At 56.0% G+C, this 140,456-nt stretch overlaps 2 protein-coding genes and 2 long non-coding RNA genes across 12 annotated transcripts; 2 read left to right on the forward strand and 2 right to left on the reverse strand.

Annotated features, from left to right (window-relative positions):
* Positions 1-5,731: 5,731 nt before the first annotated feature.
* ZBP1 (Z-DNA binding protein 1) lies at positions 5,732-17,079 on the reverse strand. 7 transcript variants are annotated; one of them, XR_011531235.1, is made up of 9 exons: positions 16,776-17,079; positions 13,435-13,656; positions 12,747-12,818; positions 12,150-12,323; positions 10,772-10,939; positions 9,398-9,601; positions 8,595-8,774; positions 8,088-8,321; positions 5,732-6,040 (listed from the first exon to the last, which is right to left on the reverse strand). XR_011531235.1 is itself a non-coding variant. In XM_070589626.1 (8 exons), exons 1-8 carry the CDS (start codon positions 16,807-16,809, stop codon positions 5,880-5,882), a joined length of 1,266 nt encoding a protein of 421 aa, XP_070445727.1. In that variant the 5' UTR covers positions 16,810-17,079; the 3' UTR covers positions 5,732-5,879. The 7 variants fall into 7 exon arrangements, 4 of the variants coding, with proteins under 4 accessions (XP_070445727.1, XP_008512256.1, XP_008512257.1 ...); XM_070589626.1 differs by lacking the exon at positions 8,595-8,774 and having other exon boundaries at positions 10,772-10,936; XM_008514034.2 differs by lacking the exon at positions 8,595-8,774.
* A 20,767-nt stretch (positions 17,080-37,846) lies between these two features.
* On the reverse strand, positions 37,847-96,363 carry PMEPA1 (prostate transmembrane protein, androgen induced 1). Of its 3 annotated transcripts, none has more exons than XM_070589629.1 (4): positions 96,111-96,363; positions 48,294-48,448; positions 42,442-42,495; positions 37,847-41,976 (listed from the first exon to the last, which is right to left on the reverse strand). In XM_070589629.1, the coding sequence occupies exons 1-4, from the start codon at positions 96,217-96,219 to the stop codon at positions 41,428-41,430; spliced, it is 867 nt and encodes a 288-aa protein (XP_070445730.1). In that variant the 5' UTR covers positions 96,220-96,363; the 3' UTR covers positions 37,847-41,427. The 3 variants fall into 3 exon arrangements, with proteins under 3 accessions (XP_070445730.1, XP_070445731.1, XP_070445729.1); XM_070589630.1 differs by lacking the exon at positions 96,111-96,363 and adding an exon at positions 66,154-66,178; XM_070589628.1 differs by lacking the exon at positions 96,111-96,363 and adding an exon at positions 48,732-54,172.
* Positions 96,364-96,806: 443 nt separating this feature from the next.
* Positions 96,807-98,889, forward strand: LOC139078305 (uncharacterized). The gene is made up of 3 exons (XR_011531237.1): positions 96,807-96,945; positions 97,885-97,939; positions 98,382-98,889. It is a non-coding gene; the product is annotated as an uncharacterized lncRNA (long non-coding RNA).
* Positions 98,890-101,279: 2,390 nt separating this feature from the next.
* Positions 101,280-107,406, forward strand: LOC139078304 (uncharacterized). The gene is made up of 5 exons (XR_011531236.1): positions 101,280-101,402; positions 104,741-105,280; positions 106,336-106,424; positions 106,549-106,700; positions 106,933-107,406. It is a non-coding gene; the product is annotated as an uncharacterized lncRNA (long non-coding RNA).
* The last annotated feature ends 33,050 nt before the right edge of the window (positions 107,407-140,456 follow it).

Genomic DNA, 140,456 nt, shown 5'->3' on the forward strand with positions numbered 1-140,456 from the left:
CAGCAGGTCTCCGTGAGTCCAGCTCCCCCGGCTTCAGGGTTGGCTACAGCTCATGACTCTTATCCCCAAGGCCAACTGGAGATGGTGAATCCTGGGATGGTTTAGAAGTTACTTTTGTCCCCCGTGGGGATGTGAAGTCTGGAACCACAGCACCCTCTTTGTCAACACGAGGGCAGAACTCCTTGTGGCTGGAGATTTCCACGTGGAGCCTGAGGAACCTGAGTCTGTGGGAGGCCAAACGGAGATGGATGGACGGGAGCTCCTTGGCCATGTTGTTTGAGCTGCTGGCCGGGGCCTTACCTGAAGTCTCTTTACAAGAGCTCAGAAACATCCTTATGTATATATTTTAAAAGTGTTGCTTTTTTTAAATTCAGAAGTTCCAGTAGATCTGCATAGGTCCATCTGCAGTTCTTAACAAATCCGTAGACATTTAAAACAATCTTCTCAGTTTCCTTTTTCTCACTTGAAATTTCATTCCTGCGCTGATGCAGCTGCTCGCCCCAGGCCAGCCCAGCTATCAGGTGTGTTGGATTCGTTCTCTGCACCCTCCCCAGGCTGGCTTCCTTTTCCCGGCGGGTCTTTCTCTCTGCGCCCCTTGTGTTAGGAGGGAGCGTCCTGAGAAAGGGGGCGGGAAAGGAGGCTCTGAGCCTTTCCGTGGGTGGGGGTCCCTTTCACCCTCTCTCTCACCGAGGACCCTGCAGGGGTGGCATGGCTGGGGAAGGACTTTCCCCGAGAATTCTGGTGGCTCTGCCTCCACCTCCAGGCTGCTACAGAGCCGCCCTGTGTCACTTGAACTGCAACATACTGTTTTGTATATGACTCATTTTTGCTTAATCTCCCAAGTCTTTTAGAATCTGCTCTTTATGCCTAGTTTCCCCAAATTTCATCATAACAGGTCCCTGGGTTGAGGCCTTTGTGGTCACTGGGCTGAGTGTTAGGACGGCTTCTCCGTCTAGAAATTCATGGTCCTCCATTTTGGAACTTTTTGTTTTTGTAAAGATTGGCACCTGAGCTAACGTCTGTTGCCAATCTTCTTTCTTCTCCTTCTCCTCCTCCTCCCCAAAGCCCCCAGTACATAGTTGTAGATTCTAGTTGTGAGTGTCTCTGGTTGTGCTGTGTGGGATGCCGCCTCAGCATGGCCTGATGAGCGGTGCCATGTCTGCGCCCAGGATCGGAACCAGTGAGACCCTGGGCCACCAAAGTGGAACGAGTGAACGTAACCACTTGGCCACGGGGCCGGGCCCTGGAACTTTTTTCTTGTATTTTTTTTTTTTTTTTTTTTTTGGGAATTCATACCCCCTACTTTATCCATACTGTCCCCGTATGAGATACAGGGCTGACTCAAGGACTCCTGTAAATGTCTCACCTCTGTTCTGGTCCATTTTATAAACGAATCTTTATCTACTATCTGGGAAATTTTTTCTCGATATTTTCTTCCAACTCTTCTATAATTATTTTTTTTTAAATCAGCTTTCATACTTAAAATGTTGAGGAGCTTGTCCTCATTCTCCTAAACTTCCCCCTTTTGAGCAAACCATTCTTGCTTTCTGGTGGCGCTGTCCTCTCCTCCCTCGGCGGGTGCTAATAACAAACCTCTGAAGTTCTCCTCTCTTCTCTGCGTTTTCCCCACTTCCTCCTCATTCCTTTTTATGTTTGTTTCTTTTTGTCGACCCTCATATTGGAAGCTTTTCTCAAATGTCTTATGAATGTATCTTTTTAATAAAACGCCAGTTCCAGTAGGGCTTCCTATAACTTACTTGTAACTGAGCCGTCTGGGGATCCTGGGAGGAGACACTCACATGCTCCTGAGGAGGACACCCGACCTTGGCCAGGGCACCATCCTACCCTGTCCTTCCTGGGAAACAGGTCCACGTGGATGAGCTCACCTCCCCCACCACGGGGAGCACATTTGACCCCACATCAGCCAATCAAAGTACTCCTTTCTCCCTGATTGGTTCAAGGATCAGCATGTGACCCCTGCTCGACCAATCAGAATCCTCCCTGGGACATTCTACCAGCAGGATTTGGCTTGAAGAATTCTCTTTCTACTGGGGTTGCTAAACTGGCAGCCCATAAGCCTTTGGTGGCTGGTGACCACAGGGAAGGAGTCTCTCAGGAAGATGGAGAGAAAGAGGCCTGAAAATAATGCCTGAGTGCCTGGATCCAGCCATTCCTGAAGCTAGGTATCTCTTGATTCCCAGTGCCATGAGCAAGTAGATCCCCTTTTTTAAACCTAGGTGAGCTAGGTTTCTGTCATTTGCAGCCCAAATGCTCCTGAACTACTCCCTAGACTCTTTTCTTGCTCTCAGCCTCTAATGTTGGTTGTCTGCTAAAGCCCCACGGGTGAGGAGTCCCATCTGGGCTCACCTTGAGACGAGTAGAGAAGCTGGGGTGAGAAAATAGAATTGCATTTGTAATGGAATTGCATTTATGAGCAGATCATGGTGGTTTTGGAAAATCACTTCCAACTCATGGAGCAAATTTCTCCCCTCAGCAAACTCCAGGGGCTGCAAGTTCTGTGAGCGCATATCATGGCAGGAGGGAGGAACGGGGTGGGGGAGCTCGTGAGAGCAAAGGGCTGGAGGATGGACAGACTCAATCATTCTCTGCTTTTGATGGTAGCTACTTAATTTCCTTCCTGAAGAGACCAGCGCTGACCGCCAGCCTCCAGTAACTGCCGGCAATGCTTCGTCAGCGTGTTTATGACAATTTAATCATACAGAGTGGGGAAATCTCGCAGGAAGATGAGTCCCCTGGCTTGGGCTGGTGGTGGGAGCTGAGGCTGAGTTCCAGCTGCATTCTGATCCTCCACCGACGTGCCCTGGTTAACCGCAGACCTCGGGCAAACTCTGGGGCAGGCAGCGGCTTTTCAGCTCACCACAGAGGGAAAGCAACGCCAGAAACCACAAGCCCAGTCGGATTCCAAGCCTCTGCTACCTGGTGGCGTGTTTGCAGACCGGATATCCCAAGAGGGAATGATTTGGGGGCCCCAGGTCACCATGGTGGCCGAGATAACTTTGCCTGCAGTAGGCCGGGCCAATTCCAGCCCCTAGGACAAGACCCCCCACCCTTGCCTCCCATAGTGCATCCAGCTTCCTTGTTGCACAGCCCTGCCCAGTTCTCCCTGGAAGGCGTGTGAGGCGGGGCTGGGCTCATACAGAACCGGGTGTCAAGTCCACTCTCTGAGGCGCGTGGGGTCTGGCTCCTGCTTCCAGCCAACCTCCCACTTCTTCTTCTTCTTTTTTTTTGGTGAAGAAGATTGGCCCTGAGTGAACATCTGTGGCCAATCTTCCTCTTTTTCTTCTTCCCTCCCCAAAGCCCCAATACATAGTTGTATCTCCTAGTCGTAGGTCCTTCTAGTTCTTCTATGTGGGATGCCATCACAGCATGGCCGGATGAGCGGTACGTAGGTCCCCACCCAGGATCCGAACTGGCGAACCCTGGGCCATTGAAGTGGAGCACGAATCTAACTGCTGCGCCACCGGGCCGACCCCTAACCTCCCACCTCTGTCTTCTTTGTGCTCTGCTCCCTGCCCCACTGCCGTGGTGCTCTGGATCAACCGTCTTCTTCTCCTCACCCTCGCGCCTTTGCCCGGGCTCTGCCCCTGTCGACAGCACCATGCCTGTCCCCCCGGCCTCCCCCTGGGCTGGGTGTGGAAGAAGAAGCTCTCGGGTTCCCTCTTCCCCAGGAGGCCTCGGAGCCGCCAGGCCGTGTCTGGACTCCCTTCACTCCCCGTGACTACTCCTGCTCGGGACGCAGCACCCGGGCCCGCCTATCTGCTGACCGTGAACTGCCCACTGAGGGCAGGGCTTCGCTCCGTCTCGCTGCAGCCCAGGGCCTGGCGCACAGGAGGGGTCAGCGACGGGGCCTGTGCCACATACGCTGGCGGCTCAGGAGTGAAAAGCCGGGGCCCCTGAGCCCGGGGAACACGCTCGCCTGGGCTGGGGCTACAGCAGCCTTCTGCTGCTCCTGCCTGTCTGGCCGCATCCCTTTTCTGGTAACTTTAGAGAACCACTCATCCGCCCTGAAGCCACGTGACGGGCACTGGCCGACCCTCCTCCTGCTTCCTGGGATAGATCACGGGACACAGGTGGCTAATCACAGCATTCCATTGCTCAGGCCAATGACCAGGTCAGGGATGGGCACATGACCAAAGCCACCCAATGTGGCTTTTGCTATGGGAGGCAGTGCTCTCCTTCCACGAGGCAGCTAAGCTGTGGCATGGGGGCCTGGAGCTTCCAGGGGCCATCTTTGGGAACACAGAGGAAAGCACAGCAGAGAGGTGGAGAGAGGGAGGCTGAGTCTTAAGACATTGTCTCAGCTGGATCCAGATATTCCTGAAGCAGGCTTTATGCTTGCACTTGTCTGTATTAGAAGAAGTAGTGCATACTTTTTTGTGCTAAAGTGGGTCCCAGCTTTCTGTCATCTACAACCAAATGAGTCTTGATGAATACAGAGAGACAGACGAGGAACAAGGCCATGACAGGGCAGTGAGGCATGGGTTTGACAGGGCAGCACAGGAGACTTCAGGAACAGAGAAGAGACTCAGGCTGGACCAGGAGCTCAGGAAGCCTTCCTGGATGAGGTCGTGTCTCAGCTGAGACCTGCAGGCTGAGTAGCAAGGAGCTCAGGAAAGGGGAGGGCAGGGATGGGCAGGGGTGAGCAGAGGCAAGAGGGACACGCTGCACTGGGAAACCAAAATCTGACTGGAGCTGACTTCCACACTAAGGGGACACATTGGCTCATGTAATGGACAAATGCAAAGTCAGATCCTGCTTCAGGAATGACTGGATCCAGGAGCTCCAACAATGCCTTAAGATTCCCCTTTAAGGGACATACCACAAGTGCTGTGTGTTGGTCCAGGCACTGATCAACATGTCAGGGCACCTTCCAGTGCAGTTGGAAAAGGAAGTCAAAATTCGTTTGATGACATTCTTTGCTGAGGCTCTGTGGTGAGCCAGCCCCTCCTCCCCCAAGGGGACATGGCTCCTGGGCTTTGGACCCCCACAGTCCAGTCGAGGAGACACAGCAGAGAGGGAGAAAGGCCGACCTGAGGTGCGAGTGTGGCATTCGGAGAGCCAGCGGATGCGTGGCTGGGTGTGCACATGGGGGGCCTAAGTCCTCTCTCACAAGGGGCCTGCCAGCTGACGGCCACCTTCCTCTGTGCTTCTCCGACTTCCTCCCCAAGTGACCCCCGGTCCCCACCCCACTCCTTGGTTCTGGAAATGCTGCGGTGCCTACACCCCCTCCAAGGGAACTCAGCCCCGTGAGCGCCACATCTGGCCTCTGACAAACATCCCCCAACGATTGGCCAGCAGAGGTCACCTGACCACGGGCTGGCCAGTGACTTCCACTGGGGTGTGGAGGGCAGGGATTTGTCCCCTGGAAGTTCAGCCAAGAAAACCTGAGAGATCAAGGCTGAGGCAGGAAAGTTCCAGAAAGGTCAGGTGACAAAGCAGTCAGGCGGCCGTGATGGGCCTTGAGGAAGCTAGGTCCTGAGTGAGGAGTTGAGAGCAGGCGCCACGGTGGGAGGCAGACCCGGGAGGAAGTGGGGACAGTGGCCTGGGCCACCCAGGAGGTCAGCCCACCTCCTCTCCACACCCTGAGGGTCCCCAAGGTGACCCCTGTCGGCTGGCCCTGGCCACCAGCAGGCCCTGCCCTCGCCCAGCCCCACGCCAGGCCCGGCCCAAACGCTGGCTCACGCTGGCCATGTGTCAGGAGGCGAGCAGGTCAAACAGGAGGTTTATGGAGCACAAGACAGCACGGGCCCCAGGGCTGCGCGCTTCCCCCCCCTCAACCCCCTCAAAACCCTCCCACCCCCAACCCCGCCCCTATCTGTTCCGGGCCCACCTCCCCGGACCCGCCCAGGGCTCCCCACTCAGCAGTCGTCTTCTTCAGTTTTGGTTTTGGTTTTGGTTTCGGTTTCGGGACCCCTGCTTTCAAGAGCCGCAGCTTCTAGCTGGCAGATGAGCGTCGAAAAGCTGACAGGGGCGGCACGACCTGCGTCACCAGGGCGCTCACCTCCGGAGGGCGCAGGATCTGGGGGAACAGAAGATGTCGCCAAAGGAACACGTGAGCCGCCTCACCTTGAATAACCAAGGCGATTTGGTTCACTGGGGACTGAGGCCACTCTCCTGGCCACAGGCTTGCCAGGTCGACTGGCCTTGTGTCCCCAGCCCCAAGGCGCCTGTCCCTTCTTGCCCAGACCATTGCAGTAGCTCCCTGCTTCCACTAGGGCCCCGTTTGCTGTCTGCGTCTGGCTCGGTGAGACTTTTAAATCGTGCCGCACATCATGATGCCCCAGCTCAGAGCCTCAGGGCTCCCAGCTCCCTTCAGGTAAGATCCGGACTTTTCCTCTGGCATTCCATGCTCTGAGAGACGGGCCCTTGCTCATCCGACCTGCCCCCTCCTGCTCCCTAGGCCCCTGCGCCCGACTCTGAGCATGAGCACCGCGAGGCCCCTGCACTTGCTGTTCCCTCCACCTGCCAGGTGGCTCCTTCCTCCCCTCAGCTCAGCTCAGACGTCACCTCCTCCAGGAGCCCTCTCTGACTGTCTGGCTAAAGCAGCTCCTCCCTCACCGTGGCCACTACCCATCCCTCCTCCGAGTTTATTGGTTTTTTTACAACGCTGGTCTTTCTGAAATGCTGGATTGCTTCCTGAGCTCCCTCTATTCCTTACTGGACTCTGGCCTCCCCTGCGGGCACTGTGTCTGTTTTGCTCACGGCTGTATCTCCAGGTGAGGGGGCATTGGAGGCGAGAGCGGAGCCTGAGTGCCCTGCTGTGCTGGGCCATCTGGGACACGGCCATCTGGATGAGAGGACCCTCTCGATGTCCAGGACAAGTGTCCAAGGGGGCTTCAGGCACTGGCTGGTGGATGCTGGCGAGTCCCCAGCCTCCAGCCAGTCCCGGCTTCCTAGGCATTGGTGGCACCATCGCAATTCCTCGGTCTAAATCCCAGAAAGTCTAGGAGCTGAACTCCTTCTCATCCTGTCTTCACACTGAAGCAGACTCCTCATCACAGCCCACTCCAGCTCAAAGTCCCTCTTTGGCTCCCCAGGGCCTTCGCATGGACTCTGAGGTCCTCACTGCGGCCCGGAGCTGTGCTGGCCTCTGCTCTCCCCGCTGGAGCACACACCCCTGCCCAGCCCAGCATGCCGTTCCCACCTGCCGCCCACACTTGTCCGCCCGCTGGGTGAACCACCCCCACCGCCCGCCTTGCTCTGAAGCTGTGCCTGCCGGCTGCGTCAGGAGCCTCATCTGTGCAAAGTGGAATCGCCTGGCTCTGCAAGCGGGCCGTCAAGCCTCTGGGGACAGGAGCTGTGGCCGGGCTGCTAACTGGACCAGTGTCCCATCTCCTCTTCTTCCTGTCGGCAGTGGCCTCCTCCCCTGAGTCTCAGCTGGGCTCACGTGACATTTCCCAGCCCCCCTTGCAGCCAAGCCAGGCCCTTGGGTGGAGCCTGGGAGCGGCGGGTGTGCTTGGTCGAAGAGGAAGGCTGGCCCTCCGGAGCCACTCTCCCCACAGATGGGGACAGAGCCCATGGGACGGCCGAGCGCTGAGGTCAAAGCACCTGGGGTCTGCACCCCCCGCCAGCCTGTGGGCCCCCCTTGAGTGAGACCTGAGCCTCGAGCAGGTGGGAGCCACTGTTCGGGGTCTTTGCTGCACGGTGCAGCCTGTCCTGAGTGGGAGCCCTGTTTGCTGCAGCAGCCCGGCGCCCTTCTCGAGGCCTAGAGGGATGAGGAGGATGGCCCTTCATGGCGTCTGAGGCTGGTCTGCAGAGCTCGCCGGGTCCTGCCCACAACCGACGGAGCAACAGGCTCTTATCCTCCTCCTACTGACGGGGAAACAGGCCCAGAGAGCTAGGGGACGGGGCAGGTGGCTCGGCTGGAAAGACCTGACCTCACGCATTCGAACTCCAGAGCTCTGCTCTTTGCCCCCAGACCCTGGGCGACGGGGACTCGTGAATGAAGGAAAGACGGCAGGAAGGCAGGAGGGAAGGTAGATGGAAGAAAGAGAGAGACAGACAGGAGGAAAGAAGGAAAGAGAGAGAGAGAGAACGCGCAGGAGCCCCACCCGGCCCAGGCTCACCTGTGTCCTCTCCAGGCTCCCCAGGGCCCCACCTGCTGTCCCCAGGTCCTGTGACTCCTCCTGGACCCGCCGCACCTGGGCTGGCAGTCATCCTGTTGTTGTTGCCGATGGTGGTGTCCTCAAGGAAGCACGAACTGATGTGGACTCTCTGGACCACGTCCCCTCTGGGATGGGGGCCTGGTTCGGGCATTTGCGTTTCGAACACAGTTTCTGGGCCGGCAGAGGTGGCAGAGACTGTGGGACAGCCAAAGAGAGAGATGCCAGCAGGGGCGTGTGAGCAGCTGGATGGTGGCCCCGGAGCCGTGACCCCCAGCCTGGCTTTCAAGTCCTCCATGGCCCACTGTCTTCCCCCAGCATCCCCCCAGTGGCCCACGCCCTGCTCTTTAGTGAGACTTTCCTGCCTCTGCACACACCTCTGCCTGGGATGCCGGCTCTCTCTGCCCCACCACCACCACCCTGGTCTGCCAGCTCGGGTCCCGCCTCCTCCTGCAGCCCAGCACAGCCGACCTGGTCCTCAGTGTCCTCCCCTGGGACTCAGTCTCTCCCTCCTCCTGCTGCCTCCTGCTCGTCTCTGCTGTCTGCTTCCCAGCAGCCCTGGAACGCAGGCTCCATCTCTGGTTAAAGTCTTCACGTGGTCCCCAGCTGGGTCCCCAGCCCCGGCATCTCGCTCCTGCCTCTCCCACCCCACTTGGGAAAAGAGTTGTCCACATTCAGTCTCGCCTCCTCCACACCCCACGCTCTTTCTGTCCCCTCAGGTTGCCACCGACCCCTTGCCGCTGGACCTCGTGGAACTCCCCCCACCTCACTGGTGTCCTGTCTTCTGGAAACTCAGCTCCTGGCATCCCCAGCTGCCCCCTCCCTCTCAGGCCTCTCTGCTGTCTTCCTCCCTGGCCTGTCTCGGGATGGCCAGTGCCCGGGGAGGGTGCGACCCAGGCCCTGTGCTCACTGGTCACAGCACTCAGGAGGGCATCAGGCGCTCCACTTAGGTGGCTCCTGTCCTCCTGCCTCCTTAGATGCCATTCCAGCCTGGCCATGTCCTCTGTCCCCACTTCAGCTGACCCAGCCTCTGCTTCCCCATGTCCACTGTGCAGACGAGGACACTGAGGCTCCCTGGGGGGGCGGGTAGTAGGGGATGGGAACCCCAGGTGCTAACTCTAAAAGCCCCACCTGCTCCACTCTGTGGTACAGCCTCTGGTAGAAGGAAAGGAATTTCCCATCATGCCTCTCCCTGCAAAGCCTGGCTCAAGTTCCACCCAGCGACTAGCTGAATGGGTGGGGTAAGGGCGGGTCTGGCCTTGTGAGCCCATTACCTGGGTGGCTGCCGAAGGGGCTGCGGGCAGGTCCCTCAGCCGGGGCGCTGGGAGAGTTCATCTCGTTGCCGTGTCCCATTTGCACCCGTCTGAGCACAGACTCCTCCAGGTGGATGTCCTGGGGGCCCCAGGCTCCAGCCGGGAGACCCTGAGCTGAGGGATCAGCTGGTGCTGTTGGTGGGAGGTGGAGGGGAGCCGTGGAACCTGGCAGGGGACACAGCAACATGACCTCTGTCCTCCACACTCTGACTCCCTGCCCCCTGCCTACACGCACCTAAGCTCTGGCTGGACAGAGGGGACAGGCCTCTGAATTCTCCCTGGACACCCGTGGACTGGGAATGCTTATTTCCAGCTCAGGACTAAAGAACAGGTGGACCCAGTAGAACAGGTGCACGGGGTTCCCCAGGTTTTTACGACTCCAGGTGGGCTGGGGTGTCCCTGGGGCACTCGAAAACCCAAACATGAGCGTCCTCTGCTTCCCAGATGTTCTCAGTCCTCTGGGCTCATCTGGAGAAAGTCCCCTTTGGGGTTACCGTATCTTTAAGGTCCCTCAACACCCCAGCACCCAGGGCCTCCGACAGGGTTTTATTTTCTCAGCATTTATTTTTGTGGTGACCTTCCTGGTTTTCAAGTCAAAGTAATGCTATAAAAGTTTAAAATAAATTTGAGTAGAATAAAAAGGTAAACCATTTAACAACAGTAAGTAAATAATCAGACACAGGCATGGCCACAATTGGGAAGGGGGGCTCCGAGGACTGGAGTCAGGGAAGGGCGCAGCTAGACTCTAGAGCAAAGCTCCTCATTTCGTAGTTGGAGAAACGGAGCCCCAGAGTGGGGAAGGGCTCTCCTGAGGTCACAGAGTGTCCTAACTTCTAGGCTGAGACCCTAACTCCTGGGTCCCCCGGCTGGACACAGGTGGCCCTGACCCTCTTGCCACAGTGCCTGGCGTGGGGCAAGGGCTCACGTGCAGGAGGTATTTCATCAGAACTAGGTTGCCACTGGTAAGATGCATCCCGGTTTCGGAGATGTTAAAATGTGTGACAAACTAGTGTCTCAGGACAAATAAAATACTACAAGGACCTCCTGTGACAGTCCACCGAGGGAGAGTGAAATGAGTTGTTTCTTATGAAAAAATATCTGGTCCCATTGAAAGTAAGGAAAAGGTATTTGAATGAAAGGAAAGCAGGGAAGGTTTGATCCAGATGCAAAGAAAGACTTCCTCATCCTAAGGTGGGCCACAAAGGAGGACTTCGGAGATCTGAGAACAGTTCTTTCTCTTTGGAGGGTTGAACGCCCCCCACTCCCTGCCCGCCCCGCCGATGGTACCAGTGACCCCTAGGGGTCCCTGAGCTGGGTGTCTCTCAGGGGACTCACCGTTCTCCCCAGAGGCCATTTGTTTCACCATGGTATTCCCATGTCCAATCTGGATGCCTTCAGAATTCTGGATGGAAATTTGGCTGTTTGGTCCATTCTGACAGATCATGGTGACGGGATTTTGCTGGTAAATAACTGTGGTGGGCTGATTTCTTCTTCCAGAATCTTCTGCAAAATAATATTCCACTTGATCCCTTCGCACCTCTCTAGGGATCAGGGGCTCCGAATACCAGCTGGCAGCATCTTGTTAAAACACAGATCCCCAGACGCCCGCCCTGGGGTGCTAAGTCAGTGGGTCCAAGGGCAGCCAAACGCCACAGGCATCTCCGAGGGCCCGGCTTGGACATCGCCACCGGGGTCACTCTACTTGTGCATCCCCTGCCACCCGGAGCATCGAGGGAGCCTTGCGGCTCACCCACCGTCTGCCCCTCCCTGCGAGGCCCCTGGGCCCTGACCCCCAAGAGCTGGGCCTCTTCCTCCAGTGGGCCCTGCAGGGCGCCGTCCGCGGGCTGCTTCTGGACACCAGATAAGCTTTGTTTGGCTCACACGGCATTTTTAAGAATCTCAATCTCTCATCAGCATTTAAAATCCAGCCGCTGTCACGTGCTCATCCCTAGGATGCTGAGACACTTTGGGCCCCGTGAGCAGGGGCGTCGGCCCCATGTAGGGTAGGGAGGCACCTGCCGGGGCTTGGCCAACTCCCTACGGGGAGCCATGTTCCCCCCTTCGTGGGCCCTCAGCTCTTGTGACTTTGTGGGCCCCTTCCTCCATAAAAAAATATTTAAAATGACATTTTATGACTGTGTTGATAAAGAGAAATAGAATCTAGCCTAGAGTCATTTTAGCTATTCATTCTTATTATAATATTCATTGTGTCTTCGAGTTTTAAGAGAAATTAGATCATTTCCGTGGACCCCCGAAAGAACTGTGGGCTCCAGGCCCTGCAGCTGCCTCACCTAATGGGCACGTTGGCCCTGAGTGGGCCTCCGCCCTGCGGGCTTCTGAGCCCAGCCTGACCTTCCCTCCCAGCAACTTTCACACTCCAAGTGGGGTAAAGAGCTTACAGAAATTGTCAGCAAACCTGCACCCCGGGGCCACCTCCCCTCCCAGCCCCCTGCCTTCTGCAACTGCAGCCTCAAGCGACACCTCCAGGAAGCCCTCCCTGGTTACTCCTGCCAGCACGTCCCTCCCTTCTGGAACCCCCTTCCAATGACAGGTCAGCAAGTCCACTGCAAGCTTCCGGGAGGGCCTGGCCAGCAGAAGCAGGCCAAGTGTTTATCAGGGCACCCAGCAAGGACCAAGTGTCAGGCATTGTGGTTTCTCGTCACAGCTCTGCCCCTCTGCCCTGTCCAGGTGTGGGCAGCAAGCAAGGGCCTACCTGGTCGATAAACTGCCCACACATCTAAATTCGTGTCATGGTGCAGGAGGTGTTTGCGCTCCATGTCATACAAGTTGTGGTTGACTTCTTTTTTTGTCTCTAATCCCAGGGCTTTCGTGATGGTCAAGGCCTTATGGGGCCCATCGGCTTTCAGAAAGTTGTAGATCATTTCCTCTGCAAGGCAGGGTGGTGGGTGGTTAAGGAGGACCCCCAGAGCTTGAATTTTCTCCTCTGCTCACTAGCTGTGCGGCCTGGGACAGACCCAGCCCGTCAGCGCGCAGGGCCCTCATGTGTAAAATGGCGTAATAACCGTGCCCACAGGGGTTGTTCTGCGCATCAGGGATGTACCGAAAGTGCTCCCAGCAGTGCCGGGCACGAGGCCAGCGCACAATGAACGTCGACTGCTGAGCAGAGAGTTCTCAGCCATTTAACTTCTTCCACTGTGAACACTGATCTTGCCTCTAACACTTTGTGGGAACTTCTCAGTGGGGGCAGGTGACCCCTGAACACTCGTAACATCTCAAGTGGCCACAGAGTTCGGGGGCGGAGGAAGTGGGCCCCGTATCCCAGGAGCTGGAAGGAAACCAGGGCGCTTACGCAGACGCCGTTCACCGAGCTGAGAGGCACGGTTCTCTGGAGTTGCAGCCGCTTCCTGCAGGGGTCTCTCTGCTGGAGAAAGAAAGATGGGTCAGGAGGCAGAGGAACGGGAGAGGGGACAGGGACTCTACCAGACAAGGGTGGCCACTTGATGGTGGTCCCCAGCACACAGGGTTCCAAACTCAGGTTCTAGAGTAAATAAACCTGGCTTCAAATGCTGCCCTGCTCCTCCCCAGCCGGGAGGCTGCCCTCTGATGGGCCTCCCTGGGAAGAGGGAGGGACGCTGTGCGCCCTCCTCCGGGGTTGTGGGTGGGCCGGGTGAGCCCCCGACTCCACAGTGGCCCCTGGAAGCTCTTGGGTCTGTGAGCTGCTGAACCGGAAGGGAAGATCTAGCATGATGCTGTCCGTTCTATCATTATTATCTCTATCATTGTTGTCATCGTTATCATTTTCTGTTATTATTATTAATGTTTTGCTCTGCACCTACTACGTGCTGGCACCAGGCTGAGCCCTTTGCATCTAATCCTCTTGCAACCCTAGGATGCAGCCCTACTGTCATTTCCGTCAGCCAGAAAGAAGAGTCAAGGCACCATGAGGGGACCTCATGTGCCCCCGAGGGGCAGAGCCCGTACTCGAACCCAGGCCCAAATCCATGCCGGGTCTGCCCCGCCCCCGGCTGGCAGGTTACCCCGGCTGGGCTGGGCCTGCTCTGCGGGGATCGCTCCTCCAGTCTCGCCCTTGCCCAGGCGCCACGTCGCCAGGCCTTCGAGGTTGACTTTGAGCTCCGTCTTCATCCGGTAGAGGACTCGGTTGAGTGTCTTCTTGGACACTCCACACTCCTTGGCCAGCTTGATCGCTTTCACAGGGGAGCCGGCGTCCCTCAGCACCTGCAGGATCTTCTGCTCAAGGTCTGGGAGAGGGAGAGAGGGGCCGAGAGAGAACTGAGTGCACCTACGATGGAGCCCTGGCTGGAGGCTCCAGGGCCGCGGAGACCCCCTGAGAGAGGGGTCCCAGGCAGAGGGAGGGGCGGAGACCCGAGCAGACATCCACCAACAACGCCTCTGTTCAGTGAGGGGCATGTGGGCTGGTCAGAAGTGACCTTGGCTGGACAGGCCGGTGGCCAGAGGAGGTGCCCAGGCCATCCGAGGGTCCTCTGCCTGGTGCAAGTGCTCAAGGGCAGTGGGAATGTTTGCTCCGAGGCTCAGGTCTCAGGCCTCCTCCAAGCAGAGGGGAGTGAGGGCGGCAGGAGAGCAGGAGGGAGTGGAGGGGTGCGTGGGGGCTCGGAGGCAGGCCTGTTGGCCTCTGAGCGCCCATCCTCTCCTCGCTCCCCGGAGAATCCTCCTCGTCTCGGGGGCTCGCCATCCACGTCAGTGGCGTCGACATTCACCCAGCTGGAAACCTAGCAGACATTCAGAAACGGATCTTTCTCCCTGATGCCCCAGCACGGAGTCCTGGAGATCCTGTTTCTGGCTGTCTTGAGTCCCTTCATCTCCACCTCCACCTCCCCATTCCTCGTCCCCGTCTTGGGTGACAGTGATTCCACCAACTCCAGTTGGGTTCCCTGCGGTCCATCTGCCACTTGGCAGCCAGCACCAGTTCTGCCGACCGGCCTGCCTTGCCTTCGTCTCCCTCCACTCCCCTCCAAGTGCCAACCCACCTGTACCCCTTCCAGCCCCACTCGCCCCAGGGCCTCTGCACATGCTGTTCCCTCTGTCAGGAACACTCTTCCCCCCTCTCCACCTGTCCAATGTCTATTCAACCTCCAGATCTTGCTCAGACGCCAACTCCTTTGGGAAGCTGTCCTGATGCCCGAGGTGGGCGGGGTGTTGTGTGTGGGTCCCCTGCAGAGTGTCCCCAGGGACTCCCTGCCGTGGTGGCCTGGTTCACTGCAGTCGCTTCGGGGCCTAGCACGGTGCGGGGCACACAGTAGGTTGTCAGGAAATGGCACTTGAATGAATGAGTGACTTGAATGAATGAGTGAGCGAGGGGTTTGTCCACTGCTGAGACAGACGTCTACCCAGGTGACCCGGAGCAGGGATGGGAGGCGCCTCCTGGGCCTCTGTTGCCCCACCTGAGTTTAACACCCTAAGCAGGATCTTGTGAGGGTGAAGGAGGAACTCTCTGAACCGCCCCTGCTCCTCCCGGACGGACAGGTTCCCACAAGCCCAGGCCAGCTGCTCTCCGGGGGCCGAGAGGACATGGCAGATACGTGGCGTCAGCGTGCTTGGGGTGCTGTTGAGAGCCCTGCGGGGAGCGGCCCCGCCTGTGGCCAGGAAATGTCTGCCCGCAAGGACGCCAAAGGAAATGCACAGCAGGGCCCTTCTTGGCAAGACCTGGGTCCCCTTCCGGGGCAGCAGGCCAGTCCCCTGCCTTGAGGGCTTCCCGGGGTCCTTGGTGGCAGTGCTGGTGGGGAGGGCTCACTCATCTGGCTCGACAGCCAGGCGCTGCGGCCGCCCTTGTGGTCAGAAGGTTTTCATCCTTGCTGGTGCAGGTGAGGTGCGATTGGAACACCCAGAGGCACTTACCCCATCATCCCCCAGATTCTAACCCAGGGACCAGGGTATGCCCGTCCCACCGACGGCACACCTGGCTTTGCCTTTCTTGAAGAGTTTTGGTTCTTGAAAAGCCTGCCCCTGGGGGAGCCTCCTCCACTCCCTCCTCCTCCAGTCCCCTGAACCCAAAGGAGAGGTGGGGGTGGAGAGGTGAGCCACACCGGAAGGGAAGGGTGGGGCTGGCCTCCTGTGCTGAGGAGTTGTGCAATGCACCAAGTGTAAGCACCAAGTCAGTCAGGAAAGGGAAAACCCCCCAGGAGTTAAATTCGGTCACTGAGTGCCCTTGACTGGTACCTGCATGTCTCTCTTGGAGGAAGTCCACCAGGAGTCTGGGAACCAGCCCAGGGTCCCCGAGGTGGGCCCTGCTGGCATCCCCCCCAGGACCCTTCCCCTGCAAGCCTGCCCAGCACCCCTGCCCAGCACCCTCCCCAGCACCCCTCCCTAGCGCTCCTCCCCAGGAGCCCTCCCCTGCACCCCTCTCTTACACCCCTCCCCGGCACTCCTTCCCAGGACCCCTCCCTAAGTTCCCACCTGGGCACCCCTCCCCAGGACCCCTCCCCAGGACCCCTCCACTGCACCCCTGCCCAGCAACCCTCCCCAGGACCCCTCCACCGCACCCCTCCCCAGGACCCCTCCACTGCACCCCTGCCCAGCAACCCTCCCCAGGACACCTCCACCGCACCCCTGCCCAGCAACCCTCCCCAGGACACCTCCACTGCACCCCTGCCCAGCACCCCTCCTCTGCACCCCTCCCCAGAACCCCTCCCCAGAAGCCCTCCCCTGCACCCCTGCCTGGCACCCCTCTTTGTCTCCTTTTTGTTCTCTGATGACTGGTTTACTGGGTTTGACCCCAGCTGTGCCACCTATTAGCCGTGTGAACTCTCTGTGCCTCAGTTGCTCCGTCTGTGACATGGGGATAAAAGGAGCTACTTCAAAGATTGTGGTGAGGACTAAATTAGCTAATGATAACAAAACAAAGAGAATTTAAAACCGCCCCAGCCCACAGCCCACACTTTGGTTCCCCCAGAACACAGCGCTCCCTGGGCGCACGGCTGGCTTTCACGGGAAACTGCCAGGAGGAAGGTGTCACCTGAGGAAAGAACCCACAAGGGGAAACACATGTACACGCGCGTCTTATCAAAGCGGCATCTGCTGTTTTTCAAAATGAGTATGAAGATGGGCGCTCAGACCCCAGCATCCGCTGTGAGGCCTGAGTCATTTCACCTCCAGGCCCCGGTGACCCCTTGCAGAAAATGGAAACATTGCTCCGGCTGCTGCACCTTAAATGCATGAAAGTGGGTTGCAGGGTGCCAGGGCAGAGCAAGCCTTGGGACCAACGCTGTGCCCTCCTTCCCCTTCTTGCTTCTGCTGACTCTGGCATTGCTGCCATTGCTGTCATCTGGGTCAAGGAAAGGAGCAGAAAGAGAAGTGTGGGTCCCACAGGGAGCCTCCCTATTCCTTGGAAGGAAGAAAGTACCTGTTTCGGTTGGCTCAGCGGCGCCCTCAGCCATGCTGACAGCGGTGGTCAGGAGCCCAGGGACGGGGGGGCAGCAGCAGGCTCCTCCACAGTGGCCTGGAGTGGGTGGGCCGGGCAATGCCCAGGGGGTCCTTTCTGGGCTGAGCCTGGGGCTCTGGCAGCTGTGAAGGAGAGCCAGCTTCACCCGGGCGGGTGTAAGCCTTTCACACCCCGGAAATAGAGGTCTGGTGATCTTGACCTGATCAGCTTTCTAGAGGAAAAGAAAATGAAACTTCCCTGTGTGGCTTTCGAAAGAAACAGAATTGAAAGCACAACTGATGAGCAAGATGGGACCGGCCTGCAAATACACGTCAGTAGGGAGGAGCTGAGCTTGACAAGACCGGAGCATCCTCTGGAGCTAGGGGGTTTCCCCAACCTTTGGGCGCCCACTCCTGCCCACCTCACCCCCACACACAGGTGAGATGCCTAGGGGGTGCCCTGTGATCGTGTATGTGTCGAAGAGACATCTCTCTTTAATGAGTATCTATTATGTGCTCTCCAATCTCGTGTGTCCCCCGACCCATCTACAGGGTGGGGGCTGGTACTAGCCTCTTTTCTCGGAGGGGAAATTGAGGCTGGGGGTGGGGTGAGGTCACCTCCAAGGCCACAGAGATTCTTGGGTTCTGATCCAACCCCCCCACTTACCAGCTGTGTGACCTTGGGCAAGTTGTTTAACCTCTCTGTGCCTCATCTGTAAAAGGGGGCTAACAAAAGTAGCTACCTCAGGAGGTCGTGGTGAGGACTAAGGGGTTAATCCAGCTGAGCAGTGTGACCAGAGCTGCCAGGGCCATCCGAGGGTGTGAGCACAGGTGGGCACTCATATCCCTGTTTCCGGGAAAGCGACTCTCACTTTCATAAATTCTCAAAGGGGTCAGTGACGCCAGAGCAGTACAGAGCCTGTGTTCTCTTCCAGGTAATAGAAGGGGAAACTGAGGCCACAGAGGTAAGGGCTTTGGGTGAGGCAGCCAAGAGGATCAAGAACTCAGCCCCAGAAGTCCCCAGGCTCAGGGTCCCAGCGGCAGAGGCCTGGGAGGGCCTGCCGATGTCCTCGCTCTGGGGGACTCTTGCCGGGCATTTCTGCAAAGGGAGGGGCTCAGGAACACGTCCAGCCGTGGGAATGGGTCCCAGAGGAGGCTCCTCTGGAAGCTGTCACTGCAGAGCAAGCAGGACACATGCCGACGCCCTGTCCAGCCCAGACCAACTAAATCCAAATCTCTGGGGCGGGCGGGGCCGGGCGTCCCGGGGATTTCGTCCCCATCCTGGACAGTTCCCAGTTGGACCCCTCCGTACCAACAGGAAACCACAACGATGCTTTTGTTGTCCTTGTATGTAAAAGCACAGAATCGTGTATCTGTTAGTGACCTGAACATGCTAACTTTAAATGCGGGTAATCGGGGGTGTTGAGGGAGACGGTGGGGGCGCGTTCGGAGGGGGCTCCGCCGAACCCCGGCAGCTGGCTCGGAGAAGCCTGTGCCCGGAGTGGCCACCAGGTGGCGCCCGCTCACCAGCCTGGCCTGGTCCTGAAGCCACGGGGTCCCCGCGCTGGCCCTCGGGCGTGCCAGGACCCTGCAGCGGGAACCGCTCGGAGGGCCACGCGCCGGACAAGGGTTCTGCTTTGCCTTTTTCAGGGCAACTCTGATCCGAGCTTCAGCCCTTCTCCTCCCTAGCTGTGTGTTTCTACCTCTCTGAGCCTCAGTTTCTTTAATTATAAAACGGAGATAATAAACAAGAAAAACCACACCATCTCACACTCAGTAGGTGCTCACAAAATTTGTGTAAGTTAGAAAATGTGATGTGATGCATGTCCACAATACAGCCTTAGACACTAGGCCAAAAAAAAGCAAGAAAGAGAAAGACCAGTTTACTGTGGGTGGGTTCCACCTTCCATAGCATTCGGTGACGTGTCTGGAATTCACGGAAGCTATGAACCTGCTGTGAGCGTCTCACCACCCTGAGTTGGAGTCTCACTTGTAAAGATTTAGATTATCTTGTATTTCTCGTCTCAATTTAAGAGATTTTTGAGGTAATTTTGACTATAAGGATTGTCTTTACCCCAAATATCAGTGGCTTAAACAATACAGATACTTCTTTCCCTCTCCCACAACAGTCTGATAGGTGGTCCAGGTCTATGGTGTTGAGACCCAGGCCCCTTCTATCTTGTTGCTCTGCAGTTTGTGGCCTCCGTTCCCAGGTTGGCCTTATGTTCTAGGATGGCTGCTCAAGCCCCAGCCATCCCATCTGCATTCCTTCCAGCAGGAAGGAGGAAAGGGAAGAAGGGCAGGTGCCTCCCCTTTAAGAACACTTGCAAGTTGCACACACATTCCACCGACATCCCACGAGGCTCATGGTCTGGCCTACCTGCAAGGCAGTCTGGGGAAGACGGGCTTTATTCCGGCCCACCATGCACCGGCTGAAACGGAGATTTCTATTACTTCAAAATAGGGGACCACAGATATTGGAGGATACCTAGCCATCCCTGCCATCATGAGACTCTGCTGTCCCCCCAAGGAAGGAGCAAGGATACCCCCTCTGTGCCCTGAGGTGTGTCCGTTCACGGGAGCCTGTCTATCGAGCAGGTGGGAGGCTGAGCCCCTCAGGCTGAGTTCAGAGGCATTTCCACATTCTGAGGGCCTCCCGTGCGGTGTGAAGGCAGAGGGCGAAGGGTTGGGACACAGGCACACGGGCACCTCCTTGCTCTCCTGGGGAGGGCCGCAGAGGCCCCAGGAGTCCCAAGATGGCCAGTCCGCCTGCCAGAGCCCAAGCTCTGTTTGCTTGGGAAGCACACTGCTTTTTCATGGCTTGTGTTTTTCTGGAAACTATTAGAACTCTCCGCCCAAACCAGATGATAATTACATGCTACTGATCTCGAGTCTTTAGATTTCTCTTTCTCTCCCTTTTCAAAGAGAGGTATTTTCACTGCTCATTGTGTTAGCAAAACCCATTGTCCTTCCACCAGGCGCATGGATGTTATCTTCACGCCTCCTGGATGAATTCCCCGCCACCAGGAGGCAGTGGAAAGGTCCCCAAATGGCGATAATGACGTGTCTTCAGTCAGGGGCAAAGGTCAGAGAACCGTAGGTGGCCAGAGAGAAGCAGGGACTGCACAAGGACCCAAGAGCTACCGGCAGAGGTGAGGAGCAGAAGGCCAGGCAGGGTGGGCCCGGCTCCTCTCTCTGCCCTTCAAGGCAGAGCTGTTTACTGGCCTCCACTGGTCACCTGTGTCTACTGGCGTCGGGCAGCCCGGGGGCTCTGGTCTGGGGGCCCCCGCTTTTCAGCTCTGTGCCTCGAGTGAGCCACTATCTTTCTGAGCCTCAATTTCTCCCTTTGAAAAAGGTGATCATAACAGCACGTACCTCTGGGTTGTTGCAAAGGTTAAATAGGATCGTTCCCCCAAGGGTCCTTGCAGAGCGCAGAGTGGGTACTGTGTGCTCAATGCACAGGGGCGAGTCGTGTCGTCGTCCTATGATCCCAACTGTCCCTCTCTGAGGTCGCAAAGCAACCCCATTTATTCATTGGGTCGTTCACCGAATAGTCGCCTGTGTCTTCTCTTTCCCAGGCCACCTGCTGGGGTGGGCAAGGGGTGGGAGAAAGGCCCCCTCACTGGTTCCTGGCTCCACTTCGTGTTCTGGCTGCAGAAGAGGCCACACCGCCGGGTCTGGGGGTTGAGGAGCGGCTGGTGCCGAGTCCTGGCCCCCCACCCCCACAGCAGCGCTGGCCACTGGAGGAGACCTGGGCAGGGGCACGTCCATCAGGTGGGCGGGCAGCAGCCCTGCCCTTGAGCGCTGTGGGAGAAACTTGAGGTTTTCCCCAAGGGCAAAGCAAGGGCCACTGGAAGATTGTCATTCGAGGCGAACTGGGGACTTGGAAGGTGGCCCTGGGTGCTGGAGAATCTGTGGCAGGACGTGGGAAGGGGCAGGAGACATGGCCACTCAGCGGCTGTGTGATGTGGGGGAGGGGGGATGTGGCCGGCCCGGCTGTTTCCACACCCTTCCTCCCCGTCCGAAATCTTTTGAGAAAGCTTTCTCCATGGCCCGACAAACACACTGACATGAATCCCATCCAACTTTCATTTTTATAATTGAAAGATTTTTTGCTAATTTTGCTTGCAAAATTATTTGCCTACAAGAAATTCAGTTAATGACAATGGGCCACAATTTCCCCACCGAGCGTCCAGTATTCTTGGGAAGTCTTGCAAATGAGAAGATTTCACCTATAAATTTGTTTCAGATATAGTGAAATGTAATGAAATTTTTATGACGACTAAGTGGAACAATGAATGAACTTGACATAATGTCGGGTTTCTAGACTTTTCATTAAACATTTATTGATTCTGATTTTGTGATTTTTTTTTTCCCCTCCGTATTTTGGAGCACAAACATTTTCAAAGGCTCTGGAAGCATCGGGGGCCAAGGTGGTAAGACTTGTCTTCCTGGAAGGTAAAATGGGGAAATGCAGACACACGTGGCAAGTGGCCAGCCTCCTGCTCTCGGGGGAGTGTGGCCCCGTCCCGGGGTGAGCAGGGAGGGAGGGGTTCTGAGTGGTGGTAAGGGCAAGAGTAAAAGACTTTTACATGTTGTTTGTGACTTCTTTTAATTTTAGATGAGCATCATACTCTAAAACTCCGTCCCAAGATGTTTCCCAAAAGACTTAGTGACTGAACAGCAACTGATATTTACTAAGAGCCCACGACCCACTCTATTCCCAGTGCTTTTCATTATTTCATTGAATTCTTCCAGCACTTTTATAAGGGGGATAAGTAATATGCAATCTGCATTTTACAGACAAGAAAACTGAGATGCAGAGAGATTGCAAAGTAAACTGGTGGAGATTGTGGAGCTGGTGAGTGGAAAAGACGGGGTTCAGACCCAGGCCGTCAGAGCCCAGCATCCAAGCTCTGAGCAATGACTCCTCCACTTCTCTTGCTGAGGACAGGTGCGGCGTCACAGCGCCGCAGGATGAGAAGGAGCACTCTCTGTGCCAGACAGCGGTCCTCCCGGCAGGACTCGCCAGCCTATCAGGAGAGAAAGTTCATGTTGAATTGTTTTCTAAGGTTTCTTTGTCTGAGCGTGCCTGTCTTAGTTCAGCTGCTATAGCAAAAATCCCACAGATTGGAGCTTAAACAACAGACGTCGACTTCTCGAAGTTCTGGCGGCTGGAAGTGCAAGAGGAGGGTGCCGGCAGATTCAGCGTCTGGTGACGGCCACTTCATAGTCTATGGACAGTGTCTCCTCACCGTGCCCTCACACGGCGGGTGACTCCACAGGACTCCTCTAAGGGCACTGACCTTGCTCCCGAGGGCCCCACCCTCACAACCTCATCTCACCCTACTTACCTCCCAAAGGCCTCACCTCCAAAGGCCATCACGGTGAGGGGTAGGGTTCCAACATATGGATTTGCGGGGACACAGAGCTTCAGTCCGTAACAGCGCCCACGTGAGCAGAGCACTGTGCTTGGCACCCAGCGGCACAGAAACCTGCCAAGTTAGAAGAGACGCGGGGATTTAAGATCTTTTTCTTATTGACAATTTTTATATTGATTCTATGTTAAAATGGTATTTTGGATTAAAAAAAAGACGTGGTGACTGTATGTCTGCACCTGAGCAGGCGTGCACACACACACACAAGTGTGCACACGTAGACCCCGTGTGCCCTCCTGGCAGGGAGCCCTTTTCCTTGGGGTGCTTGGACCCCCCTTTGACCCCTCTTTAGAGCTCGCTGTTGTCTGAGGCTGGGCACCCTGGGGCACAGCCTGAGGTAGAGACCTGAGTGCAAGTCATTTATCGGGGTGGCGATGTCAGGAAATGCTGGGAGGGCAGTGGGACATAGGCAGAGGGAGGTTGGAGACTTCTGGAGGGCACACCACCAAGCAGGTGGCCTTGGTGGACACCTGAGGCTCAGTGCCTGGGGGAGCCCTGGGAGTGTGTAGGGCGTCACCTCAGGGCTGCCAGTGAGGGCGCTGGTATCAGCCCCTGCTCCCCTCTGTTACCCGTGGACGTGGCTCCGAGGGCCTCATCCCCCGGCTCTGTGCCCGCTGCCTGGTGGGCAACAAACCTTCCAGAGGCTGGAGAAAGCCTTGGGCAGCGGGACACAGGTGCTTTCAGTGGGAATTTGGACCCACGTGGAAGGAGGGGAGAGGGCCAAGCAGACCTGGAAGGGGCACACGGCATTTGTTACAAGTGTCTGCGCAGCTACTCTGGGAAACTGATGCCCCGAGGGGTTAATCAGCTGGAAAGAGTTGGGAAGGATGTGAGTCCAGACCCCTCGCTTTGCGACGTCCCCCGCACCTGCCCCACCCGTAAAGAGCAGGCAGGACTCTAACGCCAGGAATTTTAAAAATTCGTTTTTCAACTTGTTCACTCAATCGAGTTAGATGCTTTCAAAGACAAATTTAATTATTTTGAGCTCAATAAAAGCCTTTTAATAAGCTAAACATCATGATTTCAGCCCTCAGCTCTCAGGGTTACCAGTCGAGGCAAGGAGGGGGTACGAAGGGGAGGGAAGGCAGAGGGCAGGGTAGGGGACGTGCAGGAGGGGGAGGGGCAAAGTGTACCACACACACGCACATGCATGCACACGCGCGCACAGTCATACACACACATGCACACACACGCACACACACTCATGCGCACACACACGTGCACACACACACCCACACACACATGTATGCACACACACACATTTAAAAAATTTATTCGCACATTTAAACCCATCGTTTGTTCCCCGTCGTTTGGCTGTGAAGGCTTTATAATATTGTGCTGTATTTTTGGAAGCAGTTCTCCCCTTGGGGACAACTGCAGAGTGTTACAGCAAACGCGGTGCTGATCTGGCACAGACTCCCCGTGTGTGCTGTCTCCCCGCTGGCTCACACGTCCCTCCTCACTGTGCGCGTTCCGTCTGGGCCTGCCACGCAGACAGGGAGCCAGACACACCGCCGACTCATTGCAACAAACCTCAACGCCAGACCGACAGGAGGCAGCCGGCCGCCCGGCCGGGGCAGAGCAGACCGTGGGCTCTACCCGCCGTGGGAATGGGGCCCTGTTTATAAAAAGCTTTCTTTTATCAGTATTAATGCATTTATTATCTATTGCCGTGGCATCTGCTAGTTTTAGAAAAAGCCCCTTTTTCTGGTAAAAATCACACCAATTTTCCTTTGGAGAAGGAAAATTTAATTATTTTGATCTCAGCAAAATCCAACCTTCTCCCTTCTCAATCCACGTGGATGGGCGGGAACTGACCAACCCCAGGGCGGGGCATGTGACTGAACCTGGCCAATCAGAGAAGGCTCTTCTGAGGCTGCAGTGATTGGTCAGGGATGGGCACATGACCTAAGCCAGGCCAATGGGATTCAAGTCCGGGACTTTCACTGGAGGGATTGGGAGCTGATTTCTTCCCACGTGATTTAGAGCTGTCAGGAAATGGACCGGAGAGAAGATGGAGCCAGGAGGGGCCACTGCTTGAAAGGGAAACCTGGAGAGAGAGGGTGGGGGCAGACACCTTCCGAGCAGCAGGTGTGCACGCCTGGACCCGGGGCGGGCGATCTAGCGCGGCTCCAGCCTGTTGCCTCTCAGGAGACTCAAGGATTCCCTTTTCTGCTAAAGCCAGTCTGAGTTGGGTTTGGGTCACTTACCATAAAAACAATTAACTTATACATAAACTTTTATTTTATCAGACAGAAAGCTAAAATATTGGATTAACTAGATCCAAGTTACTGGGTGGACCTCTGGGGACGGAAAGCATTTTCGAGAGCGTGTAGGGAGGGAGGGTCTCCCTCTGCCACACCCTCGGCCTGTGGCCTCTGCCTGTCCCCTCGGTCTGGGCCAACCTCTGTGTGATGTGTAACAACATTAACGTTAGGAGTTTCTTTCTTTTATGCTAAGGAGATAATATCTCCTGTGTACTCAGATGTGTGCCTGAGCTATCCATCACAAGATTGTTTACAAAGATAAAGAAAGTACAAACAACCTAGACAGCCGACCACAGGGAGCCAACTAAATACATTAGGAAGTCTGCGCAATGGAACGCTCTGAAGCTGTGGAAAGAAATGGGATGTAGAACTGTATTTACGGGTCAAGAAAGGTGTGCATAGCATATTAAGGAAAAATGTTCATAAAGCTATAGTATGATCCCATTTAAAACTATACAGTATGTGATTATGTATAACACAGAAAAATGCCTACAGAGTATGGATTCTCTCTTAGCAATATATATAGGTGATTTGTAGTCTATATTTTCTTTTTTTTTTTTCCCTGCGGTAAACATGGATTACCTGTGTGCTTTGTCTCCTCAGGCTGTCGTGACAGAATACCGCAGACCAGGGGGCTTGAACAGCAGACACTTGTTTTCTCGTAGTTCTGGAGGCTGGAAGTCCGAGGTCAGTCCGGGCGTCAGCATGATCGGGTTCTGGCGTGGGCTCGTCTTGGCTTGTAGATGGCTGCCTGCCCGCTGCATCCTCCCACGGCCGAGGGAGACCGCGAGGGAGAGCGAGCGAGCCAGCAAGTTCTCTGGGGTCTCTTCTTCTAAGGGCACTAATCTTGTCGTGGGGGGTCCACCCTCGTGACCTCACCTGAACCTAATTACCTCTCAAACCCCGCCTCGCCAAACACCCTCATGCTGAGGGTTAGGGTTTCAACATCCGGATTTGGCGGGAGACACAATTCCGCCCATAGCACTGTGGAATAAAAGTACTAACAAAAATCCGTGCTTTATATTGAAGGGGTCTGTGCAATGCAGTGAAAAATATCTGCATAATCACAACAACGTAAGCAGCATGGAGTGAACTTCGGTTTTAGAATCAGATTAAGCACAGAAGACAGAATCACGCTACAGGGCGGAATATGAATGTCATTATCTTGATGCTGTGGAAGTGAGAATGGAGAGAGCAGATGTAGAAAGGATGTGAAAGGAGGGTGGGAGAGGAGGCGAGTTGAGGACCAGGCTGGGGGCACAGTGTCCCGTGTAGGAAACACGAAACAGAGGTAAAGACAACAGAGCTTTATGTCACAAAGTCAGTCATAAAAGGAACCCACAGTAAGAAGCTTTCTTTATTGGGAGGCAGGGGGGAGGCGTGTCAGTGTGCTAACCCTCGAACACCAAAGCAGGGAGTCAGTAGGTAAAGTCTCAAATCTGGTAAAGCAGTGTCTGCCCAGGACGAGGCAGAGGGCTATTATTTCAGAGATGAGGCAGTAACTCTCGGAAGGAGGCGGTGTGAGAGCCCGTTCCCGCCTCCAGGGACGGGACCGCGGCTTTGGAAAGATGGGCAGGGGACCTGGCTTTGGACCTATTGCTTTACTTTGATAAAAATATAAAATAGATTCAATTTAAGAACCACTCCGACATAGTCCCTGCATGTCACAGACGATGAGGGACGGCGTCCTGCTGGTTTGTCTGGAGCTCTCAGCAAGGAGCACAGGGCAAGCCTTACCCACCGTGCCTGCTTCCCCGGGAGGACACTGGGACTCAGGCTGCCTCAGAAAGCTCCTGGCCAGCCACGGGCAGAGCCGGGTCATAATCCACATCTCTGTGGCCCCAGGGCTCTGGGGGGTGGCGGGTGAGAGTGCAAAGGTCAGGGTTGGGCAGTCCTGGGTTCCCATCCCGACTCTCTGCATCTGACTAGATTGCGCACGAGTCATACCTCCTCTCTGAGCCTCAGTTTCCCCGTCTATAAATTAGAGATGTTGGCCCTGCCTTCCTCCGAGGGGGTGTGGATTCAGGTGTGGTTAGAGTTCAGTGCTCAGCGTGATGTCAGCCCCGAGGGAGCGGCCGGTGGAGCTGTGCGAGGCAGTGCCTCGGGCGGTCAGGGCCCAGACTCCGGAGTCCGCCATCCTGGCTCAGACTGCAGCCCTGCCGGTTCCCAGCTGAGCGACTCTGTGCCGAGGATTCCTCGTCTGCAAAATGTGGCTGATGCTAGCCCCTCCTCACAGAGCCCGCGTGGGGGCTAAATGAGCTGGGGTGTGTCTGAAGGGCTAGGACAGCACCTGACTCAGGGAAGTCATTAGCTGCCGTGGTCGAAGGACGGGGAGACTGCTTCCACTTCTCCACCCTCCCAGGCCCTCGGTAATACGACCCTGCGGCCCCTCCTATGAAGAAGGGGCGTCTATTCTTCTCCCCTGGAATCGGGCTGGCTGGGACTTGCTGTGGTTGATAGAATGTGCCACGTCTGAGCCTAGACTTCAGGAGGTCTTGCACGCTTCTGCTCTCCCGGAACCCCGCCCAGCTGCGATGTGAATAGCTGGATGGAGGACCAGAGACCATGTGGAACAGAGACAAGCTGGTGCATCAGAGGACGTCCTAGGTTGGTCAATCCCCAGCTGCCCCAGCAAATGACCACAGACACATGAGTGGGCCCCGCTGAGATCGAGGAACCTGAGTGAGATCCACAGACCTGCCCAGTGGCCCCTGGGCTTGTAGATACAATGAATGGTTGCTCTTTGAAGCCACTGAGTTGAGAGTGGTTTGTTGTGCAGCAACAGCTTACTGACACGGCTCTTCTTGGTCATTTTTGAGTGAATATCCCACCATACGGTGTAGGGCGGCTTTGCTGACCCTCTCTCTAGAGGCCAATGACCACCAAAGGCCCAGCTGTATGGATGGTCCCTCTTGCCCCTCCACCAGGCCTGCCTCCCCCACCAGAAAGGAAGAGAGAAACGGACAACTAACAGTGCTAGTTGGAGAATTCGATACCCTACTTCCAATAATTGATGGGATGACTACATAAACGATCACAGAGAAATAGAAAACTTGAAAAACATTAGGAACTGGACCTAAGGGACCTGTCAAGAAAATCCAACCCAACCACAAAGAATACACGTTCTCAAGTGCACATGGAAAATTCTTCAAGATAGACCTACGTGAGGCCATAACAGCAGTGTCGATAAATTTATAAGGATTGAAATCATACAAAGTGTGCTCTCCAACTACAGTGAAATGAATACAAAATATTTAGAGCCAATAAAGAAGGCCAGCAGGGTCGCAGGATACAATACCAATATATGAAAATCAACTGTATTCCTATAAACTAGCAATGAAAAATTCACCAGTTAAATTTAGAAAACAATTCTATTTACGATAGAATCAAAAGGAATAATTACTTGAGAATCAATTGACCAAAGGAAGCGCGAGACTTGTACATGGAAAACAACAGAACGTCACTGGCAGAAAATTAAATAAGATCTACACAGATGGAAAGGCGTCCTGTGCCCACGGATTGAAGGGCTTAATGCCGTCAGGACCGCGAGATCCCCCAAACTGACCTGCAGATTCAATGCAGTAGTTATCGAAATCCCAGCTGGCTCTTTGCAGATGTTGAAAAGCTGAGCCTCAGATTCATATAGATCCCAGAATATACAAAACGATGTTGAAGCACAGTAACAAAACTGGAGGACACACACTTGGTTTCAAAACTTACTAGGAAGTTACAGTAACGAGGACTGTGTAGTATGACTAAGGGTAAACACGATGGAATAGAACTGAGAGTCCAGAAATAAACCAAGACCTTTGTGGCAAACTGATTTTTGACAAGGATGCCGGGACAATTTAATAGGGAAAGAAGAGTCTTTTCAACAAAGGGTGCGAGGAAACCTGGATATCCACACGAGAAAGAATGAGCTTAGACCTTATGCCAAATAGAAAAATTAACGCAAAATAGGTTGAAGATCTAAAGAAAAGAGTTAAACATATAAAACTTGGAAGAAACAGGTGTAAATCTGCATGACCTGGGATTTGGGCAATAGTTTCTTAAATATGACAACCAAAACAACCCAACAAGCAGCCGAAGAAAAAAATAAACTGTAGACTTCATGAAAATTTAAAACTTTTGGGCTTGAAAGAACACTATCAAGAAAGTGAAAAGACAACACAAAGAATAGGAGAAAATTTCTATAAACTGTATATCTGATGTGGATCTAGTAGCCAGAGTATATAAATAAATATTACAACTCCACAGTAAAGACACATCACCCCAAATAACAAGTGGGCACAGGACTGAACAGACATTTCTCCAGAGAAGAGACACAAACGCTCCCCAAGCACGTGAAAACCTGCAGGGCATCCTCAGTCATTCGGGAAATGCGAATCAGAACCACAGTGACATACGACCTCACACCCACGAAGATGGCCTGAATATAATAATTTTTTTTAACTGAGGGAGGTTTGCCCAGAGCTAACATCTGCTGTCAATCTTCCTCTTTTTTTTTTGGCTACAGCATGGTACTGACAGAGGAGTGGTGTCGGTCCACACCCAGGATCGGAACCCGGGCCGCCAAAGTGGAGCACACCAAACTTAACCACTAGGCCACCAAGCCTGGCCCAATATAATAATTTTTAAAAAGGAAAATAACTAATATTGGTGAGGGTGTGAAGAAATCAGAATCCCCATACGATGCGATGCTGGTGGAATGTAAAATGGGGCTGCTGATAAGGCAAACAGTGTGTCAGTTCCTCAAAAAGTTAAACAGAAAATTACCATATGACCCAGCAATTCATTCCTCTCCTAGGTCTGCATCAGAGAGAAGTGAAAATGCACATCCACACAAAAACCTGTGCATGAATGTTCATAGCAGCATTATTCACAACAGCCAGAAAGTGGAAACTACCCGAATTTCCTTCAACTGAAGAATGGATAAACAAATGTCATATATCAATAGAATGGAATACTACTCAAGCAAAAAAAAGGAAAAGAAAGCACTGCTAAATACTACGACATGAAGGAAGCTGGAAAATATTATGCTAAGTAAAAGAAACCAGACACACAATATAAGAAAAAGATCACATAATGCGTGACTCGACTTATAGGAGATGTTCAGAGCAGGCAAGTGCACAGAGACAGAGAGTCCATCAGTGGTGGCCGGGGACTGGGAGGGGTGGGGGAAGGAGGAGTAACTGCTGAGGGGAGCGAAGTTTCATTCGGAGGTGACGAACACGTTCTGGAATTAATGGTGATGGTTGCACAATGTTTGTGAATATACAAAAAGTCACTGAATGGTACATTTTAGAAAGGTGAATTTTATGGCATATGAATGATATCTCAACTTTAAAAAATAAAAAAATGGAGAGAGATAGAAGGGAATTTCTTTTTTTCTTTTTTTTAAAGATTGGCACCCGAGCTAACAACTGTCGCCAATCTTCTTTTTTTTTTTTCCTGCTTTTTCTCCCCAAATCCCCTCAGCACACAGTTGTATCTGTTAGCTGTGGGTCCTTCTAGTTGTGGCGTGTGGGATGCCGCCTAAGCATGGCTTGATGAGTGGTGCCATGTCCGTGCCCAGGATCCGAACTGGTGAAACCCTGGGCCACCGAAGCAGAGCACGCGAACTTAACCACTCGGCCACGGGGCCGGCCCTGGGAATTTCTGTTTTCAGTTCTGCATGTAAACAGCCTGGAAGTCATCACTCGTATCCTTACAAGAAGAAAAAGGGGAACAAACTGAAAATCACCAACTTTTCTCTGACCCACAGAGACTGAGCCCGCAGGACGGACCTCCCCTGGAATCTGCAGAGAACAGTTGCGTCCAGAGCCGCATAGCTGAGCTCTGCTTGCCTAACGCAGAAGACACCGCAGCAAAACGGTGGAAACCCTTAAGTGGCAGTTTTAATGGATTGTTGGGGATGAGTGTAGACTGGCACGAAAGTGAGTCCTGGGGACTCCAGTCTTAGGGGGCCCAGACTTCCATGGGCTTTACCTGTAAGAACCTCACCAGGTTCTCACTGTAAAGAGAGTTAACTAGAGCCTAACCTGCTGGGGTTTCGTTGGAGCCTGACTGACCTGGGGAAGAAAACTACCCACTTCCAGCCCCCTCCAGCCTTCCTGCCCCCCCCACGGGGGAACGTCAGATGGAGAATCACGAGAAGCTCACGGTGCAGGGGCACGGGCTCACTGAAAGCCTGAGACCCCACAGGGCTGCAGGTGCTCCCTCCCCCACCTTGCCACCGCGTCACTAGAGGCCTGGCACCACGGTTCCTTTTGCTCGGTCCATCATGTCCTCTTATCAAGAAAAAATTACAAGGCAAGCCAAAAGGCGCAAAAGACAGCTTGAAGAGACAGAGCAAGCACCAGCAGCAGACATGGTAGGGAAGTTGGAATTATCAGACCAGGAATTTAAAGTGACTATGATTAATATACTAAAGGCCCTAACAGGCAAAGTAGGCAGCATGCAAGATCACACGGCCAATGTAACAGAGAGATGGACATCCTAAGAAAGACCCAAAAAGAGGGGCTAGAGATCAAAAGCACTGTGACAGAACTGAAGGAGGCCTTTGATGGGCTCAACGGCAGACGGGATGCGGCTGAGGAAAGGACCTCAGAGCTGGAGGATGTCTCAAGAGAAAGCTCCCGCATTGCAAAGCAAAGGGAAGAAAGACGGCAAAGACCAGAACCGAACATCCTGGGACTGTGGGACACCACAAAAGGTGTGACAGATGTGTAATGGGAGTACTAGGAGGAGAGAGAGCAAGGAACAGAAGAAATATTTGAAACAATGATGACTGAGAATGTCCCCAAAATTAATATCAGACAGAGATCCAGGAAGCTCAGAGAACTAATAGGATAATACCTAAATAAATAGGATAGGATAAGATCTAAATAAATGGTTAGTCTGTTCGTGGATCGGAAGATTCAATATTGTTAAGATGTCAGTTCTTCACAACTTGATTTATAGATTCAATACAACCCCAATCAAAATGCCAGCAAAATATTTTGTAGATATTGATAAACTGATTCTAACATTTATACGGAAAGGCAAAAGACCTAGAGTAGCCAGCAGAGTGCTGGCGAAGGGAAAGCTGGAGGGTTCACGTGATCCCATCTGAACACTTACTACAAGCTGCAGTCGTCAACACAGCGGGGGACTGGGGAAGGAGCGAACTCATCAGTGGAGCAGCATGGAGGGCCCTGAACAAGCCCCACACAAATCCAGCCAAGGGATCTCCCACAAAGCAGAGAAGATAGTGCTTTCAACAAACGGCGCTGGAACAATTGGCCATCGTATGCAAAAATAACCCAGACACAGACCTTCACCTTTCACAAAAATTAACTTGAAATGGATCATAAACCTAAATGTAAAATGCAAAACTGTCAAACTTCGAGAAGCACACGTGGGAGAAAATTTAGTGACCTTTGTTTTGGTGGTGTGTCATTACAACATCAAAAGCATGATCCTTGAGAGAAAAAATTGATAAGGTGGATATTATTAAAGTTCAAGACATCTGCTCTGTGAAAGACTCTGTTAAGAGTACAAAGACAAGCCGCAGACTGGAAGGAAATATTTGCACAACACGTATCAGTTAAAGGAATTGTGTTCAAGGTACACCAAGGACTTGCAAAACTAAATAGTAAGAAAACAAACCACCCAATTAAAAATGGGCCGAGAGCCGAACAGACACCTCATCGAAGAAGATATACAGATGGTAAGTATGCATGTGAAAAGAGGCTCAAAGTCATTCACTGTTAGGGAATTTAAAATTAAAACGACAGTGAGGTACCCTACAAGTCTATCAGAATGACTGAAATCCAAAAAAACCTGACAATGTCAATCGCAAGTGAAGAGCTGGAGCTGGTGAGAACGCAAAATGGTGCAGCCACTTTGGAAGACAGGTGGGCAGTTTCTTACAAAGCCGAACATCGTCTTACTATACTAGCCAGCAATCATTGTTCTAGGTATTTACCCAACTGATTTGAAAACTTACGCCCACACAAAAGCCTGCATGTGGATGTTTCTAGCAGCTCTGTGAATAATCACCAGAAACTGGAAGCAGCAAGAATGTCCTTCAGTAGGTGAATGGATGCACAAAATATGGTTCATCCACACAAGAAGAGAATAGTATTTGGCAATAAAAGGAAACGAGCTATCAAGTCATGAAAAGACATGGATGTATCTTAAATCTTAAATTGCTAAGTGAAGGAAGCCAAAATGAAAAGGCTGCTTACTGTAGGATTCCAGTTATATGACTTTTGGAAAAGGCAAAATTGTAGTGATGGTAAAAAGATCAGTGTTTGCCAGGCACTCGGGGGGAGGGTCATGAACTCGTGAGCACAGGGGGTTTTTTAGGGCGGTGAGACTCTTCTGTATGATGTTGTAATGGTGGAAACGCGACACTATGCATGTGTCAGAAACTTTAAAACACAAAGAATGAAGCTTGATGTATGTAAATTAACAAACATTTAAGCGGTCGGAGGATCCCAGGATGGAATGCAGAATGTGGCAAAAGCAATCTGACTGTATTGCAAATGGACACCACAATCTCACAGAAAGGACAGGAGAAAACGGCGAGGACCTAAGTATCTTGGGAAATGAGTGACATCTGTAAGACTAAGGTTCTAAGAAACTGCACGTGAGCACGGTGCTCTAGTTGATAAGATTGTTCCCGCGGGGGTACCAGTTAACAGTCTGGCGCTGCTGCACGTGTCCACTGGAACTGAACAATTCAGTGAGTGGATGGCAGATGGCGGAGCCGGGTTCCTAGTGTTGGGGTGGGAGGGTACAGACGGCGGGCGCACGAGGCTGGAACCAGCCGTGTGCTGATGGATGAGAACCGCAGACCTCAGGATGAACTCGAGTTTAGCCGCGTGTAGATGCAGACACGCTCTGTCGGCTCAGAGGGCTTAGGCGCGTTGACACCCCGGTAGCAATGAGCACATCTAGTGCCCAGGACTGTTTTCAACAACATTGAAATAAAAGGAACCAGGGCTCCTTGGAGAAGTGGCTGGTTCTAGGACTGGGACAGGAAATATACAAGAGGAGCCTGGGCCCCTTTCTAGGGCCGGAAAGTAAGGAAGTGCAAAAAGCAAACAAACAACTCACAACGATGGGCTGCAACGAAGGAACATGGGCGCCAACTGGCTAAAACCAGAACAGTTTGAGCATAAAAAATAAATAAAGTAGCATTGGATTATAACCCAAAGATTAAAATGTGTATGCACTGAAGGAGCAGGCTGCAAGTCGTGACTTCCTTCCCAAGACCACAGGATGGAGAAGGGAGCAAAGGGGAACTTTACAGCGGAGAAACCTGACAATCCTGACCTCAGCCCGGTGGTCAAGGTCAACATCAGCAGCTGTTGGTTGATGATGGAGCCTGATATGATGTGATGAGAAGGGCACTTCACCTCTGGGGTCTTCCTCCCCGAAACCCATGGGCCGGGTCTCACCGTGAGAAAACCGTCAGACGAACCCCAGCAGAGGCCGTCCTACAAAACGCCTGAGCAGGCCTCCTCAGACGGCCACGGCCATCGAAAACAAGGGCAGCCTGTCACAGCCCAGAGGAGCCGAAGGAGACACGACGACTAACGTCATGGGGTGTCCTGGGTGGGGTCCCGGAGCAGGAAAAGGGCATTAGGGAAAAGCAAAGGAAATCTGAATAAAGTTTGCACTTTAGTTAGTGATCATAACAATATTGATTCATTGATTGTAACAAATATACCATATTAGTACATGACGTAAATAACAGGTGAAACTGGGTGCATGGAAACTCTACTATCTTCTCACTTTTTCTGTAAATATAAAACTGCTCTAAAAATAAAGTCTTTTCTTTTTTTAAGTTTATTAAACAAAAGAAAGCAAAGAAGAGATGGCCCTCTTTTTTGTCTTTGGATGTGATGCCTGGAGCTGCAGCAGCCACCTTGCAGCCATGTTGGGGTCCAAAGCAGAGATGGGAAAAGCCTTCTGTAAAGGGGGCCGGATAGTAAACGTTGTAGGCTTTGTGGGCCCTGTCGTCTCTGTGGCAACTATTTGGCTCCACCATCATAGCACAAAAGCAGCCGTGGACGGTATGTAACTCAGTTGGTGTGGCTGTGTTCCAATAAAACTTTATTTGCAAAAGCAGGCAGCTGGGGATTTGGTCCATGGGCCATGGTTTGCTGACCCCTGATCTGGAGGACAGATTTCAGCAGGCCAGGTGCCTGCAGGACCCTGGGGCGTGGCCGAGCCGTGGACCCGGGGCCCTGACACTCCTTGGAATGTCTTGATTCGGAAAGAATACACTTCCTTGGTGCTTATCCCTGTTTGCTCATTTTCTGGTCCTTGTGGCCAGAAGCCCCCGAGGATTCACGGGTCCTGCTGCTCCTACACCTGCCGTCTCCTGTGTCCTCCTGGCGCCCCTGGGATGAGTGGGGGGGGGCAGGGAGAGACATGCCACGGGCTCTTTCTGTCCCTCCCACAGCCTGACAGCCGGACCTTACACCTCTGTCTGCCTGTCTGTCCCATGAGGGAGCCCGAGGAAGCCGGGTGAGGGACAGCATTGGGTGGCGGAATAGGACATCCCCACTTTTGCATTTTGGTGACAAGGGAGGCCAGCTGACCTCTCTGTGCCTCAGTTTCCATGTCTGTAGAACGGGGGTGTTGTGAGAATGAAAGTTGCTGGGAAGTGCAGGCCCTGTCACTCCTGGGAGCATGTATTTATTCCCTGTAGATGATGGATATGACTCTGGCTCTGACCTCAAGTAGCTCAGTCTCCTCGGGGGACGGGCCATGAACTCGGCAAGCAATGCAGTGACTCTCAGTAGAGGGACACGGGGAAGCACAGAGGAGAGCAACCGACCCAGGCTCGGGGCATCCTGGAAGGCTCCCTGGAGGAGGTGCTGTCTGTGTTGGGTCTTAGTGCTTGAACGAAGGTCAGGACAGGGAAGGGGTTGGCAGAAGGGGATTCTAGGCCGAGGGAGCAGCGGTGACACTGTCATGAGGGTGAGGAGGGCAGTCAGGAAGCAGGCCCAGTGGGCATGGACACTGGGCTAGGAAGTGCTCTCCACCCCACAAGCAGGGCTGCAGAGAGGAGAGGGAAATGGGGGCCCAGGAGGAGCAACTCAGAGGGCAGGGGCTCCTGCAGGTGGACAGCAGCCGCCACGGAGAAGAGGAAATACCCCGGTTTCTCAGGCCAGATTCCAGAAATTTCTCCGAAGGCACTGGCTGCTGGGCCTGGTGTGAGGGGTGAGGGTGGAGGTGGGAGAGGAAGCCAGCCCAGGAGCCCTGCTGACTTTCAGGTGACCATGGAGGCTGTTGGCCCCACAACGAGGTCCTGAGGCTGCCACCCCATCTCAGACGTGACAGTGTCAGAGCTGCGGGATGCGGGCGAGGGCTCTGCCTGGAGGCTGCGGAGGCCAGGGCGGCGTCTGTCCCGTCACCCTGTGTCCCTGGCCCCGTGGTGGTGCTGCCATGTGGTGGGGGTGCAGTACCTGCCTATCAGATTGGCTCTAAATGGCGCCTAAGGCTCTCCCCCGGGTCACCTGCGGATGACCTCCGTCATGTTCCTAATCGCGCCAGGCTTTTTGGTTGCCCCCCAGCATCAGGCCTTGCCCCCCACCTTCCAGGCTGCTGTGCGGGACGAGGGGCTCACGCAGCCCATGCGGTGCTTTGCTGAGTCTGTGCTCACGCGGGCGCGCGGCCCCCGTCTCTCCCTTTCCTCCCTGACATCTCTCAGCTCGGAATCCAGCCTCCCACACGCCCTCCCGCGTTGTGCTGCGGTGTGATTCTGGCCTCTGCCTCTAAAACCAGCGGGTGGTTCTTGGAGGTCAGGGATTGGGCCTGAGGCGCTGCCATCGCCCGCAGCCACCTCCGCCCCGGCAGGTCACGCTCAAAAAAACACCAGAGGGAAAGATGAGGCCTCCCTCCGGCCGCCAGGCTGCCCCCTCAGTCGGGGACTTAGCGTCGAGGTTGGTAGCTGGCAGGTGCACCCAGGAAGTGCTGGCCGTGCCTGATTTCGGTCTTCTTTCTGGAAGGATGCAGCGATGCCTGCTTGGGCTGTGCTCGAAGGCAGGGGTCTGCTCTTTGATGAGAACCCAAGACTTCCCTCTGGGGCGGGAGAGGCTCTGTTCTGCCCCGACCCGCTGGGTGCTCAGCCCGGGACCTGCAAACTGATCTGAACGCTTCGAGGGGCATTGCACATACAGAACCCACCCTGGGAGCCCGTCATCAGTAAGAGCAGCGATGTGCGCGCGCCAGGCACCCTTTTGAGGACCTGCAGGCATCATCTCGTCAGACACCAGGTGCAGCCGCCCCACAGGCACCGTCACCCCCCATTCCACAGATCAGGGCACTGAGGGTCAGCCAGAGGCCTGAGGGGCGCTCGGCCGGAGCCGGGCGGGCACAGCACCGCGGCGCCCTTCTCCCACACGAAGGTTAATGAGCTCTTTTGGTTTCTCCCAAGGCGTCATCACCTCTGAGGTTTTTCTGCACCAGAGAGAGGCACAGGCCAGGCGGACGCGTGCTGTGTCCCGCCCTGATCATCGGGCTCTGGGGTCGCGGGGCTGAGGCCAAAAGCGGTCCTCCGTGCCGACCAGCGCTGCTGTGGCGAATCTTCAGCACACCTTATCAGACCTTAAAGACGGTCCTATTGAGAGAACTAAGTGAGAGTTTCTGTGGTGGGTGCTGTGGGCACCCCACGCAGACCCCTGGGGCCCCTCTAGGGTTCTCTGCACCCTTCCTCCTGCTGCTGTGCGTGTTGCTGCAAATGGCTGGCACCTGGGAACGTTTCCAGAGGGCCCCTGGGGCTCGTGGACCCTCACTGCTCCACTCTCCTAATGAAGAGCCGGGCATGCCTGGGAGGCACCCAGAGCTCCCTACAGGTCCCCTTAGGATCAGGCTAAGGCTGGACTTCACCTAAAACGGTCCCCCTTGCATGGCTTCTCCTTCTCTGTCCTCTTCCTGACTCCCTTAACTGTCTCCCCTGGGAGCATAACCTTGGTTCATCCCTTCACACCAATCCATGCCTCAGTGTTTACGTCTGGAAGAGCCCCACCCAAGATGGTTTCTTTCTTGCAGACCTTATCAGAGCTTTTGCCATGCTACAGAGAATAATGATTTTCCAAGAGGGAGGAAAAGCAGGCCATGTTTTGCAAACTCTTTTAACCCTAATACCACCCTTTTAGCAGAACTGCCTGCCTGAGCAAGTATTTTCACTGGGTTCCCTGAACTAAAACAGAGAGGTTGAAGGACTTGCTCAAGGCCACACAGCAGCTTCAGGGGATCCCTTCGTCCCCCCTAAAAGCGTCCTGGGGTTGTTGCTGAAGGTGGTGGGGGGCAGGGGAAAGCAACGCTGCCAAGGAAGCAGAAAAGCCTTGTTCCAAAGAATTGTAAAATTTATTGTATAAGTATTGCAGCTTTTCAGAACGTCGTCATTGCCACTAATGATTATTGATACACAACAAGCGATTTCATCAGGCCTGGGGATTGGCATCCAGATACAGAGTCTTACACAGCAGCAACAGGGGCGCTGCACCCGCGTGCCACGCAGTTTACATACATTTAACTTGAACAGAACTCAGGAGACAGGGCTGCGAAGGAGAGCGGATCCAACGCCAGCAACGCGACGGACCAGCGTTGCCGTGAGCGCGACCCCGTGGAACCAGCAGGCACGGGGGAGCGGGGCGTGTCCTTCAGAGCTCTATGGCACGGCACAAGTGGAAGCATGGTTTCCGGAAAAACAAAACACTTTCTTTCCTAATCATCAGGATATTTTACGGATCTGCAAGCTTTGTGTTGTCACACGCAGGAAAAAAAAAAATCTCTGAAAAGTACAATTCACAGGGAAGACAGACGAGGACAGGGAACGGATTCGGTTCTCTCCCTGCCCTGGGGACGTGGGAGAGGAGTCACTTTCAGCTCTTGGCAGAAACCCTGGGCTTTAGGGAAACACGGACAGCTCTTACTGCACACTGCTAAGTCCATCTGCGTAGACCCGGGCTGCGGGGGAAATGACCTTCTTTGGGGAGGAGACGCAGTGGTGGACAAACAGGGAGACAGCGGGAGGTGAGAGCCAAGCCCACCCTGGTCCCCCTCCACCTAGCCACTGCCGAGGGCTCCCTAACTTTCTGCTGGAAAAAGGGGGCCCCCTGAGGGGTGCTTCTCAAAGATACTGGCACGGCAGCCACTATCTAAAGAACAGCCTGCACTCCCAGAGTTCTGGGGTCCAACAGAGAAACCAAGAGCTTACTACTCCGGCAGCAGTTTCCAGAACCACACCCACTGGTTTTCCAGGGACGCGCCCCGACTTTGACAGGCCACCCCACCATGAACTTCTCCACCTGTCACCCTCTGGGCACGAGGCCCAGGAATGTCGCAGCATTCAGACCCGGACGGCAACACAGAGCCATAACTGGAGGGGCGTGCTGTGCCCCGAACTGGCTGAGGTCAGTAACCCATGCCCCCACATTCTCCTCCTCGCTCCCTCAAACACGGCCAATCCAGGCCCCGCCACCAAGCAAGAGATCCAAGCAGTTGGCTCAAGGGGACCCGGGAAGGAAGGCTCGGCTTGGCTGTCCGCAGACCCCGCTCACACCAATGAGGTCCACTTCCAGGTTTTTGACCCAGATGGGAGTTAAACGCAGACTTGACGTAAGAGGCTGGAGGGGCAGGAGGGGCACCTGACCAAGCGAGATGGAGGCACATCCGAGGGGGAGGGAGAGCAGGCGGGACAGACCCGGGGCCCTGGGGTGTTGGAAGGAGCAGCCCTTTGGGGTGGGCGGGAAGGCCAGTCCCGGTGAGCGGGGCACTGTCCAGGCACCCCTGCCCAGTGACAAGCCCACCCAGTGCCCCCGCCCAGCAACAGGAGAGCCAACCGCTTCCTCGGTAAGGCACTAGGAACGCTTCACACAAAGGAAAGATACGTTTTTAGAAATTTTTATCTATAAATGTGTCCCCGTACGCTTCTGGACAAACTATATTGATTTCTCTGCATGACCTTTTAAGAGAATCCTCCTCCTCCTTGAGAGAGAGAAGCAAGTTCCGGCTAAAGACCCCTCGGACAGGCAGCTTTCATCGCCAAGGTGCAAGCCCTTCCCACCAGGCTGGTCAGCCAGCACAGACACTGTGCTCACAGGTCGGTCACCGTGTTCTTCTCACGTATATAAATAGAGTTCAAATGGTCAGAACTTCAAAACTGTTCTCAAGGTCTTTGTTTTTCAAGTAATAAAAAAGTTGCTTAAAAACACTAATTATTGCCTCTCACACCTTTCTCACCCGTTCGTCTGCTAGCTGGCATTCTCCTGAAAATGAAACACCTCCGTGGGATGGGGTGGGGGCCTTGCTCTTCTGGCTGGGGGAGTCACCCAGTAGAGTATGGGCAAGTCCTCAGTGGGAGGAAAGACCTCCGGCTCCAGCCACTGTCTCTGGTAGATCCCAAAGGGCCCCCACTCCTCTCTCCTCCCCCTGCACCCCACCAAGGGGTCCCGACCAACCCAAACCTGCTCAGTAAAATCCTGGCAAACAAGAGTTGTGTCTGATCAAGAGGCCTATGAAAACACAGATAAACACATCAGACATGACTGTTTCCATGGGAAGGAGCCGAAAGTGTGGGAGCGGAGGTAAAGAATTCTGCTTCTAAAGCATAAAGCCAGAGTCTGCGTTGGTTTGGCTGTTTCTCATTCTAACCCCTGCACGTGTCCTGGGAGGAACCTGGGCCTGTCCGCTTCTCATCTCTGGTCTTCCGTGTATGGGCCTGTTAACTGAGAATCGACACGGAAAGAGAAAGACAGGCATGAGGTCAAATTCCTAAAACTTGGGGCCTTTCCTCTACGCCAGTGGACCGCACCAACCTCAGCCGACAAATTCAGGAGCCACCCGCACCGCCGCCCGAGCTCTCGCGGGCACAAGCCAGCGACGTGTCCCCCTGGCAACACGCGCGGGGAGCGGCTGCAGCTTCGAGGGGGGCCTTAGTCCCTTCCTACGGGGACTTTCAGGGTTAAAAAAAAAAGTGGAGGAAAAACTAAGATTCCTTCAGTTAGGGTTTATTTTCATTTCGGGAAAAGCAAAGCCACCACTTGGAACTTGGTGCCTTGAGTAACTTTCCTATTTAGTCTGCGATCCAAATGCTCTTCTGGCCCAGAGGGAAAAAATGTCTCCTTCGGGGGGTGGAATGTATGCGAGGTAATAACCCATCACTCGACAGAAGCCTCCACTTCGCAGAGGAGCACCCGTCCAGAGGCCTCTCTCCAAACCCCACGCGGAGCCCACCCTCTGCCTGACGTGACCGTGAAACTCCGACATTTCTCCCTTAAAAGTCTCGACAGACACGACGTTTCCATCAAACGAGCACTGACATATTTATATTAAAAAATAGTGCAAAAGCTCAACATTTATATAAATAACTCTAAACCCCTGCTTCGTAATTTTTTTTCTTTACAAGGTAATACACGCTTTCTGAGTTGGCACTCAAAAATTGCCATTTTTTTTCTCTTCTACTTCAGAAAACAACTTTTTTTTTAATAGGCCTCTTCTAATACAAAAATACTCCTGCCCTCACACATACAGTTTCTCTTATTTCATATATATTTATATATATAATATTGCAGATCTTTAAACAAAGGTTTTGTGCAAATATGTCTTTAAAGTTAAGTGAAATCATAAACAAACAAAAGAAAATAAGCATTCACACACACAGCTCAACTAGAAACAGAAAAGACTAGTGTAGGATTTTTTTTTTCTCTTTTGCCTTCAAGACACAGCTCAACAACGAAACGTGGTTTTTTGCAAGCTTCCTTAGCTTGTGCATTCAGACCAGACAGAACATGTAAATATTTATACACAGAGAGGTGGGGAGAGGACGGCCTCCCGCCGCCCGCCCGGGCTCCTCTCGTCTCTTTAAGAAGTGCGGGCTCTCGCCCCTCCCTCCTGCTGCCCTGGCCCTGGCGGCCTGGGATTCCTAGAGAGGGTGTCCTTTCTGCTTATCCTTCTCTTTGCTCCAGGCGGCTGTGCTCTCCAGGGGGGCGATGTGTGCGTGGTGGAGCCGGGTGCCCTCCAGCAAGGAGTGCGGCCCACTGCTCTGCTGGTGCTGGAAGGAGGAGGACCCGGGGTAGTGCCCGATGACCTCGCTGTAGGTGGGGGGGGGCCCCTCCATGCGCCCGCCGCCCCCGTAGCATGTGGCGCTGATGCCCGAGTTACTGCTGGGGGGGCAGGGGCCGCCCAACATGGCACTGTCCATCAGGTCGCTGTCGAAGATGGTTCTGTTGGGGGGCGCGCGCACCGACTCCCGGTTCAGCTCCAGCTGCTGCTCGGCGTCCCGCAGCTGGAGAGTGCAGGGGCCCTGGTAGGGCGGGGGCTCCTCCCCGTCCGACAGGGAGATGGTGGGCGGCAGGTCGATCTCATGCTGCAGGTACGGGTACGTGGGCTGGAAGCGGTGGAAGCGCGCCCGCTGGGCGAACGGGGGCACAGCCAGGCGGTCGGCGGGCCGAGGCGGAGCGTAGACCTGCGGCTGGAGGGGCAGAGCAGAGTGAGGGTCCCCCGGAAGCAGGGCCTGAGACCGTGATTTGGCTGCAAGGGACTCTGTTCTTTGGGAAAGGATGGGGGCGAAGGGGCTGAGCCTGGAGTCCAGCCCCGGCCTGATGGCCCGGGAGCCCTGGAGTATGAACATCATCACGGGGTTAAAACAGGGGCAGCCTTTGTCCTTGTGGGTCACAGATATGGTGGGCTGCTCCCTGGGGGTACAGAGCATATGATCCCGGGGCAGGGGGATCCCATCGCCAAGGACGGTTCTTCGAGAGGGTGGAGGTGTGAGCCTGTAGCAGCCACTCTTCCAGCAGTGGGAGCGCCGCCCACCTGGTGACGGGGACCTGCGGGGCGGGGGGCCTTCCGCATCCACTACAGTAGCCTTGGGGGGCACGCCAAGAGGGGGAACAGAGGGCTGGGGTGATGGAGGGGAGGGAGCTCGGGGTCTCACCTCTGGGATTCCGCTGCCTGACACTGTGCTCTCCGAGGGCCAGAGGCATCCTTCCTGTATGGGGATGAAACAGACGGGGTCAGCAGGATGGACACAGGTGGGAGAGCAGAGGGTCGCCCGGCTTTGATTCTGAGACCTTCCAACTGGAATCAGATCTGGCAGGATCCACTTCTCTCTATCCCCACCTGGCTGCCCCGGCTGGGGCCCTGGACGTTTCTCTCGGACACAACCACAGTTGCTTTGCCACTGATCTCCTGGCGCCCACTGCTGTCCCCAAAATGCATCCTCCGCTCCCACTTTCCAAAACATACACCTGATTCATGGTCCCTTCTTCTCAAAACCCTCCAGCAGCTTCCCATGTGTGGACCTTAGAATAATCCAGTTAACCCATGAGCTGGCGGGTAAGGAAGCCTGGCATGATCTAGCCCTCCTGGCCTTGACCACCATTGCCTGCTGTGCAATGACCTTGGGCGAGTTACTTAACCTCCATGCTGTAGCTTCTGCATCTGAAAATGTGGATACTGATAGTACTCGCCTCAAGGAGCTGCTGAAGAACTTAAGGAGCGGAACACGCAAACCACCTGGAGCACACGTGGCCCTCAGGGAGCACAGGAAAGTGCTGGGTGCCACCATCACTCAGCCTCCAGCCACGCTGAGACGCTACCTACAGCATCAAAGTGCTAAGTGTGCACCTCAGGGCCTTTGCACTGACTACCCCAATGCAGGGCTGGCTCCTTCTTGCTTCAATTCCAGTGTCCCCTGCAGACATTCTCTGACACCATTGTCTAAAGGGCCTCTCCCATTAAAAATCCTGTCCTCTGCTATTTCCCTTCATAGCATCTGTCACATCTGGGATCATCCTGTCTATGGTTTATTTAGCTCTTTACAGTCTGTCTCGCCCTCTATATCGTGGGCCCAGTTTAGAGGTGAAGGAGTATAGGAGAGTTAACAAGCAAAGTGCCCCACGCAGCTGCTCCACCACAAAATGATGACTTGCTTAGTCAACAAACACAGAATGTGGCACCACGTCTGGGCCTAGCTCCGCGCCAGGTTTTGGGCATGTGGCTGCCACCTCACGAAGCTTATATCCTCTGCTGAGATTCTGGGGGCGCCATCAGCTCCCCCCAGGGATCCAGGAGGCTGGCGCTGGACTCCACTCTGCCCCGGCGGCCAGGCTCTGGGAGGACAACTTGGCCCTGTCACACCCACCTGTGGGGTTCCAGCCCCCCTTGCCCCACCCCCACCTGTGAGCAGCACCTGCCCACTCAGACCACCTCGACCTCAGCCTGGGCTGCTGTGGGGAGAGCCTGGGAGAGTGAGCCCCCCTCAAAGGGGCCAAGAGGCCGGGAGGCAGCATACTCCGCAGACACCAGGGCCCTCAGCTCCCACCGAGCTGGGACCCAGGCTTCAGCGACAGCTCTCAACTGACGGAAGACCCTGCCCCTGAGATACCCACTTCACAGGGCAGGAAAGCTGGGCCCCAAGTGAGGACCAGTTCATGTGGGGCAACCCAGACACTGGTGGTGCACAGTGACAGCCCTGGGCCCGGGGAGGGGCGCTGTCTTTCCATTTCACAGCTTTACTGAGATGTAACTGACATACGATAAACTGCACATATTCCAAGTCGACAACTCGGGTAAGTTTTAGCATATGTATATACCAGGAACTCATCACCACAATCAAGATAACGAACATATCCATCGCCTAAAAGTTTCCCTGGGGGTACGTTTTCTTGAGGGTCCCAGGAAAGTCGATCCTTGTCAGCAGTCTGGGGAGGAACGGCCCAGAGGCTGCAGTTTCCTGGATGGCCACTAGGGGCGCTCTGTGTCTCTCAAAACTGTCCCATCAGGCATGTGCTCGCCCCATAAAGACTCGGGGTCCAGGATGCTCCAGCGCCAGGATGCAGAAAGCAGACGCACACCCTTACTGTTAATATGGTTGTCAGCGCCCACTTTGTTAGTGACATGAGTAATGCTGGACCAGTTGCTGCCTTGGAGCCAGGCATCACGTGTGCTCTTTAACCCACCCTCTCAACTCCCCCGACAAACCTGCGAGGCTGGCCAAAGTCAGTTAGCGGAGCTGAGCTGGCCCGCCTGGGAGGAGGCAGCGCTGGGATCCAAACCCTTGTCGCCTGCCTCCAGGCCCACTCAGACTCAGGCAGATCCTGGCCGGCTCTGTGGCCCCCAGCACGGCCCACGTGTGAGCCAGGAAGCAGAGGGGGCCGTCTGCCTGTCCCATTAGAGTGGGGAGCCCTTGGGAGGGGTGCCAGCAGCCAAGCCTAGCTCGCCTAAAACCCTCCCATCAAGCCCTCAGCTGCCGGCCCTGCATCACATGGTCACCGACAACCTCTTCCCACCACTGCCCATCCCCACTCCCCTGCCCTAGTCCAGCTGTTCTCCACCGGGCAGCACAGTGGCACCACCCAGGGAGCTTAAGAAAACACCAAGCAAAGCCTGGGGGCCCCAGCACAGTCCCAGAACCACCCACCATCCTCATCACCTGACTACCTCCAATTTGTGCACCTGGAGGTCACCTCCTCCTCCAGGGAGCCTTCCAGGAACCCCCCACTGAGCCAGATGCCCCTCCCCAGGCTCCCACAGCATCTCAGCTCCTGTGTCAGCCAGGCTCTGCTGCAGTCACCCCATGCCCACAGGCTGCGCCACAGTAGGTGCAACCCTCTCGCCCACAGAGGCCGCGTCTTACACGCCTTGGGCAAGATGGTCTGTCACACCGATAACAAGGCTGCTGCAGGGCAAATGCAGCCACAGAAGACACCACGGGAATGCACATGGCTGGGTGCCAATAACTCTGCTTACAACAGGCAGCCGGGTCCTGGTCTGTACCTTGAGGAGTCCTGACCCACCTTCAACTCCAGACTCCAAGCTACGTGCCTGCTTGACAGCGCCACGCGGCCAGATGCCACTCCTGACTCTTCCCCCAGGCTCCTCAGTGAACGGGACTGCCACCCACCAAGCTTTGCAGGCTAAACATCAGGTACTTATAAATGTTTACTGGAAGAATGGAAGAGCGGGACACTGCTTAGGACCCAGCCTGACACAAGGGGCCCCAAGAGAGTTCTGAGTCCCCCAGAGGCCACAGCAATGAGCCCTGGGGGAGCAGGAGACCCACTCGAGGGCTGATTTGGAGGCAGAGAGGATGAAGTGTTGCCCCATGCAAGGCCCTGGCCGAGCCTCCAGCACGATCCGTGCCCGCCCAGGCTGAGCAGGCCTCACACACGAACCCCCGTCTTCCGAGGGAGCCGCGCGTGAAGTGGCTGTCACGGTCCAAGATGCGTTATCTTTTGGGGGAATAATTAAAGGCTGTGAAAGGGATTCAATTAAAAGCATGTGTTGTCTATCCAAACTGGTCCCTGAAAACAAAGCTCGGGGACCCAGGGACAGCCCAGAAAGGGCAGGAGGCTTCCTGGGTGGGGCCCGGCTGCACCTGTCCACTGCTCACAGGTGCCCAGGTGGAAGTGCACCTGCCTTTACAGGTAACACTCCCCTCACCTGCCTGCTCAGGACAAGCCCCTGGAGACCCACAGTCTGTGCCACTGCAGTGGCTGGATTGTCACCGTCGTGACCATCATGAAGTATGTCCTGGCTTCCCAGGGAGGGGCACCAGGCAGGGAAGTGACATCCGAGGGCCACAGGGCTTACCTGCATGTGAGTCCCACCCTCAGAGAGGTGAGAAAACAGACTCCTAGGGGGTCACCCTGAAAACCATGGCAGAACAGCCATGCCGGGGGGAGGGGGGGTGGCGGGGGCCAGCTGCAGGCAGACAGCTGCCGGGTCTGGGTCTCTCTGGGAGGTCACGGGGCCCCCAGACTCCTCAGACATACCCTGTCTGGCAGGGGGTTCCCAAGGGAGCCACCACACTTACTTCAGGCCTAAGAAAGCTCCTGTTTACCCAGCCGGGCATCCCCAGGGCCTGTGCGGGTAGCTGGGTGATGGTGGGGCAGGGGTGGGGGGGGGGGCGGCTTTCTTTTAGCCTCAGGTGTCCAGGAGGCAAGGCCCGAGTCCTGACCTCCCCAGGGCTGCCTCCCCCTCACACCAGAACCCCTGCCATTTCTCCAGCACCCTCCCACGACCACACAGGCAGGAGAAGGGCTAGCTCCACCCACTTTTCAGACGCACACACTGAGGCCAAGGGACGAGATGACCCCTCTGGAACCCGCACTAGTGGGCTGGTGTCTTCTCGTTTGTCCAAAGTGCCCTCGATTGGCCCAGCATCCGAGGGAGGAAGAAACAGGCCCGAACACTTCAAACTGCCATTTAAAAGCAGGCCAACATTCCCACTCTTTGAGCCCGATTCTCCTCCGTGGATGGGGTTCCCGGCCGCTGACGGGGGGACTCTGAGGCAGCCGTGGCAGGCAGAGTGCAGCGCAGGGCAGCAGCGGCCCCGGGGCTGGGTGACACGCAGGGAGCCGGCTGTCGAAGTGGCCAGTCCCGCAGAGCAGCAGTGCCCAGCGCCCTGGGACACACACAGGGCCTCAGGTTTGGGGCAGCCCATGTTCCCCTCAGAGGGACCAGAGCAGATGCTCTTGGTCCTAGCAACCTGGTGACACACGGAGACTGAGGCCTGATGGCAGGGAGAGGCCCAAACCTGCCTGGGCCGGGCCTGCCAGCCTGACCTGGCTCAGCCCCGCAGACTCTGGGCACCGCCACCAACCCCAGGCCCCGCAGAACCAAGCCCACACCCAGCACCGCCTCCTTATTCCGTCACTGTCCTCCTGGTGGCCAGCAAACATGGCTCAGAGGCGCTCCGTCCCACGGCCCCGGGCCACCTGCTATCAGACAGCACTCTTGTCCCAGGTTAAGTCACACATCGCAGGCTTGGAGACAGAGAGCGTACAGAGAGGGACCGTGTACTCCCCTCAGTCCATCTGTGGAACAGCCAACACGGGGCAGAGCTCAGCCCCGAAGGCAGAGGGGGACACAGGGGACCTGGGCAGGCTTCCGCCCCCCAGGAGCTGCTCCAGCTCCGATGTGTGGACTCTGGAGGGGACATTCCGGGATTTCCAGACGCCCAAAGGGGCTCACGATTCTACTAACATATCAAAACGCAGTGTTACCATTAACAGCAGGCACAGCACTGGAAGGTCCCCCCCACCCTCCCGGCATCGCCCCCGTCCCGCAACCTCACGCCAGCCTTCAGAGGGGCCTCAGAGCCTCACCCCGATGGGTCCAGCTGAACAAGCCACCCTGGGAGTTTCGGTGACCGCCCTTCAGCATCCTTCAGAGCCTCAGCATCATCTGATTTAGGTACTCTCGTGTGTCTAGACGCAGCCCAGCAGGCAGCCACCCCATGGGACCTGCTCACAGCCACGCCCTCAGTGCCTGGCGGGCTCTAGGCACGCAGAGGGCGCTCAGGAGCTATCTGTCCAGTGAATGAATGAAAGGGCGGGCGGGCGGGTGGGTGGATAAAAAGTGAATGGAAGCGCCTGCAGTTCCGCAGGATCGTCAGCCCTGTGACGCAATGAATGGGGACGGAAGTCCCGCTTCGTGGATCGGGGACGCGTCCAAGGGCACGGGGCCAGCACCGTGGAGCTGGGATTCAACCCAAGCCCAGGAAGGGCCTTTTTCCGAGTGACCTGTTGCCTCCAAGGCGCTGAGTCCCTGGCGCAGATGCCCGTAGGGTGTTGGCGTGGGAAAAGGCCACCTCCCTTCTGTCTGGGTCGCAGCTGCAGGACTGAGGCCACCTTTCCCATCAGGCCTCTGCCTGGACCCAGAACGGCCTCCCCACCGCCCGTCCAGCGCCCCCCTGCGGCCACCGACTGTCTGCCTGCTCTCAGTCTCGCCCCCCCAGGTCCTGTGAGGAGCCCGCCCGGGACACAGGGTGCGAGCACTCACCGAGGACAGGGCGTCTGCTCTCCTCCTGCCCTGGCTGTGCCGGCCCATGAAGGAGCGCGCCGACAGCTTGTAGTGGCTCAGCAGGCACGTGATCACCACCACCATCACCATCACCACCACCACGATGATGGTGATCTCCACGAACTCCAGCTCCGCTGTAAGACGGGGGCACATGAGATGCGGGGGGCCCAGCCCTCAGAGCGTTCCCCCAGCCCAATGCAACTCCAGCCCGACACCCCCCCGACACAGTCACACCCCCGGACACAGCCACACACCCCAACACACACCCTGACACACACCCCAACGCACCTCCACACCCCCAACACACATGAGCCCGAACACACACACCCCCCCCAACAAACAGAGACAACACACAAACATATGCACACTGCACATACCTGCACACATACACATGTATCACACACACACCACACTCACGAACATGCACCACCCTCGACAGGACAGGACAGGACAGGACAGGAGTGTGTGAGGAACCCCCTGCCCCCGGTAACGAGGCCTCAGAAAAGCCGCAGTCCAGGTGCCTGCAGACGCTGCGATTCTCATTTCCTTTTTTTGGTTTGGTTTTGTTTTTCCCCTCGAAGGCGGAAAAACCCTCAAGTACTGGAAAAGGAAGACGGTTATTTTGATTCTGCTGGAGCCGGGGCGCTTTCTGCTGACTCAGGTGGGTGCGAGGCGGCCGGCAGCTGGCCGCGGTCGGTGCCAGCAGAGCAGAGCCCCCAGCAGCGGGCCAGCCGCCAGTGCCATCCTGCAGGCCCTGTGCGGGGACACGGCACAGGGGCTGAGGGGAGGCGGCTGGCAGCGTGGGGGCGAAGGCCCAGCCTCCCCCACCAAGGCCCCACGGGGCACACCACCACGCCCCCCCGCCCGGCATGGAGGGCGGCAGGAAGGCTCCCCGAGGCATGCAAGCCGCCAAGGGCTCCCCAGGCGGGTTCAAGCTCAGAGCCGCTGACCCAGCTCCTCCCCCTCCAGACAGACATGGAGCTGGAACAGCGGGCAGAGAGACTGCAGAGTGCCAGGCAGTGTTGGGGGCGCCGTGTCACGGGCTCTGGCCCATCGTGCTGGGCCCAGACAGCTCCAAACCAGTGACGGCCAACCCCTCCAGCCACCCGCCTGTTCCCTGAGGCTTCAGCAGGACAGCCATGCGTCCCATGCGCACGTTTCTGTCGGCACAGCTGCAGAAGCCTCTCCACTCGGACGCCCCCTCCACATTCTTCCAGAAGCCCCACCAGGCTCCCCAGACGCCCACCTTCTCACGCCGTGCCACACAGCTGCCAACGGGGCAGCGTCACCTATGGCCTTCGTAAGCCGGGCGAGTCTGCCCCCAGGGAACACGTGGCAATGTCTGGGACATGAGAGGCTGTCGCAACCACGGGTGCTCCTGGCGTCGAGAAGGCGGGGACTTGGGTGCTGCTCAACACCACAGGGCACAGGACACCCCACAGCAGAGGGCGACGCATGCATACCGGGCGCCTTTACCATCCCATCTCACAGGCGAGGAGACTGCGGCCCAGAGGTCAGGTGACAGCCTTCGTGCAGCCCAAGAGCCCAAAGCTGGTGGCTCCTCGCACTTGACCATCCGCTGGAGGTCGGCCTCTGCGCCCGGGAATCAATCTGGAGCCTGGACCTTGGCTCTGGCCCCTGGCTGACAGTACTTCCCCATCTCGTCCTGGAGGGGCCCGGAGGGAGGAGGAAGCAGCCAGGGTCAATGGTGAGACTTTCTCAAGCCCCATGAAGGCCAGGGCCCGGCGGGAAATCAGGCAAACCTTGAATGGCCCACGGGTCACCCTCACTTTCCAGCCGGAAGGGCAGGCTGGGCCTGGGTCGGGCAAGGCCAGGCCTCTGACCCAGTAATGGTGGCTACACCTCCTGCCTCCCCAGACAGGCTGGTCCAGGGCCTGGGCAGCCTGGCCTGATTCCACAGGGCCCAGATCCCATCTTTAGGGCCCGGGAGAAAGCCGCCTTCAGGGGACACACAGGCCCGCTTTGTGCAGCACCCACTCACCCGCCCTCCAGAGGGGCCGCATGTCCCCTCCCCAACTTCATGCACTCTTCACCCCAGTGGGGACCTTGGCGGTGGCCACCCTCGGCCCTTCCCCCTGCTGACCCAAGGGCCCTGCCTACGCCGGGCCTGGAGGAAGGGAGGTGTGTGGCTGCCTTTGTCCCTTTCCCAGACCCTGGTGGCCTGCAGGACCCAGGCCAGGCCGCTGCCCTCCTCCTGTGTGTGGGGCCCAGGAGACAACAGTGAGACCGTGGCTGAGGCAGCAGGGCTAGTGGGGGCCAAAAGGGGCCAAGGGGTGAGGCCCCAGTGGGCCGAGGGGGTGTGAACAGACCCTCCGTGGCTCTCCCAGCCTCCCCAAGAAGGGCGGAAAGGGCAAGAGGATCTGATTCCTGGGGGCCGGTGACCAGAGCGTAAGAATTGCTCCCAGAAATGAGCACAGGCTCCTGAAAGCACAATGTGCCACCCTGGTCCCTGGGCCACAAGCCCCTTATGGCACAGACCCAGGAATCCACACGGGAAGGGGAAAGAAAAACTCTCCGAAAGAGAAACGACAGCTGACTTCTGGGCTACACCCTGGAAGTCAGGGGCCTGGGTTCCAGGCCCAGCGGAGGAGGGAGGGTCCCGAGGGTTCCCCAGACTCCGCTGAGGCACCATCAGGACCCCCACCTGGCTCCGTGCGACCCTGGACTCCATCTCTGAGTCCATCCCCGTTTCCCTTGTAAAGGGGGAGATGAAAGACACCTGCCTGCAGAGCAGTGAGCAGGCGGTGGGTTCAGCACTTGGGGAGCGCCCCCTTAAGGTGACCATGATTAATGGGGGCTCAGCTGCACCCCAGCTACAGCAAAACTACGATGACAGCCCAAACCCATAAGCCCGAAGAAAGCAGGACCATGCTGAATACTCCAGACACACCCAGGCGCAGAGGCACAGCGGGGCGGGCACTGTGGGGAGGCGGGGAGGCCCCGAGCGAGCTCCTGACCCAGAAAGCAGAGGACACCCTGGGCCAAGGAGGTCCTGAGATCTCCACTCAGACCTCAGAGCGACCCCCACGCCGTGGGAAGGGCGGCTGCATAAGCATCGATGCTCTGCTTCCCCCACCAGCAGTATCGGGTACTCAGACGCGCCCAGTGAGGACTGCCCAGGCTGTGGTGTGTCCTGCCCAGGCAGCCCCAGCGCACTCTGACACTCAGGGTGCTCCTTCCAGGAGACACCACCCTCGGGGACAGAACCCTCCTCTCAGGAAGTGCACCATGGAAGCACCTGCTGGGAGAAGCGGCAAAGCGGAGGCCCGAGGACACCTGCATCCAGTCCCCGGGCCCCACTCAAAGGAACAGAGCTGTGGGCAGTCTCCCCCAGTGCACAGGCTTGCACTGTCCACGTGGGCCTGGCCCACTCCTCCGGGCATCATCCGCCCGCCCCTGTGGGCAGCCTGGCTTCAGCATCCGAGCCTCCGCTCCTCACTCCCGCTGCCCCCGCAGGCATTGTTAACCGAGCACGAGCTCCCTCCCCAGCAGGGCCACACAGCACTCAGTCAGACATGACCAGCTGAAGCCCCAGCAGGTCCGAGAGCACAGCACTCAAGGCAGGACAGCACCCCAGACCGGCCAGCCCAGTGCGGCCATACCACCGATCTCTCCAGAACCTAGAGACCATTTGTGAAGTTGCCTGGCCTTTACTGCTGGCAACGTATTCAACAGTTTTAGAAACACCGGGCAGGTCAAAGCCTACACAGCAGTTGGCTTCAGGACTTCCGGCATGGAGACAAGTCTGGGTCACTCAGCTGCTAACGGCAGAAGTGGAGCCACACCACTCCTGCCTCAGTTTCCGCAATTTGACAGACTTCCTGTTTACCTGGACATGAGGCCAAGTACCCAGCGTAGTACATGCAGGGGTGGGTCCTACCACTGTCTCCCACCTCGGGCCTCAAGTCTCCCATGACTGCAGGATTCCCAGCCAAAACCTGGTCACAGACAAAGGAGGGCAGAGAGAGGGGGTGGGTGGGCAGTCCTTAGCCCCAGCTCACTGTACTCACGTAACTGTGGCGAGGACGCTGACAGCTACAACACAGGCACTGGCCCCTGCTTTGAGCCCACTGCCCCCAGTTCCCCAAGTCTGTGAGGTGGTGCCATCACCACTGCCATTTTGCAGATGAGCAAACTGAGGTTCAGAGAGAAGCTGCTCAGATCATGCACCTCGAAAAAGCAGGGCTGGGTCCTGAACCCGGAGCCTCCCGTACGGAGGAGCTAAGGATGTGCAAACCCTCCCAGGTTCCCCAAAGCATCTGTTAGCCCCTGAGCACCCCGAGGATGCCTGGTCCTGCCTGCCTGCGTCTGCCAGCTGCCAGCCGAGTGACGCTGGGCACATTTACCTGTGAGCCCCAGGTACCACCTGGTGGGTGTGGAGATGAAATAACAGATGTAAGGAGCTCAGAATGGGACAGAAACAGCGGGTGTTCCACGGTCACCATTGTCACAATTCCCAACACCCCTTTGGGGACAAAAAGCACCCCCAAATCCATGCCGAAGCCTTGGAGATGCTGAGGTGGGCCGAGCTGTCCCTTGGCCCGGAGTGTGCTACTGGCCTCCACCCCAGGGCTGGGAGTTTGGGAAAAGATCAGTCCAAAAAGGTCACCCAGGGTGGCGGCTGCACCCAAGGCCATCAGGGATTTACTGGGACTGGTCCTTGCTCCGAGGACCCAGCTACGAGAACAGGAGCCTTTGGGAAAGAAACCTTGAATTTCCCTCATTTTGTTCCCGGCATCAAGTGTGCCCGCCATGGGGAGGGCGGGGGAGTGGCTCGCTAGTCTTCCTTGTAATTTCCCCCTTGGGTGGGCACGAGGCGGCGGGCTCTCGGGGTGAGCAAGCCCACCTTCCACAAGCACAGTAGGGTCACTCTAATTTAATTTAGCATCCCCTTTCCTCGTGAATAATTTCACATTAACAGGTCTATGCACCTCGCTGGAGTGACCTGACCCTCCATTGTCTCCTCCTCCGGAAAGACGCGGTCCCTTTGGGATGTGTGCACACGTCTCTGCTCCTTTCCCAGACACAAGAGAGAGGGGCAGCACGCCATGCCCCCTAAACGCCAGGCACGGTCCGAGTCCCCACGAGCCTCATCTCACTGAATCCTCACTGTGAGTCACTCTGGGAAGTGGATTCGAACAGGATCCCCCCACTTCACAGATGAGGAAACTGAGGCTGTGAGGTGATATGACTGGCCAAAGGCCACGCAGCACGAGGGCCCTGACCCCCATGCCCCAGCTTTCAGGGCTGGGTTAGGCCGACTGCCCACACCCAAGGGTCCTGAGGACCACGGCCCCAGAATGTCAGAAACAGGGTGGGTTCCTGTGAGTGGGACTAGTTGCAGGCTGGATCCGGGCTGCCTGGAGCATCACCCACCACGCGGTCCATGCAGCCAGCCCTTGGGGCCAGTGGTACCCTCCTCCCCGCCTCCGTCACAGGACAGTCGGGAGGCAACCTCGTGCTGGGCATTTGTGGAGCTTTGGGCACTGCCTACCACATGGCATAAAGATTCCAACAGCTGCCATCTCCTCTGCCCTGCCCTGAGTGCCAAGGGCCTGGCCAGGACAGGATCTCCTGCTCTTAATTCCCACAACCACCCCCACCTTGCAGCACTGGCCCCACCACACGCGAGGAGCCGAGTCAGAGAGCAGGCCTGCGTCTGCGGCTTCCAGGCTGAGGCGCTTTACTTCCCCCCGGCGGCTGGGGAAGCCAGGATGCTCCCTCAGAATAGGGTTTTTAAAATAAAATAAAGATTAAATAAAACTGTGGCTTAAAGAGGAAGCCAATTATATCAAAATAATTATCAAACTCTCAACCAGATTTGTGATGTGGGAAGAACCGACAGGATTACCTTTGTGATTCTGGGATATCAGTGCATTAAACGTGACCTGGCAGATTTCAATGTGATCTGAAGTCTGTGGTTTCCACTGGTGGCCACATCGCAGGTGCCGCTGATGCCGCTGTGGTTTGGAGCCCGTGTTCCGCTCGCTCGGGTTAGTTAAGGCAAAGATGCAATTCTTTCGCATCCAAGTTTACGGCCCCTGGTTCTTGGTGATGGAGCCATGATCCCAACCTAAGCGTAGAGCCAGAGGCTTGGTTCCAACCCGGGTTCGGCTGCTTCCAGCTGTAAGTGGGGAGGGGGCTGGTGTGGAATGGGTTGTGTGTGTGAAGAACGTGCCCAGCCCCAGGTACTGGAAGCAGCCACGACTGTCCCTGAGGTTTCGGTTAATAACCAGCGCGCCGGCGCGGTGCTGGAACTCCTTTCTCCCTCCTCAGCTGGAGAGCTGGGCCAGAGTCCACCTGGCTCCTGCCAGCCCACAGGAGGTTTCCAGACCAGACGACCCCCTCGCCGCCCAGCCCTCCCCCCGTGTCTGCTCCCGGCGCAGGGGCAGCCGGTGTGCTTCCTGGTTAACAAGCAGCCCGTGCAGGCGGCCTGTCTGGCCTCCTGGCCGCACACTGAGGAATTAGGAATTGGTGCTGTCTGAAATTTATGAAAATCTAATCTTGTTAGGCCTGCCTGGATGAGACGGGCCGGGGTGGGCCTCATTGTCATTCCGCGGAGCCCTGGAGCCCGGCCTGCCTGGGGTTCCTGCCACTTGAGGTCCTGCCCTCCCCCCGCCCCACCCCCAGTGCACGTGCATGGGGACCCAGCTCCTTTCCCCCCGAGAATTTCAAATAAAATTGAACCAGACGTCAAAGGAATAACTTTCTGATCGCTCCTGGTGCCATTTCAAAAGCCCCCGACGGCACATTTATTTCTCAGGGTAAGCCTGTTTCTAGGTAAAAAGATGGATCTGTCTTTCTCGTGAGGTTTGGGAGGTGGGGAGCAAGTCCAGGCCACTTTGCTCATTTTTGAAAACAGACTGCACCACCTTCCCAGTGCTGACACCGTGCCAAGTTGGGCACTGGGACTTGAGCACGACCCTGAGATACTGTCCCGTGTCATCAGTGCCGGGAGGAAGCAAGCCACCCACTGGCTTCTGAGGGGTGAGGACCAGGCCATGCAGCAGGGCCCGAGGCGCCCTGTGCCACTGCTCATGGCGGCATTTAGGGCGCAGGTTAGGAACATGAGGTTTGCCTTTGCCCCTGGGGGTACCTGGGTTTGAATCCCAGCTTTGCCACTTACTGTGACCTTAGGCAAATCACCAGTGTCCTCCTCTGGGGAAAGCAATGGAGGGACGGCCCAGTTCCCACTTCACGTGGTGGGGTAAGAACCCATGGGTTGATCTTGAGCCAGCAGTTCCAGGAGGGAAGCCCTGGAACCAAGAACTCCAGGTCCTGGGCCACACCTGTCCCCTCACCCCACACAGAGCTGGGCCGGGGCCCTGCAAATCCACAGCGGCTGGAGAAGGCCCCCCAGAGTGGCTCCCCTTGGCCAGCGCCATAGCTTGTGGACAGCATCACCTGGCAGCACCTCTGTGGAGTGAAATGGCAATCTCAGAACCTTCAAGGGAGAACCCTAGACCAGGCAGGTCAACCTCCGGGCATTTATCTCCATGTGTATTTCTCCTGGGACTCCCTTTCACTCACTCTGCTCTGACCGCATGTTCTGTAAAAGGACCAAGCACAGCCCCACCTCAGGGCCTTTGCACATGCCCTTCTTTCTGCCTAGAAGGATCTTCCCCCCACATCCACATGCTTGCTTCCCTTCCTTACCTTCTGGTCTCTGTTCCAATATCACTTCCTCTCGCTGTCTGAAACAGTGCTCTGCCCCAAACCCCAGGACCCAGGCTCTGTGCCTGCTTTGTCTTTCTCTGGAGCACCAATCCGGAATGCTCTGTGTCCTGGCTAACTGTTCACTTCCTGCCTCTCCCTACTAGAACGCCAGGGTCACCAGGGGCAACTCTTTGCTTACTATCTGTGTCCCCAGCACCTAGACAGCACCGTCCCTGGGGCAGATGGACAATAAATACGTTGCATAAGCGGTCACCTTTTTTCTCGTGTGCACAGGTTAAGCGTCAAGAAGGCCCAATGCAGGTCTGCACGAGAGGGCAAAATACTGGGGACCACTTCAGCATCCCCCAAAGGGGCTGCCTCAGCCCAGGAAGGCACAGCCAGCAGACCTGTGTGCACTGACAGGAAAAGAGCCCCAAACAGACAGGAGAAACCACTGAATAGGATGAGCCTGTTTTTGTTTAAGAATCAGCAAATGTGTCTATTTTAAACTAACAGTGCACCTTACATACAGACCCCATCTATGGGTGACTATCTGCAGGAAACACACGGACCCACCAGTCATGGCGACCCTGGGGAGGGCCCACGGGGGACGACCCTCCACCTAACACACATTTCTGAGTGCTCAGCATGTCCGAGCACACATCATTTCACTTACAGTAAAAGAGAAAAAAAAGGACATAAGAAGCATCTGTCAGCATCCAAAACAGGTAGCTGGCCCCATCACGAGCCTCCCAGGTGGTGTCCCAGCAGAGGTGTTGTCAGCCCGTGTCTGGCAGCAGCACTTCTCGGGGATTTGGGTCAAGCTCCTCTGGGAGATGAGACACTGAGGTGGGGTTGCCCTCGGAGGGCAGGGAGGGGTCTGACCACCCCTCCAGGTGCCCCTGGCAGAGGAGCCCACGGTGACACTAGGCGGCATCACGCCCTGGGGCTGCCCTCCTCTCGCCTGCAGCTTGCCCGGCGAGGCAGGGGCTCCCTGTCTCTCCTCCACATGGGGCTGGACTGACGGCCACTCCAGAGAGGAGGGCGTCCTTGGCCTGCGTGTTGCTGTGGAGCAAACAGGACGACAGAAGATTCTCCAAGCTCATGCCATGCTCTCTGCCTGGAGGCCACTTCCAGCCTTTTCTCCCCGGCTGACTCTCCCTCCCATACTCCCCACTGGGCGCACACACACACATGCACACACAGCTGCGCACATGTGTACACACGCACCTCTCTGCTGGGCCTGGCCCTCCCCCTCTCGAGCACATGGGCATCACCCACTGAACCCTTACTGTCTCCTCCCCTCTTCTCAAGAGCGTCTCGGGACGGGCATCAGGACTCAGCTCTGTAGTCCCCCACGGAGCCAGACAGAGGAGGCTGTCTTCTGGTCTGTCCCAGCGGAGGCAGAAGCATCCGGAAGTGCAGGGACCATACAGAGTCAAGGTGCACTAATGAAACAATAAATACAGGGCCAGGTTTAAAGGATTTTGCTGACGAATCGTTAACTCACAAATCCTTTCAACTGGTACCTTGTCCTGGCTTGCGGTTACAGGTGAACCGCCTTCTGAGACCCAAGTGGCAGAAGCGCTCGGAGCCGCATCCTCTCTGGGGCTTCACCCCACGCACCCTGAGGTCATCTTTTGGGAGGTGGCCTCGGAGGGCCCGCAGGTGTGCGATAGGTGAGAGCGGGGCCTGAGAGCGCGTGTGGGAGCCGGACGGTGAGACGAGAGCTCCAGGGACACCCAAGGGCCTGTCTGATTGTTCTAGAACCTCGTGATGAAGCACTCCTTCAGTTCGAAAGACAAAGCTCGCCTTTTATCGTTTCTGCTATTATCCAAATGGAAAGAACTAATGGGATTTTTTTCTTTCTATTGTCACCGACATCGAATATCTTTAAACACCCACTGTCAGCAAAATATCAATCAGCGTTTGGGAGTTATTGGCAGAACGGAGTGAATTCGCGGAGAGAGCCGTTTCCATCAGTGGACACGTTGGAGGTGCCACGGAAAGTCATTTAAAATAAATCAGATGCATTTTGTTCACTGAGGAGAGGAGGGAACAAGCGGGGAGCGAGGGAGTCTGTCTGCGGCGCTGGTGTTGACGGCCGTAATCTTCTTGGAGGGCATTTTGGCAGTACCTATCAAAATTAAAAATGCACGCTCCCTTTCAACCCAGCAATTTTAACTTCCAGGATCCTATCCAACAGAAAAATTCACAGAAGGGCCGAAAAGCATGGATGTCTAAGGATACCACAGACCATCTCAATCCCACTAGACAAACCTGGTTCGTCACACTGTGGAGGACAACGGGGCCTCTGAAAAGAGGCCTCAATCTACAGCAGGGTTTCTCACCCTCGGGACTACTGACACTGCTGGGTGCCCCTCTGCGGCGGGGGCGTCCTGGGCATCACAGGCTCTTTAGCAGCATCCCTGGCCTCCACCCACTGGGTGCCAGCAGCACCTTCACCCCCAAGTCGTGACAACCACACTGTCTTCAGACACTGTCCCCTGGGGAGCAGAGGTGTCCCCCGCTGAGAACCACCGGTCTGCAGGTCTGACGACGGATGGATGTTAGTATCTGCTGTTGAGCAGAAATAACGAAACTGGAACAGGATATACCAAATGGACCCATTTTCACAGCAAAAATGAGGATAAAAACCAAATTGTTAATGACGGCTACTTCTGGAAGAGAAAGACTGTACCTTTTACTCTTTATTTCTGTAGTGCTCACATTTTTATAACAAGCATTCATCATTTTAATTTAAAAACTCTTTTTTTTAAAGATGGGCACCTGAGCTAACAGCTGTTGCCAATCTTCTTTTTTTTCCTGCTTTTTTTTTTCTCCCTAAATCCCCCCAGTACATAGTTGTATATTTTTAGTTGTGGGTCCTTCTAGTTGCGGCATGTGGGACGCCACCTCAATGTGGCCTAATGAGTGGTGCCATGTCTGTGCCCAGGATCCGAACCCTGGGCTGCCGAAGCAGAGCGCACGCACTTAACCACTCGGCCACGGGGCCGACCCCTAAAAGCTCTTAATTAACAGACTGGAAAGACCCAGGCACGTGCGCTCGTGTGAGTTTCCGAACGTGCCTGCCCCCGCCACTCATGAGGCACCGAGCGCGTCCCGGAAACCAGCAGACGTTTCTCTCAGTTACCAACCCTCAAGCGCCTGGTGCTCCCGACAGGAGCCCGGACGGCTGCGCCAGGAGAGGGCCGTGAATCGGGGCTCCGTTTCCAAGCCTCTGGGACACACAGCTCCGCTCTGAATCGGGCGCCACAACACAGCTCCTCTTTCGATGAGGCCGCGTGCTGGAGGGCCTCAGAGGGTTGCCTGGCCGGGACGGGCATGGCTGGAGGGATCTCAGTGCCGACCCTGGTGCGGCCCTGCCTTTCAGGACCGAGAGGGGCCCCTCTATTCTTAGCCTCACCCATGGCAGAGGCAGGAGGTGGACTAATGGCCAAGCCCAGACGTCAGGAGAGGCCGGAGAAGGTGTGAGGGCCTGGATGGGCGCCCCCACATTGAATCCGAGTCAGTGAACACTTGGGGGGCGGGGCAGTCAGTGGCGAGCAGGAGACCTGGAGCTGGTCAGCCTGGATCCAAACTCCAGATCGGTGGCCAGACATGACATGAGGAAGTTATTTCATTCTCTGTGCCTCAGTTTCCTCATCTGGAGGAGCAGAGGCAGACACCTCAAGTCACGCAGATGAAGTGGGCGATGAACACCAGCTGTCACCCACCAAGGCCACCTGCCTTGCCCACCCCAGCCTCCTGCCTCCATTGCCAATCGCCTCCTGATGGCCCGCACGTGCCTCTCGGCCCGCCGGCATCCTGGCTGCGCTGTGAGCAGAATCTCTGCTTCCCTTATACTGAGCCTCTGCCCAGGCTGGTCCACCGGCCGGCACGCCCTCTCTCCTCCTGCAGCCAGACCTCGGGGGCCTGCTTCTGCCCCAGCCCCTGCGGCCACTTCCTCCTCCAGCTCTCTCTGGCAGTTTTAAGCTCTCCCACAGAAGTGCTGGTTCATTTTGTAAATACCACGCAGAATATCTGCTACGACTTCCAAGAAAAGGTATGTGTCAGACAGAGCCTTCCCCCGTCTGTCTTCTTGTTTGCACTGCTAATCTGGCCACTTGGTCAGGATGCTGTCTCCTTGTCCTGCAGCTTCCTCACAGCCAGCACAAGCCTGGCTGGCAGGAGCCCTTCTGCCAGTCTCTAACTGGTAGACTCCTCTTCATCCCTCAAAGCCCACCCCTGGCTGCCCCAGAGCAACTTTTACATCCTACCACGGTGCCAGCCCAGGCCATCACCATCAGGGATCCCAGCTCCAAGGAAGAGAGTGTCCCCTTTACTGGCCTCTCACTGGTGTCCAGCCCACCACAGTACTCAGGCGACAAAGAAACTAGCAGTGGTTAATAAATGGTCAGCCAAGCAGCGAGGAGCCCCTTACCTCCAGAGCAGGGTGGGGGCTCGAGGTGCTGACGTGGAGGTGTCATGCACTACTCCAGGCTCCCTTCCCCACCTTCAGACCCCATGGCCAGAAAGGGCCTCCCTCATGGACCAAAGTGAGAATTTTGTGGGAAGATGGTTCCCACAGTGCCGGGCTCACAGGAAACCCTACGAGTGGCGGCTGCCATGGGGGTTGGTGCAAGGGAACAATTTGCAGGGTGGCAGTTCTCATCTGCCCTCCTGAATCCTCCACTTGGATCAGAAGGAAAGGGGACCGCGGATTAGGGACTGAACATCTGCGTCCCCCCAGAACCCACATGTCAAAACCCCATTGGAGCGTGGCTGCATCTGGAGACGAGGCCTCTAAGGAAGCAATCAGGTTACATGAGGTCATAAGGGTAGGTCCCTGATCCTACAGGGTTCGTGATCTTGCAGGAAGAGACCCCACAGAGCTCGATTTTTCCCTCCGCGCACACCTAGGAAGGGCCACGTGAGGACGCAGCGAGAAGGCGGGCATCTCCAAGCCAGGAAGGGAGCCCTTCCAGACAATCTGCTGGCACTTCGACCGTGGACCCCCAGCCTCCAGAACTGTGGGGACAGAGATGCCTGTGGTCTAAGCCCCTGCCCGTTAGGGCAGCCTGAGCGCCCCCACACCGTGGACAGACGGAGTTGGATGCAGGAAACCGGCTGCGAGCTGTGGAGGCAGGACACCTGCCCTGGGGTCGGACCGAGGGAACACACACGCACTCCTTCGGGACAGACGGACAGCCAGCAGCCTGTCCTCAGTCTCCGGGCACGATGCTGGGGCTCTGATTTCATTTCCATGAGACAGTCTCCTCTGTGTCTGCAATGACCCTCAGGGACACTCCAGCCCCAGCCATTTTTTCAAGCAGCACGTATTTACTGCGGTCCTACTGAGTGCCGGGCCCTGTGCCAGGGCCGGGGATTCGCGGCCGGACCCCGGGAGCCGAGGCACTTTAAATCCCACTGTGATTTGTCCTCCCCTCTGGCAGGATTCAAATCTGTGACCCCAGAAACCTGGCTGGATTCATTTCCGGGACAGACGATCGGTGGTCTGAAATCTCCCACCATTCGCACAACCACGAAGGTACGGCAGGCACAGCCCGCGCTCTCCGCGTCTCCTGCGCCAGTCGGAGGTTTCAGGCGTCTGAGCTTTCTCAGCTGCTCTCCAGGAGCGTCCCAGGCCCAGGGGCCCCCACGTCAGGGACGGGGAATCCGAGGCTCGGAGAGGCGAGACTACGTGCCCGTGCTCGCACAGGCCGGGACGCGGAAGCCTGGTGTCCTAATCACCGCTCTCGCCACAGAGCAGTTAAGAAACTCGACACAAAGCCACAACCACAAGCCGACGCCGCCTGGCGGCCCCGACAACTGGAGTGACAGAGTCCCTCCTGCTCTGCCCCTCCTCTCATCCCCAGGAGGAGCAGCAGGTGCTCAGGCCCGAGCCCATCGCAGGCCAGACAGGGCCGGAAGGTCGCCTCCTCGTGACACAAGTGCTACGATGTGGCTCAGACCTTCTGTGGGACTCGGGTCCGAGCAGGAGCCCGGGTCCCGGAGGAGGCATTCCTGCTGCGAGGCGGTTTTCCAGTTTTCTGGGGACGGTTCTAGGAAACAGTGCTGGACACGCTGACAGTCGGCCCCTGAGCGGGCCGCCTGGCCATAGGGGGCGGGGGCTGGGAGCTCAGGTTGGGGGGCGACGTCCCCGCGGGAGAACGAATGTCTGTCTGCCTCTCCGAGGGCCCCAGCATCTGCCGCAGGCGTCTGTGTGTCTGTCTCCCGTCTTTGATCGTCTGTGCCCCGCTCTCTCAGGGTGTCTGTCTGTCTGGGTGTCTCCCGTGTGTCTGTCTGGGGTCTAATCTGCTGACTCGCAGGAGTCTCTTCCTCTTTCTTTTTCTTCCTCTTGCTCCCAGAGGGCAGTTCCGTCCTCCAGGGCTCCAGCCCCGCCCGACGGGCCAGGCCGCCCCAGCCCTTGGTGTCACTTCCTTGTGAAATACTATCTTCCGGGGCAGACAATCCTAGATGCTGGAAAGACCAAGGTTCTGACCAACTGTTCTCCGAGGGCAGCAGCAGCTCATGGAGGCACCTTTGCTCTGAGAGGGGGACACGGCAAAGCCGGGGGAGGCAAGCAGCCCGGCTCTGGATTCTAATCCAGACACTGCTGCTTCCTGGGCGTGTGGCCTTGGGTGGCTCCTTGGCCCCCTTGTGTTAAGTGTCCCCATCATAAAGCATGGATCAATGGCAGTAAAACCTCCCAGGATGGCTGAGGGTTAACTGAACTCGTGGCTGTGTACTCGCTCCCCCAGCACTAGCTGGTACACAGCAAGGGCATAATAAAGGTGGCCATCGTTGGTTAAACAGCAGGCGGCCTCGCCAGACCAGGCACGGCGTGAGGGGCACGAGGACACCAGTGCACCTTTATTAATCATCTGGAGCAGCTGATACGGAGCAGGCAAATTCAATTTATATGATAACTGGTGGGAGAGAGGAGAGAAACGGCAAGAAAAATCGAGGAACCAGAGGAATCCATCAGGAGACAGACCTACAGGGGAGCCTAAGGTGGGTGCACACGGTCAAGGCGGCGCCTGGCCTGGGTCCTCTTTCCTGCCCTAGCAGGGCAGAGCCAGGGAGAGCAGCTCAGAGGCAGGTTCAGCCATGAGGAGACGTCACCCCACGCTGTGTTCCAGATGGAGCTGATCACCGACTGGGGGCCCCTGCGGGGGGCTGGGCGGGGTGGTACCGCTCCAGGCTGAGAGGCTGGGAGAGACGTGGGGGTCATCCCTCAAGAGCCAAAGGTTTGCTACGTGTCCTCCCCCATCTCCCTGCTTCCTCCAAGGCACACTGCCCCCCCGCCCCCGTCTGCTCAGCACCCAGCAGCCAGAGCAACTCTTTAAAAACATCAGTTGAATCAGTGACTCACGCTCAGCCTCATGCCTGCACCTCCCGTCTCCCTCCCTTGCTCACCACACTCCAGCCACACAGGGTGTTTGCCTGTTCGCACCCCAGGACCTTAGCACATGCAGTTTTGTCCTAGGATCTTTGCATGGCCTTTCAGGGGCCTCTAGTTGCCCCATCCCACATGCACTCACCTCTCCCCTCACCCTGTGTCTCCTGACGGCCTGTCATGGCCACGAGGAGCAGTGCAGTGCCCAGTTAGGAGCCTGGTTACCCCGGCTCTGTCCCCTTCTGGCTCTCTGTGCCTCTGTGTCTTTATCTGCACGGTGGGGCAAACAACAGCCCCCTGGTCGGCCTGTGTGAGGATTGTAAAGTGCCCGGCAAGCGCCCCACAGGGAGGAAAGCACCTAAGTGTTGGCGACTATGAGGAACTACCATCTTTATCAGTCAGCTTGCCCGCTCGGGCTGCTTTCACCTCCCCAGCAGGAAAGCCCCGAGCAGGCCCTTGTTTACCTTGTTCCCCTGGTGGCTGACTAAGTGCCCAGCACAATACGCTGCTCTCAATTAACATTTGAAGGAGGAAGGAATTCACGTCCAAGGTCCACTGGCCGGGACTCACACCTCTCCCAGAAGCCAGAGGATGCTCGGGTGTTGGAGAAAAGTGAGGATCTTCCACTAAATTAAACGTGCAACTACCACCCGACCCAGCAACCACAGCCTGGGCTCCGACCCCAGGGGAACGAAGCCTGACATTCACTCAGAAGCGTGAGCGTGACTGCCCACCGCAACGCCCTCCACACCAGCCCGCCTGGAAGCGGCCCCAAGGCCCGGCGGCAGGCGCGTGGGTGAACTGGCTGTGGCACATCCATGTCACGGAACTCCGCTCGCAGCAGGAAGGAACTGTGGGTGCACACGCCAACCTGGACGGGTCCTCAGAGAACGACGCCGAGTGAAAAAAGCCACTCTCAAAAGACTGCATACTCTATGATTCCATTTATATAACATTCTCAAAACGACAAAATTACAGAGACGAACAGATTACTGGTTGCCAGGAGTTAGGGAGGGAGTGGGTGGGAGGTGGGTGTGGCCGTGAAAGGGTAGAACGATGGGACTGTTTTGTGTCTAGACTGGGGCGGGGGTCACACGAAGCTACACGTGATCAAACTGCGTGGAACTAACCCTATGCACACACAGGCACACACGCGCACACGTGCACACACACTCCCTCTGATGAGGGCATGGACTGGGGAACCTGAGCATCGATGGAGTGCACCACTTGTGGGCCTGCTGGCTGTGGCCTCTGTGCCGCAGCCATGTAGGATGTCATTGCCGGGCAGGGAGTACAAGAGCTCTCTCTGTATTCTCTCTCACATCTGCATGCGAATCTACAATGATCGCACAATGAAAAGTTTAAAGAAAAAGTGCAGAGTCCAGGGGCCCCGTGTCTCGGGCCCTGGCATCTCCCTGGCGGAGGGCAACACCAGCAGCCTCAAGCGATCCCCGGGGCCTGGCCCAGGCCTGGCGCTGGGGGTGCTTACCATAGGGGGAGGGTAAGAGCTGAAACAGAAGCCGCTTCGCCTCCCCAGCCTCCTCCCGTCTCCCGCTCACAGCACCTGCCATCTGGCTGTGCAGCCAGCCAAATGAAACCATCTCTCGGCTGTCATCTTTCAACTTGCAGGTCTGGCTCCCAGGTTTGAAGATTAAATTCTAAACATGCCATTTAAAATTTAGAAATGGAGAAAGACTTTAAGTCACCTCTGAGCACTGGCTCCTATCGGCTTCCCCATGGCAAGGAGCAAAGGACCTCCCACTTCTTCCCAGGGGGCGGGGGGCAGCCCGGGTTCCCCTGCTGTGAAGTATTGTATCCCAGTACAATCAGTGTCCCCAATACAACCTATCAAAGTGGCACTGTACTCCCAAGGCAAAGCATCACTGGAAAGCACCGACGTATCACCAATGATAAGGTGAGCGCAAACTCCGCTGCCCGTGGCCACCGCAGGCAGAACAGTCAGGGGCTGCCGGGATCTTTGAAGGACAAGGGCATCTTCGTTGAGTGTCCTCCTCTTGAATACAGCTCAGCCATCTTCTCAGGACACCGAAACCAAGCTGGAGTGACCAGCAACAAGTGCCCGTCCTCCACCTCTGGGGGTCCACACCTGCCCTGTGCTAGCTCAGGAGCTGTCTGCCCCCACAGGGCTCAAGCCAACTGCGGGGGACCAACACTGAGCTAGTAAATACACTAAGCAGCAGCAGGAGCTATCGGTGTGGGAAGATACTATGGGGGTGAGGAGTGGGGTGCTCGGGAGGGAGGTTCCTTGGTTGGGGAGTCAGGGACGGCCTCTCTGAGAAGGTGGCCTTTAAGCCGAGACCTGGAAGATGAGGAAAGCTGGGGGAGGTAGTTCCTGGCCAAAGGAACGGCCAATGCAAATGCCCTGAGGCAGAAAAGTTTGTCACATTCAAGAGCAAGAAAGAAGATTGATGCCTGTGGGACACGGAACGAGGGTGTGACGAGTTATCTGCTTTGGAGCCTGGCACACATACCTGTGTGGTACACACTCCTGGGGGCAGTGGTGTGCGTGTATGTGAGCAGAGACAGCACAGAAAATGTGAGTTTGAAAATAATTCAGGTTATCACTCTCCAACGTGGTTTTCCAAACAAGGCCACATGTGGGAATTGCTGTGGAACCCCCTTCCACACAGCACCCTGAGCCCCACACGTCACGTCCAACAGGCTGATGGGCCTCTCGCAGCTGGGGGTCTGGGATCTGCAGGATTCGGTATTTATCACAAGCGCCCGGCTGCGGATCACTGATCTCCATCAGGCTCTCATTCGTCCAGTGCAGGGACCACTTGTTAAACAAACTCTTACACTGAAGCCCCAGACGTACTGAAAGCAAAGGCTGGAGCCTAATATTTAAAGTGATCTTGGCAGACGGCAGAGGAAGGGGGCGGGCGCTTGGCACCTCGAGTGGCTGAGATCCCTGAAGCGACTGGGGTTGTGAAGGAGCCTGGGAAGAATGCAAGCCTGGTAGATGCTGGGTCTCCGGGGGAGGCAGCGGCTTGGAAGCCCTCAATAGGGGTCAGATGCAAAAAGGATGGACCAGAGAGGGGAAGGGAGTTGCTCAGAGCCAAAGAGCTCCCCAGTGCCAGCCTCCTAGTCCCTTAAGTACTAGCTGCCTGCACTGGCGCACCTGGTCGGGGTCAGTGCAACGCACCACCCCAGAGGGTAAGGGCCATGACCCTGCTCGTCTCTACGAGGTGGGTCTAGCACGTGGCGTGGAGCGGCTCACGCTCACCGCAAGCCCCAGGAACCTTGGTCGGATGGGAATGCAGGAAGGACTTGCGCCGATCAGACACACCAGTGGGGAGAGTTTCAGCTACTAGGGCTCAGCCGAGCTGTGCAAGAGCTTTAAGCGCATTCTGCCACTCAAGGCTCCCCACCAGCCACGTGGTAAGTCCTGGCATCACCTGCATCTGACAGATGAAGAGATCGCCGGCCTGCCACATGCAGCCACCTCAAGGGCAGGCTCTCAGGGTTAACGCAGGTTCTTACGAGGGACGATTCTGCCCACCAGGGGACAGCTGGCAACGTCTGGACACATTTGTGGTTGTCCCAACGGGGAGGTGGTGGTACTGGCATCTCGTGGGGGGTGGCCAGGCATGCTGCGAACTTCCCACGGTGCACAGGACGCCCCCACAGGGAAGCATGACCGTCAAACGCCACTGGTGCCGAGGTTTAGAAACTCCGGACTGGCTAAGACCCCAGGCAGCAGACGATACACAGCACCCAGACCGGACGGGCTGCTCGGTCAACGCCAGCCGGGCGGCCAGACTCCTAATGAGGCCCCGACACAAAGACAGCTGCCAAGACTTAAGTCACAGGGGGCTGGTTTAAAGGATAATAAACTACCACCTAGGCTAAAAGTTTGATTTGAAAGCAGGCAAATTAGGGAAACGAGCTTGCTCTTTTAACACTTGCATTATATATTTCTGAAGGTCGGAGCTGCTGCTGGTACTCTGATCACAGACGCACGGCCTGTGCCAGACACACAGTAGGTGCTTAACAAATGTCTATGAAGTGAGTAAATGAGTAAGTGAAGCGAGGGGGAGCAGCCCCCGCGTGCACGGGAGCATTGTTCACAGGTCCCTCTCTGGGGGAAGGAGCAGGAAGACCAGCCACCGGAGGGTCTGAATCGGGACTGTCAGCCCGCAGGAAGGCTGGGCTTTGGGACAACTCCCAGCTTACCCTTTGTGTAAGGGGCAGTCACTGTCCGTGCGCCCTTGGACCCAAACGCACTTGGCCGCTCTAAGAAGCCAGAGGCTCCATTCGTCTGCACAGAGAGTGGCAGCCATGCAAAGCTGGGCCCTCTGACCGGCTGGGGGATGCTGCATGGCTCTCTCCACTCCCAGTTCTCCAGCTGAACCACGGCTTCCCACAAGCCCTGGGCCTGGGTGCCCCCACCCATGCCCCCGAGGTTCTACCAGAGACAGAAGCTGAGGCTGTGTCCAGGCCCACAGCAAAGCGTGCTGGGATGCGTTAGCGATGTCTGCCCTGGGGGAGATGTGTTTGCTTCCCATCTCTGGTGGTAACAAGAAACCCCAGCCTCACTGGGACCCACTAGGCCCTCCAAACCAGCTGCTGCCTGAGACCTGGAGGGCACCCTGACCCTGGCAGGGGCCTCCTTCCTGCCAGGGCAACAAGGGGCAGCGTGCAAGCTTCCCTGAGCCCCCGGTCTCGGATCCTACCATTTGCAGGTGAAAATGAGAGAAGCTATCTGGAGCTTTCTCTTCCTGAGCGCCAATGATATAAGGACAGCAAAGGATCTGCAGTCCTAGCGATGAGAAGGGAAGGGGCCCGCCCAGACCTTTCACATTTTCCAGCACTTTTTATTCTGAGATAACTGTACATTCCCATACGGTTATAAGAAATAGTATGGAGCCACTTCCATAGGCCCTGCAGCCAGTTTCCCCAAACCGGACCATTCGTGGCTCTCCCAGTGGATCAGAAACTTCCTAGAATGCAGTCAGCCCCTCCTCCAGGTGCCACAGCCAGCAGACCCCACCCCCTGAACTTCTCCCCCTCCCCCAGGTCCTCTGCCCTCGATCTTCCCATCGCTGGCTCCATCTCACCCCTCAAGTCTGGGCACACTGTCAGCCCCTCCGAGAGGTCTGCCTGAACCCCCGCACCGTCCACCACAACCACCTCCAGGCACAGTCACATGACCCTGTTTGAGCCCCTCCCTGGCACACCCAGTATCTGAAGCTACGTCCACTGCCTGCGCGCCCCCAGAGTCTCGGCTCCGTGGGGGCAGGCACAGGTCCACAGGTGTCCTCCATCACCACCCACCTCTAGCTCCCTCAGTGGCCCACGGCAGGAGCTCAACTACTGGCTGGATGAACAGGGGATGGCCAATTCCCCACACGCTGGAGCCCGCCCTCTTCCCGACAGAACCTGCACCTTTAGACAGACCTGGCTACACCGGGCTGGAGGTTACTGGGCAGTGAAGGCTGCAGCTGTGCAGCTGGGCTCGGAGCATCTGAACAGGACCTCAACCCCACCTCAAAGCCAGGTGGCCAGCTCCATGTCTGTCGGCCACAGACCTCAGAGGCAGGCTGTTTCTCTGAGCCTTGGTCTTCTCATCCACAAAATGGGGACATGACCCCCTCCAATTCCCTTGCAAACCTGAGCACAAACTCCCCACTGACTAGGGGCCCAGGTCTCGGGTCTTCCTGGAGTGTCGGGGTGCAATGTGCTTGCCCAGAGCGACCCCCCGCCAAGTCCAGCCTCCAGCTGCCCCTGCTGACAACGAGGAGCTAACAGTGATGGGGAAGCAGGGCCCCTGAGCTCACAGCCCACACGCTCAGAAGATGAGAAGACCCACGGATGGGGTGAGGCACAACTCCTCTGACCAGCTGGGAACCCCACGTCTCCACTGGAAACAAATCTCTTTCTAATTGCTGCAGCAGCGCCCACTGCCCCCAAGAGCCCGTGCTTCCAGTCGCCAGCAGAAAGCAGGTCCTCCTGGAGGAAGGAAAGTTCAATGGACGAGCTATAAATATTTCTGGGAAACGCTGCCAGGGAGTCGGGCTTTCTGCATGAGCAGGCCCCACTGAAAAGGAAGGCGGCTCACCAGATTTGTGTCGAATTATGAAAATAGATGTTGTCTCCCCGCCACATCTGTTTTGCCTGACAAATGAACAGCGATTCGCCTCCTAAATAAGGCAGCCACCGAGGCTGCGCCGAGACACCGCTTCTCCAACTATTCAGAGAAGAAAAAAAAGGCCAGGCCTCCCAGATTTGAGCTTTAAAAAGCAGACTTTTTTCCATCTTCTCTCCCAAGCTGCGGGCTCTCTGGCGTCGGCACCACGCATACCCTCAAGCTCGGCTTTCACAGCTCACCCCTCCCTGCGCGACCCGAAGCTGCTCATGTCAGAGGGGACGGGGATCTCCCGCTGCTCTTTAAAAAGAGAAATCGAAGACCGGGAGAAAGATGAGCAATTATCAAAAATGCAGGGAAAAAAAGCCCCCCAAAACTGAAGCCAACAGCGTGTTTTTGATGTGCTGAGAAAGGCCAATTTTTTGGAGGGAAACATCAATCCTGGTGCCACGCGCTTCTCTGCGCCACGCCGGCTTGGTGACCGGGTTAATACAATCATTTGCCTTTAATTACTCCAAGACAGACCCAATTACAGCGCAGACACGTCTGCCAGCCTGAGGATCCGATATTTAACAGCCCATCCTTCTAAAGGACCATCCCCGCTCAGGAACATCGTGGACGGAGCCGGGCCAGTGGCGTGTCTGCGTGCATCACCAACTTGGAGATGCTGGTTTGGTCTCTCGCTTTTTTGAAAAAAGGACCCTTACCCTCAAAATACTTCATTTTGTTTTTTTCTCCTTAAAAATGGACATTACGGTCATTGGGGAGCAGGGAGAGACCTCACTGACCAGAGAACTCAAAAAACTACAGACTCAGCCTACTTCTCTCTTCCATGGAGAAGAGCATCACAGGGTTTCAGGCTAAAATGATGAAGGGGGAAGCATGGCACTCCTGGGCCGCGGGTCACCGTGTGGCTGCCGCACGAAGCCGGTCATAACCCGTGCCCAGCACAATGGGAGCCGCAGCGCGACAGACCACTCCTGCCTGTAGGTTTCAGCTGTCGGGGGGAGAAATGAAAGGACCAGGCCAAGAAGCTGGAGTGTGGAGACATACTTTCTCTGGCAGTCTCCTGCGGATGAAACGTCCCATCCCCACCCCCGAGAGGGCAGACTGACACCCGGATTTGCTTGGTCTGGCAGGAATGAGATGCAGTGCAGGCATCCCAGGAGACATCTGGTCGGACGCCCACCCCAAGCCCCCCTCCGCACCTTTTGTGCCCCCTACCATGTAAAACCCAGAGGGCAGATTGATGACTGTGGGGCTGAGGGTGGAAATTTATGGCTTTGTAGCTGGGTCAACAGCGACGACAATAGTTTTCAGGGGGAGGGGCCTGGCTGGGTGGGGGGCAGGGAGGCAGGCCAAGCTCTCTCTCCATCCGCAGCCCCCACCCAAAGGGGAGCTCTGGCATCCGCTTCCCTCTCGGCCTTAATCTAGAGCTGGACTGTCCCGCAACTCGATGCCCTAAGTCCCCTGGCTCTGTGGCTGCCTCGAGGGGCAGACAGGTTGGAAGACGACCCCTCACAGTACGGGGTCGGGAGAAAGCAGACTGGCCCACCTTCCTGGTGGCCAGCAGGACAAGGCCCACTTACAGATCAGTTCCTGCCAGGATGGCAATCGGTGGCGGGAGGCCAGAGGACCCCCCACCCCCACAGCTTGCCCCCTTTTCACTCTGGCAACATTCACCTAGTCGCTATGGCAACGAGGTTAATTAACGCATCTATCTCGAACACCTCAAACCTCCGACCCATTCAAGTTGCCCTGATATTTTCATCCTTAAAAAGCCAACCTCTGGCGTTTTATGAGTCCGTGTGTGCCACCAAAAAGAAAAAAAAAAGAATGCAAAAGAGTGATAAAAAGTGGGGAGGGGATGGAGGGGGCCTCTGCCCATCCTTCAGAGGAGAAAACCTGGAATGTCACTTTCTCCCTTTTTTTCGGTGATGGTATAAAATTAGCACAGTCAAGTAAATGTGTTATAAACACAAAGAGGCTGCCAGGAGGCGAAGCGCCTTAATTCAGGGAGGGAGGAACCCATGAGGAGCAGTTTGGGGAAGGGGGGAGGGCAGTCTGCGGGGGAGGGGGTGGCATCTGCAACCTCCCCACTCAGGGTCCTGTAACCAGAGGGAAGAGCCGTTCCCCCGAGATCGTACATCTGCAGGACGTCTAGACAGTCATAAAGAGGACAATTAAAGAAAGAAAAACGCTGTGAGCCGCAGTCACCCCCGCCCCTCACCGTCTCCTCGCCAGGGCACCCGGCTGCAGCCCGCGCGAACCGCACGAACAGGCGAAAAATTACAAGAACAAGAAAAGCCAGTGTGGGCTCGGGGGAGGCTGGGGGAGTCTGGGCCGAAACAGTTTATGAGCAAGTGTTTTGAAATTCTGCTTTAAATAAGCCGGTAAATGAATTCAACCTTGTCAGATCTCTCTCCCTCACGCAGACCAAATATCCCGCTGGCGTGCTGTCTAGACACAGATAACAAAGGACTTTTTACAGCGCCCGGCGACGCGCTGACAAAGTAGCCATTTAAAGATGCGGCATTGCTTTCTCCGTCTAAAACGATTTGTCAGATGGACTTAAATGAAAATGCTAAGTTATCGGTCTGGTCTGGGGTCTGCCGGTGGACGGCGCGGGCGGGGGGCTGTCAGGGGGCCGGCTGCTCCGGAGAGAGAAAACACATCATCTCCGACTGGGCTGCGCTCCAGGTTGCTCTTAAAATAGGGCTGTGCGGGGCCGGCCGGCAGATAATTCTCGCTCTTCTCGTCCTGAGAAGCGGCCTGCTGAAATGCTCCCGACACCCAGGACGGGCCGCTTCGGGGTTGCGCTGTCCACAAAAAGGGGGCGGCGGAAAGGGTTAAATTAAGATGCATGGGGGGCTGATGGCTCATCTCCCCGCCTCGGGGGCCCTGGGAGTAGATGGAAGAGGATTCAGCATTCTGCAGGAGGGGCCCTGGCCAGGAAAGGACAGTGTTGGGGGTGGGCTGGCCTCAGGGGTGCATCCCGGGGCACACTCAGTGACCCCAAAGCCCCCTAAACCAGGGATGTCCTCTACTCAGCCAGGCCAGGTCAGAGGGAGGAAGAACCACAACCAAGAGTGCGAGAGCCCCAGCACAGGGCACCTGCGGACCCTTCGCCAGGTCACGACCTGGGGAGGCCCCACAGGGCTGGGTCCCCCACAGCGGGGGCTCTGGTCTATTCCGTTCGGGATGGCCAACTTCTGGAGCAAGAAAGAAAGGTGCCCAATGAGGGGTCATTCTTTCCACCAGCCTCGCCGCCTTCTCCGCCAGCCACACGTGCTGGCCACAGGACAGTGCCCTGGACGTCCCCTCTGTCGGAGGCCGAGGCAGCTTCGAGCTCGAGCTCCGAGACTCGACTGTCCTTCCTTCCTCGGTGCCTCCATCCCTTCTTCCCTCAAATGTGGAGTCCAGAAGCTGGAGCCAGACAGACACAGATCAAACTCCGGCTCCACCCCTTTCAGGCTGCATGGCCCAAGGCAAGGCACCTCTCGGGGCCTCAGTTTCCCCAGCTGTGAACCGGGGTCCCAGCCACCTGCCCTGAAGGGCTGTTGTGAGGGTTAAGTGCCCCTGTGTGACCCGCCACTGCAGGCCCCACCCCCTCTCCAGGCCCCACTGCCCCCCTGGGAGGAGGGTGCCCGCTCGCCCACACTTGAAGACCGAGCTCTGGGCTGGACACACACCAACATTTCAGAAACAAATGCTGTGGGATTAGGATCCACCGACAAACGCTGTCTACACCAGTCCACTGCGGATGTGGCCAGGCCCATGACATAAGCCCTCAGAGACCTTCCCCAGCTGGTGCTGACAGTGACTCCAAACTGCGCCAGTAAAGTGGGGCTACGGGCTACGCGGCAGAGGACCGAGACTCGAGAAGACTCCTCCCGCAGCCATGTCTGTGGGCAGAACCTCTGGTTTCACCCAGACGGATGGGAGGTTCTGAAGACGTCTCCCGCCACGACAGTGGACTGAGAACAGGGTTTTCTCGTCAAGGGGTTCAACCGGAGCGATGGGAAACGGGAGCCCCTCATGTCTCCTGCGCCTGGGGGCTGGGGCTCTGGGGCCCTGGGGTGAGGGGACGCGGGAACCAGAGCCAGCAGAGTCAGCACTGCCATTTAACAGCCGGATCCCAAGGACTGAGCGGATGTGATTTGCCCAGGTGACCCGGCCAGGACCAGGCAGAACCCAGTTAGTTCCTGTACTTGCCATTTCCTTCTACACATACCTGCTGCTACTAAACTGGTAACCAAGGCAGACATCACTAATCAATGACTACACTCTCTCAGAGCCCAGGCTAGGATCTCCCTCTCCCCAGCGACCCAGGAAGCCTCTGCCCATCAAACAAATGAAATGTTTTTTGCCAACTCTTCCCCAAACGTAGTCCTGGGAAGCCTTTGACCTGAAAGGAAACAATGGGATACCCGGAGGAAATATGAGAAATCCTGCAGGACAGGACTGGGACAGGGGGATGGCAACAGACGAGGGTGGGCTTCCGGGAGCATCACAAACGTCCAGTGTCGAGCCTCTCTTGGCCCCGATTCTGCCAGCCTCTCTCCATCCTGATCTGCTTTCCCAAACTCATCTCAAACCACAGGGCCTCCCCGAGGGCTCCCAGGCAGAAGCTGCTCTCCCTGCATCATGAGTTCTCTGTCCACGGATGGAAATCAAGTGGTGCTCATCAGGCACCAGGACGGTCTCTGTCCCTGACCAGCCCCAGGCTCTGTCTCCTGTCTCAGCTGCGAGCACCATGGGGTCAGGTCGGGCAGTCAAGGTTACTCTGCAACCCCGGTCTTCACCATAATCTTGGACCACCCTTCCCTTCCACCTGGTCCCGCGCTATGACTGGCAGCCTGGACGACAGCAGGCCTGCCCCTCACTGCTCTCCGACTCCAGCCCACTCTCCACGCGGTGGCCAGAGATGGGCATCACCTGCACCCTCTTACCCTCCTCTGCTCTAAACCCTTGCAAGGCTCCCCAGTACCCCAGGTCAGCTCCAAACTCCTCTAGGCCCCGGCAGGACCAGACCCCGTCCTTGCGGCTCTGTTGGTAGCGGCTCCCCCTTTTAACCCACCAGCTCAGCCACTCGGGGGCTTCGAAGGGCCAGTCGCACTTCGCTGCCCACTTTCCCTGGCCTCAGCAGGAAGTCTTCACCCTTGAGATGAAACTCCTGCTTCTCCTTCCCCGAGGCTGGGCTAGCATGTCCCGTGGCCTGTGTGAACGCCACATGCTGCCCCAATTTTGGTGGCTTCTGCCCCGCACAGCAGAGCTGGGAGGGGCCTTATGGTGGGAACGGGCCATTCACTAACGACTGGCTACATTACAGGAACAAGTCCTGGGCCGGGCCGAGCCCTGTCTCTCATTCTGGGCCTCTGCCCATGCTCGCTCCTGGCCGGGAGGGGGCCTGCAGGTTCCTCCCCATCCCAACACTGAACAATGTCACAATCACCGACATTAAAGTGACGGCACTCACTGTGCCAGGCAGGGGCCAAGGATTATCTCCCAACACCACCGCATTGGTTCTCCGTGTGAGCAATTACTGGGGCCCCATTCACGTCCCCACTCTACAGATGAGGTGACTGAGGCTCTAAGAGGTGACAGACCTTGCTGGTCATGAACCGGGCCTGAAGCCAGAGCGTCAAACTGGAGATTCTGCGTTTCTCCTTGGCCAGCGCCAGCTGCCAGGTAGCACACACCCTGAGCTTCCGGTCACTAACCGCTACGGGACGAGGTGGCTCCAGGGTTCAGATCTCAGGGATGTTTCTGTCTGCTCTGCCCTCTGTGAAGCCCCCAGACATCGCGAGCACCCCGAAAGGGGTGGAGGCTGGAGGACACGGCACGGCTGCATCTCTTCCCACAGGGTTTCTGGGGCTCGGGCCTGGCTCTGGCCCTCGGGCTCAACCGGGCAGCCTGGCCCAGACGCCCTGGCACGGGCTGTGGTTTCACTCAGACGGTGTTGGCTACGCAGCTCGGCGCACAGGCCTGAGGGGGTCTCAGAGCGCGTTTCTGTCAGGAGCTGCCCCCTCACCATAAACCAGCACATGTCTTGCTGGTCACTCTCCGGGCAGGTGGAGACACGGCTGCCCCCTTGAGGCTGGGCTCCTGGCACCCCCCCCCCCACGCCTTTCTTCTCTCGGGGAAGGTTTCTTCCTGCCTTGGCCCAAACCCCACTCGCTGGGGCCACTGCGCATCCCTGACCCTCCAGAACGAGCAGGAGCGAGAGTGTCTAGACTGCCAGGCTGACTCTGAGAACGGGGCACTGTGAGACGGGGAGGGAGGCCCGGCCTCCTGGGCGGAAAGGCCAGCGGCAGGGCAGGGGGGCGAGGAGAGGGCTGGCTCTCGACAGGCCACCTCTGGGTCTCGTGCACTGCCCGTCCCTCCTGGGCCAGAGCACGGCACCAGGGATCCAGCCTGGGTCACAGCCAAGGCTGGACACGCCGTCTCCAAATGAAACGCGGGGTCCCTCGGCCCGTCCCTGAAGGAACTCATTCCCGGGACACCCCGAGAACAGCACCTGGGGCCAGGCGGCACCCACAGTGTCAGCTGTCGATCGTGACGATCAGTGTAGAAGCTTTATGTGTACTCCGGGCTGAAGTGACAAGAGTGCAGAGTCCCCAGCAGGGACCGTGGGGTCTTCCTGCATCAGGAAGGCCTTGCTCCAGGTGGCGGAGGGGACACATTCCTGGAGACCTGGCCGTGGCTGCTGGCTGTGTGACCCCAGGCCCTACTTACCCTCTCTGGGTCTCAGGGATCCCCTGTCTGTAAAAAGAGAGGCTCAAATCAGACCTGTGGTTTTCATTCTTGTTTTACCAGCAGAAGCCTTCGATTTTGAGAGAAAGTCTGACTCAGGAGCTGGATTTACCAAAGGACACAGAAGCAGCACTGCCCGGGCTGTGTGGGCCCTGGAGGTGAGGGGATGCATCACCGTAGCTCCCGAGATCAACGGGGGCTTGGTGCCAGGCAATGGCCGAGCCCTCCACACACCCACTGGCCCCACCTTTGCTTGGAGACAGGAACTAGGGCACCGGCCCAGCTGACAGACAAGGAGCTCGAGGCTCGCTGTCCAGGCGGCCAGGACTGCCGGGGAATCAGCGCAAGACCCCAGGCAGCCTCCAACCCCACCTGTCCCAGGGAGGGGACGCTGGCAGCTGAGACCGGGCACAGACAACCCGGTGGGGACGTCTCCCTCACCCTCCCAAAGTCTGCTGGGGGGCTGCACCCACCTCCCCTTTATCAGCTGTCGATGCAAATGCCCTGGGACAGAATACACTGACCTCCTCGTGATGTGATTACAGACATTTTGACTTTTGTCTTTGTCATTTATCAAATTCTTGGGATTTTTGTTAAATAAGGAGCATATATCACTTTCCATGATCAGAAGAACCGCGCTATCTCCCTGTGAAACAAGAGGGAAAAACGTGAATAATGTCTTTAGGGACGGGACCCCCGGCTATGGGCATGCTGAGGGGTCACGTGGAAACACGGCAGAAGCTGGAAGACCAGGCACACGGGACAGCCCCGGATTGCACCACGGGAATCTGTCCTGGGAAACCCTCAGAGAGGGGACAGAGGCTGAAAGGATGCACAGCGTAGCTCTGAAAGTGAAAGCCCGCCAGCCCCGACCCACCCGAACCATCGGTATGGCCAGCGCCCCTGCGATTAGGATCTAGGACCTGGGGTTCTTGAATCTCTATCTCCTACAAGAAAACCACAAATGCAGGTTCCTGGCCCACCCAGGTGTCCCGATCAGCACCCCAGAGGGAAAGTCTCGAAGTGTGTCTCTTTCTAAGTTCCGTCTCCAAGTTAAGAACCACCGCCCCTGATAAATTAGGATGAGTCCACACCATGGGAGCCAGGACACCAGTGTACAAGGTTGATGGGAAAGGGAATCAACACAGAAAAATGGTCCAGGCCCGCCCCGTCTTTTCCTGCAGGACTTCTGAGAAGCTGGGGCCCACAGTCACTGGTGTTCTTAGCTCCTGTCTGCCACACTCGTTTGTGTCTGTCTTTCACGACTGGATGCTTCCAGATCATCAGGCCCAACGCACAGTAGGTGCTCAAAACAGCTGCTGAACAAGTTCATGAATGAAGGAGTGAAATACTAGGAAAATTACCCACCAAGGAGGTTCCTAAATGAGCACAAAATTACAGATGACATGCTCCACCCCAGCCTTGTGGCCCCCTATTCGTGTGGGACAAGGGGCCCCTCCGTCCCCAGCTCTTCCTCTCCATCAGCACACCCACAAGGGGGCCTGCAGCAGGGGCTGGGCGGGGGTCCCTGGGCAGGCTTGGGGGCTGGGGAGGGGGGGCGGGGCGCAGGTTCAGGACCAGCAGGGACCCAGCCACGATCACGATGCAGTGCCCATCACAAAGGGGCTGTGGGCCGCTGTGGCAAGGGTGAAGGAGGTGCCAGGCAGGGCAGGCGGCAGGCCCAAGGGGGAGAGTCTGGGGAGCCCCTCTTTGCTGACAGCGGCTCCTCGTCCCTGGAACTGCTCTCCTGGCTCTTGCGGGGTGTGGGGGGAGCGTTTCCCTGCTGTGGGAACTCACGAGTCAGAGTGGCCATGGGCAGGAGCCATCACGCCCAGCCCTCCCAGAGCAGGAAGAAACGGCCCAAGGCTGCACAGCGGGGTGGGGCCAGGGGCACCAGCTCCTGGTCTAGATTTTGTCTGTGACACACGCACATGGGGCTCCGCCCCAGCTCTGGCGCCCATAGCCTCAGTTCTAACGCCCCCGCCCCCCCCCCACTGTGTGGTCTTGGATGAGTGGGCCTCTTCTTCCCCATCTGGGGAGCAGGGAGAACAGAGCCCTGGACGTGGTGGGAGGGGTGGCACCTGTTCTCTCACCAGGGAAACCTGTCCTTGCGCAGAACTACTCACGCCTCAAGGCCCCGTTCTAACTTCTCCATTCTCCCCTCCCTTCTCACAGGCAGGTCCTGGGGTGTAGGCAGCCATGTCTGCCGCCACGCGGACCACGCGTTCGTAACAGAACAGGGTGCATTTCCGGAGCAGTTACAAGGCGCCCAGCGCTGAGCGGGGCTGTCTTCTTTCATTTCATCCTCACTGGGATCCTACGAGGTGGGTGACTGACGACCCCCACTTTACAGATGAGGAAACAGGCTCAGAGGAAGGCAGCGGCCCCAAGGACACGCTCCTGGGCGGTGGGCGTCGGACCCAGCCGTGTGGCTCCACACCCAGCTGCACTGCCTCCCTTCTCTGGTCTGGGGCCTCAAGTGCCCACTCGCTCTCGACACAGCAGGTCTGGCCTCAGCGAGGACTCCAACGGGCTGCAGGCGTCAGGTGCAGCCTCTGGTCAGTTCAGATCATGTGTGCCCAGGGAACCATGGGGCCAGCGCAGGCAACAGGGCTGTCAGGGCCAGAGGCAGGAAACCACGGATGGCGAGGAGAAGAGGGGGAGCCCCCAACCTCACGGTCCCTGGGCCTAGGGGTCCTCTAGAAGCCCCCTCCTCTGCTCAGGCCGCCGCTCCTTCAGAGGACCCTGGATCTCCACGGCCTGCAGCGGCTGGGGACAGGCATGGCACTCTTGGCCCCGGGAGGAATTCCGGGAGGGCCGAGGCTGCCAGGTGGAGAACAGGCAGAGCAGCCTCTCCCACGCCGGCCGGCGCCGCTGGCTGGGCATCCACGGCAGGGTGGCCTGCGGAAGCCAGAGTCAGCCTGAGTCTGGGGCCCCTCCGTCCACACCTGCCTCCCCTGGGCCCTCTTCAGGGTGGAGGGAAAAGCCAGAGTTCCCAGAGCCCTGAGCCACCCTCTCTCCAGTGACTGGTGGCAGACAGCAAGGTTGCTGAGACCTGCAAGTGGCCACCACTGTCCCTCGGCCGAGCCCACAGCCCACACTCAGACAAGTCAGCGGGCGCGGGAGCCCGACTGCTGGGGCTCGAGTCCTGGCTGCCACTCACCAGCCACGAGACCTAAAGCTCAGTGCACACATCTGCGCAATGGGACCAAAGACAGCAGGTGCCGCCAGGGGTGCCAGGAGGCTCCACTCTACAGGGAGGGGGCCGGGCAACGTTCTTAGGGACACAACGGGCCGCCTAAGTGCTGTGACTCTTAGGGCTATTTTCCCAGCTTTCACACCTCGTCATAATCAGTGCAGACTCAGCCCCTGCTGTGGGTCAGTCGGTCTCCCAGGAAGTGGTCTAACCAGAACCAAGTGGGCAGAAGCAGAGCACAAAGAGAGCAGAAAGCCCAGGCCAGCCCTGAGGCAGTGGCACCATGGCCACACTCGCCCTGTGAGCAGCCTGGGCCTCCGCCTCGGCATTCCCACCCGTGCAGCCAGGATCGCTCACATTCCAGCCAAGTGCAATGCCTCTGTGGGCTGCAATAAAAATTCCTAGACAGGTAGTCAGGTGGCAGGCAGGCCCAGGATGAGAGAGGGCGGGAGGCAGCCCGAGTGCTCTGTCCTGCCCGGCAAGCGAGGCCAGAGGCTCCTCACCCTTTCCTCTGAGGGCTTTAGGACCAGGGCCAGGGCCAGGAAGGTCTCCGGGTTGGGAGCTCCTTGGCAGGGAGCCTGCCTCACACCAGCCAGACCAGCCTCACCGAGTGCGTCCCTTGGGGGGCGCTCTGACACCTCGAAGGAGGTTCAAATCCAGTCTCACCGTGGGGTCTTCAAACAGTCCCCTCACCGCATGTCTCACGCAAACGGTTTTGAAAATAATAGAAATAGATACAGCTCTGCCAAACCCTAAGCCGGACAGGTGGCAGAACTCCCCCCAACACCTCTGCCACCAGGACATTTCCCAGCAGGGACCAGGTGACGGTGGGGCATCCAGCAGACGGCAGGTCTGACGTCAGGAGCTCACGCGCCCCTGTGAGGCCCAGAGCCAGACACACCAGGCCTCTGCTTCCCACTCTGTCTCCCTCTCCCCAGAGCCCAAAGGTTGCACTAGGGGGCCAGGAAACAAGTCAGATCTATTCCGCAAAGTATCAACCATTTCAGGCACCGTTAGGGCAACTGAAGGAAGGAGATTTTTCCCACTACAAAAAAGACTGTAGAGATGTTAGTTAACACACATGCACAGATCCAGATGACACACAGCCACGGCAGGGCGGGCCTCGGACACGCTCTCCTGCAAGCTGCGAGGGGCACTGTGAGACCAAGGGGGCGAGGCGTGGGCTTCCCTACCACCCAGAGGTGGTAAGCCCGTCGCCTGCTGGAAGCCACTCTGAGCTGCGCGCCTGGAGGAGAGATTGGTGATCCCCTCTCCATCCACAATTCCCCGCCCGCCAACTTTTGAGGGTGACGCGACCCCATGACCTCGATCTCATTAGAATCGAGTTGACCCCGACCTTTGAATGAACAGCTGGGTGACCTTCGAAGGCCAAAGAGAGGAGCGCTTCCATTCTGCAGGTGGCCCCCTGAGTCTGTAATTGCTTATTAAGACCCCTGAGGACTCCGCGGGACGTGCCTCAGACGTGGCTCTCAGCCCGCCTTCCTGATTTCCGCCATTTCCAAATACCCATCAAAGGGACAAAAATTCCTTAATATTTTACTTTTAAATGAATAATCAATTGACTCACTCTTACCACTCAGCCTTGTCTTAAACAATCTTCGTGAAATCATGAATGTGCTTGCTCCACTTTTCCTGACTTACGTTTAACATACATTAACCTAAGGACATAACTATTAAATGCGAAACACCCATCCACACGCCAACTAAAATTTCCCACGGGCTACCAGTTTGCTCTGGGTCTGCTGATTTCTCCAAAGTTAAAGGCAGGGTAGTTATGACACAAGCGGCTTCACTGGGTTCCAGATCCAGCTCAGCCAATTACCAGTGGTGTGCCCTTGGGCAAGTGACTTCTGTCCTCTGAGCCTCAGTCTGGCCACGTGAAGGACGGGTCTAGTAAGAGTGGCTCCCGCAGGGGCTCCAGGGAACACGGTGCCCCGCGCAAGGCGGGCAATCAGTAAATAAGGAGTGAACTCTTGTTGTCACATACAGCCCAAACAAGTCAGAACACTTACTCACATCCCCATTTTACAGATGAAGAAGTGAGGACTGGGCTCGCAAAGCTGGTAAGGGATGGAGCCACTGTCCTGAACTGGCAGCCTGACTCTGGGGCCCCTCCGTGGTTGTCATTTTCTTCTTCATAGAATGCAGAGAGGAGGGGACGGGGACCACATCTGCCGGCCCCACGCTCTCCAATGAGGGACACCCAACCCCCCAGCTCCATCCTGAGGTCCAAGCTGGCAGCCGCAAGAACAAGGCTCGGTGCCCACCGCCGCTGAGTAACCGCCTCCCCAGACATGATTCACACCTGTCTGGGGTCACCCACATCCTCATTCCCTCACAGGAATGCAGGCCAGGTGAGGCGGGCTGGCAGGGGCGGCCGGCGGAGGGGGGCCAGGGGGCAGAGGCGTGGCCTGCATGGGAGTCTCCGAGGGCTCTGTCGCCATGCTGAGTCCTCCTGGCTGGTGCTGGACAGGCGCCCGGGCTCGGGGACCCATTTGCGGAGCCCAGATTCAGGTTACAAAACCCTTTTCCTGCGGAGGCGTCTGGAATTCCACCAAAGTCATTCGTCCGGGCCCAGCGTGGCCCTCTCAGTTCTGTGACCCTGTTTAAAACTGCAGCCTGAGGACCATGCACACAATGGAATGCTCCCCAGAAATAAACAGGCATCCTTTCTGATACACATCACACCACATGGATGGCACCCACAGCGGAGAGGCCGACAGAGAGAAGCCGACAACAAGAGGGAGCCTCCAGCAGGATTCCTTGGACCCACAGTCCCCGACTAGGAACATGTCACCTCTGGTGACTGAATCTGCAGTGACAGCCGCAGGGGGCAGGTGCAGACTGGAAGGGGCAGGGGGCCTTATGGGCACCCACCCGGACAGCTGTGGAGGCCCACACACACCTTTGCACAACTCACCACAATGTGCACTTCTGTCTGTGCACTCTCTCTGTCAATTACACCTCAGTAAACACATCACAGCAGGAAAACACGGGTCCAAGAAGTCTAACAGCCCGAGAGGAGAGAAGGGTGGCTGGTGACATCTCTGCAGGATCTGCCGCCTTCTCACAAGAGCCCTGTGGTTCGATTACGCCCATTTCAGAGAAGAAAACCGAGAAGAGAGGAGGGAGGGGAGACGGCAGGGAGAGAGATATGAGCATGGGCTCACCTGGGGCATCAGAGACAAGAAAACCTTGTGTCTGGAACATTCCACCTTCGATGGTGGGCCAGCCAGCGCCCTGTCCCGCCTCTCTGTGATTCTCCCTTCCACCCCCTGTGCCAAGAACCCCCGTCCAAGAAGCGATGTGCCACACCCAGGGAAGCAGAGGCCTCTCGTAGGTCGTCAAGGACCCAGACGGCAAAGACCAGGGGCAGCTGCAACGGAAGCACAGGGTCAGGGCCGCGGCCCGCCAGCCTCAGGGAGCACAGGGCCCGGACGCCAGGCATCCTGATCCTGGTGACATCTTGTGCCCAGGCCGTGTGCCCCCACCGTTACCTGAACTAAAGACAAAAGCAGACAGGTCCCAGGCCACCACACTGCCCACCGATCCCCAGGTAACCCCCCCACTCTGCGCTGGCAGGAGGCCTCAGGGTGGCCCCGCTGTCACAATCACCTGGTCCGGGACACGGCAGAACGGGCTAGCCCCGCGCTGGACCATGTGGACGATGCCAGTGCTCACAGGCCCCGCAGTATCACTGCCCAACTCAAGGAGAGATGCACGCAGTGGGAGCACTGACCTGCACGCACAGAGCCCGTCAGCGCGGGATGTCCTTGCAATGACATTACTAGCAGTTCCCTCAGATTGGTGCAGGAAGGCCTTGGGGCTGCTCCCTCCCCTCACTAAACCTCTGCTCACGGGCCTAGGATGGGTGTATGCCGCTGGCCCAGGGAAGCTGCATGGGCCACACCCTGGAATTACCAGTTGCCCCACCCACCCCAGGAACTGGCCTGGGGTGCAGCCAACTGTCAGTGGTGCAGACCCCCAAGTGGCTTTCCTGTTCAGCCAGGATTGAGAAGAGCTGAGTTTAGAGGGGGCTGGAGAGGGCCTCCAGTCCTAATGTCCTCAGGGCTCGCTTCTCACCCCCTCTCACAAGGCGCCCCTCTGAGGGACCCCAGGCTCTATCCAGCACCCCACAGGTCAGTGACCCCTTCTCCCTTCAGCTGCAGCCTGATGCTGGACAAATTTCTGCTTTGTCCAGCCCTGAGCCCCAGGATCACAGCCCGATGACCCTTCCAAGAAGGGGAGAGTGAAAGGAGGGAACGAGGGGGCGCAGGCCCAGCTGGAAAAGCCCGTGGGCGAACGCAGAGGCCTGACGACGGCCACACCTTACACGGGAGACAGGTGGTTCTGAAGCTCAGGGTGACCTCCTGCACCCAGGCATGTGACACAGCTCTGCCTCCTCGCATGCCCAGGGAGGTGCCATGAGGACCAATGAGGCCAGGCGTGCGCAGCACTTGGTGAGTGTCCGCGACCGTCAGTCGGAATAGCTAGGGTTGGAAAAACCACAATATCGCTGCGGCAAATGCCAAGAAAATCACCAGACAGATAAAGCTGCTGGGTGCTAGGTGTTCATCCCCGAATGCTGCCTGCCTCCCAGCCTCTCCCCTTTCTTGTTCTTCCTGAACCTCACCCCCACCAGCCTGAGTCTATTCTGGGGAAAGGGGCCAGGGCTCATTCTCACTAGAGTGTGAAGGAATGCTGCCATAAGCTTAGGATAGGGCTTAAGTCCTCTGGGGAAAGAGCTGTCAAGGTGACACGGAGGCTTCTGCGCCATTTGAATTTGTGACCCCGATTTTAAAGAAAGGCCAATGAAGCTGGGGGGCTGAGGACTAACAACATGGGTGGGGTCCTACTCCAGATCTCACCAGGAACAAGGCCGGAGGCCTGGGAGGGAGCCAGGCCTGACAGCTGAAGACGGGGCTGGGTCCCTCCAGGTGTGGCACGTCCTTAGAATTCAGAGGGATGGTTCCTGACTTGTGAGGCAGCCCAGAGGGCCCCCACGTGACACGAGGAGCAGATGGAGTCCTGGTGGCAGCGCGGAGGAGCAATTCCTCTCCTCCCAGAAGTCCTGAGCCCTCTCTGCTCTCTCGGCTGGCCATTTCTCTGCAAAGACAACTTCCAGCCTTCCTCACGAGGATCGTCCACAGTGATCTCAGCACTCGAGCCCACTCTGACCCCTGGCCGGGAGTGGAGCACCACCTGGGGAGAATCTGAGCCCAGCAAGAGTGCATGCTGTGATCGATTAGCAATGTCTGTCACGGGCAGGAAGGGAAGTGCTGGGCCCAGTGCCATGCACTCATCCCTGATCCACATCTTGAAAGTCACAAAGCAGCTCGATAAACACTGGCTGGATTCTCCTCTACCTAAAGGGTTCCAGGAGCTGGGGATCACACAGACCCAAGCCAGGCCCTCATTCGGTGGAGAGGGCAGTTTACAGGGGAGCGAGTTATGCAGATGGAGAATCAACCAGAGAAAGAGACTGTAGGGAAAAAACATTCCTCAACCAAACACAAGCAACTTTTGGATTCTGCACTTGCAGGCACTTTCTAGATTTATACGGACAACTGGAAGTTGGACTCATCATCACAGCTCTGGGCCACGTAGCAAGCATCTCTAATTACCCTCTGGATAGGAAGATGGGGACAGTGTTATTTAGGGCCAAAAGTAACTAATAAAATTAGGCAAAATCAACAGCTCCACGTGTGAATTCACACACTTTGCAGAATAACGAAAGGCCTGACAACTGCTAACATCTAACAAGGGTAAGAGAGGCAAGAAGGGTATGGGGAGCAGCCCCTGACCCTGAAGCCTGGATGTTTCAGCTGTGCCAGGCGACATTCTCGGCATTTGTGGCTTTTGACTCGAAACTCTGCTCCAAGTTTGATGGGGTGTCCCTACCCGCCAGGCTGCTTGGAGATCGGGATCCATAAGCACAGGCGAGACGGACCCCAGATAGCAGTGCAGTTAGCTGTGATCCATCGTAACGATCCACAGCAGCAGAGAGGTGTTTAAAGGGCTGCTCAGTGTTATTTCATCGGTGATGTGCACCGATGTAATTGACACCCTCTCCATCATCTCAGTACACCTGCCTCTTTCTCCCATATCATAAATAGATTAAAAAAAACAGTTTCCTCCGATGGCCGTGACCCCATGGGCTGCTAAGCTCAGCCCCGTATGAATCACTCACGGCTCAGCGCGACGGCGTTCTGAAATGACTGAACGATAACGGGGTGGCACAGACACCAACAGATGAATCATGCCTTCCGCAAGACCAAACCTTTGGCTTTTACAGACACCAATTACAAAGTGAAAGAAAAGAACAAAGAAATTACTCAGGGTGTTTGCGCAAAGTTGATTCATAGGTTTACAGAATTATTACCGACTAAATTGTTTTTAGGAAGGCAATTAGAGCTGTGACCGGCTACAGCGTATCAGCCTGAAGACTTGGGAATTTGCAAAATGGGGCGGGAGCAGGCACCAAATTCTGCCGGGCTCCCAGGGACTGCGAGGACCTCCCCCGACTTCACTCTCTACTTTCTTCTGGAGGGTTATTTAAGAACTTGACGAGGTCCTTAAAACGTGTAGCCGCGTGAGCACGTAAAGGAAATAACATATATAGAGTAAGTTTTAGTAAACGTCTTGGTATTAACTTTCATTTTTTATTCCTTAGGGGTAGCAGTCATAAAAGAACATAGAGAGTCTCCTTTCTGTGATGGGGATTTTGAAACACGTCATCTACAACCACCCAGCTCTTACGCCATCTCTCAACTGACATCAACTGGAGGTGTTTCAGATCAAAGCTATTTTACCTGCTATGAAACTTAGGCGGATGAAGAAACAGCATTTGCTGTGGCCACATGCAAATGCTGACCCTCTCTAAGGGCAGTGTGGCCTCTGGGATGAATCACCCTCCGGGCTGGGGCTGGACCTTGCTGGCCAGGCGTAGAAACTGTATCAGACAGCCTCTGCGAAGGCCGAAGGCATCCCCACAGGGATGTCCGACCCTAGTGGGCAAACCGACACGGGAGGGCACAGAGCCAAGCGGACGCTGGCTTACACTCTCAGCCGGCAGCCCCACTGACCGCCAGCTGCCTAGACCGTCACGGGCAAAGCACGGCAAGCGGGGTGCGGAGCTGTCTCTCGGGATCGTCCCTAGAGGAGCAGCTGGGGACCAGGTCTCCAAGAGCATCAGGGCTGAAAAGCCTCTTTTGGGAAAGGGTAGTTCACCTCTCCAAATTGGCTGGGAAACTGCCTCAGCTCCCCACTTCTCTTGCTTCTAGGAACACAGCCGGAAGCCCTGATGCACCTGCCTGGGGGAGCCCAGGGCAGAGCTGGGGGAAGGCTCAGGCTCAGGCCTGGGCACAGCTGTGGGAGGCGGGGTCCCCGCTGCGGCCTCCAATCGAGGGACCTCAGAGAAGCCTCCCAGCCTCGGGGGGTCGAACAAACACATTTAAAATATTCTGCACATTGTCAACGTGAAATGCATACTATGTTTTATATACACAGAGGCACGCGCTTTTATCCATAAAAGCACATATTTCCGTATTCTGAATCACGGACGCCCCAACAAAACCACAGACGGATTTCTCACTTTCACGCCCCCCTCCAAAGCCACGATGGAAACACCAGCTCCTGATGACCTTCAGGACCAGCAGAGAGTCTCCCACTCCTGAAGTCTACACACCTCGCAGGCCAGGAGTCAGTGCCACCCCGTCAGTGACGACAAAGGGTGACGCCTGTCACAGACAGACCCCATCAGGTGCCGGCATTCAGAGAACATCACTGCATGCTCCCAGCAGCCCCGGGGAAACCAAGGAACGCCAGAAATCCATCATTCACCAACAGCTCCACAGTTTATTGAACATCCACTGTGAGCCGAGATCATGCAGAAGTTTATCACTCGGGACAGCTGTCCCCCGCCTTCACCACCAAAGTCCGTCGCAGGGACAAAGATGTGGGACAATCTCTCCCAACTTAAAAGGCAGGGTGGCGTCCTGTGACCGCGTGGTCAGAGCCCCAGGCGGGATGTGTGCAGCCCGGGGAGCCTAGCCCCGCCAGCCCTGAGCACCGGGAGGCGCAGGCATTTCTAGGACAGCGGAACTTTACAAGCTGGCTGGTGGAGGCCAGGAACAAACTTTATCCAGCATTCAGATCCCAGAGCCACGGGGGATTTTAAACTTGTTACCAAATAATTAAAACTCTCTTTTCTGCCAGTAGAGCCATTTCCTAAAGCCACTGATACAATAATGAATGATTGCAGTTGAAATATATCCTAATGAGTTTATGGCGGCACCGATTCTAAGCCAAGCGACCCCCTCCTTCTTCCTCCCACTCCCACCCGGGTGAGAAATAGACACATATTAGAATTTGCTGGAACATCAGGAAATCTGATCACCAGCCGATACCTCCGAGGGGGGGTCACAGCAGCTGCCTAACTCCATTCAACCCGTGGCAGCTCGAAGGCACACGGGAGCAAACGCAGGCTCTCCCCTGGGGCGCAAAAGGGTCCGAGTGAGCAAATGGCTCCAAATCTGGAGCGAGTATGTGCAGAAAACAAGCGCCCCAGAAATCTTCCTTTGGGGTGTGGGGCAGGCCCTGCCACACATTTTTGCCATTGTGATGCTCTGAGCTGCACTAAAGAGATCACGGAGAAACCTCGACCAACCAGGACAATGGTGCTGCAGCGGGGGGCGTGTTGGCCCTGGATTTGTGCACCTGCCCTTAGCGTGGTTCTGATGCTTCCAGAAGAGATGGAGGATGGGGGCTAAGGCACAGCTTCCTGCCCAAAACAGTGGACACTTACTTGGAGCATTCAGAATCATGCCCTGGGCCACCGCTGGGGTACCCGGTCTGACAACCCCCGAGGCAGGTGCCACCCACCCCTCCGCTCTACAGAGGCTGAGGGCAGCTCAGGAGGGGTTCTGCACTGGCCCAAAAAAGGATGCTTTTCAGAGTCTCTATCTTGACTACATCCTGTCCTGTCCAGAATCTTCCAGGAGGCTGCCCGCCCACCCTACCCACCTCCTCTCCTCCTCGAACACACAGGAGGTACCTACAGCCCTGGGGGGTACAATGAACAAACACACACGGTCCTCAGTCCAGAGACAACACCACTAATCATACAGCATTCATGCGCGTGACGGCCGCCGGGAGACCACGGCATGCTCCTGGGGCGGGAACAGAATGGCCTGTCTGGGAGCCGAGGCCGCCCTGCAAGAGGCCTTGAGGGGGCCCCGGTCTGGTTTCCTCTCAGCCCCACTCCCTTAATGAACTCCTGTGTTCTGTCTGTCTGCTCACCAGAGGGGCAGCTCTCAGGGGGCAGGGCTTGTCTTTGTCCCCTGACGTTCCGCAGCGCCCGGAACAGTGCCTGGAACAGCACTGGAGGGGCGTGATGAAGTGTTGAAGGGCTGAGCACCAACGGACGCCACGTCCCACATACGTCTCCTGTGAAGTCTATATTGTCATACCTTCGCTCTGGCCAGATCCCCGGGCGGCCTGGAAATCATGGGCAAGGTTAACAGATACCGTCCATCAGGGAACGGCACTGGCCGCTTACCAAGCTCCTGCCACGACGGAGGGTGATGGTGCCGGGATGCTGGAGAGCGGGGCCGAGGCCAGATGCCAGCTCCTCACGCAGCCTGACAAGGGACACGTGTTTGCAGGAGACTTTCCAATGAAAGACAGCCAGTGTGCTGCCAGGGAGGAACAGACGCAACAGGGCGCTCTGAGATGTGTCACTGTTCTTCGCTAACGGATGGCCCAACCTGGGCTTGCAGTCTTAGGACAAAAATCTAAAACCCCTCTGCAATGTTGTGTCTTGCGAACTAAAATTCTGGGGCTCAGGGAGTTGGTGAGGTGACATGGGGAAGAAATCACGGCAGCATGGGCTGTGGGGTCAGGGAGCTTAGGTTTGAATCCCAAGAGAGCATCAGTTCCTGGCTGTGTGACCTGGAGCAAGTGTCTTACCCTCTCTGATCCCATTTTTGCATCTGCAAATTGAGGATAGCCACAGCTCTCTTGCAGAGTTGTTTTGAAGATTTAGAAAAATGCGTCACCAGTACCTGGCACATGATAAGCTCTCCATATCCAACTAAGAAAGGGAGTGGAAGCGAAATCCATCAGTCACCCTGGAAACAGAAGAGAGAAGCTGTTCTGTGGCTCTCGGAAAGCCTGGGGATGCCCCACACCTTTCCAGGCCCACCCTGGGGTGCAGAAGCCTGTTAGCAAACCTCTCTCAGTTTGGTGAAACACCTCTGCCGGGGCCTGACGAGGTCCGGACAAGACCCCGTGGTGTCAGGGTTTGGCTCTGTAGGGTCACCCGAAGGGAAAGCCAGGTTGACTGTCAATGCTCCGCGTTGTCATGACTGCATGAAGGGGTGCAGCCCCCTGGGGGAGAAGGAAGGGCAGGCAAAGACCCAGATGCTCAGAGAAGTGTAAGAGTGGAGCCGCACCCGCGCCCACGGCACCTGCTGGGGGGGGCTCCGATGGTTCCTCTCCCGCAACCAGTTACTCATTAAAAATTGAAATTAATTTTCAAAAACATGAGCCTCAAACCATCAGCCATTCCAGAGCTCTGTGCTCCCAGCCGTCTTATGAGCTGGACATCAGGGTGGTGTTGACTTTCCGGCCCAGGTTTTCTGCCTCACACCCTCCGCCCAGCCTCTGCCCACCTGGGCGGTGCATTACAGGAACCCGGCCGGGGGCCCGAAAGTCTCTGGGGCTTCGGGGCCAGGGCCGGGCACACTGGGGCTTTGCCAGCTCGGTCTGCGGTGGGCCTGGCAGGGACAAGGAATGTTACACAAATAATCAATTACCTCCACTTTCAAGGTCACGGCCCCCACTTGGGCCTGTTCATTCCAACATTCCCAGCCAGTGCCGGCACCCAGCCCCGGGATGGGGAAACGTTTTTCTGGCAAAGGCCTTCTCATCAGGCAGTGCGCCAGTGCGTGACCGCAAGCGGATGGGACACAGTGGGTGACTGAGTCCAATTTGCCCCCACTGTCATCACTGCCTCCCACGAACATGGACTGTGCCTGACACCAGGCCACACCCCACGCGAGTCATCTCTGAACACGCACAACACCCGGCACACAGGAGCTGCTGTGCAGATGGGCCAAGTGACGGTGAAAGGTGACACAGCCAGCAAGTTTTGGAGCCAGGCTGAGCCTCCGTCCCTCTGCGCCCTGGCCACACTCTCTGCCCACTGCAGTCCACCCTACAGACTGGGTCTGAGGGCAGGTTTTGTGGGGCCCTCATGGTGAGGAAAAGAAGGAACTGCCGGTACCTAAAACCCAGGAGTTTTCTATCAAAATCTAGCTTAGCTGTCCAGGTCCCTGAAACTGAAAGGTACGGCCACACAGGGCCCATGTGACAACGGTGAGCTGAGTGGCAGAGGCCCCTTTGGGTGGACTCACGCCCCCAGTTCTCTGCAGCCCACCGAGAGAAAACCGAATCTGAACCGGGAAGTGTGCCGCCCCCAGCCCGGCCTCGGGAAGCCCCCGGCACTGCGTGCGCAGCCTCACTGCTCCAGGGCACAAAGAGGAGCAGGCATGCCAGCGCACAGGGCCCCAACATGTGCCCCCAACCTTGCGCGCACACACGAGTGCTTGTACACTACACCCTTCAAAAAGCACAAAACGGCCCCCCAGCTTTGGTCTCCTTCCCTGGCGTGCGAGCCACATACCAGCCCAAGGCTGGCAGGGGTGCAGCCTCCGAAAGTGAATTTGTAGGAGTTACATCTCTGGGCAGGACGAGACCCAGAGGGACTTGCAAACTTTGTCTCTGGATGACAAATACCTGAGAGGCAAAGGAACACAGACCCTCTGTGTGGGTCCTACCACCAGCTCCTCCTCTGGAGGGCTTCCTTGCGTTTCAACAACTGTCCAAACCATAAACCCTTTTAAAAACCCTGGCCCTGGGCCAAGAGGAGAGAGGAGGTGGGGGCACGTATGTTGGGGCGCCCGGGTGGGCGGCTCCGAGACTATCCAGGACAAGTGCATCTTGCCACCCTGAAGACAAGCGGCCGCCCCCAGACCCTCCCCAGCAGCCTCCCCTCCTGGCAGCTTCACACACCCCTCCATTTCCCTTCTGCTCTTTTGAAGGGAGTGTAAATTTGCACAACTTACAGAAGAGAATGTGCGTATGTGTGCCCTTATTTCCCTTTTCTTATATGCCCAGAAGTGATAACTATTCCCAACCCAAAGAGAAGTTGGCAGGCAAGGCAGACGGGAGGCAGCTGAGTGTGTGAGTACACATACGTGTGCACGCATATAGGTGTGTGTGCACACGAAGAGTATGGATGTGTGTGTGTATGTGTGCATGCACATGGGAGCATGTGCACGTGCATATGTGTGCCCGTGAATTCATGTGTGCACACTCGAGTATGCATGTGTGTGTGTGGGTTTGTGGGTGCGTGCGCACGAGAGCATGCGCAGGAGCAATTAGTTCTTTCGCATCTTGACAAACGCTAAGCTCACCCCTGACCCAAGGTCGCGCTGGGCGGTGTAGCTGGCTTAACCCAGACCTCCCCGGAGGCAGTGTTAACTGCCTGACCTGAGATTCCAGCCAAAACTCAGCCCCTTCTTGCGCTCCAACCTAAAACCCAGACAGGCAGAAAACACGCAGTTACAAGTCCCAGCCGAGAGGCCCAGGGGGAAAGAGCTGGCCCTCGACATCCACAGTTGACCTCAAATCCTGAAATATCAGCTCTCACTGGGGCCCCAGTCTCTCCTCCTAAAAATGGCAAATCCAAGACGAAAACTGGAAACTTCATCAAGAGGGAGCCCCATCTCTCCTGTGCGGCATACAACTGGCGCTCAAAAGAGGCCGAGTGAGTGGCAGGTGCCAGCTTGGCCAGCAACCACAGGGCTTCAAAGGGACCGACTCCCGAAGGGAAGTGATCTCCTGGGCACTCAGATCTCTCCTCCCACCCCCGCCAGCCCCTTTCAAAAACCAGTAACTGATGAAAACACTGGTTCTCACCCAGGGGCAATGTGCCCCTCAGGGGACATGTGGCAATGTCTGGAGACATTTTCATTTGTTACAAACTTGGAGAGGGGGGTTAGAATCCTAATCCTCCTGGCATCTAGTGGCTGGAGGCCAGGGATGCTGCTGAACAGCCAACACCCAGGACAACCTCCCACCCCCCAAGGAGGAACTCTCTGGCCCAGATTGTCCTGGGGCCGAGGCAGAGACACGAGGATTCATGCAAGAGATAAGCACGAACAGCACGTGCCGGCAAACCATCAGATAACGGGGTGTCCTGTGAGTTTCTGAAAGCCCAGTCTCCAGTGTTTTGGAATATTTGTTTGGAACTGGCTGCAGAAGAGGAGTCAGAGGCCCAGTGACTCTGGTGGTATTAAAAACAAAACTGCAGCGGCAGACACGGCCGGCGAGGCGGAGGGTGGGTCCCAGGCAGAGGCATCTCCCGGGGCCCCCAGGAAATGCTCCAAGAGCCAACAGCTGGGCAGCACCACTATTCGTCTGTCCAGAGCGCACGGTTAGCATCTATCTTCCCCCCCAAAAGTCTCAAGCAGAAGCTGGGGGAGAAAGACGGGGGACTTTCTAAGAGACGCAGCAGAACAGAAAAGAGGTCAACAAGAATGCCAGGAATAACGTGCGCCAGGAGGAAGGAATCCTTTCCTCAAAGGTCATATTGCGAACTCCCCGGCTGCCACCTCTCGGGGGGGGGGGGGGGGGGGGGGTGTCACTTGAGCCAGCTGTTTTTAATGCCAAGACCCCTGGCTTTTCAAAAGAATGGCGTATTTTTCTATTGGGTGTCTTTTGGGAATTCCCCTCAGCCAGCATCCTTCACCCCTTGACTCTCAGAAAAGACAGGGCCCCTGGGGCGTCTTGTGAAAGTCAAGGCAAGCTCCTTCCAGATGCCTGGCTTCCTCAGAGCCCCCCCAGCACCCATCCTCCCAGGTGCAAAGAGGATGCGGCTGATCCCTTCCAGCCCCAAGTTCCAAATTCAAGAGACAGTGTGTGCGCGACGTGAGAAATAACCCTGGGTCTGGGTCTAGCGTGGGCCGGGCACCTGGGCAAAGCTTTCCACCGCCACCTTCCTCATCTATAAAGTGAGAACATGAACCCTGAGCTGGCCCAGGCTCCTTCCAGGTCTGAAATTTGGAGCCAGGGAAGACCACACCAGGGACCCAGCCCTTCGGTGGGGGGCCGGGAGCCACTTCTGGCAGAGGAGCCGCCAACCAAACCGTGGAAGGCAGAGGCCTCATCTTGAAAGATGGCAGAATGTCAGATTTCAACCACCACGTTCTCGTTTTGCAGATGAGGAAACTGAGGCCCAGCTTACGGGACCTACCAAAGGCACCTCCCCTCTCCTAGGAGAGGAGCAACCAGGACACCGCCCCGCAGCTCAAGTCCAAACCCATCTGCAACGTTCTCCCCGAAAAACACCCCAACATGCGAAATACACGGTGGCCACTGTTCGCTTCTTTCCTTCCTTCTTCTTTCCCTTCCCTCCTTCCTTCCCATCCTTTCTGTAGAAGGAAACTCCAGACCTTCAGGCTTGCTCATCCAGCGTTTCTGGGAAAATCTGATTAGCACTGGCAACAAAATGTTACACTAAACCTGCATTTTTAAGATCACGTCCCTCCCTGCCCTGGGCTTTCTTCCAGTAAGTAGGGGGCCGTGTGTAAAAATACAGAGCACGGTGACTAATGGGCCACCCCGGAGCCAGCTGGAGGAGGCCAGGGTGCCAGGCACTTAACCGCAAGGGTCCCACTCAGATGTCATCTGCGAGAGGCACACAGGTCGCAGGCAAGGGACTTAACCACACCTTGCTGTCAGCCAAAACATCATCAGGGCTGACTCGCCCAAGGGGTAGAAATAAGAATGAATTTTTAAAAAAATTCCTGAACACAAAGGAAGGGCAAGAGCAGACTGTCGGACTGTGCCCAGCCCTCACAATGATAAGCTGGACACAACGACACGGAGGCCTCGAGCGGGAGGTCACTAAGGCAGCTTCAGAGACGCAGGGGAAACAGGGCACCGAGGCACTCAGGCAGTGAGGCCCTCAGCACTGGCAAGACTCTCTCCAAACATGTGCGAAGGTACTTTAATAATATCCTCGCGAATTTCATCAGCCTCCGGAGGTCACAAAGGGCCTTTGGGAAGCAACGTGGTTTAAAGCAACTCAATTCCACAAATGCTGGCTTCGGGCAGGTCCTCCTGGCACCTCGCTGGCCTGATGCAGGGCGGCTGGGGGGAGCCGGGCGGCGGGAGGGGGGGGGTGAGCAGGGCTTTCAATTCCAGGACTGCAGGGAGGGGGGCAAGGTGGATGGAAGGACCCCCCACCACCGCGGGCCAGCCTGCCCCAGCAGGGCAGGTCAGGGGTTATTTTTACCTCCCGCGCCTCACCGTACAGGCTCAGGGGCCACAAACTGTGGCAGCCGCCTGCGGAAACTAGCTTATGAGTCACCCAGTGACTGCCCTGCTCAGCTGCGGGGCCCAGCTGGAAGAAAGCTGGCCCTTGCAGGGAAGGGCTGTGAACCCCCTCGCCTGGGGTGCTTAGGGATGAGGATGGGGAAATGGAAGCTTAGAGAGGCAATTTCCCCAAAAAATGAGCAGGGGAGGAGGTGCAGGCTAGAAGGCAGACGGCAAGGGGTGCCAGTCAATTCCCCACCCAACACCACGTCCCCCTGGGTGGGCTCTGTGTGACATAAGTAGAAGAGGCTCATTCCTCTCAACTTCTCGATGCACCGCCTGTCAGTGCCAAGCTTCAAACACCCCCTCCCCACCCCACGGCTACTTCCCCCTTTCAGGGCAAGGCAGTCCCAAACACAGACAGCCCCAAACTTTGACTCATCTGTAACCACCGTCCCAGCCAGACTGAGCCAAGCTGTCCAGACAGAGGCTATTTATAGGTGCGTCGGGGACACAGACACTCACACAATGACATACACTCGGGATCCACTAGCGCTGCGCCCTGGATTCAGACCCCTGGAACAGATCCGGTCCCCAGACCCCCAGAGAGAAACATACACTGCAGAGAGGCACCTAGACCCGGACACAGAGACACAGAGACGCAAGAAGACTAGGAAACAAACACTCCCGGGACAGACCGTGACCCAGACACACACACACGCACACTCCACAGACGCACGGAAACCCACTCAGAGACGGAGACACACAGCGCCACGCACACTCCAGACACACACCCGGAGCCCCAGACACATCGCAGGCCAGACAGCGTCTCACACGCCCGCCCCCCCCCACCCCCCCAAGCCAAAGTTGATAAAGAGCCGGCCTAATTGCTCCATCGCGACTGCCCCTTAGGGAAATAAAATGGAAACTTCAGAGATCCGCCCGCCCCAGCCCTCTCGCGCCGGGCACCCCGCCGCCCTCCGCGCCGCTCGGCCCCGGGTCCGAGGCTCGGCGGGCGGGGCGCGGGCAGTGGGGGCCGTGCCAGGCTCCCAGCGCCGCGGGACAAAGCCGGGCCGGCCGCCAGCTGCCGCGAGCCGGGAGGGCGCGCCCGGGGCGCGGCGGGCGCAGCCGGGGCACAGGGCGCACAGCTCGAGGGGGCGCGCACGGCCCGGGCCCCCGCCCGCAGCTGCGCCTCGACTCGGGGTCCTAGCCCGACGGGGCCTCCGGGGAGAGAGGCGCGGGGTCACTCACTGATCTCCATGCTCTGGAACAAAGAGCGTTTGCAGTTGCACGTGCAGGAGACATTGGGCTGCCCGGCGGCGGCGGTGGCGGTGCTGTTGACCCCCATCAAGCGGTGCATGGACGGCGCGGCGGCGCGGCCCGGGGCGCAGGGGGCTCGGGGGCGGCCGGGGGGGGTTCCGGCCGGCGCCCGGCGCTCGGGCCCCGCATGCAGGAGGCGCGCGGCGGGGAAGGCGCGCCCCGGCTCGCCGGGCTCGGGGCGCCGCCAAGTTCCCGGGGCGCCGCGGGATTCAGTGCGCGGGGCCGCGCTCCCCTGCGCCCCCCGGCCGCCCCTCCGCAGCCCCGGGGGCGTCGGCACTGCCCACGGGTGGCGTCCGGGAAATGGGCTGGCAGCAGGGGCGCGCGCTGCCGCCGGGGCTCAGCCTCTGCTGCTGGCTTCCCCCAGCCGAGCGCCTCCGCCGCCGCCGCCGCCTCCTCCTCATTCAAGTCCAAGGAGATCGGGTTTCGCTCCGAGACCGCGGTCGGAGGCAGGCAGACGGTCTGACGTCAGCGCTAGACGGGGCTGCCGGTTCCCACCGCGCGGGGGCCGGGGAGGGGGCGCGCGCTGCGCCAATCCCCGCCGAGGTTCCCCCGCATCCCCTCCCCGGGCCGCGGGGCGGGGTGACAGGGAAGGGGGCGGGCTCTTAAAGGGCCAGAGCGGGGCGAGCCGGGTAGACCTGGGACCCAGGCAGCGGAGGAGGGGCGCTGTGTCCCCTCCCCAACGGGGGTCCATTGGGAACCCCTGCTCTGCACACCTGCGATCCGGGGGAGTGGGACTCGGTTCCAGACGCACCCTGGCGCGTTGCGGGTGCGTTCCCCGGCCCCGGGGTCCTTGACCCAGACTTTTGGGGGAAGCCCCCCTCCCAAAGGAGCACGAGGCTCCCAAGGGCTCAGGGCAAGGGTTTTTAGAGAAGGAGAGGAGGACTCCTCCCAATCACTCATGACCTGATTTCGCAGGAAACTCCTCGCCTGCAGGCCCCAGCCCACTGCGCCCCCTGTCCCCCTCCCCCACGCACTTTAACCCGACCCCAAAGAGGTCGGCGGGGGAAGACTGGAACTCGCGTAGACACGCCCTGGACTGCTCCGAGAAACGCCCGGGAGCCCTTGTCATGTAAATACGTGTCGGGGACTTGTGTAATGTCCCAGCCGTCAGGGCCCGGGGCGAATCCACACCCATTGTCTGCTGCCCGAGGGGCCACCGGCTTGGGGGGCGCGGCTCCGCAGTTCAAAAGAGAGGGGGAGGAAGTGTGGGGGTGTACTTTTATTTCATTAACTTTTAATTACACCCTTGTTACAAGAACACATTCTCCTGGTTTAAAAGATATTAAAATATTATGTAAGAGGCCCCCCTCCCTGGCACATCTCCAACCTCTCAACAGTTTGCTGTGTCCCCTCCTAGACTTCCCTCAATCTCTCTTTATTTTACATGCACTTATGGAGCGCCTACCCTGTGCCAGAAACTCAGCAAGTATTAGCTCCACCCGACGCCTACTCCCAGAGGCAGGAGTATTAGCGTCTCCCTTTTACAGACTGGCAGCTTGGAGGAAACTGGCCTGGGGGGTCGCTTGCCCTCAGCGTGGAGCCTGAACTCAACCCAGGTCCCCGGGCATGTGCCCCTCACGTCAGTTTCCAGTTCTTTAAATATCCACATATCCCAGTAATGTCCGAATGTAGTAAAGAGCAGAGACTCCTTTTGTATTCAAGGGGGAAAGAGTGTTTAAAAGTTATTGTTATTTCCTTTCAATAGGCTGGAGGCAGACCAGAGTCTTGCAGAACTGGGAGAAAGCCAGCCCAGGAAGTGGGTGAGTGCCCTCCCTGCACTGGGCACAGGAGGGCAGGCAGGAAACTGGTTTTCTGGGGTTCCAGCTCAAGGATGATTGACTGGTCCAAGAGGGCCCAGCAGAGGGGGAGTTTCAAAGGTGCTGGCCATCATTTGTTTGGGAAAAGAAGCTCACTCTTAAAGCTACAGGCTGGGTGCAGAGCAGGGCCCAAGCCCAGGGACCAGGAGTCTAATTCTACCCCTGAGGGCTCCCCTGCGGCGGGCTGGACAGTCTCCGCCCCTAACCTGAGGAGGGGTTGACCTGGCCAGCAGGTCCGTAGGGGTGGGGGTGGGGAGGGTCATGCTGCAATTTGGCCTTGGCAGCTTGGAGGAAACCTGCTAGCGGGGGTCCCGAGCATTCCTTGGGTGACCCTTGAAATGTTGGCTGGGTTTGGGGATGACCATGGGTCCCACTCATTTCCTAGGCCAAAGGAGACCACCAACATTGCCCCTCCTTACAGCCATTCCTTCATTCATTCAATCAACAAACTTTCATGAGCTTCAGCCCTGAGTACTGGGAATTCAGTGACACCAGGTGCTGCCGCTGTTCCCCTCAGTCTCCTGCAACCCACCTGGCCTCATCTGGCAGCAAGGAATCACAGGCATTGATTGTCTTGGAAATGAGGCAGCATTTACACAATCAAGGTTGACGGCCAGGGTGCAGAAATAACCAGTCAATTCAGTACATTAAAAAACACAAAACGTACCCACAACACTGACCTCTGGTTGATCTGTCTGGGACCACAGCACTGGCCACACTTATTGAGCGCCTACAGTGTGACAACACTGTTCTGACGGTGGCCCCTGGGACTGGCTCGTGGTTTCCACCCTGGTTCCAAAGTTGGTTCTGCCTGGAGGCCTGATGCAGGGTGTCAGGCTTGGTGGCCTCAACTGCATCTCCGAAGATGAGTAGGACGCAGCCCTGTGAGCTTGGTAAGTACCTTCACCTCTGTGGCCTCAGTTTCCTCCTCTGCACCTGGGGTGATTTTGAGGACTGAAGGAGACAGTGCCGTGAAAGGGCGTGACAAACGGTTGAATACATAATCGGGGTTATAGTATTGAATTCTCATGGCAACGCTGGGAGGGGAGGAACGAGCACCATTTTATTTTCCCTTTTACAGATGACGAGATTGACCCTTGGAAAGGCTTCCAGTAATGACAGGGCCCCTGGCTACGGCGGGTAGTTGGGATGGACAAAATTGCTTTGGAAGAAGCGTACCCTTGACAGTCCACACTCACAGGACGCTTCACATGTGCCTGGGGCTGCCAGATAAATGTGAATTTTGGATAAACTATGGATAATTTTGAGTATAGGTACAGCCCGTGCAATATTTGGGATATACTTACTAAAAATGTAAATGTTGCTTATCTGAAATTCAAATGTAACTGGACATCCTGTATGTTTATTTGCTAAATCTGGCAACCCTTTGTGTGCCAGGCACTGTGGTGCTGGAATTCAGCGATGAGAGGACAGAGCCCACTGGCAGCCCAGGCACATGAGGAGGAGTTGACAACTCAGTGATTCTGCCCAGGAAAGTGCCGGGGCAGAGCTGAGTGCTCAGGGGCCGGCGTGGGAGTGCAGGTGCTGGAGCGGGGACCGCTGCTGCTGGGCCAGAGTCCGTGAGACGGAGGCCAGAAGTCAGGGAAAGAAGTTTCCTTTATTCATTCAGCAAATATTGTGCTCCTATTCAGGGCCAGGCTCTGTGCTGGGTCCTGGGCACAGGGCAGCCACAAAACAAACTTCCCGTCCTCGTGTGACATCTGGGGGGCAGGAGAGACCATAGACCCACGTGCAAACCCGTGAGTAACCCGGGTCACTTCAGATAGGGGAATGATGAGCTAGAGGCCGGGCTGGTGACTAGGGAAGCCGACCCTGAGGAGGTGGCATTTTATTCTACTCGTATTTCTGGAGCGTCTGCCCAGAGCCAGGTACAAAGCCCTGCCCTCCCAGGCCACCTGTTCTTGCAGGTGAGACAGACAACAAAAATGTAAATATGTAAGTCCAGGCGATGGCATCAGAGAGGGATGAGAGCTGGAAGGAATACAAAGGGTCCTGGTCTGCACGCAGCTGGCACCCAAGGTGTCAGGGGGCCTCTCAGGGGAGGTGGGACAGCCGAGAGGGAGTCCCAGACAGAGGCCAGCAGGTGCCCAGGCCAAAGCCCTTGCGGGAAGAGGAGCTAAGGATCTTCCCAGTCCCAGGAAGTCTGGATTTGGGACATGTTTCCCAACCTGGTTACAGGTGGTGTGACTGTGAAATGAGTGTGTGTCCCCAGGCAACTGCACGTGCGGCTGGCTGCCCTGAGCGTGGCTTGGGTCTGCTACAGGGGAATCTTTCTTTTATTTTATGTGTGTGAGGAAGATTCGCCCTGAGCGAACACCTGTGCCAGCCTTCCCCTACTTTGCATGTGGTCGCCTCCAAGGCGTGGCTGATGAGTGGAGTTGGTCCACACCAGGGATCTGAGCCTGAGAACCTGGGCCACCAGAGGGGAGCGCACAGAACTTTAACCACTAGGCCACGGGCCGGGGCCAGCCACACAGGGGAGTCTTTATATTTTTATTTTTTTATTTTTTATTTTTGAGGAAGATTAGCCCTGAGCTAACTGCTGCCAATCCTCCTCTTTTTGCTGAGGAAGACTGGCCCTGAGCTAACATCTGTACCCATCTTCTTCTACTTTATATGTGGGACGCCTACCACAGCCTGGCTTGCCAAGCAGTGCCATCTCCACACCCGGGATCCGAACCCGTGAACCCGGGGCCACCAAAGCGGGGCTGCGAACTTAACCGCTGCGCCCCCAGGCTGGCCCCCAGGGGAATCTTTAGAGAGAAAAGGTCCCGTCTAAGCCAGTAAGGAGGGCTTGCTCCCAGTGGTGCATCCCTCCTGGGCTGGGCTCGGGGGCAAGGCCAGCTTCATGGGTGTGCGACCCATGCGGGCACCAGGGCTCCACACTTGGGAGGGCCCCAAGCTTAGTTCGATGCTCTACTGTCATTGTCTTGAATTTTTCATAATTAATAACTTTTGAACAAGGGGCCCCGCCAATTCCGTGGCCAGTCCTGCATGGGTGCCAGGCCTGCCTTGGCAGCCAGTCGGGAACCCGGGGAAGCCAGCGTGGGTTTTGGCCGCGGCTGACGGTGGCTGGCCGTGTCCTGACTGTGCCCGCTGGGCACTGTGGAAAATGCCCGGCTGAGTCAACAAAGGGCCTGCTTTGACAGCGGGCCATGGGGACAAGGCAGATCCCGGCCTCCTCGGGTCCCGCCGGGCCCCCCTCACCTCCTGCCACCCCCAGGCCAGCAGAGGACAGAGCTGCCTTTTCAGAAGCCACGCTGGGCAGCCGTAAGCGGTTTAATGACCTCCCCTCCCAGTCTACCACCTTGCAAACTGCTTCCCGCTGAGTCATTTTTTCCCCCAGGTCCTGTCTTTGGTTTAATCGGCCTGTCAGCATTCCCAGGTTAGCATCTCTGGACTGCATGTTTTAATTTTTTTGTGTCTTGTTTTGCTTTTAAACGCTAATAAGAGCTAATGTTTCTTGAACACTGCCTGTGTGCCAGGCTCTGTGCTAGCCACTTGGTATTTGTCTGTTTAATTATTCAACAAATGTGCATCGGGATCCTACACTGAGCCAGGGGTTAGCCCATTGGAGGCCCACAACAGCCCTGGGAGGTCCAAGCTAATATTCCCATTTGACAGATGGCGACACTGAGGCTCGGGGACCCACAAGTGAGGAGGAGTGGGTTGTGCAGGCAGGTACTTGGGGCCCTAAGCCTGTGGGCCAGCCCAGCCAATGGCGCTTTCTGCTCCCCGCCTCCCCATCCTCCCCGCCTTGCCTGGGGCTGCCAGCCCAGGCCTTGCTCGCTGGACTCAGGCAACACTGGGCGCTGGGCTCCTGGAGGTTCCCCTGCCTCCTCCAGACTTTGTAGGGAGGGGTGAGGTGGCAGTGGCCCGGGGAGGGGAGAAGGTGAAGACCAAATCAGAGAGGCCCCTCCGGGGACCTGCTGGCAGAATCCCCCAAGGGTGACCTGGGGAGGTCATTCACCTCCTGACCCTGTCTCCTCACGCCTAAGAACCAGTGGGAACAGTTCACAGTGATGGGGAGGGTATCAAGGCCTCAACACAGTGACCAGCAGCATCCCACACGTGTGTTTGCGAGTTCACTGTCTGTCTCCACTTGATTGGCAACCCCAGGGGGGCAGGACAATCTGGCTTGACCCCCAAGGCTTCCCTGGTGGGGTCTGACCTGCAGCGGGCACTTGGCAAACCTCTGTGGAGTAAATGGGTGGCACCCCACACATAACCATGCAAGTCACATTTTGGGCTGCCTTCGTTACTTGCTAGCAATTCTGTCTTTCCTGCTCGCTCACTCCTTCCACCCCACACAGCTCCTTTTTTCTGGTCACCTGGATGCCTGCCTAGTGACAAGCTTTTAACCAAGTATCAGGAAGCCAGAAACCTGGGGCAGCGCCGCCTCCAGAGAGGAACAAGTATTTGGCCGCCACCAGAGCCAGCACCAGAAGTCTTAACCTTAAAGATGGGAGGGGTGTGTGTGTGTGTGTGTGGTCTCTGTTGTGGTTTTGTGGGGGTGTGTGTGTTGCATATATGCGTGGGGAGTATACTTGTGTGTGTGCTGTGGGTGGGTAAGTGTGTGTTGTGTGTGCATATGTGCGTGCCGTGTGTTTTGTTGGTTGTGCCGTGTGTGTCTAGGTGCTGATACAGGAGCACGGGTGAGCTCTCCAGCAGCCGTTTCTCATTTCCAGCAGGGAGCTGGTTTCTACAGAGGAAACAGGGCTTTGGTACCAAGGCAGGAGATGAGGGGCAGGCAGATGGAAAGGACAGAAGGAAACATTGCAGCCAAGTCCTGTCTTCTGACAGCTGGGTAAACTGAGGTCCAGACAGGGACATGACTTGGCCAAAGTCAAGCTGCTGGTTCAGGGCAGAGCTGAGCCCAGATCCTGTTCCTGGGTCCTGGCCCAGGCCCTGCAGGGGTTTGGGTACCTTAAATAGCTTCATATATGGACCTTTCCCTCACAGGCTGAGCCTGAGAGGAGTTTGGAAGATTCCAGATGTTTAACTCATGTCTGAAACACTTCCAGAAGGAACTGTTCATCATTCAAGCTGATTTCACGGCCCAGAAATACCCGGGCAGAGACGTTCTGTGTCTCGTTCTCGTGAAGGATGCATTTACTGTTGTCACGAGTGATTAACAATGTAAAACTGTGATTCTTAGTGGCATAAAAGGCATCCAGGCCGGGCCGGGGCTGGCACTCTGCAGCTCGGTTTTGAGGGGGAGCCAATGAAGACGGAGCTGGGTGTGAGGACAAAGGCCAGGCTAGCCACAAAGGATGTAGAGAGGGCTGTGTCCGCCTGGCTCCGGGCCGGGCCAGTGACAGGCGCCGCACCTAGCACACAGTTCCATACCGTGAGCCAATCGCTGGCCCAGTCCCTGGGCGTACACAGCTGACCCAGCAAGATTTACCCTCTGGGGGGCTCGATCATTCATTGATCATTCCCCAAACTTTGAATTCTGCAAGCCCAAAACTGAGGTCACATAAGTATAGGCCACCACTTGTGACTGTGTGACCTTGATTGGGAAAGTTCATTGATGACTCCAGGCCTCAGTTTCCTCATCTTTAAAATGAAGAGCGTAAAGATGCTTACTGGCTATTGGGAAGATTGAACAGGAAAACTCCTGCATGGCACTTAGCATAGGGCCTGGCTAGGAACAAGCTCTTGAAAAAAGTTAACTATTGCTATTACTGCGTGCTCTGTGCTCCAGGAGCTCCCAGCTCCATTCACAATACAGATAAACCCTATCGTCCCCTTCTTCCCTCTGGAGAAGTGAGGCCAAATTGTAATTTGTTATGAATTTGTGAGTTGCTTTGTTCAGTGTCTCTCATGCCAGCTGGACTGTGCCCTGCATGTCCCCAATGTCTGGTCCCCGGAACAGATGCTCAGATGTCCCCAGGGCCTCCAGAATGCCAGACAAGAACTGTAGGAATCCAGAGAAATGGGGCACCATGGTGCCCCCCCACAGTCCCCACAAGGGTCTGGCACCCAGAAAATGCCCTGTGCCTTTCACCTGCGGTCCCTGTGCCAGAGCTGGAGACACGGCCTCTCCTCTCTGCACAGGGAGCCTGTGCTCTGCTGGGGGACTTGAGAATGTGTGTCCAGGAGCCGGCTTTGAAATGATGAAACTGTCACTCCTTCTCTGAAGGAGCCACGGGCTACACCTGTCTTGTTCTCTGCTGTGTCCACAGCTCCTAGCATCAACTGGCACATATAATTGCTCATACTATCTGCCGAATGAATGAATGCAAGACAATTTTGCAACGTGTGTTAGGGCCCTAAAGGATGAGTATCCTTGCCCTCTAGTCTCATTTCTACAGCAAAGTTTAAAGAAATAATCAGAGAACTGATTATTAAGGACGAGAATATTGTAAAAGCATTTTGTAAAAGCTTCATTTGTAGAAGCAAAACCGCAGTGAAATTAAGAAAAAAATAGGGGATTGGTTAAATAAAGAATGTAAAAGATAACGTAATTGTTAAAAGCCATGTTTTCAGAGATTATTTGATGATACACAGAAAAGCCCTTTATAAATTTAAAAATAGGCGCAGAACCGATCCTAATTTTGTACAAATAAAATTATATTATTAGAAAAAAGACTGAAATGATATATGCCAAAATGTTAACAGTGGTTAGCTTTGTGTAATGGATTAAATGAAATGTACATTTCTCTTATGTTATTTTCTGTAGTTTCTACAATGAAGGTTAATTTAAAATATTTTTTAAAGGTTACTTGGAATTGCGTCTGAAGCAACATGAGCATCTTCTCCCCTGTGGCTCCTTTAACTCCAGCGAGGACGCCGAAGAGGCGGGGGTGCCAGACACGGCTGACGTCACGGGCAGCCCGAAATGACAAAGCGGACGGGCCAATCCCAAGTTCGGATTCTGCGAGAAGCCATCCGATTGGACACGAGTGCGGGCGCCCTTGCCCAATGGCGGAAGAGGGGCAGGAGCCCGGCGGCCGCGTGGGTTTTAAATCCATGTGGCGGCGAGAGGGCGGCGGTGGCTGCGCCTCGTGGGCTTGAGTTCGCTCCTTGGCTGGGGAGGCGTGCGTGGGGGCCGTCGTCCGCGCCGCTTACGGTCCTGGGCCGGTGGCTCCGCCTCGCCGCGCCTATTTGCGTCAGCAGGTGCCTTATAGGGTCTTGCGGGGACCTAACGGCGTTCATGCATTCGACAGAGCTTTACTGAGACTCTGCTCTGTGCCAGGCAGGGCCTGGTGGGATCAGGGAGAACCCACGAAAGACACGCTGTGAATGCCACGTTTCTGTGTAAGCATGGGCGAGTGGCCTAACCTGACCTCCCCAACTGCCCTGCTCCGACGGGGCTCTGCTCTGTCCCCCGTCCAGGGACAGGATCTGCACGGGGGAGGGGCGGAGGGGGGAGAGACCGTGTGCCCTGAGAAGGACTGCCCCGTGGTTTATGTTCAGTATGTACTTGTTGAATAGTTATTTTAAAGACCAATTAGCGCAGCGCTTGCCACATCGTAGGTTTGATAAATGGTAACTGCTCGTGCAATAAAGCACAGCTACTATAGATTTCATGCTTGTTATATGCAAGGCATTGTTCTGGCCATTTTACATGTATTACCTAATTTAGTATTCACAAAATTACATCTTATCTAACTTAATATTCACACAATTACAAGTCTTCTCTAATTTAATATTCGCAAAAAAACCCCAAGTGTTATTGTTATCCCCATTTTACAGGTGTAGAAATGGAAGCAGAGGAAGGCCGGGTAACTCTTGAGAGGTTTTACGGCTGGGAGGTGGTAAGGCAGGATTCAGACCAGGTCTGTCTGTTCCCAGAGTCCTTGGTCTTAACCACTGCACTCTCACGAGGTTTATCCAGAACTCAGTCTTTCTTTTCTAAGAAAATTCTCATAAATCAGGTCTGTGCTACTGGGAAACGAGAGAGAAGGGAGGGAGTAATAATCGGGTAGGTGAGGCACAGCCAAGCGAGGTGGGCTCCTGCCGCCTACTGCTTTGTCCATCCCTGCTGGGTGGCAGAGGTCAGAAGAGGAGTGAGTACACTGGGTACCATTGGGGCTGCTCCTCCCATAAACAGCCACCTGCATGCCAAGCCCTGTGCTGGGCTAGGGCAGGGGTATACTGGTGGGCATGACAGACCTGTCCCTGCCCTCATGAGGCTGGCAGTCTAAAACAGCAACCTCTAACTGGTGACCTGCGGGCAGCCCGCAGAAGTGTTCTTGGCTTTGCCTGCCTGATGTTTAAAATTTTTCTGAACTTTTTGACATAAGTTGCCACAGTCCCCACCCCTCCCTATTACATCACATATGTCTATTTTATTTATATGTGCCTGCCAGCATCTGAGTGTCTTTGTCCGCTCCCATGAAGGAAGTCCCCAGCTGGGGCCAGGCATCGGAAGACCAGCCTCCTCTGGGCTGGCACGAAGGTGAGTGCTCTGGCCTTCTTTGCCTTGCCTCCCATCTGTGTTTGAAATCCCAGAAGCTCTACCTTGAGCCCTGAAGCCCTTCGATTCCCAAAGCTGAAAACCTCTCCACTGGCCCTGATGTTAGGCAGCCCCCGGCTGGAAGACCAGAAAAGTCTGGTGGTGGATGGCAACTCGCGGTCAGTCAAACTGGATGCACATCCCAGCTTCACTGCTTACCAGCCGAGTGATGCTGGGCAAGTTATGAATACCTGCTTCCGCTTCCTCTGCAAAATGGGGGTAATAATAGTTTTCTCTTCTTTGGGTTATGGGAGGAGTGAGTCGGATGATGTAGGGAGGATGCTTGACACGGAGGAGGTGCTCATCACATGGGCTGCTGATCTTTGGGAGGCAATTCTTTTAGAGCCACTGTCACTGTAAGTTCTTCCTTATATCAAGCTGAGGTCCGCCTGCTTTATAACTTCCATGACTTCATGCTCCTGGCCGTATAAATGTGCTTCTCTTTCCACAGAACAGTCCTTCAGAAACTGAGGACCAAGCTGAACATCACAGCTGCCCATTCAAGACCTGCTACATAATTTGTGGAGCCCAGTGCAAACAAAAATTGTAGAGCTCCTTGTTCAAAACTTAAGAATGTCAAGATGATGACGGCAGAGCTCAGAGCCCTTCTGAGGGTGAAGTGCCATGTGACTGCACATGGCCCACCCCGTGCTCCCACTGGTGGTCCATGGTCCTGTGTTGTCCTACGGAACCTACGAGGCTGGATGGGGTCTGCCCAGAGCAGGAGAGAGCCAGGCGAGTAGCCAGCTGGGCCACGCAAAGGGCACCTGCAGGCATGGTCTGTGTCCATGCAGCTCGCCTGGGCGGCCTGGCTTGCAGCTCCTATCCTGCCACCTGCCATAGAGCTGCCAGCTCTCTGCCCCCTTGCCTTTATGTTTGTTATTGTGATAGAACGTGTATCTAGAATAAAGTGCACAAGTCCAAAGTATGTGGCTGGATGGTTTTTTACATTGTATGAACCTGTGTAACTGTCACCCAGATCAGGAGGGAGCATTTCCATGTTCTCAGAAGTTCCCTCCAGGCCCGTCCCAGTTACTCCCCACTCTGCCCTGTTGCAGAGGGAGCCACATGCTGACTCCTTTCACCGTGGGTTTGCCGCGCCTGTTCCTCAGTCCATATAAACAGGATCATGTGTGGTGTGCTCTCTCGTGTCTGACTGTGTCGCTCACTCTGAAGTCTGGGAGACTCTCCCTTGTCGCTGTAATCTGTGGTTTGTTCCTTTTCATCACGTGTGGCATTCGTGATACACTACCGTTTATCCATTCTCCTCTTGGTCCCTTATTGATGTTGGTTGTTTCCAGCTGTTGGCTGCTTCCGGCAGGGCCGCTGTGAGCATTCTGGTGCTGGGCTCGGCGGCGCTCATGGCGCCTGTGGGCACTCATTTCTCCTGGGCTCGCTGCCGGGATTGGGGAGGCTGGGTTGGAGGTAGGCCTGCATTCAGCTTTAGTAGACGTTACCAGACTTCTGGAACGGACCGAAGGAAGCCGAGTGTGGGGACTCACGCTTGCTGCTCCTCACTGGCCACTCTCGAGCCCTTTCCTGACCCTGAGCCTTTGGCCACCAGCACCAGGGCTCCCCTCCCACTCAGGGTCACTTGCAAATTTGACAAGCGTGGGTTCGCGGACTTTGTCTATGTGATGGATGAAAACCCTGAACAGGACAGACCCCGGTGCAGGGAGGGCCCAGGATTCTCTCGCACGTTTCCCTCGAATCAGGTCTCCAGTCTTTCATGAATCTCTCCCAACATGAGCATCGTGCACTTTCTATTTCCACACCATGAACAGGAGGGTATCTGATCTTTTTAAAGTCACACAATCTATTTAAAAACAACTTTTGGGGGGAAAAGAAGAGGCAGAACAGATGTGTGACCGTGTTAAATATACACAGTGATTGTAGGTTGCAGCTAAATGTCTGAATGATTAAAATCCAAAAAAAAGCATCTCAGAAACACGACAATTTAATACCCCAGCCCTTAGGGCGCATTCACTGTGGGAGGCCCCGTGCTGGGCATCTCACACCTGGAGCATCTCAGGGTAAATGGCCCAACACCCCGAGGAGGTTGGTATTCTCCCCCCATTCTACAGATGAGGAAACTGAGGCTGGGGGTTGTAACTTGCTTGAGGTCCCACAGCTGGTGAAGGATGGATTTGACCCCGAGTCCGTCTGTCCCCAGATCCTCAGCTGTTGACCTTCTGAGAAGACCTTCCCAGATGCGGGCTGGGCTCTGACGGATGGCCCACAGCGGGCACCGAGCTGGCGGCCTGTTGGCTGTGTCTTGCTTGATCTACAGAGCGTTTTAAATTTTAAAAAAGAGTTTATTTAATAATGAGGGTATTTCACATTAACAAATCTGCATTTCTGGCTCTTCCTGATAACTCAAAAGATTAGACCATCCCTGAGAGAGCTGAGTAGCTGCTGTCTCCTCCAGGTGAGGATCCAGGCTCTGGTTTACTCAGTGTCCCCACTACCCTCTCCCTTCACCAACCCTCCCAGCCTGGCCCACAAGCATCAATCACCAGGGCCTGCCAGTCGGGTCTCATGGAAAAAGAAAGTGATGTTTCATCTGCATGAGCCTTTGCCGGCTCCCAGGAACCGCCACTTTCTTTTTTCGGCCCTCGGGGCAGGGCCCCTCCCAGGTCTGTTCTCGATTATTGCGGGGGAATTCCAGATGGTCATTTGATTGTTTGATCAGGGGAGTAACCATTCACCTATTTTGAAACTCCATTCTTTGCAGGTGTCATTAAGTTAAGGATCTTGACATGGGAGACTAGCCTGGACTATCCAGGTGGGCCCAATGCAGTCACAAGTGTCCTTGTAGGACAGAGGCAGGGTAGAGCTGACAGGCACCAATAAGGCCATCTGCCCTCAGAGGCAGAGACTGGAGTGATCTGGCCGCAAGCCAAGGAGCAAGGACAGCCACCAGAAGCTGGAGGAGACAGGGGAAGGATTCTCCCAGAGCCTCTGGAGGGAATGTGGCCCTGCCGACATTTTGATTTTGGCCCTGAGATAGGATTTCAGACTTCTGAGCTCCAGTACTGTGAGAGAAGGAATTCATATTGTTTTAAGCCACCAGGTTTGTGATACTATGTTAGGGCAGCCCCAGGACACAAAAGCAGGAGCTTTGGAACCCTGTTCTTCCAAGGCCTGGACGGCACGGCTCCCATTTCGGCAGCCACTGTGAGGGAGATGCAAAGGCGAGCCAAAAATATCTTGTCTTTCGGGTGGCTTAAATCCACAGACATTTCTTCCCTCGCAGTTCAGGAGACCAGAAGCCCACAATCAGGATGCCAGCAGGTTGTTTCTTTGGGGGCCCTGAGAGAATCTGCTCCAGGCCTCTCTACCAGCTTTGCATGGCTCCAGCCATTCTTGCTGTCCTTGGCTTGTGGAGGCCTCACCCCAATCTCTGCCTCCATCGTCACATGGCCCTCTTTTCTTCACATGTCTCGGTGTCTTCACATGGCTTCTTACAAGAACACCTGTCATTGGATTTAAGGCCCACCCAAAACCAGGATGACTTCCTCTTAACTAATGACATCTGAAAAGACCCTATTTCCAAATATGGTCGTGTTCTGAGGTTCCAGGTGGACATGAATTTAGGTGGACACTATTCAACCTGGGAACCCCCTCTTCCCAGCAGGTACAACCTTTGGTTCTGAAATGGGGACACAAGTCACAGTGGATGGGTACATTTACCCCAGGGCTCCTTTTCCTGGAAAAGTTGCTGTTGAAACTGGCACATTGATCGCTTCTTAGAATCTAAGAAAGACTGTGTAGGTTTCCTTTGAAGAATGCCGGTATAGCCAGCACGTCGACCAGACTTTTGCTGTTTATTCCTTCCTTCAGTGTTCCGGCCTCGGCTGATCTGGTTCCGAGCGGACACACGCAGACCCTGCCCTCGTGGGGCGCGTGGTCCAGGAGAAGGGACACCCACAAGTCCCTGGACAGCTCCTCCCTACGAGAAGTTATCAGGGATGCAGACAAAAACACAGATGCCCATCCTGGACCAAACTGCAAATCGTACCCCTTTCTCCCCACCCAGAGCCTGACAGTCATTGGAATTCCAAACCTGCCGACCCCCGACCCCCCTCCCTCTCGCACTGGGAGCAAAGCAGGCGGCCTTCGGTTGAGTCTGCAAGACAGACGGGCCTCCTGTGAGCCGGGCACCTCCAGCTGAGCCTGGTGAGGAGTCTCCCGGGAGAAGCAGCTGCAATCCTAGGATGCCTCCCCTTGCCTTTGACTAAGTCAGCTCCCCTGCACGGGTCCTCAGGGTGCCTGCCACCCACCTTGCCACCCCACCAGCCTGATTTCCTCCTGCTTCCCCTTCTCAGTACCCAAAGCTGCATGGCCTTGGACATGACCCGCTGCTCCCACCCCAAGGCCTTTGCTCTTGCTGTTCCCTCTGCCTGCAATGGTCTTCTCACGGTCAACTCCTTCTCATCCTCAGGGCTCAGCACCGTCACCTCCTCTTGGAAGCCTTCCCCACTCCCTGCTGTGTCCCACCCCATGGCCCAGTTTCTTCCCCTTGAGTCACCAGCAAGAAGGCATGAATATTGATGTGTTTGTTTCCTTGTTGTTGTCTTTGCCTCACTAAACCCTACGCACTGTGGAGACAGACCCGTCTGGCTTGTCGGCTGTGTCACCCCAGCTTCTAGGTGGTGCAGGGAAGGCCCAGGGGTGCTGCTGAAGGAAGGTGTCCGCTGAGCTCAGGCTCGTCCCCACAGGGCAGCCAGCCTCAGAGGAGGCGACCCGCGTGCTCTTCTCCTGCAGGTGGGTCTTCATGCTCCCGGTTCAGATCGCCTTTTGCTTGAGTCACCTTGAGTGATCTCCCAGGGGGCAGAGTGACCAGGCAGCCGGTGTGGGAGCCGGGAGACAGCTGTCTGAGGTCAGCAGGGCTGTGTGGGCTTCTCCGGCTGGACCAGCCCTACTTGTCAGTCCGGTGAGGTCCCTGCGCCCAGGAGGCGGCCGAGGACGGCGTTCTCGCTTTGAGCTTTAGGGGCCTGTCTGGGTCCTACAGGGGCAGGTGGGCAGGGCTTCCTTTGTTTCCCAGAGGGTCTGGTTCCTTTGGGGCAGGGTCTCCGCTGGCCAGTGTGGAAGGCACACTGCGCCCACCCGCAGGCCGTCAATGCCCCTGTGTTCACGGCCGGGACAGCCTGTCGCTCTGGCCTGTGGGTCCTGAAATCATTTGGTCAAACGGACTTGGGAGGGAGAGAGCAAAGGGCGCGTGGTGTCACAGAGAGAGCGCGGGGTCTGCAGGGGGCCAGCCCGCGGGTGTCAACAACAATGACAACGAATTCAGCCTGGTTCCTACTGCGAGCTGAGCACTGTTTTCAGGTCTTCACCTGAGTTATTTCACGAGACCCTCATGAGACCCCTACGACGTGGGCCTCATTACTGTCACCCTTTCGCAGACATGGAATCAAAGCCCAGAGAGCAGCGTAGGTCGCATGTCCCATTAGTGGAGTCAGAATTGGAATCCAGGCTGTGAGGTTTTAAAGCTGATGTTCTAACCCATTCATGGAAGGACTCAGATTTGGATTCAGAAGACACCACTGGGTTGAGAGGAGGATGATGATGGCAACAACAACAACGATGGCAGTAATAATAACACTAACAATGCCAATGGCCCCAGCCACCTGTGAGCCCAGCCCTGAGTGGGGCCCTGTGTTGAAAGCTGCATGCCCCCTGCTGTGTCCATCCCTCCCAGCAGTTTCCCGTGGCCAGGACAACATGGGTGCACAGGTGACACGTTTGTGGACTTGCTGGGCAGCCCTGGGTGGCAGTTGTTTTCATCTCCCTTTTGCAGATGAGATGACCGAGGCTCAGAGAAGTGAACGTGCCCAGGGCCTGCCCAGCTTGGGGCTGGGGCCGGCTTCCGGTCTGGGAGGACGTGTCCATCAGGCTGCTGTGAAGTCAGGCCAACAGGGAAGGGGTGTGAATTCTTTCAAAGATAAATATCTTTTCCATTTTGTTGATATTAAAGAGTCTTGAATGAAATGATGTTGCTCCTAGAAAGTAACTTTATTTATTCTTGCTGAGGAAGACTGGCCCTGAGGTAACATCTGTGCCCATCTTCCTCTATGTTGTATGTGTGCTGTCACCACAGCGTGGCGGCTGACAAGTGGTGTATGTCTGCCCCCGGGAACCGAACCTGGGCTGCCAAAGCGGAGCGTGCTGAACTTGACCACTAGGCCACGGGGCCAGCCCCAGAAAGTAACTTGAAAAATGAGCTTAGTGCACTTTAAAAATGACTAACCTCCTGCCACCCCCTCTATAAATTATCCCAGCCCGTGAATTCCCCACACGTGGGAGCTACTTCTCGCGGTCACACCACCCAAGGACCTGGAGCGTGAGCCAAGGTCTGGGTGAACCCACCAATCTACCGCCTCTCAGCCCGGAAACACGAGGCACGTCCCTCCACCTTCCTCCACGTCTGCAGGGGCAAGGGGTGTGGCAAGGACCCGGCTTAGCAAGTTGTTGAGAAGCTGGGACGAGGTGAGGATAAAGATCCCGTTTCCTGGCCTCGTGCTAGTGCCATCCCAGGACCCAGGGCTCTGAGGGGGGGTCTAGAAATATCCGAAACTGACCCAGAGAAGAGGAATTAAGAGGGGGAGGCACAACCACGTGTGTCCAGAAGAATGCCTGCGGGGCAGAAGGCTCTGGTGATGAATGTGGAAGGAGAGTCTATATTCTGGTAACAAAATAAATAATAAAGCAAACATGGACGTGCGCGCACCGTGTCCCAGCGCTGGAATGAAGAAGAGCGTAGGAAGCTCAGCGATGGGCTCTGGGGACACGCCTCTGGGCCGGCTGACGTGAAGGCCGGAGGTCCAAGTGGCAAGCCCAGCCCCAAGCTGGAGTGGCCGCTTGCCGTGTGCCTGGGTCTCACCATGATTCACTTCTTTCGAAACTGAATCATCTGGGCTCCCCCCGTGGGCCTGGGTTCCTGAGAGCCGGGACCACCCCGCTGAGGTCGTGGGGTAAATTCGCGTCAACTCCTGGGCCCAGTTGGTTCATCTGTAAAACGGGTGGAAAAATAAAAACGATCTCCCGGTGCTGAGAGGGCGAGGTCCGGACTCAGGGCTGGCTCCCCTGCCTGGACGGAAGGAGCCGGGCCAAATTCCCTGCCTGTCCCTTCCCAGCGCCCTGCACAGAGTGGGCAAACAGGGGTGGGTGGGGACAGACGGGGCCTTCAGTGAACGGCAGGGGAGCTTCAGATGGCAATTCGCGAGTTCTGAGTTCTGTTCCGGATTCGGTCTTGGACGGGCAGCTGCGGCCGCCCACAGACGGTGGCAGCACTGTTCCCTCCCTGCCTTGATAAGGGTGAAAATTTGATCCCCACTGTGCACGTGGTTGGTCAATAAGAGCCTCTGTTGTTTTTCTCGCTGTATCCCCGGGTCTGGCACAGTGCCTGGTGCATAGGAGATGCTCACTGAAACAACTTGAGTTAGGAATTGAAGATGGTTGCTGTGGACCAGGGACAGCAAATTATAGCCCGTGGTCAGACCCAGCCCCGGCCTGTATTTAAAGAGTCTGAGAGCTGAGTGTGGTATTTACATTTTTTAATGGTTGGAAAAAGACAAAAAGGATAATATTCTATGACACATGAAAACTGTATGAAATTCAAGCTTCTGTGTCCATAAATGATGTTTTATTGGAACACAGACATGCCCGTTGTTTATGTATTGTCTATGGTGGCTTTCCCGCTACACAACAGAGGTGTCATTGCAACAGAGACCTCATGGCCCAAACAACCAAAAATATTTACTCTGTGGCCTTTTAAGAAAAAGTTTGCCGACTCCTGGTCTGGACAACAGTCTCATCCTCCGCTGCAGCTGGAGTCACCTGAGGAGCTTTCAAAGTCCCCATGCCCAGGGCCCAGTCTCAGATTCTGACTGGTCCAGGGCACATGGGGATCTTTAAGAGCTCCCAGAAGGTTCTGATGGGCAACCAGGGCTGAGAGCACTACGTCAGTTGCTGGCTCTTTTTTGCTGTCAGTCCAACGCAGAGCCTGTGCAGAGCAACAGGGCATCATGGTGAGACCAGCGCCAGCTCCCCCACCAGGGCCTGAGCCCGAGCCTGCGGACTCGGACTCGGACCTGTGGAGCCAGGAGGGAGCAGCAGTGGGTGAAGTGGGCAGGTGAGGGAGGGCAGGCCTGTCTGATGGTCGTCTCCCTGGGCTCCAGCCAGGCTGTGTGGGAGGAGGCCGGCGCAGGGATGGTCTCCTGTGTCGGACGCAGCAAGCTCTCATGTCTAATGGTGCCTGGTGGCCCTGTGCACGCTGGCCATCCGTGCCCATCTATTCTGGCAGTGATAGAGGCGGCTCCCAGGTATTGGGCCTCGCTCTGTGCCATCCTGCGCCGACTTCTTGTACCCCTTTGTGAGGCGGGGAGCATCTTCCCTTTTGCTGAACAGAGGAGGCAACTTCTTGGAGGCTCAGGGAGGGTAAATACCGTGCTGAGAGCTCTCCAGTCACTCCTAGGGCCGGGATTTGAATTCAGACCCATCGGCTCCAGAGTCCACTCTCTCAGCCGCTGCCGACAGGAGGAAGAGGGACCTGGCGCCGGTCTGTCCCTGGAGCCCTGGCATCTGGTTTTCAAAATGACTCTTGAGTTTTACAGGAGCGGCAACAGCCGCGTCCTGCGGCTTCTTTCTCGCAAAGCTTTTATTTTTGGCCTGAGACAGCTAATGCGTGGCCACCGTATCCAGGGAAACCAGGACGCCGGGAGCAGGCTGTACCACATCTCCGTGCTGAGCCGTCAGATGGCTTGTTCGGGCCTCTCGAGTTATTTATTCACTTTTAGACACCCATGTATCATTTTACACCCTCTCCTGACGAATGTGGCCGTCAGACGCGCGTTCAGGGCGTGCGACCGATGGCCTGTTCTTTCCAGAGGGCCGGTGGGGTGCTCTCTGTTCGTCATTTGTGAGCTTCCCACGTGAGGCGTGGTCTGGCCCAGGTCTTCCTTCTGCTCTTCTCGCCCGGCAGCGGCAGACCCTGAGGTTCAACCGTGGGGTCTTGCCCTAGATCAGGATTTCCCAGTGTTTTCCCTCTTGTCCTCTTGTTTAGGGCCATCCCTGGCCCCTACCTGCTAGTTGCCAGTGGCAGTCTACCCCAGAGGTGACGACCTGTCTGCACACATCGCCACGTGTCCGCTCGGAGCAGGGTTGCCTGATACAGCACAGGACACCCCAGGACATCTGGCTTTCGGACACACAATGAGTCCTGTTTAGTCTAAGTATGTCCCAAATGTAAGCGTAAGGATAGCGTAAGTACGTCCCATGCGCCGTTTGGGATATACGTAGACTAAAAAGTGATTCATTGTTTGCCGAAGTTCACATCGAAGAGGCACCCTGTATGTTTTTCTGCTGTTGCCCCAACCATAACTAGGGGCAAAATCGCTCCGGGTTGGTAACCTTTGCTCTAGAGCCTGGGTTCTTAACCCGCATGCCTCAGTTTCCTCGCCTGTACAATGGGTATAATCTTAGTGCCAACCTTGTTGGGTGTCCCGGGCACTAGTGGAGCAGAGGTGGCACATGGGGAGTGCCCAGCGAATGGCAGCCGCTGTTCTTCTCCAGTCACATTGTGGGGCCTCAGCCACACACCTGGGCCTCTTCCCGCCTCCCTGCTTTCTTCCCCTCTCTGTCCTGGATCTCCCGTGGGTGACTGCCTGACCAAGGACAGACACACGTGCAAACCCCCTCCCCGCAAGGGTGGGCAGGGGGGGCCGGCCCTGCAGCCTACATGCGTCTTTAAAAGGGACGCTTTCTCCTGGGGAGCCAGCACTCATGGCACAGACACTGGGTCCTTCCTGGTGTCATGCCCCGTGCTAAGTACCAGGGGTACAGTGATGCCCAAACGCAGACCCAGGCCCTGCCTTTGGGGAGCTGGGGTGGCGTGGGGCAGTAAGTGACAACCGTGATGAAAGCCTCCCCTTTGCCCCCGTTCCTGGGTCTATGAGTCTGGGGTCCCTCTGACACCTCCCTCCTTGTACCTCACCCCCTCATCCCACCCACTGGCAGATCCTGGGGTTCTACCTCTATTTTCACAAATAGCCTTATTGAGGCATTGTTGATGGACAATAAACGGCACATATTTGCAGTGCACAGGTTGATCAGTTTTGACCCACGTGCACACTGTGAAAGCATCGTCACAATCACGGGGCTGACCGTCTCCATCACCCCAGAAATCTCCCTGTGCCCCCGGTAGTGTCTCCCCCACCTCCCACAAAGCAGCCCCGATCTGCTGCTGTCACTATAGATTACTTTGCATTTTTCTAGAGTTGTATATAAATGGAAGCATACAGTATGTGCTTTTTTTGGTCTGGCTTTTTTCACTCAACATAATTATCCCGAGATTTGTGCATGCCGTGCAGCAATAGTTCACTGGTTTTTATTTCTGGGTAGTATTCCATTGTGCGGACCTGCCCCAGCTCGTTCACCCGTCCCCCTGTTGCTAAATCTACCTCCTTTTCACAGTGCGATTCTTTATTGAAGTCTAACATACATGCGGAAAAGTGCTCCAGTCACACGTGACCAGATGCGTGAATTTCCATGAAGTGAACACGCCTGTGAAACTGGCACCAGATGGAGAAGCAGGACACGACGGGCAGAAACCCCATGTCCCTTCTGGTCACCACTTCCCTTCCACATTTCTCTTCTTTTTTTCTTCCTCCTTGCCTCTCTCCATCCTCCCTCCCTCTTTCTGTTTCTTTCTTTCCCCTCCCTCCCTTTCTTCCTTCCTTCCTCCCTTCCTTTCCCGCATCTCACTCTCTGTCTCTCCTTCATTCCCTTCCTTCTTCCATCCTTCCCTCTCTCTCTCTTTATTTCCGCCTCCCTCCCTTCCTCTCTCCCTCCCTCTTTCTTTCTGATCTGCCTCCTGTCCTTGTCCCCTACTAGGCCATAACCCCCTTGAGGGACAAGCCTGCGTCTTACTCACCTTTGTAACTTGGAGCCAAGAACTGCAGGGTTGTGGGCCCTCAGCCGAGCCTTAGGAAGGGGTGGGCTTGTTTCCATCAGACCGGAGAGCATCAGTGCAAAGGCTGCCAGCCCTGCACTGTCGTTTGCTGGGAGTCCTGGCCCCGGAGAGCCACAGTGCAGGGGCACTTCAATTTAGGGACAGCAACATGGGGCTGACAATCTGGGGTTAAAGAAGAGGAACTCGGCTTTGGTTCTTGTCCTCACCGAGCCGGCCTTGTGGGTTGTCTTCAGCGCGGCTCTGGTTGGCTGTCCGAGCCTTTCCAGGAGAAGGTGAGGGCGCGCTCGGCTCTCTGCTCACAAACGATCTTTGCCAGGAGGCCCAGCGGCAGGGGCGCCAGGTAAAATAAAGGAGGCTCAGTTACATTTGAATTTCAGCTAACAATGAATGATTTATTAGTATAAATATGTCCCCAATATTGCAGAGGACAGACTTATACTAAACAACTCTTCGTTGTTTGACTGGAGTCTGGGCTTGACCAGGCATCCCGTGTTTCTGTTTGCTGAATCTGGCAGAGCTGAGTGGCCGAGAGGATTAATGAGTTTGTTTTAGTTATCTTTGCTGCGTAACAGATGACCATCAACGTAGGAGCTTCAAACTACCCACTTTTTTATCTCGTGGTTTCTGTGGGCCTGGAGTCCGGGCCCGGCTTAGCCGGCCTCTGCCTCAGGGTCTCCCCTGGCTGAAGTCAAGGTGTTGACTGGGGCCGGGTCTCACCTGGAGGCAGGTGTGGGGCTGGAGAGAGTGAGCTTCCAGAGTCCCTCAGGCTGTTGGGAGAATGGACTCACCAGAGGCTGTGTGACCCCTGGCCGGTGGCTTCTTCAGAGACAGAAAGGAGAGAGAGAGTCTAGAGCGTGTCAGCTGGCCGGCCGGGCCGTGCGACACAGTGGAAGCCCGGGGGTGACCTCCTGTCAGCTTCACCATGTACTGTAAGGTGGTCATAGGAGTGACCTCCTGCCCCCTTGACGGCCACCAGGGAGAGGTTGAATAAATAGTGACGCCTCCATCCTCGAGAATAAGCGCAGCGTAGTAAAGACAGGGTGATCTCCATCCATGGAGCTAGGGAGGTGCCCGGGATTTAAGCGAGTTGTACATTTTTGAAAATGAAAATAGCTAAATCGTTTTTTACATCCACCTACCCCCAATTATAAAAGCAATACATGCTCATGACAAGAAAAAAACCCAAAGAACAAAATTATAAGGAGAAAGAAAGTGGAGAGAATCCAGAACCTTCCTGCCCAGAAACACTACTTTTAACATCTGATGCGTTTTCCTCAGTTTCATTTCTATGCATATTTGCACACACGGGGATATATACATTTATTTAACTACATATTGGAGCAAAAATAGAACCACGCTATGAATGCTGTTTAATGGCTCGTTTTTCCCACGTGGCTGTCACAGCTTCCGTGCTGATGAACAGAGCTGTCGTCGTCTCTCCTGGCGGCAGACCAGTCGTGTTTGGGGGCAGCACTGGTTATCTGAGCAATCCCCTGGGGATGGACACTTAGGTTGTTTCTGGATTCTCATCACCACGTACGCGACGCTGCAAAGAACACCCCTGTGCGACGCCCTTTGTGTGACTGACTCTCGCCCTGGGATACGTTTGCACAGGTGGAGTTGCTGCCTCCGAGGGCGTCCCCAAGAGGCAGCCCCTCCCAATGGTTACACATGGTTCTGGAATCCACGGCCTGGGGGCCCCTCTGGGCTCCTCCCCTTACAACCATCTGATCTGGGACACATTCTTTACCCTCTCGTGGTCTCAGCCTGCTCATCTTTAAAATGGGATGATAACTGACGGCACCTCCTGAGCTGCTGGGGACCCGGGAGGTGGGGAGAGCTCAGGCCGAGGTCTGCCAGCCCCTTGGGAAACCAGACGCCCAACTGGGAGTTGCTATTGGGATGGTGCTGTGGGGACCTCGGTACCTGCTGAGAAGGGGAGAATTGAACCAGTGATGGCTCACGTTGGTGTTTACCCTGCATGGGGCACCGTCCCAACCCTTGTGGACTCACGTGAAGCTCGGACAAGCCCAGGAGCCAGGCACTGGTGCCCATTTCCAGCTGAGGAGTTGAAATTCAGAAAGCGCGTCTCAAACTCGGCAGCAGGTGGCTCAGAGCCTTGACCTCTACCTGATGCTGGGAGAGGCGCGCGGGGGTAGAGGGAAGAACCACTGTGTTAGAGGAGCCTGGGGTCAAATCCTGACTCTGCCTCTTCACAGAGGCTGATCATTGACTGACTGAGCGTTCATGGAGGGGTTGGTGGGGGTGGGAAGAGACGGGGCCGTAAATGGCCGAACAAACAAATGATATCAAATAGTCACAGATCACAGTTCTGCTGGGGAGGCTGTAACAGGGCCTGGTCGGGGAGAAGGAGGCAGGGAGGGAGCGGTCTTGGACTCCCAGGTCTGGGAGGGCCTCCTTGAGGATGAGACTTCTGGGCTGAGACCAGAAAGATAAACGAAAAGGAGCCCCCTTTGGGAAGGAGCTGCGTGCTGGAGCATTCCGGCTTGGGCAAGGGCCCTGTGGGGAGCCCTCGGTGAGTCGGAGAAACCGGAGGGAGGCCTGTCGTGGAGCGCGAGGAAGGAGGAATCATCGTCTTATTGTGGAGGAAACTGAGGCACAGGGAGGTCAGGAGTTTGTCTGAGCTCTGGGGCTGGTAAGCATAGAGCTGGAGTCCCAGCCCCGGTGGTCCCATGCCCCTGTCCGTGCCCTCAGTGAGGGACAACATGGGCTGCATTTGCTGGGCCTTCCGAATATTCAAGAGAAGCTGACATCCTGATTTTTAAGTGAAATGTCCTGATGTTTACATTTTGACAACCAGTTAAAAAATAAATTAAAATAAATTTTACGGAGATGTGAATACCCATGTAGGCCATGACTTAGTGTACTCTGCTGTCCCCTCTCTGAACCTCTGTCCCCTAACCTAACGGTGCAGGTGACACCAGTTCCCACGCTGTAGCATTGTTAGAAGTCAGTCATCGTGATGGAGCAAGAGCCCCAGGAGGGGCCGAGTCGCAGCTCCTGAAGTGCGATGCCCATCGCCTCACTCCCCACACCTTGTGCGGTGAACTTGAAGAGGCCCGGTTTCTAGGATGGCCCTGCCGTTGTCCGGAAACAACGGAGCGGGGGCAATTGATCCCCTCGATGTGCCTTTCAACCTTCTCTTCGCACACGGGATGCTTCGTGTGTTTAAAACAGTACTCGGGAACATTCAAGGGGCGCCTCCCTGTCCCCCAGCAATCCACATGGGAGGAAGCCATCCTCCTGGTGCAATTGCCCAGAGATGGGGCGGGACCTGGAAGCATTGTTTGAAGAGACAAACTTGGGAAATGACCTAAAAGCCCTCTAATAGAGACCTGAGTGAGTAACAGTACAGCTGCACAGTGGACACCAGGGAGCCGTCCACAGGCTACTCCAGAGCAGGGCAGCAAACGCAGCGAGGGCCAAGTGTGGCCCCCGGCCTGTTTTTGTAAATAAAGCTTTATTGGAACACAGCCATTTGTTTACATGTTGTCTATGGCTGCTTTCAAGCTACAAAGGCAGAGTTGAGTAGTTGCAACAGAGACCCCAGGCCTGCAAAGCCTAAAACATTTACTCTTTGACCCTTTTCAGAAAAACTTTGCCGCATCAATAAACACCACGGTGGCAGGCTCTCCACAAGGACTGCTACGTGAGAAAAACATTGGCCAGCCCCTGGGCCAAGTGGTTAAGTTCATGCACTCTGCTTCAGCAGCCTGGGGTTCACCAGTTCGGGTCCTGGGCATGGACGTGGCACTGCTCATCAAGCCATGCTGTGGCAGCGTCCCACATGGAAGAAATGGAAGGACTTAGAAATAGGGTATACAACTATGTACTGGGGCTTTGGGGAGAAAAAATAACAGGGAGATTGGTAACAGATGTTAGCTCAGGGCCAATCTTTGTCACCAAAAAGAAGAAAAACACCGAAAGTGGGGAGGAGATGCACAGTAGCATAAATAGGATGGTTTCAGGTTGTAAAGAACAATGAAAGACAGACAAAATCATACAAACACGCGTGCAGGTGTATTTTATAGGTGCATAAAAATCTAAAAGGACACACCCCAACCTGCTAATAATGTTTCCTCTGGAATCTAAGAGACAATGTCCTTTACTGATCATTAACTAGGCGCTAGGCACTACGCTGAATCCACAGGTTCTCTCGTGATATTTTACAGCCAGCCTAGGAGGTAGGTGCTATTCTGATGCCCTTTTTAGAGACAAAAAAACAAAGGCACAGAGAGGTGAAGTCACTTGCCCAAGGTCACACGACTTTCCAGTAGTGAGCTGGGATTTCAGTGTCGGGGAGAAGGGCAAACACTTTTTACTTTACAAATGTCTATACTGTTGGGCAAGCGTGGAAAAGAGAATAACATGATTTGGTTTTCACAGTTCCGATCCGGCGCCCTCTTGATCTCAGGTCCCGCTCCTCCCTCTCAGGCTGCTCTTCCAGGCGGGGCTCACGGTGATTTTTGGGCAGGTCTCCAGGCGGGACCCCAGATCTACTCTAGTGAAGGGCACATGGCAGGAAGCAGCGGTTGGGGGGGGGGCGCAGATCCTGAGCCTCCAGCGGGGAGGGGCACCCCGCTCTTCATCTGGGGCCTCACGCAGGGAAGCTGAGGGCTCACCTGTCCCGTCGCCCACATTTTCCAAGGCCTGCATCTCGTGAGTGTTATCAAATGGTGACATTTCAGAGTGCCAGTCGTGGGGTCGTTGTTAGTACTGATTTAACGGTGCTAAAATGATTAAGCAGGGCAGGCTTTTAAACAATGAGGTTCGTAAAAGGTGTTAATAACCTCTTAAGCACCTTAATAATATTCCCGCCTATCATAAACTGCTCCCAATGAGGCCTCCTCACTTCTCTTTACCCAGGGAATGAGCGAGGAGCTGGCAGGAAGGCTGGATGGAGCCTTCTGGAACCCGGAGGAGCTGTGCCCAGTTTGGGAAGATTAAATAGCAAGACCGGGGAACTGTGCATGTGCTTCTAGGGGACAGCCCACTCCAGCTTTTCCAAGAATGTGGTCAACGGGGTGGGATGTAGGCTGTGGGGTCTGAGAGGCAGCTGGTGGCCGCATCCCGCAGGCTGCCCTCAGCTGCGAAACCCAGACCGCAGGATTGAGCTCGGAGCCTGTGCGCCTGGGCCCCTGCGCTTCAGTCCGGCCCTGCTCCCCTCTGGCTGGTCTGTGGGCAGCTCCCCCTCCTGTGTGTGCCCCAGTGCAAGTGCAGGTGCACGGCCCTGTGTTCAAAGGTTGTGAAGAACTTCAGGACGGCGACAGCACAGGCTTACACGCAGCGTTGCGCCCTGCTGGGCTGGGCCCTGGGCGACTGCACGGGCTGCAGATCTACGAAGCTGGTCCCCCGTGTCCCTCATTTCTCCGTCTGTAAAATGGACTTAGACACATACGTAATTTTAAATTTTCCAGTAGCCACGTTAGAAAAAATAAAAAGAAAGCAGATGACTAATTTTAACAATATATTTAAAAATTGTATTTAACCTAATATATCCAAAATATTACCACTCTGACATAGAAGCAAATAAAAAAATCATCGGTGAGATAGTTTACATTCTTTTTGCTCATATCAAGCCGTGGAAACTCAGCAAGTGTTTTCCTTGCTGGCCCATCTCAGCTCGGACCAGCCATGTCTCAGTGCTCAGCAGCCACACTTGGCTTGTGGCTGCCACGTTGGACGGCGCAGATTCAAAGTAAGGGGCCAGCACTGTGTTTGGGTCCCGCAGGCACTCGTCGCCTTCAGAGCAGAGTTCATGCCTATTCGTGTCTTCCCATGTCCCGGTTTCCTCAGTACCAAGTGGGCCTCGTAACCCCTGCCTGGCAGAGCTGTTCTCGACTCCCTGACTCGAGACGCATGGTGCGTGGTCCAGTGGCACAGCGTCCACCGCTGCCGTGGGACTGGAATTGCTGCCTGGCTGCATGCCGGCTGGGTGACCTCGGGCAGTCGCACACCCACTCAGCTCAGAGTGCGGAAGGCGTCCACTGACTGCACGACCTCGAGGGGCTGCCGTGGAGAGGAAAGGCGACACCATTGTTGAGGGGGTCTGCTGCTGGTGCTGTCTGGCACGTCTTTGGTCCCTTCTCACAGCGCCCTCCCCGCTCTGTGAAGGCCTGGGATCCTCGGATCCCCGTCTGAAACTGGAGGCAAAGCAGTGTTCTCCTGGCTCGGTGGTGCTAAGGCCCCAGGGAAGTGTCATCACCCTCCTGTATTTTCAGCTCCTAGAACAATCCCCAGTATGTAGTCAGTGCTTAATTAGCGTTAGATAAATGACTGACTTAATGAATGCCCATGAGAAGGGGGACATTTTATTTTCGTTTGGGGTTGAAGCTTGGGAGGGGTCTGAGGAGGGAAGGCACAGATTTGGGACTCTGGGGGGGGCACTCCGCGTCCCCTCAAGCCTTTGTCTGATGGGCTCGTGGTCTCTGCTCTGCGAGGGCCCTTTGGGCTGACTCCCAAAGCCCAGAGCGTCTCAGGGTCCGCCCCGCCTCCACCGAGGGGAGCACTCGCCCTGGGCCTGGGCGCTGGGTGCCCGGAGGCCTGTCTGCTCCAAGCTCTGAGCCTGAGGTCCTCTGGGGGACCTGCGGCACGGCCCGTGAATGACCTCAGCACAGACCTGGCCTGTTTTTTCCTGATGCATTTAGATGTCCAGATGGGAAGCATTTTAGCAATATTGCACTTTCGTATTGTTGAGGGGAGAAGAGAAAACGGTGACGCCTCCCTTCCTGGCCTCCCTCTCAAGGTCTGCAAGGGTGACAGCAGGCCCCCCCCACCTCACCCGGGGCGCCCCGGCTGCCAGGGAAGGAAGAGGGGGGAGGGAGGGGGTACACACCTCCCCTGCTTCCCTGGAAGGAAAACAAACTTGTAAGCGTTGGAAATACATCGTGTGCCAGTGTTCCCACACCTGGCTCATTTGCACTTTATAGTTTTTGCCAGATTTGGGGACCACTTATACTATTACTTAACCTTTTTCTTTAAAACAACTGACTTTAAAAATTTTTTATATAGCATTAAAAAAAACTTTTAATTGTGGAAAATTTTAAACACACACAAAAGTAGCCTGAATAACATGATACAATGTACCCATAATATATAATGTTTATAATACAAAATCTACTGCAATATAACATATACAATTATTATATTATATTATATATTTTAATATGTAATTATATATATAATTTGTAACGTAACATATAAAATGATATATTAAAATTTTATATGATTGTATATAAATTATATATGACGTATATAGAATTATATATAAAATGATATATTATATAATACAATGTAACAGAATGCCCATCAGCTAGCTTCAGAAAAATCTCAACTCAGGGCCAGTCTTGTTTCTTCTGTCTCTCCTCACTGCCCCCACTCCAGATTATTTTGAAGCAAATCCTAGACATCATGTCATTTTATCCATAAATATTTCACTATCTGTCTCTGAAAGATTCGGCTTTTGAAACTGACTTTATCTTAAAAGTGAACTCCATCGCACCACCTTAAAAGGGAAATCGGGTCACTGTCTATAAAGCTGAAAACAAACACCGAGAACAAGACGGTGTCACTGGTGTCCAGGCGGGCGCAGCCTGGCTCTCACGGCTCACCAGGAGCCTGGCCGGTGCTGGGGTGTCCAGGACAGCTGGCCTGGGGAGACTTTCTCCCTGACGGACCTCATCGGAAAGGTCGGAAGAGGATGGAGAGGGAAGAACCTCGGGCTTGCAGTGCGTTGTTATTTGGTGCCTGTGCGAGGACCCCTACAACCTCACCCCTCCCCTGCCCCCCTGCCTGGGGGATGCAGCCACCCCGAGGCCGAGGCCGCCTGGGTGCCAGGGGGATGCTGCTGCTCAGAGATGAAGGGCAGGTGGCCTGCCTGGGTTCCCCTTCCCGATCGTGTGACCTTGGGCACAGACGAACTCCCCAGGCCTCGGTTTCTCATCAGTAGAATGGGAGCCAGACTAGCTTGTACCCGACACGGTTGTCATGAGGCTCAAATGAGATATTTCAAGTGAAGCATTTAGAGCAGTGACGAGCAGCGAAACCTTAACAGGCGGTAGCTGTTATTCTTATTCTTTGTTATTGATTTTGTGGTATCGTAGCTAAGGATGGCACCCCACCAATTCCTGAGTGTCCCCCTGAGCAGTGGGGCTCCGGTTTCCTCTTCTCTCTCACCTTCCCAGTGGGCGTTGGGGTATCCCTGATGGCGGAACCTCGGCCCCCCAGGCAGTTGGCTCCTGAATTCCTGAAACTCGGTGCCACACCTGGGGCTCTCGGAAGCCCGGAGCCCAGCCCGCGAGCGCGTGAGTCACTCTGCCTACGGGGGGGGGGGGGGGGGGGGGGGAACCAGCCAGCCCAGAAAAGCCCCAGACTCCCATGGGCGTCCCCAGCTGCCTGCTGCTGGCAGGAGCAGCCGCGCCACCCCCACGCCTGCCAGCCAGTCGGGCGGCCGGCCAGGCCCGTGTTCACACCCGCGGGCAGCAGACGCCCCGGCGGCCGGCGCGCTGTCCCCCCGCCCCCTCCCCTCGCTGGGTTGTTTTGCTCTGGGCTGCAATTTCATTTTTAGCTCCCGGCCTCCTCCCTCCCCCAGCGCCCGCTTCTATTCTTAGAAAGCAAACTGGGATGTGCTCCGGCTTCGCGGCGAAGTCAGACAGCGGCGCGCCCACGTGCCCGGAGATGCCGCTTCCCTCCGGGAGGAGGCGGGGCGGGGGGCGGGGTCCCCGCGGAAGCGGCCGGGGCTGCCCTGCTCACCGCCCCGAGGCTCGAGGCTTGAGGGGAGGAAGGTGGAGTGAGAGGAGAGGAGCCAGGGAGAAGTGCAGGGGAGAAAGAGGGACGTGGGGGAGACTGGGGAGACCGCTGGAGAGAGTGAGCTCCTGGAAAACAAGCGACTCAGTGAGACGGTAAGGGTCTGGACTGAGGAGCTAGCCTGTGCGGCTTCAAAATCCCAGCTCTGCCACTTTCTGGCTGTGTGACCTTGGGCAAGTCACTTAACCTCTCTGTGCCTCCTTTTTCTTATCTGTAAAATTGCAACGTTCATCATAATAGTACCCCTCTCTAATTTAAGACAGATAAAATGCTTCAGCAGCACCTGGCACGAAGTGGTGGTGACTAATTAATCTGAATTTATTATTACAAAAGGAGATGGACGCCCAGGGAAAAGAGAAGCAGGGGCTGGGATGTTTGTGGGTAATGGAGATTCGGTCTGGGCCCAGCAAATCACGCTGGCATTGAATGGAGGAAGGAGGGGCAGGTCCCACCAAGGCTTACTGCTATTGGCCGAGAAGCAGGTGAGACCAAACAGGGGGCCCTCTGTACAGCTGCTCTGCCATTGGCTCAAGGGGAGGCAGCATCCTCTGAGAGCTCAGATGCCTCCTTCTCCAGGAAGCCTTCCCTGACCACCAGTCCCTTTAGCTGCCCTCCTCCTACTGCCCTGGCTCCCTCTGAGCACACATTATCCTGTGTGATGAGGCCTCTTGTTTCAATTCATATGTTTTCTTACCTAAAGCTTTTTCATAAGTATTTTGCCAACATTGTCATTATAAAAAGTAAAAAATTCCAGAAGCAGGGGGAGTAGAATGAGGAGGGCTTACCACACAGAATCCTCCACTGCCCTGTGCAGTTCGGGGCCAGTCCCTCCTGACGTTCAGGAGTGCGGGCGGGCGGGTACGTAGGCAGCCGTCTGGTTTTGTCTGGAGATGTGGTTGTACTCTGCATGTTAAGTAAAACAAGTAAGTCTCAAAGCAGTCTTGGCATCTCTCCATGACAGTGCTTATCTAACGTATTCTTTCATTTTTAATTTTTATGAACATTTTCATCAAACCTATGATACAGACACATAGTAAAGCAATTGCAAAAAGGGAGGGACAGTGAAAATGAAGTGTCTCTCCTTTTCCCGACGACGCCCCAGCCCCGCTCCCTGCCCTGGAAGCAAGCCTGTCACTCGTTTCTCCTGTCCCCTCCTGGAGACAGTCTGTGCACATGCAGGCTTGTGCGATATCTCCTTGTCCCTTCTTTCTTTGCACGCTGGTGGTGACACGCAGTGCCTGCGCTGCTCTGCTCCTTGCTTCTTTTCATTAGGTCCCCACCTCGGGCGGCCTTTCCCCACCTGTACGTCGTGTGGCTCCTCGTTCTTTTGACAGCTGCATGATACCCCATTGCACCATGGGCCATCGTTATTTTACACTCTAGTGACAGGCATGGAGGTTTTGAAACATATCATTACGGCCTTTGACATTCCTCCCCCTGAGAGGGAACGTCTAGCTCCCTCCTCGAGTGTGGGTGCCTTGTGACTGCTTCAAGCCGTGGAGTGTGGCCAGAGGGATGCCCTCTGCCTCCACGGTGGGTTCTGCCGCGTTTGCAGGGAGCCTCGAGGAGGCCACCCTGGGAGGAAGCCCAGGCCGCGTGCAGAGCTCCTGTGGAGGTGTCCATCTCGGTCGCAGCTGAGCCAGCCTCCCAGTCACCCAGTCTGGGTGCCACACAAGTGAGTGAAGAGCTCCAGAAGGTTCTCTGGCTGCTTGCGTCTTCTCAGCTGAGGCGCCAGTCACTGCGGGGCAGAGACAGGCCGTCCCCACTGTGCCCCATCCGAGTTTCTGACCCGTAAATTGTTAGCGAAGTGAGATGGGTGTTTTACGCCACTAAGTTTTGGGTGATTTGTTACCCAGCAGCGAGTAATCAGAGCAATGGGCTTCCTCATGTCCTTGCCTTCCGAGTAGCCAGCCGCCTTGGGGATGCCTCAGATCAGAGATTCTATCACTGGTTTTTCAAAATTGGGGTGGAATTCACATAATATAAAACTAACCATTTTAGTTCTACAATCCAGCAGCATTCATAATGCTGTGCAACCACAACCTCTGTGAGCTTCTAAGTCATTTTCATCCCCCCAAAAGGAAACCTGTGCCCAGCAAGGACTCGCTGCCCATCCTCCCTCCCTCAGGCCCTGGCAACCGCCAATCCACTTCCTGTCACTCTGCATTTGCCCATCCTGGCATTTCACGTCAGTGGAATCATGCCAGACGCGGCCTTTGGTGGCTGGCTTCTCTCACTTGGCACGATGTGTCTGAGGAGCTCCCGTGTTGTAGGACGTGTCTGTACTTTATTCCTTTTCGTGGCCGAACAATGTTCTCTTGTATAGAGACAGTACATTGTGTTTATCCGTTCATCCGCTGATGGGCACTTGGGTTGCTTCCACCTTTTGGCTATTGTGAATAATGCTGCTGTGAACATGGGTGTGCAAATACCTGTTTGAGTCCTTGTTTCAGTTCTCTGCGTATTCACCCAGGAGTGGAGTTACTGGATCATATGGTAACTCTACGCTTAATGCTTTCAGGAATCACCAAGCCATTTTGCACAGCAGCCGAATCGTTTCACATTCCCGCCAGTGATGCCCAAGAGTTCTGGTTTCTCCGCATCCTCACCAACACTTGTTATTGTCCATGTTTTGGCCTCTAGCCATGCTAGTGGGTGTGAGATGGTACCTCACCGTGGTTTTGATTGGCGTTTCCCTGGTGACTAATGATGTTGAGCACCTTTTCAGGTGATTTTTGGCCATTGGAGAGCTTATTGATTTTTGTATCCCTGGGACTTCCTCCATGGTCTGGTATGGGCTCAAGACTCCCCACCTCTCAGCTGGATGAAAGGATGGGGTGCAAACAGGGGCCCTGCTCTGTCCTCTGTCGATGACCTGCTCCTGTGGGTGCTCATCTCCCTGAGGCCCCATGCATCTGGCTAAGTGGTTGGACCCCTTGACATTCCAGGGTAGGTGAGTCTTGTTAAACTGCTGTCTGCCATTCATCCCTGACTCTACCAGGGCACCTGGAATGATCTAGAAAGCCCGCTTTGCTCACTGACCCCCAAGCCACAGCTTAGGGCTCAGCCAATGCTGTTAGATCCCACCTGGGTCAACAGTGGTTTGGTTGGAAACAATTGAAAATAAGAGGGAGATTCCCCATCCCCTCAGGAGGGGGGCTGGAGCCGGCGGGGGTGCCTGGAGACAACTGCAGCCCGAGCTGTGGGGGGGCCCTGGGCGGCTGTGTGTGTATGTCGGGGGGTGCTGCTCCCTGAGAGATGGGGGGGTGGAGAGAGGAGCTCTCAGGTGGTGAGGCCAGGTTCTCTGCCAGAGGGTGGGCTCGGGAATGAAGAGGCGGCCCTGGAGACAGATGGCTCGAGCCGCCACATCTATTTTTTGAGTACTTTGTAATTGAGGTGTAACAAACCTAGAGTAAACTTAATTAATCTTATTTGTACAGGCCGGTGAATTTTTACGTATGTGTCCACCGTGTAGCATCTCCCAGAAACACAGAAGACTCCCTCACGCCCATCCCCAGGTGCTGATGCCTCCCAGGAGACCCGCAGCTCTGACTGAGTCGCCGTCAGTTCCTTTTGCCTGTTCCTGACCGTCATGTGGATGGAACATGCTGTCTCTGCACGCGCTCCTGTGTCTGGTTTCTTTTGTTCAACAGGACGTGTTTGAGATTTATCCGTGTGGCCATGTGTGGTATCGTCCCCTCGTCCCGCCTGCCTGCCTTCTTTTTATTGCTCTACAGCGGTGGTTCTCAGCTGGGGATAATCTTGCCCCCCAGGGAACATGTGGCAGTGTCTGGTGACATTTTTGTTTGTCACAACTGGGGAGAGGGTGCTCCTGGCATCTAGTAGGGAGAGGACAATGCACAGCACAGGCCCCACAATAAAGACCTAACCCAAAACGCCAGCGGAGCCGAGGCTGGGAAGCCCACTCTGCAGGGTTTCATTGCGGACTAGACTGCAGTCGATTTCTCCCACCTGCTGTTGACGGGCGTTTGGGTGGTTTCCAGCTATTACACATGGTGCTTCTGCTGGTGCCTGTGCACCTCTTGTGATGCTTTTCTCTCAGGCACGTTCCCGGAAGTGGAACTGTTGCCAGGCACACATTTAGCTTCAGTAGATCCTGCCAGGCGGTCCTCCGAAGTGTCATGCCATTTGAGACCGTCACTACTTGTGTGTAAGTTCCAGTTACTTCACATTCTTGTCAACACTTGTTATTGTCTGTCTCCTTAATTTTAGCCATTCAGGCGGGGGTGCCACATGTAGTTTTCAGATGTGCAAGCTTTTCTTCCAGACACTGGAGTCTTCACGCAGTGCTGTGGACAAGCGTCATCTTTTGGATGCCCAGAGTCTGAACGCCTCTCTTACCTTTGGGGAATGCCCTATGTTATAAATCTTGGTGGGAGGCAGCCTCCACAGCTGAGATACTCACTTTCCCAGCCTCCCTTGCGACTAACTTGTGGCTGTTTAATCCTCAGAATGTTGCAGCGGGGTAGTTGCTAGTGTTGGCTTCCTGTTCAGATGACAAGCTCGAGGCTCAGTGTGGTCGGGTATCTGCTCCGGGTGACACACTGGTAGGTGGTGGAAGCTGGCAGTGGATCCAGGACTGTTTGCTCCAAAGGTTGTGCTCAAAAGTGTTAGGATCAGAGGCCTCCACAGTCCCACTTGTCAGCAGTCAGGGGCTGATCCACATCCATGTCCCCAACTCCAATACAGCATAGGCTTGTTAGATGAATAACGGGTGTTCCTGGTCCCAGGTCATCTTCACAGCCGTGACTTTGGTCTCCCACCCAACATTGCATTAGAAAAGGCTGAAGGTCAGCTAGGACCCCATGGACTGTAAGTCCTTGAGGTCAGGCCCTAAATCTGTCTTCTTCCTTGGTGAATATCCCAGTGCCTGGCACAGAGTAGTTGCTCAATAAAGCTTTGCTAAATGAAGGAAAGAAACAGTTTAGCAACCGGCATTGAAATAGAAACCCTGAAAAAGAAGATGTCAATGAAAAAAGAGACTTCTTATCTGACATAATAGGATGTCCAGAAGAAGGACTTCAGGCATGTTGTGATCAAGCCTCTGATTCCATTATGCTGCAAGTCTCTTGGCTCTGCCCTCCCCCATGCATTGGCTTTGTTCTCAGGCTGGCTTCCCACACGTCACAAGATGCTGCCAGCAGCAACAGGCTTCCTCGTTCATATCCAGTGAGAGAAGGAGAGAACCTCTCCCTCAACTATGGCTTGTAGGTCCCCCTTTCCTTAGGTATTATTGGCTTACCTTAAGTCATGTGCCCATTAGTTAAACAGGAATAGTTGCCTAGGGATTGCTATGAGCTGAATAACTAAATTGAACCAATTCCTGGCAAGGGAGATGGGATTGCCGTGATTGGCTTGGGTAGGTTGATCAAGGAGTCGCCCAATTACTATTTCTAGAGGAGTCAGCTTTCCTGAGTTACAGAGGTGCCTGGGGATGGTAGATACCCAAACAAAATTAAGATTCTGTTGGGGGGGCCAGCTCCGTGGCTGAGTGGTTAAGTTCGCGTGCTCTGCTGTGGGGGCCCAGGGTTCGGATCCTGGGCATGGACATGGCACCACTCGTCAGGCCATGTTGAGGTGGCGTCCCACATCCCACAGCTAGAAGGACCTGCAGCTAAGATATACAACTGTGTACCGGGGAGGGGGGCGGTTGGAAATAAAGCAGAAAAAAAAAAAGATTGGCAACAGTTGTTAGCCCAGGTGCCAATCCTTAAAAAAAAAAAAAAAAAAGAAATCAGGTGGAACTTTGGAAAAGAGAACAAAAAAGATTCTGTTGGGAAAGAAGAAAGGGGCAATGGTTACCTGTAGGCAGCCAGCAGCATCCACTGTATTACTTTTTACGGTGTCTCTTATTAACATGTAAGAATAAAACCAATATTCATTCATTCAGTTAATCAATTGAAGTCCTCTATTAGTTATCTAATGCCGTGTAATAAAATTTCCCCAAATTTAGTGGCTCAAAACAACAAATTTTTTATGATCTCACAGTTGCTGTGGGTCACGCTGAGCTGGGTGGGTCTGGCTCAGGGCCTCATGAGGTTCAGTCAGAATGGCGGCTGGGGCTGCATCATCTGAAGGTTCAGCTGGGGCTGGAGTATCTGCTTCCAAGATGGCGCACACAATGGAGGTTGGCAGGCAGCGTTGGTTCCTTGCCACGTGGACCTCTCCATGGGACTACTTGAGCATCCTTACAACATGGCAGCATCTTATCCTGGACTGAGTGACACAGGAGAAAGAACACAGGATGCTGCACGGCCTTTTATGCCCCAGGAACTCCCGCTCCATCCTACCCATTAGAAGCAGTCACAAAGCCGAGCTCTCACCAAGGGAGAGGAATCAGCTCCACGTCTTGAAGGGAGGAGAATTCATGGACGTATTTTCAAGCCACTACAGACTCCTCGCCTCTCAACTCTTTCCATGCTGAGCAGACCTGCACCTGCCAGTCCTCTGCCCTGGGTCTTGGCAGCCACATCCAGTCTTCATCCAAGCCCGGGCCGTTCTCTGGCCGAAGGTCTTTCTGCCACAGGTCGTCTTTGCTGAATTGCACAGCAAACACCCAAGCAGCCTCCAGGCGATCTTGCTGGAGACTTTCTTACGCAAGTTTGCCCAAAGGCCAGCTGCCCAGTAGGTCACTCTTGTGAGAAAGCTCTGGAGACATCCTTTAATCAAGCGCCTTCCTTGTTCTCAGTGATTGGCACATTGATCCTCCTACCTCCCTTGAGGGGGCGTTGTCATCGTCACAGAAGAAACTGGAAACGCAGGTGAGGTAGCCCACCCAGGGTCACCTGGTCTGTGCGACCCGAACCCGTATTCTCTCCCCAACATCAGTGCCGATGTGGGCTGGTTTCTGTTTAGGGCAACGTCTTCTAGAGGGTTTGAACTTGTTGATTCTGGACTTCTGGAGGGGATGGCCGCGCACGCACCGCCGTTCTGTAGACAATGCAGACAACAGGTCGCGTTTTTTTGAGGGCTCCAGTTGTACCAGGTGCTGCGAGGTGGTCTTGCCTGCATCATCTCACCTCGTCCTCATGTCAGTGGTCTGGTGAGTTAGACATTTCTGGAGCCCCCCCCCCCCCCAGAAATGAAGCAAGTGAGTCTCAAAGATGTCAAGTCATATGCCCACAGGGTTGTAGCTGCTGAGTAGCCAAGCTGGGCTTCCTATCCTATCCAGGTCGCCTTGAACCCAGGCCCCATGCTAATAAACAGATCAGCAAGCGCCGCCCCAGGCACGCAGTCCGTCATCCCAGCACCAGATGCAGCTTGGTGCCGATTGACAGCATTAGCGGGATGCAGATGGAGGGCAATGGGGAAGCCTTGGCTTGTCAGCTTGTGGATGCATCGTCAGTCCGCTCACAGGCGAAGAGAAAAGGTTGCCTTCCTAAACCACATCTATATTAATGATGCGACTGACAGGCCAAAGGGGGAAATTATGCATCTTTCCTCCTGGTGTTCATTTAGCGCCAGTGATCTATTTCATCTTGACACAGAGCAGGCGTTCCCGGCAGGCTGTGGCTGGACCGCGCGTCTGGAACCCTTCTGCTCCCTGTGAATGGCCGGATACGACCAGGGATGCAAGCTACACATTGGGAGGTCAGGTCTTTATGGCTTCGTTCTCCATCTACAGACTCTGACGGCCGCCCCCCGCTCTCCCAGCCCTGACGTCTTTCCTGAGCTCTAGACAGACACTGTCCAACAGAACCTTCCAATGATGCAAACGTTCATTCTTCTTCAAGACTGCAGCCACCAGGCACATGCGGCCGCGGAGCACTTGCAACAGAGCAACTGAAGAACTGAGCTTTTAGTTTTATGTAATATTAAGTAATTTAAATGGGAATTTCAACAACTGCATGGGGCTAGTGGCTGCTTGTTGGAGAGTGATGTTCCAGTCCTTTATTTTCAACTCCCTGGCTGTGGGCTGGCTCCCCACAGGCAAGGCTGCACGTGAAGGTGAGTGATTAGCACAGCGCTCCTGCTCCCTGGAGAAACTGGGTGGAGCCTGGGGGCAGCAGGGCGGCCTGGGCTCAGGGGGGTGCAGCCCAGCCTGAGGCGGGAGTTGGACTGTGAACCATCCTCTGAGTCTGTCCCCTTTGAAGGCACCCGAGCTGGGCTTTCCTACCCCTGCCCTGGCTGGGCGTCGGCGATGAGTTGTGCCCACAGGGGACCGTAAACTTCCAGGCACTCTGGTTCCGGTCGGCCATGGGAAGTCCGCTGTAGAAATGTCACAGGTAACAGAAGTGGTGTAAGGGGTCCCGGGCGTTGGCAGAGTGCAGATGAAGTCACTTACGTAACTTCCTTGTGTGCGCCTCCGGAGGTCCCACGCCCTTTCAGCCCAGCAAGTCTAAACGTGAACTCATTCTCTGTATTCATTTTCTACTACTGATGTAAGAAATCACCACAGCCTTGGGGGCTCAAATCAATGGAAACTTCCTGTCTCACGGTCACGGAAGTTAGACATCCACGTGCATCTCGCTGGGCTAAAACCGAGGGGTCGGTGCGGCGGGTTCCTTTCCGACTTCTCTGGGAGAGAACCCGTTTCTGCCTCTTTGAGCTTCTAGAGGCCGTGCACACGCCCTGGCCCCGGGCCCCGGCCTCCGTCTTCAAAGCCAGCGAGGACGGCGGAGTCCTTCTCAAGCTGCATCACTTTGACCTCTTCCGTTGTCTTCTCTCTCTCTGACCCAGGAAAGAAGGGTCCAGTTCTCAGGCCCCGCGGCCCCATTCTCCACCTGGAGAATCCAGGGCGCTCCAACTTGAGGTCTCTGTTCTTAACCACAGCTGCAAAGTCTCTTTTCCCATGTAAGGTGGCGCCTCCCCGTGGTCTGAGGATGAGGGTGGAGACATCTTCCAGGGGCCATTGTTCTTCCTACCACATTGTCTAAGTCCCTCAAATGCTGTCTGCTCCAGTGTCCTCTCTCTGGAGGAGTGGTCCTCTCCTCTACCCTCATAGCATTTAAGCTAGAGACCCAGGTCTCATCCACCTCCTCCAGGCAGCCCACATCCACTACGCCCCCAGACTCCGTCGATTCTACCTCCTAACAAGCTGCGAGTCAATGTGCTTTTCCTGATCCTCACCCCTAACCCTGGTCTTCTTGAGCGTCTGTAATCTTCTCCTAACAAGTCCTGCCACCTCTCACTCTTTTCTTCAAATAGCATCCAGAATGACCTATGTGGAACGAATATCAGGGCGTGCCTGTCACGCTGTGGTAACAACCAGTCCTGGGATGGCAATGATTCGATGGGTTACTTCCCACTCCCACTGCGCGTGCGTGCTGGCCAGCAGGGCCTGTGCTCGTGTGGCCGCTCAGGGGCCGGGGCTGATGGGGGCTCTGCGTGGCCTGTGCTTCGGGACCACGGCAGCCAAGGGAGGGAGGGCGGCCAAATCATGCGCCGACTCAACGCTTCGTCCAGCTGAGACATGGAACTTCTGCTCCCGTGTGGCTGATGCAAGCGAGTCCCACAGCCAAGCATAACGTCAGAGGGGCTGAGGACGCGCAGCCTTACCACAAGCCCAGAAGGTGGAGGGGGACGTGTTTGGTGACCATGCCTGTGTGTCATTCTCTGTTTAAATGGTCCCGGCTGGTTGGCGATTGGAATGGTGTTTCCACAAAGTGATGCACAGTTCCCTCCAGATCTGGCCCCTTCTTGCCTCTCCAGCCCCACTTCACACCCCCCTCCCCCCAGGGTCTCTCTGAGCCCGTGTGGATGCCCTGCCTAGTGCCCAGCTGTCCTCTCACCACCAGCTTCCCCAGGCTGCCCCTCGGGACTGGGCACTGTGTCCTGCCCTTTGGGTCCCCACGACTTTCTTCTCTCCTCCCCTCCCTCTGCCCTGGTCACCCTGGCAGAGAAGGCGAGTCTGAGCCATCGAGGGGTCAGCCTGGGTGGGTGAGGGTGCATCTGTGAGTCAGCTGACAAGTATTTGTTGAGCACCCATGATTTCCCAGGCATGGGTGTGTGTCTCAGCATGAGAAAGAATCCTTGTCTTCAAGGAGGTTATATCCTTGTTGGGGAGACTGATAAATGTATTTGCGTTAAATAGGAAGTTTCGGCCAAGATCCTAAGACTAGATTCTAGATGGCAAAATGAGTTGGGAGAGAAACCACCACACAGGAGTGAGTGAGGATCGGTGGGGGGGTCTCGACGTGCTTGCCTCGTCTGCGGTACAGGACGTGGACGAGAGGAGAAGGAGGAACCTGAAGAGGAGCCCTTAGGAGGAGCTGAAGGGGCTCTGTGGGCTTCTCCCCACAAACAGGGTGTGTGGCACATCCCTGCACCCCAAGTCATTGCAGACAATGTGTGAGGAGCCCACTCACAGTGCCCGCAGGGCGGCCCCTTGGCGTGGGGTCAGCGGGCAGCGCGTGCCCCCGAGGACGTCTGCAGGGAGGAGGGCCGGGCTGGGAGCAGTGCTGGGGCAGGGAGCGAAGGAGTCCTGCCTGGTGGGCGTCAGCCCTCCGCCCGGCTCTGTGGGGCAGAGGCCCCGACAATGCCCGCACGCACAGAGCCAGCACGGGGCCACCTAAGGCTCTGAACGAGAGGTCACCTGGGTCAGGAGTCAGTGAACAGACCTCAGAAGAAGGAAGCTGGGGGCGCGCTGGGCTTCCTGGGGAAGTGGCCCCTGGTCAGAATGGAGATAGGCGTATGTTCTACGAGGGGACTGTGGGTGAGCCCCCAGCGGCCGGAGTCAGGGGCGAACGTCCATTCACCCGAGAGGGCAGTGGGCTGGGCCACCAGCGGGCTAGGACTGTTGGCTCCTCCTGCCTCTCGACCCTGCATTGCACCTGGAGGGGCAGGGCCAGGTGGGCAAGAAGTGGAGGAGGGGATGAACCCGCAGGCAGGAGAGAGCCTTGAGAGGACCCCCTGGGGGTGTGCAGACCCCCACCAGCAGCAAACCTGGGGCAAGGCTTCATATCAAACCAAGGCCAAAGTTCCGGCTATTGCATGGGGCCTGGCGTTTGAACCACAGGTGGGAGGGTCTCGTATCTGATCACTAAAGGTGACCAGAGAGCCGTGGATCCTGTCCAAGTGCTTGTCCAGGGTGGAAAACAGCCCCCTGCAGAAACTTAGATGGACGGTGGGAGACAAAAATAACGCAATTTGTGAGTCTGTCTCGGGCTGTGCTTGTTCACTATGATGGTTGCACAAAGAAATAAAACCATTTAGTTACTGAGGGGACTATAAAGAATAAAAAAGGGTTAAGGGTAAATGTGACAGAGCAATGAGAGGACTGCTTCACCAGGGCAGTCAAGGAGAGCCCCTCGGAGGAGGTGATGTCTGAGTTGAGGCCTCTGTGAGGAAAAGAAGCTGGTTGTGTGAAGATGTGGGGGAAAGCAGTCTAAGCAGAAGAAAGGTCCTGAGACAGGAGCCTGTGGAAGGAGACAGTGAGTTGGAGGAGACGGAGGTGGAGAGAGAGGTGGGGGAAGCTTGACGGACAGCGGCGGAGGAGAGGATTTTGTGCAGGGGGCTGAGGAGCCATCAGAGGGAAGGAACTTGATTCGTGGGTTCGGAAGCTTAGCTGGCTGCCGTGGAGGATGCAGGGGTGGAGGGCAGGCGTGGCAGCAGGGAGTCGGGGTCCTCTGAGACAGGACGGAGGCGATGGCGGCTGGGACTGTGCGGGTCCCAGGGGAGGTGGTGAGACGTGGTCAGGTGTAGACCAGTATTTGGAGGTGGAGCCGGCAGGACCTGAGGATGGCTCGTGGGTGCCATGCAAGAGGGTTAAGGACGACAATTAAGGACGATTGCGAGGTCTGAGCCCGGCAACTGAATGGATTCGGGGCCATTTCTGAGCTGGGAGAGATGGGGAGGAGGGAAGCCAACAATTCCTTTTGGGCTGAGTGCTCTGCCCGGGCAGCCCGTGACCAGTTTGGGGAGGCTGAGAATTAAGGCTCTGGGGTCAAATGATTTGGGTTTAGTTGTGTAACCTTGGGCAAGTCACCCAGCCTCTTTGAGAACAAGTTTTCCCAACTACAAAGTGAGCGTAAAAACAGCCGTCCTGCTTCCCGGGTGTGTCATGGGAATGAAAAGTGCTGCCACGGGCCTGGCCCACAGTAGGAGCACGAGACACTGCAGCAGGTATTGGCTCCCTGTGTCTAACCACCTACTCCTGGGGGCTGCTCCGGGCCGAGGGGGAACTGTGCCAAGGAAAGTTGCATTTTTGTCCACATTTCTCCTGAAGCCTTTTGAACCTGGAGTTGACATGCAAGAAGGCCAGGTAAACGCCAAATAACTTTTTTTTTAACATAAGTATATCCCAAGTATTGTATGGGACATACTTACACTAAAAATTATTTGTTGTTTATCTGGAATTCAGATTGAACGGGGGTCCTGTGTTTTATCTGGCAGCCCTGTGTGCAGGGCCTGGCAGGCCGGGCAAGGAGCCTGCTGTCACACCAGGAGCAGAGTGTGCAGCCGGCTGGGGCCGCAGTTTGAGATGGTCAGCTGGTGGCTGTGGGAGGACGGGTGGGCGTGGGTGAGGGGCTGCAGGGGGCCGGGAGGAGGCTGCAGTGCCCGGGAGAGACCCGCCGGGGCGGCCCAGGCTTGGGAAGGAGCAGCCAGGGCTGTGGTGTAGGGAGGCGTCTCACAGCCGATGGTGCGGCAGGGACAAGAAACCGCTGGAGAGAAACCTGCCTGCGTCCGCGTCCCTCCGCCAGCTGTCTGGAAGGAAAGCGGCGCTTTGCCATGGGGCGATTACTCACGGGGCGTCGGGTGCAGCGATGACAAAGCGGCCAGGCCAGGACCCCGGCTTCATGGCCCTAACAGCCATCATCCTGCCCAGGGCCCCTCCCCACTCCCCAAAGAGCCCGCGGGCCCAGACGACAGCTTAGCTCTGTTTGTCTTTGTGATTCAAGAGTGAGTCACCAGCCTCGGGGAGGCTGTGCGGAGGGCCTTTTCCCAGGCTGGGGGGATGGGGCTGGGCTCTCTCCCTGAGGACACAGGGTTCAAAGTCGGCCAGTCTGCACTCTCAGTTCCTTCTTGAGCAACGACCTTAAAGGCTTTGGAGCCAGATAGTCCTGGGTTCGAATCCCGACTCTTGGCATCTAGTTATTTCATCTCTTTGAGACTCCACTTCTTCGTCTGTGAAATGGGGGGAATAATAGTGCCTCCTTCATGCGGCTGTTTGAGGAGTGAATGAGACAGTTGGTGAGAAGGCTCGGGACACGGTAGGTGCTCAGCGGGTGCCACCTGCCTCCGTCCCGCCCTCCTCAGACAGCTGGCAAGCTGTGGCCTAGAGCCGGGCTGGGCGCACGCTTCCTGTACAGGGCAGCTAGCAGGTCTTCTGGGCTTTGTGGCCTGTCGGCCTCAGTCGGGCAGTGGCTCTGCTGCAGTTCCTGTGCCTGACGGCACCAGCCCCAGAGACAGACGGGCGAAGGGCCGAGGGCTCTCCCCTCCACCCCAAAGCATGGGACCCCATTCTGCTCAGCCTTCACCCCACCTGGGACTGCTGTGTAAGATCATAAACGTGCAAGTTCGTGTGACAGTGCTTTGGGCCCTACAAGCAGACCCTGAGGCAGGCATTCGGCTGCGTGTGACTCTGCTCTCTGGGGAAAGGGGCACAGGGCAGCAGGGTGCAGGGGAGCTGCTGGGCAAGGGTGTGGTCTCAGCTGGGGTCCAGCCGCCGCTGTCTGATTGGCGGGAGCCCTGGAGTGTGGTTGGCCTCCCTGAGGGCAAAGGCCTGGCCTTTTGTACCTCAGGGCCAGTCGGATTTTGGTTGCAGGTTGCTGACCCCCTCATGAAGGGTGTCACCTCAGGGTCAGGCGTTAACTGGGAACCATTAACAGCTAGCACTACCTGTAGCTGTTGGGGGATGGGTGCCCTCAGCCAGTGACAGGGATCAGGGCAGGGGAGCAGCCATCATACTGACACTCTCATCACTACCATCACCACCACCACCACCACCACCACCACCACCACCACCACCATCACCACCATCACCACCACCATCACCACCACCACCATCACCACCATCATCACCACCACCATCACCACCACCACCGCCACCACCACCACCATCACCACCACCATCACCACCATCATCACCACCACCACCACCACCACCACCACCACCACCACCACCATCACCACCACCATCACCACCACCACCACCACCACCACCACCACCACCACCACCACCACCACCACCACCACCACCACCACCACCACCA

Source organism: Equus przewalskii, chromosome 21, assembly GCF_037783145.1.
Source record: "Equus przewalskii isolate Varuska chromosome 21, EquPr2, whole genome shotgun sequence".
Classification (NCBI taxonomy): domain Eukaryota; kingdom Metazoa; phylum Chordata; class Mammalia; order Perissodactyla; family Equidae; genus Equus; species Equus przewalskii.

Coding starts and splice junctions, on each gene's coding strand:
- ZBP1 (XM_008514034.2), bottom strand. CDS start 16,809: ATGGCTGAGGGCGCCGCTGAGCCAACCGAAACAG. Junction 12,819..13,434: donor GCAGGCCCAGCCCAGCCGGG/GTAACCTGCCAG, acceptor TTCTTTCTCCAG/CAGAGAGACCCCTGCAGGAA. Junction 12,324..12,746: donor GCTCGGTGAACGGCGTCTGC/GTAAGCGCCCTG, acceptor CCTGCCTTGCAG/AGGAAATGATCTACAACTTT.
- PMEPA1 (XM_070589628.1), bottom strand. CDS start 49,215: ATGCCTCGGGGAGCCTTCCTGCCGCCCTCCATGCCGGGCGGGGGGGCG. Junction 42,496..48,293: donor GAGCAGACGCCCTGTCCTCG/GTGAGTGCTCGC, acceptor ATCCCCATACAG/GAAGGATGCCTCTGGCCCTC. Junction 41,977..42,441: donor CAGGCAGCGGAATCCCAGAG/GTGAGACCCCGA, acceptor CTGCCCCTCCAG/CCGCAGGTCTACGCTCCGCC.